This window comes from Sciurus vulgaris (assembly GCF_902686455.1).
Source record: "Sciurus vulgaris genome assembly, chromosome: 1".
Taxonomy (NCBI): Eukaryota; Metazoa; Chordata; class Mammalia; order Rodentia; family Sciuridae; genus Sciurus; species Sciurus vulgaris.
Window position 1 is genome coordinate 121,147,708 of NC_136461.1, and position 114,698 is coordinate 121,262,405.

A 114,698-nucleotide genomic window follows, 5' to 3' on the forward strand; every position below is an offset into this window, starting at 1 on the left:
ATCTGTACAGAAACCCTGTGAAATAAGTATAGAACCATTTGACTAAAGAGAAAGCAGACTTAACCAGAATACTTCTTACCTAAGCATAAGCAGAGTTGCATTCAGACTCAACTTGGACTTCATTAAACCCATTCCCTTTGGAGAATTCACCCTGAAATAGTAAACTGAAACTGAGGTATTTGGATTCATAGAACTATGGCTGCAAGATCGGTAGACACCCGGTTGGATGGACTGTTTTGAAATGTTGGCCTGTTAGAATTGTCTTGCAACAGAATTCCTAGCACATCGTCCCTGGTGGTGGCTATCCAACCCCAATCTCTGTTCACATCCTGAACCAGGAAGTTCAACATTGCTGTGGTATGCATTCCATCTTTAGTAAGCTCTGACTGATAGAACGTTCTATCGAGTGTAACTGTCTGGATGCTTTTTGCCACAGAGATGGAAGTGTACCTGGGGGAGAAAGAGATAGGGCATGTTCTCTCCCACCCTTTCCTAAAGTAGCAGCTTTGCTAGCATCACTTTACATTGTAACAGACTACTCTACCAGTTTGTAAGACTATAATAAAAATGTGTTAATGTTTTACCAGAAAGTAAGGGCAGGAAAGATGGTCACAGGGAAGGCTTTTTACCTTCTTGGCTCCTCCTCACCCACCGGAAGGAGCCCACACTAAATCAGCCCCTCCTCTGGTCCCAAAGTTTCATTTCTGCTATTTCCAGTAGTTTCTGGAGGATAAATTCATCTCATTTGGACACTAAAATAACTTTTTAAAAAAGTGATATTTCAAATTGTTCAAAAAGTTTATGTGATGCTCATGTTTTTCTGGAAGCTTACTTGTAAGTTATTGTGATCATTTTCATTTGATTATAATGTATATTGCAAAGTTTTTAGTAAGAAAAGGAACCTAGCCCTGTAACTTGTTCGCTCACCAACGCAGAAGTGAAAGTTGATAAAAAAAAAAGAATAAATTTTAAAAACAGTCCCATAAGTTAAAAACTAAAGTTTTTCCTCTAGATTGTGCCTGATTCATACTCATAATTCTCTGGGAAAGTTTATTCAGTCTGCCAGGATTCCACCTAACTTTGGTATCAGCCAGTCCTCATATTTTCCACTTGCTGCAAGAATATGAGAAGATAGTGATTCTACAGATGCTGATGACCACATGCCCACGAGCACTGGTGCTCTCACTATATTAGAAAAGAAGTAAGGTTTCCCATTATTGTCATTAATTTTGTATATTATGTCTCCTGTTGCAATGAGATGCTAAACTTCATAAGAAACCACTGTCACCCCTATGAGGAAGGGATCAGAGTCCAAGAGCAGCTGGCATCAGGGAAATGAAAGAGGTCTCCAAGCTCAAATCCAAACCAGATAGAACTGAACTAGGGTCCTTCCCATCTTCCTGTGATGAGAGTGGAGTAGGTAGAGCAGTAAATAAATTTATTTGTCAGGATGAGAATGGGGACAGAAGAGAAGAAGAATCTTAGCAGAAATAATTCCATTTTTATTCAAGTTTGTAAGGGACTGAAATTCTCCCATTAAGGAGTCACAAGTTCAGTTAGGTAAAAAGGACTCTTACTCATCTCATTTAAAGTATGTGTGTGTTGGTGGAAATGTGATGGGCAAAATAAAAGAAAACAATTCCTCACTTTGAATGGGTCCTTCAACTCACTCCCCAAAGGCAGGACTGAAAAAGCATATGGACTTGGAGAAGGGATCTAGAATGGAAAGAAAGGTAGAGAGTGGGTTTTGCCAGAGCCACCAGTGAGGACAAAAGCACCAAACATGGCTCCCCCAAAGTAGTGGATACTTAATTTGATTTTATTGTCAGGTGGTCTTCTCTTGGAAAGTATGGTCCTTCGAGTATCCACTCTTGAGAATCCCCATCCCCAAGCGCCCACCAGGCTGGAAGATTCCTGGGGCTGGGAAGAAACAAGGCTCAAGGTACAGGTCCCGAAGGTGCAGTCAGGCTGGGCTGAGGCCAGTCTTCCCCCTCTTCCTCAGTTTCATTCTGTTTCTCTTGAGTTTCTGCATCCTTGGAATTTTGCATTTTTTCTGGACTCGGATGACCCAGAGGCCCACCATTAGAATTACCAAGAGTAAGAGGAGCAGCAGTCCCTTTGCCAGGAGGCAGAAGAATGTTGAGGACTTCTCAGGATAGCCAGGATCTGGAATAGAAGAAGGGAGGGAAAGGGGCTCATCAGAGAAAAAGGCAAGTTAAGATTAGGAGGCAGACACCCCAATTTCCACAAGAAGTGTCTCAGGTTTACAATCAGTTTATGTCTCTGCAAGTATCTCTGAAAATATATATTCTATACACAGAAACTCAGGAACTGAACTCTGGGAGGCAATCTCAATTCAAGCAGAGAAGAGATCTTTGGAAGTTGGGAGCATTAGACTAAAGGAGGGTCCCCTCCCCAGTCCTGGTGTCAAGATGCTGTGGGAGGAGAGTAGGTTCTGGAATCTGTGTGCTCTTAAGAACTGGAATGGGGAGAGGGATGGGGCCTTGAGGCATGAGTCTTGCATGAGCCTAGGGATTGTTTCTGGGGTCCTCATACCTGCACAGAAAGGCCCAGCAGGGATAGGACGGGAACTGATATTGCTGATGGGGTTGCTGACCCTGCAGGTATAGGAAACAGCATTGTCCCCAGGCCTCCAGGATGTGCTGAGGATGGGGCCTTCATGGTCTGTGCGAGCACTGTCCTCCCAGGAGAGCCAGCTGTAGGTCACATCCATGCCTGCCTCCTCCACAAAGCATGTCAGAGACATATTACAGGAACCTTCCCCTGAGATCTCAAAGTTCACAGTGATGTGGGGCTTCAATAGCCGTTCTAGAAGAGACAGAAACACAAAGACTCACTGAACAATTGGGAGTTGAGTCTGTTTTTCTAAGCTCCTCAACCCTGGGGCACAGTTGCTGCTTCCAGAGCCCTTTCCCCTAAATAACAAATAAACAAAACCAAACAAAAAACAACCACCATAAGCCTTGTGGTTCCAGGGTCCCCAGGCAACTGCTAAGGTAGACTGAGCTGTTGTTGGTGTCTTTTACCTTCTACCTCCTCTTTATAACTTCTCTTGTACTTTTTTTTTTTTTTTTAATACTGCAATTAAAGATTAAGCCCAGGGGTGCTCTACCACTGAGTCACATCTCCAACCCTTTTAATTTTTCATTTTGGGACAGGGTCTTGCTAAGTTGCCCAGGTTGCCCTTGAACTTATGATCTTCCTGCCTCTGGGATTACAGGTATGCACCACCATGCCTGGTTCTTTTTAATTTTTGTACCCCATCTTCCTCCAAACTCTCTTCTGCTTCTTTGATTCTACAAAATATTACCACATCCGGCATTTGTATTTTAATCATTGTCCCTCCAAGACTTAAGTAGATTGAGTGTGTGACAGGTACAAAGAATAAATTTGGGTTCAAGTAAATGGAAGACATTGATTAGTAGCCCTCAAATTGCACAGTGGGATTATTAGTGCTCAGTAATGGAAGTAGTGTTCATCCCTAGGACACACAATCTCACTGAGAGAGAAAGACCCCTTAAAGGGTGTATACACAACACCCCTCATCCCTGCATGGGGACAGCCTTTAGTGCCCAGTCCTTTCTTGCTCTAGCTCACCCCCCTGTTGCTATAGCTCAGATACTGGGGCTGGGCATACTGGAAGGAGTTTCCCCTCTCATCCTTATCCCCCCAAACAAAAACCCTAAGTTCTGAGACTCCTAATTCCATGGCATGGGAAGCTCAGGAGAGCAGAAGTAAACAACAGCTTTATGGTTCCCAGTCTAGACTCACTGTAGACACGTAGATTGTACAGCTGGGTGGTTGATAGCTGAGATGTCCTCAGGTTGACTTGAGCTTGGTAAGACCCTGAGTCCTTCCAGCTCAGATTACTGATGTACAGAGAGTAGCTGGGCTCCAGGAAACTCACTCGACCCTCATACTGAGGGTCAATCACCGTGATGGTAGCTGGCTGTCCCTCTTTCCGTGGAATCACCGTGGCAAGTCTTCTCTGGGAGGACCAGATGATATTCTCAACCTCTTCATCCAAAGGTATTTCCAGGGAGAGGCTGATGGACTCCTGAAGGACGGCAACTACTTCCTCAGGATCAGCACCATCTCCAGAGTTCCCTTTGGCTGCAGATACAGGAAGAATGAGATGGAAAGAGCCCAGCTGGTGTCTCTGGGCTACTGAGCTTGGCAGCAGGAGCTGTGGCTCCACCATAGTTGAGAAACTTCTCAGTCCTACCTCTTCTGGCTGTAGTTTCCATTGCTCCTGGATTGAGCCTACCAGGTGGGTTTCCATCTGTCTTTTCACTCTTCAGATTTTACCTTCTCTTTTGCTACCCTGGGACTTCTCCACCTTCTGTGTTCCTAGCTGTCTTTCTCTTTTGAACCTACCCAGAAGCCACACCCTGTTCCTTGTACCCCCAGAAAACCCGACACATTCAACCCCCCAAAAGGGTCTTACTAGCCCAAGGCCCAGACGAATGGGAGAACTGAGTGGAAGAAGACAGTCCTGTGCAGGAGGGGGCAGTCACTCACCTCCCTGGAGTAGCAGGAAAAGGATCAGCTGAGGAAGGGGCCTCATGTCAGAAGTGACTTGGTTGGTCCCCCAGACTGTGGATAAGACAAGCTTCTAGGAGGCTCCTAGATGTAGTGACTGGTTGGCAGTCCTGAGGAAAGGGAAATAATTCTTACTCTAACTTCCTCCATCCTCACTAAGCCCCTCCCTACCCCTCCCAAAAAGAGTTCTCTATCTGGGCCTGATTGTCAAGATGGTTTGTCCACTAACTCATGTTGTCCATTCAACAAACAGCTCAAATCCCACTTCCTAATGAAGACTTTCTACACTCCCTGCACTCTGTATGCCCAGACCCCCATAGATACCACATGCCCTGAACTCTTAAAGCTCTCCCTAGCCTGTCATTTGGCTCTCAGCATACTCTGATCCAGTTCTCAGTAGTTCCTATGTAGCTGTGATCATTTGCCCTATAAACATCTCCCCAGATGGACTCCATCTTTTGTTCCCTCTGCATGTCTTGGCATTGCTGGCTCCTTGCTAGTCACACATTAGCACTCAATTGATATCTTCAGAATGGACCAATGAAGGAACTCTTTATTTAAAGATAGTGTTGTTCCCACTTGAAATACTACTCAGAGGGGAAAATTTCGAAAGCAGTTTGGACCAGAGTTGATCTAGGTTATTGATATTATGTAAAGACTTTAGATCATTCTATGCAAATGCATTGTTCATCGAAGCTATAGGAAGATTATAGCCCTATTCAGGAAGAGATCGCAGAGCATTGGGGTAGAACAGATTTCCTGAGAGTTGGGGCTGTCCAGGATGCAATGACCCTGGACAGCCCCAACTCTCAGGCAGTCTGTTTTTACCCCAACAGTCTTGAGAGGTAGTTTCTGTCCCCAGTATTCAAGCTAAGGCTGGCCACCATGTGCTTGAATGTTCTGCAGTTTCTCTAACATCAGATGGATCCTCAGATTGAATAATCTTTAAGTTTCTTCAAATATTCAAGTCTATGAATCTGTGCTGTAATGAGGAAGCAAAAATGGTGTCTCAAGTTTGAAGACACAATGAAGGCAGATATATTCAATTCTAGTCCTGTACCAACATTCCACATCTTTAGTTCAGCAAATTCAGCACTTAATCAAATGTTTATTGAGCAGTATCTATGATCCACACACTGTCCTGAGTGCTGGGCAATCAGCAGTTACCAATAATACTGGATTGGGACAATGGAACCCATAGGCTAACAACTAACCTTGGACAAATAACTACAAATTTGATGTATCTTGCCAAAGCAAAAACTGGAGTAACCTATAACAAGATGACTTAGGAAAGTTGTAGTTAAGAGAATTGAGAAAAAGCTATCAAGGAGAAATGATATTTAGGCTAAGACCTCAAGGATGAATAGAAACTGCTAAATGAAGAAGATAAATGGATAGTTCTTTTTAAAAAAATATTTTTTAGATGTTGTTAGACCTTTGTTTTATTCATTTATTTATATGTGGTGCTGAGAATCGAACCCAGTGCCTCACATATGCTAGGCAAGCACTCTACCACTGAGCTACAATCCCAGTCCTGAGAAATGGATAATTCTTAAAGTTCAATTTTTGAGCACCAAGCCTCAGGGATTAGGATTTTTTTAAAATAAAGGTAGGTCTGGTTTTGACATAAGTATGAAACTTTTTTTATTATTTAAAAGAAAATAATATCAAGCAATTCCAATATTTGATCTACATCCAAAGAAAATGAATCAGTACATTGAAGAGATATCAGCGCTCCCATGTTCACTGTTGGAATATTCACTATAGCCAGGATTTGGAAACAACCTAAGTATCCATCAAAGGATGGATGGTTAAGGGAATGTGGACAATACCACAACAGCATACTACTCAGACTTAAAAAAGAAAGAAATTCTGTCATTTGTAACAACATAGATGAACCTGGAGGACTTTATGTTAAGTGAGAACAGTCAGGTACAGAAAGACAAATAGCACATGATCTCACTTATATATAAAAAAAGTTAAACACATAAATAGAGAGATTGGTAGTTTCCAGAGACTGGGAGTGGGTAGGTAGAGAACTGTTGGTCATAGGATACATAATTTCAGTTGGACAGGAAGTACAAGAGATCTGTTACACAACATGGTTACTAAGGTTTATAACAATCATAGTATTCTTGGAAATTGATAAGAGAATAGATTTTAAATGTACATATGACAAAAACAAAATATGTGAACTAATACATATATTAATTAGCTAGATTCAGCCATTTCACAAAGTCATTTGACGGCATGTTGTATGTGATAAATATACACAAATTTTTGTCAACAAAATGAAATTTTTTAAAGTAAAATTAAAGCAAGAAGAAAAAAACAGATCATGTGCATCATATTCAGTGTTTAAAGGGTAAGTATATCTGTTAAGTTCTTTGAGAAGCAGATGCTGGAATTAGGAGTAAAAGAGGCTTAATGGGAGTTATTGCCTGGAAAAGATCAAAGGGGGAAGAAGCAGATGGAATACGGAGAGCTTCAGGTTGTGATGCAGATCTCATATTCTCTGCTAGTTCAACAGGAAGGTCTGGCACAAAGGTTGCCAGTAAAGGGAAACTGTGTTGGGCAGAAGTGTCCAGGTACACTCACTGTGCAAGAACATCCAGGTGCCAATACCGTGTATAGCTATTGGCTAGGTTGCCCAGGATCCTGACAGTGCTACAGCCTCCATGTCAGTTCATGTTGAAAGGAGAGTGAGGGGCCCCTTCATGACTACTACAGCAAGTATGCTGATAGCCAGAAGGTAACTGCACTCTGGTTTATTAAACCTGTCTCCCTAAATAACCATAAACAGTCCATTAAGCCTATCAGGGAGAGGAAAATAATTTCTACCTCCAGTCTTCACTGAGCCCTCCCAGTTCAATGTAGAGAAAGTAGCTTCTCAGAGCATGATTCTCAAGTCCGATTCTAATTCTAGCTCATGGATTGTGACCCCCATGCAACTACATTTCTGTCTCCCACGGTTTCTTTACTCTTACTCACTGGGGTAATCTTCCCCTGCCCTGGGTGAGAATTCTGGCCTTGGTTTCTGGTCTCAGTTCAGAAATGAAAGTTTCCAGCTGGATGTGGTGGCACACACCTATAATCCCAGCTACTAGGGAAACCAAGGCAGGGAAATCACAAGTTCCAGGGCAGCCTTGGCAACTTAGCAATACTGTGCCTCAAAATTTAAAAACTGGGGATGTAGTTCAGAGGTAGAGCACCCCAGTACGGGAGAGAAAGAGAGAGAGACTTCCTGTCCCATGTAACATACAAAAATTCAAACCTAAATTACAATCAAATAGTCTTTGCTTTTCCTGTCTTGGATCAGTTTGGGGCTACGAACTTGAGATAGGAAAGGAAGGAAGATCTCCCTGCTCTCCTCTCACTCTCAGCTTACCTCTACCCACTGCACCCCTGACTGATTCACTCTCTCAATTGCTTCCCCCAGCCCATGTTTTCCTCTCCAGAAAGATGGGGAAGGATGGAGAGTTCTTTCCTGGCTGAGCGACTTTGCACTTCTGACAGCTGGTTAAGAGGAACTATTTTATATTGGGGTACATTATGGCTCCCTTTCTTCCACTTTTGGCCAGGAGTGAATGAACCTCTATTTTGGGTGATCATTTGCAACTCCTTCCTCGGTCCTTGGACATCTGGCCACACACCTGTTATGCAGGACCCAGGCCAACCAAGCAGGCTATCTGTCAAGAGTGCCCTCAGTTGTTTATCATAAACATTCTTGCCATGACAAATTCCCTCCAGGATCTAGGGCATGGCTCCATACTCTTGGCTCCTTCCTGGGAGTCAGATCTTAATTTATAAACAGTTTTTACTCTCCGACTTAATCTTAGGCTATTTCCTAGGACTCTCATTTGCAGGCCATACTTCTCAAAGCTCCCAATTCTTCTTGAAGTCCCTCTTACCTGGCTTATGGTCAGAGGTAACAACTATTTGCAAAGAAGCCTTTTTCCCAGTTATTCTCTTTCAATTCTCCAGCCATGAATGAGGGGCCTCCAAGACCAATGACACCATTTCTCCTTAATTCCCCCTGTAAATTCTGCAAGGACAGCTCTCCCTCACACTGTCTTGATCTTCTGACATCTGTCACACTGTCAACTCCATGTAATCAAGCAGGAAGACATCCATTCTAACATCTTGCTTACAGCACACACTTAGGGTTCCCTGTGGCACAGCCTGTTCACCCTGTGGTGGGCAGTTTTATGACTGAGTCCCATCTTAAGTTTATACTTTGGGCAGGTTCTGTTTTCCTGCTTCTTCATTTTTTTCTACAAATGTAGGAAGCCATCCAAAGCACAGGTGCAACTGGAGCAGGAGTGTGCACCAGCCAATAAAGTGAAGAGTTTGTGAATAAATGTTCCCTATGACGATTCTGAGGCATGTTCTTCACGGTTCTTCAAAAGGACTGAGCTCCCATTGTCCACAGCAGTAATTAACTGGCATACCTTTTATTGACTTTTCTCCCTTCTCCATCTCATCTTTTTCATTTCTTCTTCTTGGATCATCTCCCAGAGAGACTTCCTCCACCCAAGTTCTTTTCTGAGGGTGTGCTTTGAGGGAAACCACAGTAAAACATTTATATATGTCAAAGTGGTTGCACTAGCAAAATTTAGACCTCCTTCTCTTCTGCCCGGACCTTTATGAGCAAATAAGCCCCCTGCCACAATTCTGATATAAAGCCTTAGGAAAGAGAGAGAAGTAATTTGACCATGCTCTGGAAGAGGTTGGAGGAGGATAACAAAGGGCCAAGACTTTGCTCAATTTTTTTCCTCAGCTTCTTTTTGGATCTGAAAAGATGGAAACCCATACAGGAGAGCCACAGTCCTGCAGGAATCATTAGTAAGTAAGTTCCAATTACATCACCTCCCTCCCCACTCAAAGCATTTTGAGATTTGCATGTATATGCTGATCTAGGACAAGCCTGCGCACTTGATATATGCTTCTCCTTTTCCTTTCTTTTTCCTTCTCCTTTCTTTTTCTTTTTCCTTTTCAAGTGTCTGTGCTAAAAGGGTGATTGTTTAATTGAACCGTGAAGGTGGCTAGAGAGAACTGAAATGGTCTGCAAATTATTGAACTGCACCCAAAGGAGTCTTTATGAAACAGAGGAGAAAAGGATGTTCTTTGCAGTGGGGCCAGCCTGTGCAAATCCTTGTGGGAAGAGAGGGCAGAGCACACTGAGGCACGGAGGGCATCTAAGTAGAGGGAACGTGGAGAGGGAGGTGGAGACAATTTGAGATGAGGATAGAAAGGTGGACTGGAGACAGCTTACCCAGGCCTTGTAGACCTGTTCAAGAGCTTGTAAGTCATATTCTCAAGAAATTTACATTTGAAAGAGAGGGGGAAATACAAAATGAGAGATAAAAGGGAAAACAGGGGTAGAGGGAAAGTTTATTGCTGATGATCTTATCATTTTGGGGAGAGGGAGTACTGAGTATTGAACCCAGTATTGCTTAACCCCTGAGTCACATCCCCAGCCTTTTTTTATGTTTTGTTTTGAGACAGGGTTTCACTAAATCCTTAAGACCTTGGCAAGTTGCTGAGGTTGTCTCTAACTTGCAATTCTCCTGCCTCAGCCTCCAAAACCACTGGGATTACAGGTGTGCACCCTGTAGCTCCCCATTCTGATGATCTTAAGATAGGAAAGATATGAACATATTTAAGTGCTAGGGAGAGGAGCCAGTAGGGAAGAGGGTTGAAGATGCAGGCAAGTTCTCTTCTCCACCCATCCCTCACCCCCAGAAGGTTGGAGGGAGCTGGGATTCAGTGTCCAGAAAGAGAAGCTAGTCTTAGATTACAAGATGGATCCCCACTATAATCAGAAAATATGGGCAAAGATCCAGGTAGTTTTGTATGTGTCAAGAAGTTCAGGAAAGCCAGGCATTGTAGCACACACCTGTAAACCCAGCGACTTGGGAGGCTGAGACAAAAGGATCACAAGTGCAAGACTAGACTCAGCAACTTAGTAAGACCCTGTCACAAAATAAAAAACAAATAAATAAAAGGATCTGGGGATGTGGTAAAGTACCTCAGTGGTAAAGCACCCTTGGGTTAAATCTCTGATACAAAAAAAAAAAAAAAAAAAATGTTCAGGAGAGTGCTGTCTGGTGATTTCAGCTTTCTCTAGATAGCAGAAGCAAAGTTGTCTGCTGAAACTGAAGGTTGAAATAAAAGGCAGGTATTTTCAGAGTACAGAAATAGTTTGGAACAGATGAAAAAACTGTATTTCGAGATTTCTTGGGATACAGCCAATTTAAGCATGCTGTTCTTGACTAATTGTTAATGGTACCTCCTTTTACTCTCAGAAAGTGTCCTAATTTAGAGGATAAATTATTTGGTTATTCTAGAAAAAGTGCAAAATTTTATTAAAGGAATCACAGTGAGGTAATATTAAAGTTTAGATTTAGAAGTGTCCCCCCAAATGCTCATGTTTTGAAAGCATGATCCCCAAAGCAGAAAGGTTCAGAAGTGGGTCTTTTAGACAACGGTGAGAGCTGTAACCTCATCAGTGAATTATTCCATTGAATGGATTAATAATTTGAATGTATTACTGGATGGTAATTATAGGCTGGTAGGGTGTGGCTTGAGGAAGTAGGACACTGGGGACATGGCCTTAGGGATTATAGCTTGTCCCTGGCTCTGGACTGTGAGTCCCCCACCCCCTCTTTCCCAGCTGCCATGAACTTAGTAGATTTCTTTAGCTATGCCCTTCTGCCATGGTGTTCTACCTTACCTCAAATCCAGAGCAATGGAGTCAGCTGACCATGGACTGAACTCTCAAATTGTGAGCCCCAAATGAACGTTTCCTCCTCTAAGTTACTCCTACCAGGTATTTTGGTCACAGAAATTAAAAAAACTAACATAGGTGGCTGAATTTGTAAAAGTAAAAAGCCACCCCTAACTTTTCTGGGCAACAAATGCCCTGAAGATCTGGAGGGAAACAATGGATAAGAGAAAGCATTTGTAACCAAAGCTTGGGTTCCTTCATTTGCATAACAGACTCACAAGACCTACTTTATAGGATAAGTTGGAAAATCAAATGAGATAATGCCTGTAAAGCACTTAACATGGAACTTGGCATGTGATGAAACCTAATGAATATGAGTTGGGGTTATTACTAAAAGTTAGCTAAGTATAAGGTTCATGGGCTTTGGCATTATGAGGGCTTGGAGCCCCTTGGTAAAAGGCCAGGGTCAGTGGTTATTGAAGAGAATATGCAGAAAGTCTCTAAAATGAAAATGGGTTTATTTGAGAACATTAGCTGGCAGCACTAATCAACCTGATTTGAGGGACAGAGGGTACTGATGCCAAGATGCACAATCCAGCTCTGTGTTTTCTATGTCAGCTACCTGTTCACAAGACCAGCCTCTTAGGTATGCAGAGATGGGATATACTATGCAGATCCCTTTACCCAAACTCCTAAACAATTCATTGCTGGCCTCCCAGGCATCACCTGTCCATATCTTAAGTTAACTTGTCTTTCCTTCTTTCTGAAATGAACTGTGTGTTCCTCTGGATTACGTATCCTCTGATTCCTTTATGTTGATTGCTCTCAAAACATAGGATGTGTATGACTGCATTAGAATCATGAGGATGGATAGGTAAAATGCTGATGCCTATCTTCCAAACCCACTGAGTCAGAATGGGAAGAGGAGTGGAGGATAGGGCCTAGGAACCCCCTGCTCATCAAGCTAGGTCCTCAGATGATTCCACTGTAAGCTGAGTGGGGAACTGCACACTTCACCTGCTCTTTTGTTCTATTGGAGCAGAGGGGAAGTTCCCCAGCTTGCGATGTCTCTTGTCTCCAATTACAAAAGTTTTTTTTTTTTTTTTTTTCCCCCCTGAGCAAAGCCATAAAATGATATGTTTTCTTCTTGGACCAGGCTTTGAAGAACAGGAGAGGGGCTCCACAGGCTTTTAATCTGTTTTCCTGAGCTTTCTGAAGAGCTTTCTCATGGACTGCTATGGAGAGGCAGGTGCAAGGCCACAGGTGTCACCCTGAGACATGGCTTTTATCTTCTTATATTTGAGACCTCTGAAGGGTTTGTTTGAAAATAAGGTGCTGTTGCTAAAAGGAAAAAAAAAAAAAAGAAACATTTAGAATTTGATGAGTTTGTCCAACCCCTTATTTTACAAATTAAAAGCAAACAAATATAAAAGTAAAATAAAAACTCTCAGAGTCCCAGAAGGTGGAAGGATTTCTTTTTTATTTTATTTTATTTTTTAGTTGCAGATGGATACAATACCTTTATTCATTTATTTATTTTTATGTGTTGCTGAGGTTCAAACCCAGTTCCTCATACATTTTAAGCAAGTAGTCTACCACTGAACCACAATCCCAGCCTGAGGTGGAAGGATTTCTTCAAGTTCACATAGTTAATATCAAAACTGGGACCAAACCTCTGGTCTTTTTGGTGGGATTTTACTTGATTAAATGAATTTGGGATTTAACAGAACTACCACTGGTGATGTCCTGGCACATAGCAAGCCCTCAGTAAATGTCATTGTTATTGTTGGTGTCATTCTTAATTTGTATTTGTATTCATTTGTTATTGATTTGTGCTTGAGACTGGAAGCTGGCAAAGCAAGCATGAAAGAAGCAGAGGAGAGTGGCCTGGGGGACGACCAACTGGCTGCCCAGACAGATCTGCATGTGATGGTATTTTTCAACTTTAGTTAATTCAGCACTGTTCAAGTGTTCACAGTAAGCTAACTCGTCAATGTCCCAGAGTTGATCAGAATCTGGCATGCTGTCTCATTTTATCAGAGCTGTCATTAATGGACATAAAATTGGCTATTTCTCCTACAAATATTTATTAAGCTTCAATCAAATGCAAGGCACTGTCATAATGCAAAATACAACTGTGAATGGGAAAACACGGAGCTTACATTATCACTGAGGTCAAGATAAGCCATATGCAACGAATACAAAACATCAAGTGATAAAGTCCTTTAAAATCCTATGGGGAGAAAAACAAACAGAATAAAGGAATAAACAGGGATGGGGGCAAAAAACATCCTTTGGTTCAGTGTTCAGATCAAATATGCCAATTGTGCTCCATTGCCCTGACATTTCTACAGTTAATGTGGGGAGTTACCCCCAGAAGGTTGCCCAGGGAACATGGTGCTAGCTAGAGGGAAGGAGATGATCTAAGATTCAACAATTCAATGACAATCTAGCATGTTCATTTCTATCATATAGTTTCTTCTGTCAAATCCCTGGATGCTGTGATCTGGCTGATAAAGGCCCCAGACAGAACTTGGATGGGCACTATTAGGGTATATACTTCTGTGACTCTCCTTTGGCACTTCGTTCACATCTTCCCATCTCATTTTTCTAATAAAGTCCTTTCATTTGGTCTTTTGTTTCTTTAGGGACAATTTGCATATCTCATCTCTTATCTAGTAAATATTGATTCCATGCTTTAGGGTTCAGAAGGCAATTTTATTTTCTCCTTTTCCAAGATTATCCTTCGCTTTCCCCCAACTCTATTAAATATTCTCTTGATAAAGGCTACTGCTTCTTCATTAACTTGTACAAAATGCCCTGTCTTCTCCAAAGAACTTATCATTTACAATATCTTCCTGATATACCATGGCCCTCTACCCTCTAGATCAAATTCTTCTTGCAGGGGAGAAAAAGGTTATCTGAGAAACTGATCTTGGACCACTGAAGGTGGCTTGGAGTTTAGGCCAGAACATTGTGAGGCAGGATGTTCCAGATCTGAGAGGTTCCCTTTCTCCAAGGGGAGAGCCAACTAACTAATAGTACACCAACAATGGAGACTTTTTCTCCCAATCTGCAGAAATAGTTAAGAAGTAGGGAAAGCCTTGGGGATTCCCCCCCAACGGACTACTAGAAAAGGAAATAGAGGGACAGGAGAAGTGGAAGATTTAGGGTCAGCAACTCCAATCAAGATGAAGAGTACATAGAGGGCAGAATTTTCCTAGGATAGACATTTCCTGGCACTTGGGATAGCCAACTTGTAATGACTTACATTGGGAAGTGGAAGAAGGGGAGTAGGGTCTAGTCTCTAACTCTCTACTTTTCAAAAGCTTGTCTGATGAAGTTTTATCTAAAAACAATGCAGTACAGTCTTTCTTCTGCAACATTGGTTGCTGAACTTCAAAAAATATCCATGCAATTTGCCTTCAATGGAAACATTACAAGAAATACAATTTAGACTATTGCAGTGGACACTGAAGTGTATAACTCATCTCAGCACTTCAGTGAAACCCCAAGTAACTCTTTGGAGTCCATAGGGTCCTATGGAGCCCCTTTGCTCAGGGGTTGCCGATTGGCAGCATTAGCACTTGGAATTCTAGAATTTCCACCTCCATCTCAACCAAAAAATAGTGATTCTTTACCTATTTACATATTGGGATTTTGAAAAGATTTTCTTTGTGTGGGAGGGAATTTCCCTTAAAAACCCTCCCTTAATTGTGTTTATCACCCTTTTATGACCTTAAAACCAGAGAAGAATGTCATATATTCCTATATATGATCATGGCTCGCTTTGGCAGAGACCCTTTAAAGTTGCAGAGATGCCCCGACTGTAAACCACTCATCTGGGATAAGCTGAGTGATAAGAAAGATTAAACACAAGTCACATCAAGGGGAGTCCGTACAGACTTGTCCTACTGAAACACTTTGTGGCAATACCCTTAGTTTGTATGGAAGGGTGTTAGGAAAGCTCAAGGATGCTATGGAAAAGATGTAACTAAAAATGCTATTCGTTATCATCACACAGAGTCTTCTTAAGAAAAAAATGCCTCCCAGTGGCAGGAACAGCATTTCCTTGAGCAGTCCTGTGACTTTTTTCCCAGTCATCATACCCTATCAGGGATCAAACACAGAGACACTCTACCACTATTTTTAATTATTTTTTGATACAGAGTATTGCTAAATTGCTGAGGCTGACCTCAAACTTGTGATCCTCCTGCCTCAGTCTTCAGAGTTGCTGGAATTACAGGTGTGCACCCCCTGCCCTTGTGATCTTTGTAGAAGACTTCATGACCCCTTAGCAGCTGCTGCTAGAAAGCACAATCACATTTGTAGCATTCCTTTGTCCAGGGATAGAACACTAAAGAATGCATTTTGGATATCGACCTTGTTCCTTACTGCAACTTACTTTCCTACTCTACTTTCTTCTAACCTCCTTTTCCTAGCTGATTGGTATTTTATCTTGCCGCGTTGTGTACAATTTGTAGGACACATGGGAGAGTCTAGCCAAGTGTACAGTTAGAGAAAACAGTCCACAGGAGACTGTCCCCACTTCCAACACCAACCACAAACCACCCTTTTCCATAATTTTCTAGAAGGACTCACGGAACACATTCACAGCTGTTATATTCATGGTTATGGTTTATTACAGGGGAAATATACAGATTTAAAAATCTGTATATGCCTAGGGAAGAGGGCATAGGAGTCCAGAGAAATACCCAGCACGTCATCTCCTATGGAGTTAGGACTGGGAGTGTCACTCTCCCAGTGTCAGTGTGTGACAATACACATGGTATTGCCAACTATGAAAGCTTGCCAGAGCCTTGGAATTTTCATTGGGGCTAGATCACACACTGCCCACGTGGCTAACCTTGAGTTCCCAGCCCTTCCAAAGGTTGGGCTGATACCTTTGTCTCCAGTCCCTCTAAAGGTAGAAATAAATAATACAACTTGACTCAAAGTCTCCATCATAAATCATATTGGATTGTCTGGTGACCAAGGCCCCCTAGGCAAACAGACACTCCTACTAGACATGACATGGCAAGGACCTATAGATCACCTCCCAGTAGCTGAGGGCAAAGGCTAGAACCGTCTTTAAGGAAAGTTGATTCTTCATTACACAACATGTAAAATTCATCTTTAGGACAAGGTGAGAAGGAGGGAACAGATCATCAAACCACATCAGACCATCAAACCAAATCTCTCTCTCTTTCTTTTTCTATTTCTCTCTCTCTCTCTCTCTCTCTCTCTCTCTCACACACACACACACACTCCTGTATATGTGAAGACCACTGCTCTTCATTGACAGTGACACTTCGAGACTTCTAGGACTTCTAGGATTCAAGGATTCTAGAGGAGAAATCAAGGGAAGGACTGAAGCAAGAACCCTATGTCCACAGTCATTGAGTCCCTCTATGAGCTCATGATATCATAGGTTGGATAAGGGGACTAGAGTGCTGCTTGACTCTTCTTAACTGAAGAGACACCTCACAGTGCCCTCTGGGACTCAGGTAGGCTCAGAGATGCAAACACAGGTTGAAACACTGACTCTGGCTCATCCTATCATCTTACTTTATTGGGTTAGGATGAGCACATGTGCAGTAAAAGTTGGGAGTCCTAACAGGTTTGCAGGGACCATTTGGGAAGGACACTGTCAAAGTCATAGTTGATACCAAGACTTCAGAGTCTCAGAGCTACTTTCGTGAATCTTCTGCAGCTCTTAGAAAAAACAGCTGCCATTCCTCCCCTGGCACTCTGAGCACCCTGTGGTTCCCAACACGCACACGCGTGCACACACACACACACACACACACACACACACACACCTACATTTGTGAGGCCATAGAGTACCCTCTGCAAAAAGATATACAGACCTATGTTGGTGGCTCACCCCACCAACAAAGGAAATGGGAAATGTGGCCAGTTCTGAGGAGAAGGCATCCATGACCTTAGAAAGTAATGAAGGTCCAGCTGAGGCCGCCAGGCTCCTGGGGGTCTTCCACACCCACCTGCACACAGGACTACTGCTCCTCTGCCTGTCTCTGCTCCTCTGCTGTGTGTGCCTCTGACTGTCTCCCTGCTCCTGCACCACTCCACCCTCCACCCAGCCCAGCTGCAAGAGAGAAGTTCCCCATGTCTCAGGTCAAGATCTAGATGGCTTAGAGTTGGTGAGATCTCAGGAAATCAGCTCTCCAGAAGGAATCACAACTTCTGTGGTTATAAGAAGGGGGTTCATCTCACAGCTTAGGTCCTGATGCCCTCAGTTATATTTGCATGAGATTGAGATTCCTCTCATGCCATCTGTCTACCTGTCCAAACTCTCTGCCTTCTGCCAGATTGGGGAGGGTAACCCAATGATCAGGATGATCAGTGTTTCCCAACCCCTGGGGCTCAGGTCCTGGATGCAGGATAAGAGTCACCATCCAGAGAAGTTTCTCTCTGGAGACATGGTTCTTGGTCTCAAAGAAGCAGTTCCCAGCATACTGCTCTGACTTCACTAGGAAGATGAGGGCAGTAGCCCTGCCACGGGGAGCTGGATGGTTCCCCAGTATCTCCTTGTCAAGGTAGAATAAGTGCAAGGTTAGAGGGGAGTACCTCGGGCCTCACAGAGGAGTTCCACCATGTCCCCCACAGCAGGATCAGAAGCCCTATGTCACAGAGTGAGCAGAGGAAGGGAATGAGATGGGACAGGAACTGGGATGGTACATGGGGTGGGAGAGTCTACCTGACTGTCCAAGTACCAGGCTCCCTTCTCTCTTGGAGACCTTCCCCAACTCCCAGAGGGTCCTATTGCCTGATGCCTGGAATTCTGGGCAGTGTCTCCCCTTCCCTCACCCATTCACCCTGCACCTTGATCTCTAGTTGAGGGCTCTGTTTCTGGACCCAGTGACCCTCAAGGGCAACCCCATACCACTAAAGCCCAGAGATTCTCTCCTTGACTCCTGGAATGGAGAGTTCTGGGTGAAGGCTGCTGTGCTGCAAGTTGCAGCCATTCTTATGGGAGGAGAAGAGGAGCTGCCTAGTGGACCTCTGGGGATGCAGCTTCATCTGACATCCTAGGGTCAATGGACTGTCCTCGCCAGGTTCAGGAGAAGGGATGGTGCTCAGTACAGGAGACAGGAATAGCTCTGGGTAGACACAGGCTCAGGGCTCAGGAGGGGAGTCCTGGACAATGAGGCCTAGAAGGCCAAGGACTGGGCCCAGGCTGCAGCTCAGATGGGAGAGAGTTTCGTTCTCAGGACCTGTCTTCTTGTTCTCACCCACAAACTCTGAAACAACTCCCACATAGCCAAACCCCTCTGGAATCCCAGGAGTCAGAGCCAGAAGGTCTCTTAGGAGTCATCTGGTCCACAGAGAGGAAGGGCAAATGGCTGAACTGGCCTAGGGTTCTTCCTAATACCTTCACTTTCCCCTAGTTCCAGACATACCCCATAGGTCTTGGTGGTGGCGGCGGGAGGCAGGGGGCTTTTAGCATCATGGCGCCTCAGGACCTCATGCATTGGCCCAACATTAGGGGCCATAAGAGGGAGAAGTCCTGCCCAGAGAGCTACTGACCTCTAGAGACTAGATCCCTGAGTGGCATCCTACTGCCCACCAGCCTCTCTAAATGTTCACTCACCTTGGACGTGATCATGTGGTAGCTACAGGTATGTGTGAACCAGAATACAATAAACATCTGTCCAGTGCAGCTCTATTGGCCACTGCTTTTCACTTTAGAACAAGTAAAGAATTCTCCACATGTGTAGAACTTCACCTTGGATAGTATTGTGGGCCTCCATCCCTGGCATGTCAGGGAAGGGCATCTCCTTCACACACAGGTTTGGCAGGAATTGGAGATGAAACCAAGCTGTGAGACACAGGAACAGGTTGAGCCCTGAAGCTGCAGGTCCCATCTGTCCAGTTCTCCCTCTTTGTCCCCAGAATAAGGCATCCCACTGGGGATGGAGACTCCCAGAGAACCCCTCACAGCTTTGTCTCCAGTCCTACCCTGGACAGAGAGGACCTCTGCTTCCCTTTACCTCATCTCCTTTTCTGTCTCCTCTTCTTCCTCTTTATTTTCTGTTCTTCTCTTAACTTTTCCCATTTCCTCCCTCTCTGACCTTACCATATACTGGGTAACTCTTCACTAACATGTTTGGTTCCTCCTGAAATCATTCCAACCAGACAGCTACCTTATTCCTCCTGCAAAGATTCACATTTGTTCACTCTTCATGTGAGTCCCCAGTTTACGCTGAGACAACAGCCCCCACCTCTGATATCAGGTCAGAACCCCTAAGATTCCCCAGACAGAAGAGCCTGATCTGGCTCTTGCTGGTCCCTCCTCAGATGCTCTCCCAGGCCTAAGCCCAGACTCCATCAATGTCCCCACACCAATGCCCATCCTCACCAGGGATTCACTCACCACTCCAGTCATGCAGCTGTTGTTCCCATTCTCAACCCAAGTCTTCTGTCCTATGCAGCAGGATAAGGGTCTCTCCCCTGACTTCAAATCTCCCACAAATTGAGAGACACAGGTCTCAGGTAACCTCAAGAGACAAAACCCATGATTAAGAATTGGACCTGAGGGTCTTCAAGAATAATTGTAGAAACAGGATTGACTCATAGAAAGGTCCATCTCATCTTTATTACAAGAAAGATGAATACAAGTGTAATCAGCCTCTTTCTGGATGATAGAATACCTTCCATCACTCTAGAACAGATGAGGCCCACAGGGTTACTAAGTACAACCCCAGGTTCTCAAATCCATCCCTCTGTCAGCACTAACCACAGAGCACTTGGGTTTCCAAGTGCTTCCTCCCCCAGAAGTTACATAAATAAGTCCCTGGAAGTCTGGGTACTCATATATGTCACAGATTCTCCTTTTTGACAAGAGGACCAATTCAATAGGAGGCAGAGAAACTATTTATTATTAATTAATTCATTCACTTACAGTTATCATTAATTAATTCATTCACTTATTCATTCCTCAAATATTAATTGAGCACTTCCACATGCCAAACACTCAGATATATGTGTGTGTGTATACATATATATATATTTTTTCCTGGTACTGGGGATTGAACCCAGCACCATTAATGGTCTAGTAGATTTAAAGAGAGAGAGAGAGAGAGAGAGAGAGAGAGAGAGAGAGAGAGAGAGAGAAAGTTTTACAAATGAGGACACAGAATATTTGACTGGTTCAGCCTTGGGAGGAAATCCAAACAGGGGACATATTTTGACCTTATCTTGAAAAATGTGTTAGTAGAAAGAAGAAGCAGGGAAAGGCCATTTCACAGCCAAGAGAATTTTTGGAACTGGCAAAATATTGTATGACTGGACAGGTAGGCTATAGGGAGGGTGGCGCCAATGTGTAAGTATCGAGAAGTAGTAAAAAATTCAAACTATGCCAGAATGATGGGAAAGAACAGGAAGAATTTGAGATTGAGGAGTAAAACAACTACATTTGCATTCAAGATCCCATGGCTTCAGTGTGAAGAAGGATCAGAGGGGGACAAGAAAAAAATTTAAAAGACAGTAAGATCATTGCAATTGCTTAGGCAAGAGAGGAAGTTATCAACTGAGACAATATCAATGAGGTGGAAAGGAGAGGATGGATATGAGTGACGCCAAGAAGGTAGAATATGTAAGACTTAATGATATAGACCTGAAGATTTGATGGGAGTTGGGGATAAAGGAGAGTGAGGGGCTAAGGATAGTAGAAATTGAGGAGGAGGAGGAGTTGATTTGTGGGAAAATATAAAGAATTAAAATGTGCCCATCCTAAGACGAGGTGTTTTGGGTATGGCCAGCTGGAGATACTCATTAGTTTATAGAATCTGCATATAACTTAAGTATCTATTCTGGATTAGAGATACAGATTTGTAAGTCATTAAGTCACCATACTTTTGGTGGTATTTGAAGCCAATCATGTGGGAGAGCACTCTGAAACTCAAGAATGGCGTTTAGAGTGGGGGGCGTGTGTGTGTGTGTGTGTGTGTGGCTGTGTGTGTGTGTGTGTGTGTGTGTGTGTTTACTCTTTTGCTTCTTTTTTTTTTTTCCAACTACTGGGGATTGAATGCAGGGGCACTCTGGCACTGAGCCACATCCCCAGTTCTTTTTATTTTTATTTTGAGGCAGGGTTAAGTTGCTGAGGCTAGCCATGAACTTGTGATCCTCCTGTCTCAGTCTTCCAAATCTCTGGGATTGTAGGTATGCCCTACCACACCCAGTTCTTTTGTCTTTTTTGTACAAAAACAATATCTGTTATGTGTGTGTGCAGTTTATAATAGAAGAAGGGCAAAAACAACTAAACTGTTTACTAATAAGTGATTAATTAAATTGTGGTCCAGCTGTGTAATGAAATATGATGTAGTCATCAGAAAGGGTATATCCATAAATATGGAATGAGCCCCAAGATGAAGGGTTAGTGAAAAACTTTAAAACAGCAGGTGGAATTGTGTATATGGTGCATCTCCATTTGTATATAAAAAGAAATACATATATATTCACATATGTACATTTGCATATGCATACAAAATTTTAAAATGAAACGGGGTAGACAATACAATCAGACACAAAAGCCTAAACTTATAAAATGGAGCCCACCTAGCTGGGCTTCTTGGCTCATGTCTGTAATTCCAGCTACTGGGGATGTTGAGGCAGGAGGAGCACAAATTCAAGACCAATTTGGGTAACTTAGGGAGACCCTATCTCAAAGTAAAATAAAAAGGACCTGCAATATGGCTAAGTGGCAGAGAGACCCTGGATTCAATCCCCAGTGCAGAAAATAATACTTAAAATAATATGGTGCCAGCCTTACTAACTGATGTAGTCAAAAGTTGTAGGCTCTCAACCAGACAGCTGTTCCTTTAGATATTTTCAGACAGCCTGGGTGGTCAGAATGGGACATGAATACAGGCATAAACCCAGAGACATGCCAGAACATGAAATTAAAAGCTCATCAAACTTTCTATCAGGGGAATCTGCAATGGAGAAGTGAGAGGATCAGATTATATAATAGGGGTTTCTTGGCAGAAGGAGTGGTTAAACATGGGAATGGTGAATACAGGAGGATCTGTGAGCTCCCCTACTCCTTCTTCCTACACTGACTGGAGAGCACCAGGCTCCCCTCCTCCACTGCTCCACCTAGTCACAGTTCCTGATAAGCCCCAGGGGAAGAGTTCTACACAGCATCTGGCCATCCTGGCTTTAGGGTCTCCATGGAGAGCCAGCCCATGGCATGGGACTCCCCCCACTTCCCTTCTACTCTGCTTCAGAAGGAACGAAGAAAGGAGGCCAGATGGCACTTAAGTGAAAACCACCTCATCCTCTAAGAAGCAGGCAAGAAAAGACCCAGAGGTGGGGGTAGAGGTAAAGTGGGGAACTTCATAAAGGAGAATTTGATTTTGGGGGGAAAAGTGGGTCTATAAATAGGACAACAGATCTGATGAGGTGATCCCAGAAAGGTGGGAAGAATTCCTAATCTCTCAGGGGCCTGGTTCCAACTCAAAGGAGGCAGATGGGACAATTAGAATCATGTTGGTGACAGTGCTAGGATGGAATCCGCACAGACCAAGAAGAGGCAAGGCAGATAAAGAGGCACAAACAACATCTTGGAAGACAGATTCCTGTGCCCTCTTTTGTTTGCTTGCTTCACTTTTGCTTCCCTTAGTCTCTAGTGAAGACTTGTCTAAAAGTTCCAGCCTCTCAGCTGTGGGTGCAAGGGGAAGGAAGCAGAGCTCCCCAAAGTGCAGCATAGTAGACATCAGCAATGGTAATGAAGAGACCCAAGGGAAGGTAAACCTCAAAAACAGAGAGAACCTCAGATCTGTGTGGTCCAACCACCCCACACCACCAGCCGGTCCTTGTTAAGGTCCAAAACTTTTGTTAAGTTTTGTTACTAGGAAAAAGGGCAGTGTAATTGACCACCAATGCCCACAGTGACTGCATCTATGGACCCAACCAACCACAGATGAAAAATATTTTAAAAGATGTTTTTCACTGTACTGAACATGTACAGACTTTTTCATTGTTGTTATTTCCTAAACAAGTATTTACATGATATTTACAGCATTTTAGGTGTAAGTAACATGTATATTATTTAAACTATGTGGGAGGATGTACATGGGTTATATGCAAATACTATGCTGTTTTATATGAGGAACTTGAACATCTGCAGATTTTGTTTTCCAGAGGGTTCTGGAACTGATCCCCTCCATCAATACTGAGGAACAACTATACAACAATAGAGACTGAACAGTAACTGGCTCTCTATTGCAGGAAGCAGGGCTTCTCCCTCTCCATATCATTTTTCCCCAAGCTAACTATTATGGTTTGGACATGAGGTGTTCCCCAAAAGTTCCTGTTAATGCAGGAATATTGAGAGGTTAAATGATTAGATTATGAGAGTTATAACTTGATCAGTACATCCTAGTTGGAATGGATAGGTGGGACATGACTGGAGTAGGTGGGTCACTGGGGGTATGCCCTGAAAGGGTTCATCTTCCCTGTGGACTTTTCCCATTTCTCTCTCTCTCTGCTTCTTGACCTTGCCACAAGTTCAGCATCCTTTCTCTGCTGGACCTTTCTGCCATAATGTGCAGCCTCACTTTGGGCCCAGAGCAATGGAGTCAGCTATCTATGGACTGAGACCTCTGAAAACATGAGCCCCAAATAGATTTTTCCTCCTCTAAGTTGGTCTTATTGGGTATTTTGGTCATAGTGACCCAAAAGCTAACTAAAACATCAACTCCATAAACAGTGAATTTGAATGTGTGAAAATACAGATTTTATTTTGGTTGAGGGGATGGGGAGTCCATTTATATTTATTTATCATGAGGCACAGCACTGTCTTTACATGCAACTAAATATTTCTCATCAATGTTGTCAGTGTTGTTTCATTTAATTTCAATTTGGTTATGTTCATTTTTCCAGGTTTATGGTTCACTTAGCACTGCCATGAGCAGAAAACTTTGCTAAATTGGTATGGATAGGAGGAAGTTGCAGTACTGGTTACAAAACAGGAAGAGTAGAGGGCTCCCTGGGTGGCATGGTTTATTGTTCTAGAAAGGCCCCTCTCAATCACATCTCTCTAGGACCCACCCCAGACCCTACATAAAATTCCACTGATTTCTTTTTGGTTGTCTCTACCTTCCCAAGTTCTTCTTTTAATATGCAAATACTGCTAGGAAGATAAGAGGAAACCGCTTCATAGCTGTGTTTAGAAACTGTTCTAAGATGTTCATAAATGTTCAGGAAAATGTAAATCTCCTTGTGAAGGAGGCTTTGATGAAGCAATGAGCTCATTTTGGTAAATGTGCAAACTTAAGCATTTAAAGCAAAGTGGTTTAAATCAAACTGAGCTTCAAAAGGCAGGAGTTAAGAGTCATAGTATGGAAGCCAAAAAATATTTTCTTGACTGAAAGAGACCTCTATGGCACTCTTTACCATGAATGACCCAGAGAAAATAACACAGGAAGTTTTTGTACTTCATTTATACTCAGTAAAGATTTATCTGATTTTTTTTCTTTTTTGGTACAAGGAACTGACCCCCAACGGTGCTCTACCATTGAGCTGCATCCCAGTCCTTTTCCCTTTATTTTGAGACAGGGTCTCACTAAGTTGCTGAGTCTGGTCTCAAATTTGTGATCCTCCCCATCGTCTCCCAAATTACTGGGATTACAGGCATAGGCCACCATGCCCAGCTAGATTTATCTAATTCGGCTGCATGTAAGGGACTGTGCTGGGTAAAACTGGGGACACAAAGCTGCATAAAGTAGTTCTTATACCCAGTCAAGACATGCAGGACAAAACAAGCATGGAAACACAAAGTGTCAGGATCAAGGAAGGTGAGCAACTCATCTAGTTGGAAAAGGGATTCAGAGACAGCTATAACAATATAAATTTTACATGAAGAGACTGGCATGAACAAGGGCGAAGAGGTGGGAAATCATAGCATGTTTTAGGAAACCTCAAATCTGGATGGAGCAGAGGATAGGATTAGGGAATTGGTGGAAAATGAGAGTGGAAGAGAAGATTGGAGACCTCAGAGTAAGACCAAAACAAATGACGTTTAGGACCAATCAGCAAAAAAATGTCTTCCTCTCTTTTCCATTAATTCCATTGCTGAGAGTTCATCCCTCATCACCTAAGAGAATGGTGATTCTCAGGTATACTCCAGGATGGGGTCCCAGGCCACAGACACCTCTAAAATGAGCTGAATCCTTGGATCTACTCAAATCAGGAAGATTGGACTTCTCGGCTGGCACAGTACTCTTTCCCTTCTGATCAGTCTTCCACTTTGCTCTGTCTCCCAACCTCCTTCTCCAACCTTGGCATCACCAGTCACCTCTGAAAGAAAATAGAGGTAGCCATGAGGTAAAGAGAAAAGGGGATAAGGGATGCCAAGGTTGGATGAGTCTGGTGATCACACTGAGGCCATACCACCCAGGTTACTCCCAACCAACAATGGAGCACAGTTGGGTGCTAGAGAAATGCCACTGCTGCCTCGCAAGGGGCTTCCCTAACAGGCACTCTCGGTTCTAGAACACCCTTTCAGCCTACCCAGGTTTTCTCAGAGGTGCACTGCAGTCTGAGGCTCCAAGCAGTCCTTGCTGTCCCTTCTCCTTCCATGGGTGTCACACCTGCACTGTGGCCCAAAGGCTCTCCTCACCTAGTCCTGTGTGTCCCTCACAGGTGTGGTGCTTCCCCCAGGGAAGTTCATACAGGTCTGGTTTTGTCTTGGTCTCTGCTTCTCTTAAATGATCTGGCTGCCTCAATCTCCCTTCATTCAATCCTTCCTCCCAATGTTAAAATTCTCCTTCTTGAATTCATATTTGATCTTGTCACTCTGCTTTCACTCTTTCCAAGATGTCTGGTCAAAGTCTATCCACATTTAGTCTGTGCTCAACTGTATGCTCTTATACCCCAAGCTTCCTCCTAATAGCCATATGGGACTACTTGCATTTTTCTAGACTCCAGTGCTTTTTCACATAAAGACTTTTTTTCAGATAATTCCTTCTTCATGGAAATCTTCCATTCCCCAGTACCCTTTCTTGACACACACACACACACACACACACACACACACACACACACACACTCATGCACACGCACACTTCTAGTGATCTTTCAATTCCTACTAAGATCTATTTCAAATGTCCCCTTCTTGTAAAGCTTTCCTGGGGCAGGAGATCCTCCTCCATTCTTCTTGGGCATACCATAGGCTCCATAGATGTATGAGTCAGCTTAGGTGACCATAACAAATAGCACAAACTAGGAATCTTTTTTTGTGGTGGTACTGAGGATCAAACTCAGTGGTACTTTGCCACTGAACTACATTCCCAGTCATTTTATCTTTTATTTTAAGACAGGGTCTCACTAAGTTGCTTAGGGCCTTACTAAATTGCTGAGGCTGGCCTTTAAGTTGTGATCCTCCTGCCTCATCTTTCCAAGCACTAGGATTACATGTGTGTGCCATTGCACCCAGCACAAACTAGGAAACTTAAACAAACAATTTTGTTTTTTCACAGTTTTGGAGGCTAGAAGTCCAAGATCAAGGTATCAACGGGGTTGTTCTCTTCTGAGTCTTCTCTCTTTGACTTATAGATGGTCATCTCCCTGTGTGCTCACCTGGTCTTTACTGTGTGCATGTGCATCTTTAGTGTTTCAATGTCTCCTTGTGTCCAAATTTTCTTGTAGGACACCAATTGAATTGGATTCAGGCCCATCCTAATGACCCCATTTTAACTTTACCCATTATGATTTGTATCTGGAATGTGCCCCAAAAGATCATTCACTGAAAGCATGATCCCCAATGCTGTAGGGTTCAGATGTGGGACTTTTATTGAATCATGAGGATTCTGAACTCATCAATGAATTAATTCATTTGATACATTAATCCATCAGTTACTGAATGAACTACTAGGAAGTAAGACCTAGTTAGAGGAAATAGATTACTTGGAGTATGCCCTGCAAGGATTTATCTTCTCTCCAGCCCCTTCCTCTTTCTCTCTCTGCTTCCCAGTTGCCATGAGCTGAGAAACTTTCCTCCACCATGCCCTTCCACCATGTTTTTGCCTTGGAACTAACCAGTCATAGATTGAACCTCTGAAAACATGAGCCAAAATAAAACTTTCCCCCTCTCAGTTGTTCTTGTCAGGTCTTTTGGTCACAGTGACACAAAGCTGACTAACATACTACCTCTTAAAATGCCTGTATCTGAATATAATCACACTCTAAGGTACCCAGACAGACACACACTCAAGTAGAGGAAATCATGTCTTCCTCTGTGCTATTTTTATACTCCATACTAACCTCTCTTATGACATTTATCAAACTGCCCAGCAAGTCTTTGTCTCTTAGGAAAATCTTTAAGGTAGGAATGAAGTCTTCTCTATTCTCAATCCTAGCTTATTACATGGTACCTAGTAGGTGCTTCAATGTTGTATGATATTATCTCTGTGTACACTTACGTATACATATGTACACATGCCTGTGTGTAAAATGTAACAACATTAAAGTTTCTAGCTCATATGCCAATATCTTGGTCAGTTGTGAACTCTCTGGCTAGGCTTCTCTCTTACCACTTTACCCCCACGTCCAGCCCCTTTCTCCCTGGTCCATCAACAGTTTGTGACTCTTCATCTCTTGAGTGAATGGAGTAAGGCACATATAACTGGTATTTGAGAAGCCCTGGACTAGAACCCCAAATCATTGACTATCATTAGGTGTCCAAGGGTGATAGGAAAAGTTCCCCACTCCTAGGGAAGGGATGATACAGTTACTAAGAAAAGAAAAGAAAAAAAAAAAAAATCAAATCTCCCTAAGGAAAGGTTTTCTGCCCACTGTTGGATCTTTTTCTTAAGTTAATTCAAGTTGCCTTCTATTATTATCAGTAAATAACTAAAAGAGCTTAATGAGTTAACTTGAAGATCACTCAAGGAAACGACCTGTTTGAGAGATCGAGCTTTGGTTGAAGGTTAGTTTTGGCCAGTAGAACACAGTTAATCCTGGTGGCAAGGCAGGGATAGGGTGGTGGGGCTATATGACCTGTCAGGTTCCTTCTATGAGGACAGAGTTACCTCTTCTGGTCAATAGTTCTGACCTTCCCTTCTTCTCTCCTCCAAATGAGAAACAAATATCAGGAAGAAGAGTTCCTTGAAAATGTCAGAGTGCTAAAGGGAAAGAGACACGTGTTATTCCCCACACAGTCAAGCCGAGCAGCAAGGAATGGGGACTGGAGAAGGAAAAGTGAGACCTGGAGAAGAAAGGCCACCCCCTTCAGCAGCTTCCCGTGCTACAGATGGGATAGAACAAAGGAGATGTTCTTTCCTAGGAGCAGAGCAAGCTGCACTACACAGAAGTTTCAAAAAGGAAGCAAAAAAAAAAACTGCAGTCTCCAGAGTTTTCCTTACATTATTGTGAAAATAAAGTCATCTTACAAGTGTAGTCTGAATAATGGCTCCCCAAGATGTCCACCTTCTAATTCCCAGTAACTGTGAATGCTATGTTCTGAGGCAAAAGAAATTTTGCAGATGTGGTTCTTTAAGAATTTTGAAATGGGGAGATTATGCTGAATTATTGGGGTGGGCCTGATGTAATCACAAGAGCCCTATGTGAGGATATTTGAATGCAGTCACATGATGACATAGCAGAGCCAGGGACAGAAGATGCTTCTTAAAGATAAAGGATGGTAGCCATGGAATATGCTTACACTCTTCGGTAGATAACAGCTGGCATAGATTATTGTTGTGAGGATTAAATGATGTAATAGGTTTGATAGTAATCATGCAATAAATGTTCACTATTATTCTTGGGTCTCTTAGATGTGTACCGTTTAATATAGGTGCCACAAACCACATATGACTATTAAATGGCTGAAATGCGATTTTTCTGACTTGAGAAATGCTGTAAGTATAAAATACACACCAAATCTTGAAGGTTGAATATTATGGTTAATATCAGTTGTTAACTTGGCTGGATTGAGAAACTCCTAGAAAATCGGTAAAGCACACTTTCCAGGGAAACTTGGCATGTGGTTCAGCAAACTGAGCAGGTGTTATTTGCTTTGAAGGACCACCCACCAGGCTGGGGACCTGGATGGGACAAAAAGTGTGAGGGGGAAGCCTGCAATCCTGCGCATGCTCTACTCTTCTTGAGTGGGCGTGGTTTTGCTACTGCCATCACCCGATTTCTTCAATCTCCAGATTATTCAGCCTTTGAATGCGTGCTTGCATCAGCTACCCTCCAGGCCTTCAGCCTCAGACTGGGGCTGCATCTTGTTCTGAGGCTCCAAATTCTTGGACTGAGCAGCTAGCTACTGGTTTTCCCCAGCTCTCAAGTCTGCTGACAATCATTGTGGGACTACTCAGTCTCTGATCATCTTGTCATCTAATCTGTTAAATCCCTTCTTATAATTAGATACACATTCTATTGGTTTGATTCTTTTATAGACTCCTAATACCCTTAGCAAAAAAAAAGATGTGAAATAGTTCAGTAACTTTAATATTGATTACATGTTGAAATAATATTTTGGAAGTATCTGATTAAATAGAATATATTATTAAAATTAAATTAAACCTGTTTTCTTTTCTTTTTATTAATGTGGCTACTAAAAAGTTAAAATTATGTATGTGGCCCACATCATTTTCTATTAGACAGAGTTCCTTGAGTCCCTGGGCACTTGCTGAATGGAGCAGTATAGAGACAATTGCCTATGTGTCCAAAGAGTGGTATAACACACTGACTTCTTTTTTAAATTTTTGTTGGTGTTTTATAATTACACATAATAATGAGATTCATTGTTACATATTCATACATGTACACAATATAACACTGTATTTTGGTCAATTTCATTCCCCAGTACCTTCTCTTTCTCTTCCTTCATCTCTCTCCCTGGTACTCTTCCTCTACTCTACTAATCTCCCTTCTATTTACATGAAATTCCACATACACACCTTTTTTTTCTTTTGCCTCTCTAGCATCCATATATGAGGGAAAATATATGACTCTTGATTTCCTGAGTTTGGCTTATTTTGTTTAAAAAAATGATCTGAAGTTCCATCCATTTTCCTGCAAATGATTTAATTTCATTCTTCTTTATGGCTGAATAAAACTCCATTGTATATACATACCACATTTTCTTTATCCATTCATCTGTTGATGGATACCTAGTCTGGGTCCATAGTTTGGCTATTGTGAATTATGCTGCTATTAACATGGGTATGCTTTGTCACTGTATATAGTATGCTGACTTCAATTTGAAATAGACCAAATTATGTTGTTATGTTGTGTGCATGTACAAATATGTAATTACAAATCCCATAATTTAACAAATATTGAGAAGTGAGATAGCTATGTCATATGGTGGTCCCATTCCTAGTCTTTTAAAGAAACTCCATATTGATTTACATAGTGGTTGTACAAATTTACAAGCACACCAGCAATGTAAAAGTTTCTTTTCCCCCACATCCTCTCCACTATTACATGAAATTTTGTATTCTTTATGGCTCTCATTCTAACTGGAGTGAAATAAAACTCAGTGTAGTTTTAATTAGCACTTCCTTAATCGCTAAAAATGTGGAATATTTTTCCATGTATTTGTTGACCATTTATATTTTTTCCTTTGAGAAGTGTCTATTTAGTTCATTTGTCTATTCATTGATTGGGTTATTTGGTTTTGGTTGGTTTTTTAGTTGTGTTGTGGGGTTTTTGAATTCTTTATATATTCTGGATAGTAATTCTCTGTCAGACAACTAGCTAGCATAGGTTTGTTTTTTTTTAATTTTTTTTGTGTGTGTTTTGTTTTTACCTCACACACTGACTTCTTTACCCAGGGTCCTGGGACTCATCTGCTCCTCTTCCAGGTATTTCTATGATGCTACCCAAGGACCCTTCCTGGAAGCACACTGAATTCTTCACTGACAGGTACAACTAAACAAAAGGAATAAATTCAGCTGCCTCAAACACAGTACAGGCCCTGCACCAAGCAGAAGGAAGTAATTGCTTATCTTCTCTTTCAAGTATCGAGAGGGTTCAGTGCACCAAGCTTCTGCACCCAGATTCATCAGGCACCTGAACCTTCTATGCCATAGATTATTCATTCTTTTAATCCCTGCCATCTGCCCCCAAAATGATTGCCCAACAATCTGCCACAGTGCTCAAGAGTCATCCACTATTTTTGTGACACTTTGAAATAGGACTTTTAATTCTGTCTGGAAGCTGTACACAGGTCTTAGAGGTGTTGGGTCTCAGGAGCATCAGGAACTTGGCCTGTTTTGATTTCTTCTCTGGCCCTGCCCATCTGTCTCTTTGCAAGAGTGGCCCTAGGCCAGAAAAAAATCCCTCCCAGCTCCTCTCCTAATTATCCCTGAAGATACACACATGCACAGTCTTCACAAAGACTCTACTGAAATTGATTCAAAGGACAGTAGAAGTGACAAGCCTAGGAAAACTTTGAAGGTTCTAGAATAGTGCTCAGATCTCAAAATCACAGGCCCTGGCCTATAAGGACAGACATGAACCTGGACCACTGCTTTCTTGAGAGTGGAGCCCATCACCCCATGCCTCACAGTGAAAGGTACATAGGCCCTTTTCCTGAGAAGCCCATTCTTCACTTCATTGGCCTCAAGAGGCAGGAGGGACAGAAGAATAGGTGCCATCCTAAGGGTCTTGAGGGCTATTAGTACTTATTTTAGATAACATTTTTTTATCACTGCGATTAAAACACCTGACAAGAACCACAAGAACCACTTAGAGAAGGAAAAGTTTATTTGAGGCTCACAGTTTTAGAGACCGACTCCATTGTTCTGGCCTAAGGTGATGCAGCACATAATGAGGGAAGGGGCAAGTGGAGGAAAGCTGCTCAGCTCATGATGGGGTCAGGAAGCACAGAGAGAGGATCAGGGAAGGGGCTGCAGGAAAAATGAATGCTTCCAGGGCACAGCCTCTATTACCCACCTCCTCCAGCCACTCCCCATCTGTCCACAGTCACCTCCCAGTCAGTCCATTCAAACTAGGATGGACTGATTATGTTACAGCTCTCACATCCAATCATTTCACCTCTGAATAATACTGCACTAACACAGGAGTGGTGGGGGGACACCTCATAATCAAATCTATAACAGTTCTTAAGAGGTTTCCAGTCTGAATAAGTTCTCAGTATCTACCTCTGGATATTCCTCACAATGCCCATTAAAATCAGTGTTTCTAATTAAATATAGATTTATCATATAATCCAGCAATTCCACTTCTGAATATACACCCAAAATAATTGAAATCGGGGACTTGGATATTTGTACACCCATGTTTATACAGCATTATTCAAAATAGCCAAAAGGTATTATAATCAAAATGCTCATGGAAACAAAATGTGGTGTATATGCACAATGCAATATTATTCCTTAAAAAAGGAAAGAAATTCTAACACGTGCTACAACATGGATGAACCTTGAGGACATTATGCTAATTGACAAAGCCCAGCACAAAAGAGCAAATACTATATAACTTCTCTTTGATGAGGTGCCTCAAGTAGTCAAATTTTGAGAGACAGAAAGTAGTTCAGAGGTTGCCAGGGGCTAGGCAAGGGGAGAATGGAGACTTATTGTTTAATGGGCACAAAATTTAGTGGGCAAGATGAAAAGAGTTCTGGACATGGAGATGGTGATGGCTGATCACTATGTGGATGTAGTCAGTGCTGCTGAAATATGCACTTAAAAATGGTTGAAAGGGTAAATTTCATTATGTGAATTTATCTCAATCTTTTTCCAGAAAACGAACTCCAATTAAAAATAAAATTCATGGTTTATAACACTGATAATCAGAGCCAGGTTGAGACCAAATATGTTTTCAAGTCTACTAATTTAAGAAAACTCATCCCTGACTCCTTGTCTCCACTAGGGAGACCCTCCAAGCTTCTCTCAGCTCCTCTGAGCATTCCTCCCCCAGGAGGGCTTCATTCAGATATTTCCTTGCCTCTCCTTAGAAACTGATGGTAGCCTGAGAGATGCATTTTCATTTGGTCTCTCAGTCATGGTGGTCTGCTGCCACCCATCACCCACAGAGAAGGTCTGCACCTTGGGGCAAGAAGTTTAGATGAAGGGATGTCAGCAAGGTGAGCACATTTGGCTACACACCTGACACCAGTGACATTGTTAGTGTTATGGTTGGGATATGAGATGTACCCCAAAGACTCCTGTAATAATGCAGGAATGTTCAGAGGTGAAATGATTGGATTGTGAGAGCCCTAACCTAATCAGTCACCCTAGTTTGAATGGAGTGACTTATTGGTAACTGTCGACAGTTGAGGCATGGGTGGAGGAGGTAGATCATTGGACATGCCCTGCAAGGGTGCCCCTTCCCCCTCTAGTTCTCTCTCTGCTTCCTGACTCTGCCATGAATTGAGCAGCTTTCCTCCACTGGGCTCTTCCCCCATGATGTGCTGCCTTACTTGTGCCCAGAGCAATGGAGCCATTCGTGAGACCTCTGAAATTTCGAGCCTCAAATAAACTTCCCTTTCTGTAAGTCAGGAGTTTCACAGCAACAAAAAAAGCTAACTAAAACAGTAAGAAAGCTGATATTTTTACCACAGTCTTCTAACTATTGAGACTCTCACTTGGTTAGTTTAGAACTCAAGCAGGAAAGAGAGAAGTTATTCATCGATGCCCTAAAATCTCAGCATTACCATTATCAGACAGGAAGGTTATGTTTAGGGTTTTCTGCTGGACCCAAGTTTCAGCAGCCTTATCTAAGGAAGATGTCTATGAAGAGCTGCTTATCAAGCTGGTCTCCCTAGGATCCAAATCTTCTGTTTTATGAGGCTGTGTCTAGGACTCTGCAAAGCATGTTTCTCTGTTGCCAGCTTGCTCTTGGTTGAATTCTGCCAAGAGGGATGCTATAGAGAGGCTAGGAGGAGGAGGGAGAAGAATTTTCAGACCTGCTTCTCCTGGCAAGTAGGCCCAGCCAATGGCCCTTCACTCCTGAGGCAGATTGGTTTCAGTCCCCAGCTTCTGTCAGCAATTCCAGAATGAGCCACATGATGTACCCACACTAACCAGTCAGCCCCCTCCTTAGAGATCTGAGTTCTGTGGGGCCCTTCCTTGAACAGACTAAAAGGCCCTTAGTCAGAAATATATTTTTGTCCAATAATTAATTTCCTATATTAAACATTTTCCATTGAGAAAATGGTTGCTGTTTACTTGGCTGGGCCCTGACTACTATGAGAGATTAAAGTCTGTGACACCCAGATAGTTAGGGTGACCTTCATAAATCCTGCCCCTGGTGTCCATGCCCCTTACAGTTCCCCCCATTTGAGTCGGGGCAGGACCTGTGACTTGATTCCAACACACAAAGAGGAAAGGACTTTGTAGACATAATTGAGGTCCCAAAGTAGATAGTTGACTTTGAGTTTATACAATGGAAAATGATCTGGGACAGGTCTGACATAATCTGGTGAAAATTCATAAAGGAGAACCAGGTCCTGTCTGATGTTGGAGAGATTCTCCTTGCTGACTCGATGATGTGGCAGTCCTTTTGAGGAGACCCCCCAGGGCAAAAGAACTGAGAAAGTCCTGGAAGACCTGGGAACAGTCTTCAGCTGACATCAGGCCAAGCACTGGAGCTCTCAGTCACACACCCACAAGAAAATGAATCTGACCAACAACACGAATGAGCTGGGAAACAGAATTTCCCCCAGTGGAGACTCCTGATGTAAATGAAGCCCAGCAGAAACCTAAGCAGAGAAGTTACTAAGCCACACCCAGACTCCTGACCCTGTGAAACTGCACGTTAGGTGTGTGTTTTGTTTTAAACTTCTCAATGTGTGGTAACTTGTTACAAAGCAATAGAAAACTAATACAACATCTAAAAGGCAAGACATAGTATGAGGCAAATTGAACATAATGTTGAAATTACCCATGAAATTCCCAGGGAAGCTGACATTGACAGTCCAACATAGCTGGGCTCTTTCTTCTAGATTTGAGCGTATGGTACCAGTTGAAGTAGGTGGCTTTCATTTAGGGACCATGTGGTTCAAAACTACATATATTTTTAAACATTAGACTCACTCAGCATATCAAGATATCACACAAGAAAACTGAGATTTCTGAAGATGAAAGCAGATTTGTGTCTCCCTCTCACCCACATTCTGTAGTATATACTCATTGAATAGAATAGCAGGAGGGAAGTCTCTTACTGCTTAAAATATTCTCTTGCTAAGTATATAATTGGGTTTACTTAAGTTGAACAAGTAGGTAATGTAATTCTTCCTTATTTGAGTTTTCGTGTTTGCATTTTTAAATTAATAAGACATTTGTAATAAATGTTGGGGAAGCTTCTTTTTTACTTTATCTAGTTTAAGCTAGACACAGTGGCACACACCTATAATCTTGGTAACTTTGCATGATGATGGATTGCAAGTCTGAGGCCAGCCTTAGCAATTTAGCAAGACCTAGTCTCAAAATTTAAAAACAAAAACAACAACAAAAGGACTGGTCTTATAGCCCATTGATGAAGTACTCAGTACAAAAAAGAAAAAAAATATGTGTGTGTGTGTGTGTGTAGTTTAGCCAAGACTATATTAACCTTGACAATAGTTCACTGATAAGACAAATGGAAAAAAAAATACTCTCTCAATGGTCACCACTGGAGGTCTGAGGAGTTTCTAGAGAAAGGACCTCGACTCAGAACAAGTGGAGTTTTTGACTCAGGCCAAAGTGGGTTTTTGGCTTAAGGAGATGGAAAATAGTTTCAGCACGTGCCAGACAGTGACACAGACAACAGTTCATTTAGAAACCCAGAGGCATTTCAAGGGAGAATGTGAGCCATCTCCAGAGGGAGAGACAGCATGGCGTTAGTGTGGGGTGTTAATATTTATGGAGAAATGGTTGCTAGGGGAGGGCCTAGAGGTGGAGCCAGGGCGATGTTACACGATTTTCCTCTGCTAGTGATTCGCCCTCACCTTACTTTTTGCGGGTTAAGGTGTAGGCTAAGGGTGGGAGTTTGCTCAGCAGTAGTAACGTGGGCGTTTCCTGCATTTCACGGTTCTTGGGCGCTTCTGATATCCCCGTTATAGGTGAGGAGTTCTGCTTCCTCAAATGTTCACATTAAAGAAACACCCGAGGCAAGCATATAAAGCAGGTTTTATTTAAAGGTAGTAACACAGACTTCTCCCAGGAGGGAGAAGCGTGCCATGGCTGGTATTCTGGTATCCCAAGAAGTGAGAGCACCCTGCATCTTTTATAGACTCAAGTTTCCTTTGTTCTCCAGCTCTCTACCCCCATCCTTTATCTCTCTCCTTCAGGCATTTGTGACTAGGCCCAGGAGCTGCCAAAAGGTGGGGGGGGGACAAATGAAGTGCCCCCCCACCCCGCCCCCGGGGCATTAATTAGCAATTCCCTGTCTGCAGTCTTTTGAGCAGGTAATCTTGGTGATCAAAGGGCTTTGGAGACACTGACTTTCCTTTCTCCCTGGGTCGTCTCCAACCTCAGAGCCTCCATTTTCATGGTTGGACTGGATCACCTATCTATCCTAACTGCCCGGCTCCAATTCTGGCTTCACTTCTCTTGAGACTTAGTCTATCTTCCCTTTTCTCTATTCCCAAGTTGCTATCTCAAAGTTAGCTGCAGCAGAACATAAATACTTCTTTTGGTCTCTGTTTAAAAGATGGCAACAGAAGGATTGAGGACAGATTCTCTACCTCTGGTCCACAAAAAGAATAATAATTTATAGTAAGTGAAATCAGCACAGATGTGTCACAAAAATTATTTGAAAGTGTAACTAGGCGAGAGATTTCTACACTTTTTTTCCTCTTGTGGTACTGGAGATTGGACTCAGGAGTGCTCTAACCAATTAACTACACCCAAAGCCCTTTTTATTTTTTCTTTTGAGACAGGGTCTCCCTAAGTAGCCCAGGCTGACCTGGAACTTGTGATTCTCCAGAGTCAGCCTCCCCAGGAGCTGGTCTTGCAGGACTACCCCACCACACCCAGCTATTTATGCTGGGCTTGATTTCTATGGAACAGTTTGTTTACAATACTGTAGAAACAGAAGTATCTTTTAAACTTGTGGCTTTTTGTTCAATAAAGATATAAATAATTTCTGCCCAATGGAACGGATAACCTCAAAGGTTACCATCTACAGTCAATTACCCATAGCACTTCAACCAGTTTTGCATCTAACACAGCAATTTTCTTTTCTTATCTTTTCTTTTCTTTCTTTTTTTGTACTGGGTTTTGAACTTCTACCACTGAGCTACATCCCCAGCCCTTCTTATTTTATTTTGAGACAGTATCTCACCAAGTTGCCCAGGCTGGACTTGAACTTGTGATACTCCTGCCTGCCATGTTTACAAGTCACTGGAATTACAGGTGTGCATTTTTGTAGGCTGCTAACCCAGCAATCTTAAATTAACATTTATTTATTAAATCGTGTATCTATATCTTTTATATTCAATTTTCAAGTGCTCTTTGAGTCAATTTTAGCATCTTACAAGTTCTTATACTAATTAATGAGTTATTGAATAAAAGTTTTGATATAGTTTATTTTGTATTTGCATGAGACTCATACTTTTACCTTTTTGAAAATTATGTTTTAACCAATGTCCAAAGAAGAGTGCCAGCCACAGGCCAGAAACTTCCATGTCTTTGGCTAGATGACATTCAGCTGGGACTACAGAAAAACTACAGAGTGATTTTCATTTCATGTCCTTGAAGCATGACTTTCCAGCTTCCCTTAGCTCTGCAAGGACAATAGAAGACAAAGTCTGAGATATCCCCAATTTGCCTCTGGAAAGGCAAAGGTAGGCCACAAGGCAGTCTGGAAAGGGTCCAGATGGAATATTTTTTTAGCACAGCAGCATAGTAGGCTTCATGAGAAGCTGGGCAATAAAGGCCCACATCAGGAGCAGGTATTGACACAAGGCAGCAGTGACAATAAAGAACCTTATTTCAAAGCAAAATGACTTATCTTTAATTTCTATATGGCACCACCATCAACGAGGTTAGGTTGCAACTGGTCTGGTCCAATCCCTACAGGCTAAATAGCACATGATTTTTTAAAGTATTTGCAAATACACTAAAAGCAAATTTCTATCTTTTCTAAGTGTGAGAATTTTTCACCCATGTCTCCAATTCTCCTATACAGTTGGATATCCTATAATTTAATTCTGACATGAGCTATCCAGAGTTGGTGTCATATTCCCTAGGGTTAAGGGCTCAGTTCCACAAGACTGCCCTCCTTTTAGACGCCATCATAAGTATTAGGTCCCCAGATTATACACACTTTTGTCAGAGTTGTCCACAAAGTTAGAGTTTCCTCCCCTCTCCCGACTCAGGTTCAATAGTTTGCTAGAATGGTGTACACAACTCAAGATGCACGGTATCTAACAGTTCCCAGTTTATTATGAAGATACAAACAAACAGGCAAATGAAGAGGCATATAAGATAAAGTTCAGAAGGGTCCTGAGCACAGACACTTCTGTCCCCATGGATTTCAGATGCATCATCTTCCTGGCACATGAATGTGTTCACCAGCTTTGAAACTCCTGGACCCCATTGTATAGGGATTTTTAAGGGATGTTTCATTATATAGACATGATGGATGAAATTATTGGCTATTGGTGATAAATCTAAATCTCCAGTCCTTTTTCCTCCCTGAAGATTGGTGGTGGGACTAAAAGTTCCAGGCTTTTATTCAAGGCTTGATCTTTCTGGTGACCAGACCCCAGCCTGAAGCAATCTAGGGGCCTTTGCCAAGAGTCACTTCCTTTAGCATAAATACAGATATGACCAAAAAGGACTCCTTAAAAAGAGCAAAATTTGCTCCCATCACTCAGGAAAGTCCATGGATTTTAGGAATTTTGTACAGAAACTGGGGACAAAGACAAAAAACATTTTTTTTCATTATCCCACACCAATGGATCCAGATAAATTCATCAGAAAGTCAAACATAATAGCATGGAGATATATTTAAATGTTATATTCCTCTACTAAATAACAAAGTGTCTCATATTTGATTCAACTATATGTTTCCATAAGAGGCATATCCAAAACAAAGTGACTCAGTATGTTTAAAAATAAAAAAGTGACTCTGTGTGGTGGCACATGTATATAATCTTACTTGGGAGAATCCCAAGTTCAGGAAGATCCCAAGTTCAAGGCCACCCAGGCAACTTAGCAAGACCCTGTCTCAAAATGAAATAAAAACAGCTTTTAAAGGTTGGGGATATAGCTCAATGGCAGAGCTCTTGTTTAGCATGAATGAGACCCCAGTGACACACAAAAGTAAAAAATAATAATAAAAGTAAAAAAATAATACAAAGATGGGGCTAGGGATGTAGCTCAACAGTAAAGCATGTACTTAGCAGGTGCAAGGATCTGTGTTTGATCCCAAGCACCAAAAATTAAATTAAATTCAAAAGATGGGTAATCAATCAGGGAAGAGTTAAAATCCTAAACCATTAAACAAAATTAACACCAGGCATGTGGTGCATGCCTGTAATCCCAGTGATTCAGAAGGCCAAGGCAGGAGGATTGCAAATTCAAGCCCAAAAATGTTCTGAGGATGTACTCAGTGGCAAAGCAGTCTGGGTTCCATTCTCACTATTCCTCACTCCCCCACAAAAAAAAAGAAAGAAAGAAAGAAAAAATTTAAAAATATATTACATAATAAACCATTGAAACCCTTAAAAGTTTTTCAAATCCAGAAATTACACATGACTACACTGTATACCACAATACAGTAAGTCCAGAAATGGATGTATGTATAAACACACACATACATATATACATATATATATATATATATATATGAAATATGTTCAACTACTTGGTTTGAAAACTCTTCAGAATAATCCATGGATCAAAAAGGAATCCAAAATTGCAATTTGCAGAACCTTGGACAACAATAATAAAAATACCACATATCAACATCACAAGGAGACAACAGAATCTATAATCAGAAGCAACCTCGAAATGTTCAATCAAAATAGTAATTAACATTTGTCAAGCACTGACAGCGTTTCAGACACAACGTGGAACACTTTTATCACTAGTTTCTCAGTCCTTATAATCCACCTGAACTGCTTTTACTGTATTATCAAATTAAAAGCAATGCAAATATTATGAAGTAAGCATTTAACTGAAAAAGTTAAAAGAGGGTTATTAAAGTTTAAAAAGTAGAAAAAGTGCACTAATAAAGTTAAAAAATACAACCAATTGAACTCCATCAAAAGAAAATTGATAAATCCCAAAGGGTACATGTGGCAGAGGCTGTGGGACTCCTCCCATATGCCCAGAGTATCATCACTTTGCTGTCTTCCAAAAGAATTCTAGTGTCAGTATCTGCATTTTTTTGCCCAATTGCTTTTTCTGAGGCCTGGAATCCCTTCTGCCTGTGCCCACCACTGGTTTTAAGTGCCTGGGAATGAACACCCTGACACTCTGAACCCAGTCTACCTCCACGTTTAGTAACTGCCAACCTGTGGTATCAGGCAGGAGTGGTGTATAATTAACCCATTCTCATCCTCTGTGGGAAACCTCTCTAAGCCCTACTTTCTTTCCCATCCCAGTCCCCACAGTGGAGGCTGTCTTCCAACCCCTACATCACCTCTCTGTGTTCCTCCTGCACCAACCAAAAAAAACACTGGAACTCAAATCTTTATCTCAGGGGACTATAACTGCATGTATAAAGATTAACTTTTAAAAAATTTCTATGTAAAATGTTATACCAACTTATAGGAAAAATTTTATTAAAATGTAAAGGTATAGGAAAACACAAATGATCAAAATTGATTCAAGAAAATGTAGGAGGTTTGGGATAAATTGGAATACATTGCCAAAGAATTGCATCCTCTGAAGGTGGTAGATCTAAATATATATGTATATATATATATATATATATATATATATATATATATATATATATAACCAATAGCCAGTTGTTAAAGCAAAAAAGGAGACTCTATAATATTAATAGTAGATGAAATATATTTCCAAGTCATAAATCTGACTAAAATAGCACCAAAAAAAGAAAATTACAGACCAACCTGACTTATGAATATAGATGCAAAAATCCTGAATAAAATATTAGCCAATTAAATGCAGCAGTGTGATAAAAGAATAATGCACTGTGATCAAGTAGGTTTATTTTTATAAGAATACAAGTAAGGACCAAAATTAGAACTTCTATTAATATGATATTAACCATAAGAAGAAAAAGATTAACTCAAGAGATACTAACAACATATCTTTTTGATAGTAAGAAAGAAAAAACCAAATAATCTAGAAATGAAAATATACTTATTTAATATGAAAAGGAACACCCACCTCAAACAATAGGCAATATTATATTTAAAGGAAAACTTTAGAGATATTTGCAGTAAAGGAAGAAGTAAGATACAAATGGTTACTACTGCCACTGTCATATAATACTGTCATGGTAGTTCCAATGCTCAACAATAAGACAGAAATGTATAGCTAGGGGAATATAATAAAAATACCGATGTACTACTATCAGAATCAGAAGTAGGATAAATGTACAGATATCAGAAAAAAGTCTTAATTGCAGTTGACCAATTGCCTATCTTTAAAATCCAAGTATATTGTAAAAATAAACAAAGATCAACGAAAGGAAAACAGGCTATCCATTCTGAGCTTGCTAGTAGCAGGATGATCCACCATCATCACTTGCATTTGGCAGTCTGAGGCAGAGAGTAGGGAAGATTTATAGTGGGGGGTTAGGGTGGGAAAAATTTTTAGGTATGCTCTCTGCAATATATTGAATGTTTGTGCCTCCCCTCTTCCAATTCCATAGATTGAGATCCTACTCTCAATGTGATGGTATTTGAAGGGGAAACTTTGGAAAGTAGATTATGTGGATGGAGTCCTTGTGTATGATATTGGTGTTCTTGTAAGAGGCCAAAGACCTCCCTCACCCCCTTTCTGTCAAGTGAGGATAGAAGTCAGTAGTCCACAACCAGAAGAGAGTCCTCACCAGAACCCAACTGTGATGGCATCCTGATCTCATACTTTTTAACTCTGGATCAGTGAGAAATAAGTTTCTGTAAGCCACCTAGTATGATACTTTGTTATAACCCCTGAACTAAAACATTCTGATAAACTGTTGTCATAGGGTAGCTGAAGATGGGCTAACTGGAAGTATTCTATGTGATTGATTTGAAGAACATATTTGACTTTCTCTGGTTGGTTCTGAGTTGGAAGCAGGGGCAAAAAAATTGGGAACCTGGCCATCATTAACAGTCCTTACTTTCTGGGCCAGTTACTGCAGAGGTACTAGTTTGACTTCCTGGGCTGGTTGCTACAAAGTTTGCAGGTCATAGTCCTACTGTCATGTATGGTCTGGCATAGGCTGTTTATATATTCAGTCTCTAAATGCCTGCCAAAAATAAAAATAATTACAAAGTAAAGTAATGGATTAGAGTTATAACCTAGATTTCTGTCATCAGAATAGCTTCAAGTCATTCTCAATGGCAGAGTGCTTGCGTAGTATGCATGAGGGTTCCAACCCAGCACCACCACAAAAAAAAAAAAAAAAAAAAAAAAAAAAAAAAATTCAGAAGGATTAAAGAGTTGAATGTAAAAGATAATAATAAATGAACTATTCAAAAATACATAATTTTGGGTTTGGAAAACTATTTTAAACTATGACACCAAATATAGAATCCATAAAAGAACACGTAGACTAGCCAGGCATGGTGGTGCATGCCTATAATGCCAATAATTTGGGAGGCTGAGGCAAGAGGAACACAAGTTTGAGGACAGTCTCAGAAAGTTAGTGAAAGCCTGCCTCAAAATTAAAATATAAAAATGGGATAAAGATCTAGCTCAGTAGTAGAGACACCCTGGATTCAATCCTGAGTTTCTAAAAAAGTCGGGGGGTGGGCTGGGGAGGGTGCAGTGTTCAACCTCACAAGTAATGATCACGAAATTAAACTAAAAATGATCAAATTCTATTTTTTAGAACTGTAAACTGTGAAAGCTATGAAATAATTAAATTATTAATTCTTAACAAAGACATTTGGCTGGTTGATGTGAAATTGCTATCACTTTGGGAGAAGACAATTGATAATGTCAGAGAAATGTTCTGAATGTGTCTCTGGCCCTTATAGTTCCATTTGTAGGATTTTAAAGGAGACAGTTAGACATATGAGCAGCACATGTACAAGGGCGTTTATTGCAATGCCATACATATGACGTGGGAACAGCCCCCCTCCTCTCTGCCACCAGAGTCCCTACCTAGATTCGGGAGGCAGAGAAGCCATAGACACTATTTTACTGCATTAGCTATTGCCCCTTAAGTATTGCTTAATTACTTAATGTTGTCTTGAGTCTTAATCCTTCAGCTGTGCCACTGACACTTTCAGTATTTGAAAGAGTGCTATAAACAAAGGGCTGAGTACCATGGTGCCATGCAGGAACATCTTGTGACATGAAGACATGCCACTGATATTATTTTGCTAAATGAAAATGTTGACTATAAAGTTACATGTCTATGGCATATTCTGCTGCTCCCAACTCTACTTTATTCCATGCTTTCTTTCAGCCAGTCCAACAGTAATCCAAGGATGTTGTTAATAGCAAAGTCTCATGGAAGAGCTGAGGGGTGGAGTATAATTACAGCACAGGGCAGGAAACCACCTCACATTTAACCTCAGACATCCCCTGCCACCAGAGCTCCCTCCTGTTGTGCTCCTGCAAGGACTCTGCCCTTTTCCATGTCCCAGAAATTTTCCCTCCCCTTCTCACATCTCACCTCCCTGCCTCCTGGCCCTCACTGCCCGCAGTCTCTTAAGCAGCCAGCAATTTACTCAAAGTTTCGCCTGCTGCTGTGAGGAGCATTTTATTACTCTTTTAGTTTCACCTCCTTTTTCCATGCCCTGGCAAGGGGTAGGAGCAAGAGGTCTACCATTCATACTTTCTGAGGACCATTAGGAATGTTTCTAAATTCTAACTTCCTCTGAAAGGCAGAAGCAGCCACAGTTCTGTGTGTGTGTGTGTGTGTGTGTGTGTAAATAATAGACCTCTTTTCCTTTATACTTCCTATTTACGTATGCATATGGTTAGGAAAAAAAGACTGGAAAAGCATGCTCTAAAATAGTAACAACAGTTTATTCTGATTGAATTTCTTTGTGCTGATATGTTTTTTCCAGGACTCCAAAATGAGTACATATTAACTTTACATTTATGAAAGATTGTGTTTTTGTTGTAACGACAACAAAAAATCATTCTTTCTTTGCTACAAAATTTTACTAGTCAAATGTAAATACCTTTCCCTTTATGTGTTTCTTTCACCCAGTTCTCACTGATAGAAGAAAAAGCAGGTTTATAAACAGCTATAATTAAAATCTAACATATGTATGTCAAAGATGTCAACAGGCAAAGATGAAATAAAAAAGCAACTATTTACTAATATTCAACACTGATCCTTAGGTTCAAAAGGTGGATGAAGCCTATCCTGGATTTATACCATGTATTTCCTGGATTTATACCATGGATAACTTTTCAGTGGTGTTCAATCAAACTGTTAGACAGTTGGCCAGATTCATGGCCCATGAATTTTAACCAGAGATAAAATTTGATAAAATCTATCAATCTCAATGTTTAGTTTTCCAAGAATATTTATGTCAGCCATTTATCTACATAAAATATGTAAGGGACCATAGACTCTTAGATTGAGATTGAATATGTAGGAGATGTACACACTCTGGTGGAAAAATGTAGGTAGGTTGAATAGTGATCCTCCAAAACTCATGTCAACAAGGAACCTCAGAATGTGCCCTAATTTGAAAATAGGGTCTTCGCAGATGTCATTGGCTAAGTTCTCAATTTATTGTAAATTTAGAGAGAATCAGCCCAAGATATAGAAGAATGAGTGGTTAATTGGCAGGAGAGACTATATTAAGAATCCACAGAAGACGAGGTTCTTATTGGAGTGCTCCTCCTCATTGAAAAGGTGCTTTGGGAAGCTGTTGGAGGACAGGCAGAGGAAAAAAAGGGAGAGTTACATTTTCGTCAGTATAAATGGATTGGAGGAATGATCACTTAAGCCTAAGTCTGGGAGTCATTTAACGCAAGTAGTACGATATTCCTTTCAAGAGGACAGCAACAGAAGTCAGCAGCACAGCCCCAGCATCTCTGCCCCACTGGATGGAAAAGACAGAGGCCTCAGGAATCAGAATCGATGGGTGACTGAGAAGAACCCCAAGCATCAGGAAGTAGTCTGGAGGGTGTCAGTGAAGGGAGAAGTGTGCAGATGTTTGAATAGTCTGAACATTGAACTCACTAATTCCAGTCCAGCTGGAACAAGACTGTAGTGAGTGTCAACTTGAAATAGTAAGCCAAGGGTACATGAGTCTGAACCATTCATCTCAACCCCAGCCTTGTCTGTCTGTGAAGAAATATTGCAAATAACTCAGAGCCAAAACTGTTTTTATATTCAATAAAAACAGTATTCTGCATGGAAAGTATTCAATTCATAAATGATAATACAAAACCTTTCCACCTTGAAGGAGGCAGAAGCTGGTGGCCTCAGAAGCAGGCAGACAGTGGGCCTAGCTTTGTTGAGAAAACTCTTAGCCCAAGGAGAGGTATACTAGCTTGACGAATTCAGTGAAGCTACCTGAGGATGATTCCAATTATTTTCACTTGATCATGTGAATAATTCCCTTTGTGGATTATTATCAATCTAGGGAGAATTTCTCTGTCAGGAAGGCAGAACATTTGTGAAATGATGCTGTATGTAATCTCACAATTTAATTAATAGTATAATCCAAGAGGTTGAAAAATCTGCTAGGAAAAAGAAAATCTACTAACCAGGAAAATGGAGTACGATAGTAATGATAACACTATCACTTTGTTTTTATTATGGATTTTAATAACATCATGCTATTCCCAAAGCACTGAGAGGATGTGGGGCAGAAAAGAAGGCCTCCAATTTCTGGACTGGGTAGTTTCTCGGGTACCATTCACTGATGAAAAGTAGGCAGGAGAAAGAACAATTTTGAGGACATACAGGGGCATGTGAAGGAAATTGAGGGGAGTTGGGTTTGAAATTTAAGTTACATGGAAAGGAATTAACATTTGTTAAGCACCTACCATAACCCAGATTCTGTGCTAGATATTTTCCATTTATTATTTCAGTGACTTTTTGTTTTGTTTATTTATGGTACTGGGGACCACTGAGTGACATCCCCAGTCCTATCTACTTATGTATGTATTTATTTCTGAGACAGGGTCTCACTAAATTGCCCAGACTGGCCTTGAACTTGTGCTCCTCCTGCTTCAATCTCCCAAATATCTGGGATTATGGGCATGTGCCACTACACCTGGTTTATCTCAGTGACCTTATAACCGGTCCCCAAGGAGTTGAGTGAATGATTTTGGAGCAAGATCTCACAACCATAAATGGGTCATATCTCCATTTCACAAAAAGAAAATCCAGAAGGGTCAAGTCCCTTCCTCAAAGTCACACTGCTGGGAAGTAGCAGGGCCAGGACTAAAGCAGAGGTCTCTACCTCTCAGGAGAGTGCTCATCCCCCATCCCAGGCTGCCTGTCCTAACCAGTGGATTCCATGTTGCTAGCTCTGCAGAACAGAATTTCTGAACTTTACTCTTCCAATATGTACAGGTTTCTGTGGCATAACCCCAATCTACCTTTCTCACTTTGCCGCATGGGGCAGTCTCTCCCAGACAGAGCTATTCCTGCCTCCCCTGCTGCTCCAGGGCTAGAGGCCTCTCCATCTCCTCCTTACCCTTCCTGGTTTTCAGTCCAGTCCCCTGACCCTGGGCCCCAGGTGAAGACTAACAGGAATATACCTCTGAAGGCACATAGCTTGCAGGGACCACATGGGATTGGCTTTTTTTTTTTTTTTTTTTTTTTCTTCATTTAATTATTGGAGATAATATCTACAGGAAAGTCTCTGGTTTGAGCTGAGTTCATTGACAAGTGGAAAGGGAAGACATTTTTCCTGCAGAGTATTGGGAATCAACTCCCTGGGGCTTTTAGAGCTGTGATCAGGATATGACTCCTTAATCCTCTCTTCTTAGCCTCTGGGAGCTCTTCATATCCTCTTGTCCCTGACAAATAGGCTGATGGGGTCCCTAGGATTTCTTCATAATACCAGTCCAGATGGTCAGGAGGGGCCCAGGTAAAATCTTACAGAATTGAGAGACACAGACCTTCAAAGGAAGATAGTGCTATGGTGAACATCTCTGCAGGATGCAAAGGAAGATAGTGCTATGGTGAACATCTCTGCAGGATGCCCAGAGCCACAGGAACAAGAAAAGGATCTGAAGCAGCCAGGCTTCTGGCCCTCACTCAACAAGGGCTTGGAGGATACAGTCCTGGGAGGTGCTGGAGGCCACATGGAAATCAGGGCTGTGTGGTACCCGCACCTTCAGTGTTCATAGTATCAAGCTGTGGCCTCTGGTTGCCTCCTATGATTTCAGGAGGCCCCAAAAAGGCCTGCTCTTCCTGGTTGCATAGCAGCAATAGTGGGGGAACTAATCCAGATCACATGTAGAACTTGCTGACCCCAACAGCATTTCCAGGAGAAAAGTGGCTGATCTTCTCTCTTCCCTACAGAGCTTAATTTCCCTAGAGCTGGGTCCTTCATTAAACAAGATGAAATTAGTGGTCTCCTCATCCCTTCCATTGGTTGGTGTTAAGACCATAGAAAGAGCTTTAGGTCACTTTCAGGGCTGGGTAAACATGGCCTTCTAATTCTATTCTCTAGAAGATCCCCAGCTGGGGAAGCACTGTAGTCAATGCCCCCTTCCAACCTTCTGTCCTAAGTTACTGTAATGTCATTCCTATTCCTCTACTACCCCAGTTTTTCAGCCCTATTTTAGGCTTCTGCTTCTTCCCCACCCCCTGAATGTCCTCAACCTAGGGGTGCCATCCAGCTCACTCATGTCTTTGACACTGGAAGAACAAAATGAGGGGGAATTGGTAAGTCCCTCCAATTCTTGAGCCCCCTGATTACCTGGAGCTTCAAGACTATAAACAACACAGACTGTCAGCGGACGAGATAGATGAGAGCAGAAAGGAGGCTTCAACATTTACTATCTTATGTTCTTATTACTTACTGCTGGTAACTGTCTTCCTCTTTTTCTTTTTCTTTCTTTTTTTTTTTTTTTTTTTTTTTTTTTTTGTTTTGGTACCGGGGATTGAACCCAGGGGGCATTAACCACTGAGTCACATCCCCAGCCTTTTTGAAAATTTTTTATTTGGGGGCAGGATCTCACTAATTTGCGTAGGACCTCACTAAATTGCTCAGGCTGGCTTTGAACTTGCAATCCTCCTGCCTCAGCCTCCCGTGTAGCTGGGATTACAGGCTTGTACCACTGCACCTAGCTGGCAACTGCCTTCTAATAGATCTCCTTGTCTCCACCTCCCATCTCCCCACTTCTCCTACACTGTCTTTATATTGTTCAGATCTTATTGTGTGCGTGTGTGTGTGTGTGTGTGTGTGTGTGCATAAGTATCTCTCTACCTCTCTCCCTTGAAGAAATCTTGCAATAACTCCCCAGTTTTTTAGTGGAGGAAGTCTGACCCTTGGGCATAACCTGCAGACCATCTCACTCTAGTTTTTGCTTTGTTTTGTTTGGGGTTTTGTTTTTGATGCTGGGGATTGAAACCAGGGCCTTGCATATGGTAGGCAAGCATTCCACCACTGAGCTGTGCCTCCAGCCCTCTCCATTCTTATTTTTCTTCATTCCTCATTCTGTCCCTTAAGCTCCCACCTATAGTCCTGAGCACTGTGTGTTTTATGTGTCCTTCTCTGAAATCTCTCTTGGCTAACTCCTGCATGACCTTCAAGACCCACCTTCTGCTCAAGGCTGCCCCACCCCTGCACATACCAGTCACAGCTGTTGCATTTGTCACTGTGTGCCAACAGTCTGTTTGCTTTCTGTCTCTCCTACAGAAAGAAGACTTTGAGTTTCTTGAAGGCGGAGACCATAAATATATGGTCCCCAGGCCTGGCTCCACAAAGACTGAAAGAGGAAACCATAAATGAACATAGGAATGATGTTCTAATAACACCTGTCCCTGCTGCCTACCAGAGTCAGCCTAGTGAAAGGACTGACCCACAGTCCAGAGGGTAAGGATGGCCTTGTTATCCCGAGGGCTAGAGGCACCCAGCAGTTAAATAACAAAAGCTTTAATTCCAGGAGCTTAATTTAACATAATGGATGAAGCCTGTTCTCCAAGAGGTGGGTGGAGCACTGTTGCCCCCAGAAGTGAGCAGGCACATGCTCATCTTCTTTACTGTCTTGGCAGATATACACATCTGCCACCTACTTCCACTTCTACTCCACAGGCAGTCTTCCTATCCCCAGGATCTCTGTTGTTCCCAACTATCAGGGGTGATGCTTAGCCCTTGTGCCCCCTCAATCTACTGCTCCTCTGGGGTTCCTCTATGTAGGGTCAGGTGACAACTTGGCACCAAAGTCCTTAAGGCAGAGCCTCCTACCTAGCTCTACCTCCCCACTGTACCCCACCGGTATCACAGATGTATCACTGAACTGGAAGGGCTCTTGGTCCACCATCTAATGCCACCTGGTGGTCATATCATTCCCCCACAATCCAGCCTCCCTCCCTGGGAGTTTCATTTTGATGTTCGTGGGCCCGCCACACTTGGGCCTTCACGAACCCTTCATTTAAAAAGGAAAATAAAAAATCTTCTATTTTACAGCTGCCTGTATAAAGATAAAAGTAACCCAGGCTGGGTTCATGATTATATACTCATTCTCAGTGGTGTGTGTGTGTGTTTAATTTCAAAAGAACTTAAAACATTTTCATGGGCCCCCAAAAGCATCGGGTCCCACCGTGCCGCCTGTGCTGAGGGGCGTGGCCTGGGTGTGACTCACTACGCACCACAGGGTACAGGAGGGAGGTAAACGGCGCCAAAGCCTGCGCCCTCTGTCGGCTGCAGCAGCAACAGACGCCCCAGATACCATCGGGGAAGCCTGGGTTACTTAAAAGAAGAAGAAAAAAAAAGTACTAGAGGCTACTGATTTTGATCGCCTCTGCTTTGCTCTGACTACCACCGACAACCTTCAAAAAAGGCAGAACATCCCGGGTCTAATCCACCATCCTTGAATTGTTGGCTCCAGGAGCCAAAGGTTTTTTTCAGATCCTGGATATCTGAGAACGTATAGTTGCAATGGAATTTTATCTTCATCAAATTGCATTTCCATAAAAATAACAATTCCTGGTAATCTCAGAAATTCAGGGAAATAGAAGTTTTACTTTGCACACAGGTGGGATTTCAATATAAAGGTAAAACTAAATGAACATGGACCCGCAACACTTTGAATTATTTTTTCAGCGAATAATTTATCAAAGCAATCAACATCATAAGCCATGAATTCTCATTTTATTAAAGCTTACACAGCTATTCAGCAAAAGTGAATGTTCTCAAGCAAAATATTTGCCTGATCAACAAATCTATTAAATAAAGCATTAACTCTGTGGCTGAAAATTTATGAAAATCTCTATATTTACTAATTAAATTATGTTTTAACTGCATTTAATAGAGTCATCACTTAAGCACATCCATTGAAATTTTACAAATTTGTTCTGGCTTTGGTAAATAGAACAGGTAAAGATAAATTTTAAATTGAAAAATAAATGGCATGTTAAAATAATAAAGAGAAAGATTGTTTTGTATTTCCTTAGTTTGATAAACCCAAATAGGAACATATCAAGTTTCCTCAAATGGGGAGGGATACACCTGTAAAAGATTAGAGCAAGCATGTCTTGTTTTACATAAATAATTGCATTGTGTTTTGAAATTGTGAAATTTGATCAGAAAACCAAACCAGTTGGCCTCTTAAGTCCTGTTCCCACATTTTTTTTAAATGAAAGCTTGGACTTAGAAGTTTTCAAACATTTTTAGCTATAAAAATACTTTTATTAAGTGAAACAATCTTAGTTAATAATAACAGTTAATCTTTGTGTTTTTATATATTATTTCATTTTCACAACACTGCATGATCAGTGTCCTGTTGCAATTTTGTCAAGATCACACAGCTAAAGTGAGCTGAATACTTCAACTCTCATGTGCTTCAATCTTCAAAGTCCTCTCTGCTTCTCAGAGAAGGAGCTTTTGCTGACTGAGAAGGTGAGTGCTTCTCAGAGCCTCAAATTCACTTCTCATCCAAGGAGCTCAGTTTGAGAAATGTCTAATTTTTTTTTAATTAAAAATTAATTTCAGCAAGGTGTGATGGTACAAACCGGTAATCCCAGCAACTCTGGAGGCTGAGGCCCTGTCTCAAAATTAAAAATAAATGGCTGGGATGTGACTCAGTAGTAAAGTGCCTCTGGGTTCATTTCTCAATACAAAAAAATTTTTAAAAAAGAATTTCAACTAAGATTTGTCCTTTTGACTGGTCAAATAAGTTTTTTCAATTTTTTAAATCAAGATTGTAACACGATTTTTAAAAAATTCTCATAGTTATCTTGGATCTCCCAAACAGACCCAGGATTTTCCAAAAATCTGTGGAGCCCAAATTTTCAAGTTAAAGTAACATTCAGCGTGTGGACCATATGCACAATAATATGGCATGTAGTGACATCTACTGGTAAATTGTGATATTGCAGCAAATAGCCTTTGATAGGAAATAAAAAGTTGGTTGGTGCTGAATTCTACTAGTATATAGTCTTTGTTTGGTATAAGTAAAAATGAGAAAAATTGTTTTCGTACAGAGAAAGCAAAATGGAGATCTTGGAATCTCCCAGTATGGCCGAAAGTCTCAGTCCAGTCCTGATTTTACCATAATTAGCTGAATAGACTTGAGTCACTCAATCTCAGGATCCTCATCTTGCCTCAAACAAGATCATGCCATCTCAGAGGCTTTATGGTTGTGTCCCTCACAGCACTAAGGCCACCTGCAGGGTTCTGTAAAACAGACTTCGTCAGAAGGGTGTGGTTCCTCTTCACACCCCTACATTCAGTACATTTTTGTCGCATTTCCTGAACAAAGTTTTTGAACAATATTCTGTTTTCAAAAAAGAATTCCACAACATATCAAAAAAACATTCTATTTCTAGTGTACAGATCTGGCCAGCCCATATCTCATGTGTGTGTGTGTTTGCGTGTGTGTGTGTGTGTGTGTGTGTGTGTGTGTTTTACTGGGGATTGAACCCAGTGGCACTTTACCACTTTTTATTTATTTATTTTATTCTGGGGCAGGGTCTTGCTAAGTTGCCAAGGCTGGCCTTGAACTTGTGATCCTCCTGTCTCAATCTCCTGAGTACCTGGGAATACAGGTGAGTGACAGTGCCTGGCTCCTCTTCTAAATCTTTATGAGATATATATATTAAAAGATAGGAGTCCCAGCTAGGCACTTGCAATTTGGTTGTGAAATAAAGCAAGTACATCATCTACTCATTCCTTAACTAAGCATTTTTGTCCAATTTGTGAAGTTTTCTTTTTTTTTTATGAGAACATTTCTCCAATTTTATAATACATACCAATGGGAAAGAAAATTCTTTTTATAGTCAATCTTGCTGGAAGGCATCTTTGCTATAAAACTAGTGTTTCAGGAGTCTCCTGGGAAGAACTCATGATGGAGCAGGGATCTACTGTCACCACTGTGCAACAGTGTTGCTTCTCACAGGAATTGGATGAGATTAAGAGACTCTTTGAGTATTATATGTTGCACTGCTTAAGCAAAGTATATAAGGCTCTAGTATCCCAAACCAGAAAATATGTTACATATCTCCAACCTGGAAAGACATGTAAGATAGCTGCAAATTTCCCATGAAAAGTTCATCTCCACTTAGAAATCAAGTTGTCTGAGCTGGTTGTGGAGGCACACGTGCTCCTGTAATCTCAGCAATGTGGGAGGATGAGGCAAAAGGATTGCAAGTTCAAGGGCAGCCTAGGCAATTTAGTAAGATTGTCTCAAAACTTAGAAGCGGGGCTGGGTCAGTGACAGAGTGAGTCCTCAGGTTCAATCCCCAGTGCCACAAAAAAAGGAAGAAGAAAAGAAAGGAAGGAAGGAGGATATCAATTTATCTGATCTTTAAACATTTCTATTAAAAAATAAGGGAAAATATGTTCCTCAATTATCCAAATAAGGCAATAACATCATGAATTATTAGTATTGACTAAGCACTTTCTCTGGTCCTGAAACTATTCTAACAACTTCAGTTTACTTAATCTTCACAACATTCCTGGAAAGCGTGTTCTATTTTTATCAACATTTTACAGAGGAGAAAAATGAGGCACAGGGTTACTAAATAATTAAGGAAGTTATGATTAACCAAATTAGCTGTTTCAAACTTTCTGCCCTTGGGGAAGTTACAAGAGAGAATCAAAGACTGGCTTAGTGGCACACACCTGTAATCCCAGTGGTTTGGGAGATTGAAGCAGGGAGGACCACAAGTTTAAGGCCAGTCCAGGCAAGTTAATGAGTCCCTGTCTCAAAAAATAAAAAGAGCTGGTAACTCAGTAGTAGAGGGTCCCTGAGTTCAATTTCCAGTAACACACACACACACACACACACACACACACACACACACACACACACGGGGTCATAATAGCCTCAAAGTTCATCTGTTACCCTCAAGGGCTTTGCTCTGGGCACATCCTACACCCAGCTCTGGACCCAGAGACTATTTGGGCAACTGAAGAATCCTACCTTCTGTACAGAGCCAGAAGTGCTGAGGGCAGTGCCTGAATATTGCCTAGCACTGTATGTAACAAGGAAAAGGAAATAAAGTCAAGTTCTTTTGACCTGTCTCTATTTCTTAGCATCCTGCACAATCTGTCTTATTGGAACCAAAAGCTTCAATGTACAATATTTTAGAATCTTATCAAATCAGAGATGTCCTCCTGCTCAGATTGAGCCCACTTGGATGGTATTATGGGCAAAGTGACAGGAGTTTCAAGACTTCAGCAGGCTTAAAAGAATCAAAGAATTCTTTTACTGTCACCTTTTTTTCTCCATCCAAAAAATTCCAAGAAACACTTGATTGTAATGTATACAGCTTTCAGATCATGGCTGAAGATAAAATTTTCTTTTCAAATATTTGATTATTATTAAGACCACCTTCCCTTCCCTACCCTACCTCTGTTCCTAAGAAAGAAGCCACTCCACAGTCACGTCCCAAGGGCACAACTGATTAACTCTCAAAGGAAGTGTCCTGACCTTTCAGTTATCCTCTCAATAGTAAGGATGATGAGCTTGAAACTCTCAATCATAATTCACCAACCATCTTAGACCCACTGCAAAGACAGGTCTACTCTGATAGATATATCATGTGGCAAGCAAAGAACACAGTCTTTCTCAGAGGAATTTCATAATCACCATGTCTTTTCTTCCTTTCCTATAATATGTATAATTTAACTTCTCTTGGAAAGGTGCATATAAATGCAATTTACTTAAGAACAATAAGCAAAGTTACAATCTGCTAATTCCTTGTTTCCCAGGAGAAAGGAAAAAATCTTAACTGCATCCTGTGTATTTAAGACCTCAGGTTCATAAAGGGGAATTTAATTAGAGATCTTCAAAAAGGAAAGACATTCCTGATTTGTCAGATCCTTAATAAAAAATATCTTTATGATCCTAAGTCAGTCCCATCCTTGAAACATTGATTAAAAAGCTTTAGGTGACATTGAACAAATGGCACAAATTTCAGGACTTCAGTATTAGAGAGATATAGACTCCCCTTGACAGCAAAAGAAAACACCAGTCTCAGGATTTCTAGAAAGAAAGGACATTAAGGACATTGTTCAACCTCCCACTTGATGTATTTTTCCTTCTACAATATATTTGGAAAATGGTCAGCTTCCCTTTCTGTTGTCCAGAGGCTAAGAGGAAAAGACTGTCTTACTTGACATCAAAAAAAAGTGCTTGTCCCCAGGTGACTATAAATCCCAGGTAGCATTCAGGTAATTTCCCTTGCAACCAACTGAGTAGGCTGGGATTTTCTCAAGATATGAACTGGAAAACAGAAGCTGACCATCTATTTTTATCTACTCTTCCCTCTCCACCAGACTCCAAGAGACAGCATGAATGCACACAAGGCCCACTCTTTGAGAGTCAAAATAATTTAAATAAATCATATTTCCAGTCCAAAGCAGCAATCTGAGTCAATGCATTTAACACTTTCCTTTCATAATTCCTAGCTGAAATGACCTATGAGATAGAAGAGGGCAAAATTTCCATGCTTCAGTGTGACAGGGACCAGAGATGAGTGAGGGTTATGAGGCTGTCATTTTGTGGAGAGTGGTGCCAATTTCAAACCCCACCATTGCCTTGATAAGGTGACAGGTGCTGGAGTTCTCAAGGAGGACCAGGTGGCCCCAGGCCTGCTCAAGACTTGTTTACAGCATTGAAAGCATGGAGAATGGAGCAGAGAAACTGATGAGGTGTGTTCTTGGTGAGAGCTGCCCACATCCTCCAGAGGAACACTGCTGCCTGGTGGGATTCAGCTGCCATGACAATCACAGAGGGAGTCCTTCAGCCAGGGGTGAGTCCACCCACCCAAAGTCACCTCTTTTTACAACTCATTCAAGGTGACACTTACTAATTATAGGGAAGAAAATATGAACTTGTTTCCTATACCAAGATTGAAAGTCTTCCAGAGCTATCCATAATCTCTAAAAGAACCCCTATTCATTCCCATGCTGGACAATCACCAACCTTCCAATGTTAGAGACATGGAAGAAAATGACCAGATATAGAAATAAAGGGAATGATATGAGAGTGCCTGACAAACTTAGTAAGATTCATCTGAATTTATTCTAGAAAACACTGAATGGCAAAGATCTTTTTCAAAAATGGCCTAGAACCATTCAGGTGGAAAACAAAGCAAAATAAGGTGTTTATACTGAGAAATGGCAGATTTCTCTTCTGCACCTTAAATGCAAAAATGTCATACAATAGTAGAACAGATGATAAATATGTGTGATGGAAAATGATACAGCAGTGAAAACGAGTGCGGATGAGCTGCATGCATCAGCATAAATAGTATGCATATGATATTGGCAAAGGAATTTCATAAAAACACATACAGATTGGGGCCACATACTTGCCTAGCATGCATGAGACCCTTGGTTTAATTCCCAGTACCATAAAAACAAATAACACAAATACATAAACAGTATGATCTTTTTTTAAAATTGGCTCTTTTTAGTTATACATGACAGTAGAGTCCATTTTGATAAAATTATGCACGCATGGAATATATCTTATTCTAATTAGGGCCCCAGTTTTGCGGATGTAACGATAGTGGAATTCACTGTGGTGTAGTCATGTACGTGCATAGGAAAGTTATGTCAGATTCTTTATATGTAAAAATCAAAAACAGCCAAAAAAGCATTATTGTTAAGGTATACAAATCTAAGAGCTAAAACCATAAACAAAAAGCAAGATTATATTAACTCAAAATTTGGTATAGAGGTTTTTCTGGGGGAAGGACTGGGATGCAATTGGGATGCAAGGGACATGGATACAATTTTAGGTATTGGTGATGTTCTGTTTTCATCTGGTGGGTAACTGCATGAGTATTTGTTTCATTGACCTTTAAACTACATAAATGCATATCATAAGCTATTTTATAATGCTTCACATTAAAATTGTTTTTACAGTCAAATAGAAAATAAAGAAAAATAATATCTATTAGGGTTCAACAAAGTCAAGAGGATATATAGAAGTATATAGAAAGATTTATTCCAAGGGATTGGCTCATGCAATTATGGAGTTGGAGAAATTCTACAGTCTGCCTTCTGCAAGATAAAAGCCCAGGAAAGTCACTGATGTAGTTCTAGTCCAAGCCTAAAGGCCTGAGAACTAGGAGAGCCAATGGTGTAAGTCTCATTCTGAGTCTAAATGCCAGAGAACCAAGGGCACTGATGTGTAAGAGCAGGAGAAGATAGGTGCTCTGGCATCAGGTTCATAGCTCAGTTGTGCCAGGGCAGTGGGATAGGTTTCCAAGAGACTAAAGAAAATATCCAGAGTTTGCATATGATAAAGCTTTTTTGAGATATGCTTATGAAAAAGGTCCAGTGGCAATAAGCGAAACAGATAGCACTTGTGTCCCTCAATGTGCTTTGCCAAGCAGTGCCTCCTTTCCTTCATGACATTTTGCCTAGTGATATGTATCCTTCCCACAGTGCCCTCAGTTCTGCTACAGTCACCACTGAGAGGGGTTTTATACATTAGGCTGTAGCAGCAGTGACATCATCAACATTAGCTTACTTAGCTTGCTTGTATGACCAGCATCCAAGCAGCAACTGTCCCAGTATACACACAAGAAAGTAGCTTTCTACAGATTACTCTAACTTGCCCTAGTTCCCAATGTACATAAGAGAAAGCCAATGTCCTCTGAGATATTACATATCTGGACTTTGCAGACCAGGCTTGCTCATAAGAATAATAATGTTCCCTTAACCGGGCAAGGCTTTGGGGAACAGAAAGGAAAGAAAGCATTCAGAGACATGGGGTTTTACTCCCCCCCCCCCCACTTTTTTTAAGAATGATAAAATAAATTTACGCTTTCTCCACTTTTTTTTTTTTTTTTTTTTTTTTTTTTTTTTGCGGTGCTGGGGATCGAACCCAGGGCTTTGTGCTTGCAAGGCAAGCACTCTACCAACTGAGCTATCTCCCCAGCCTTCCACTTTTTTTTCCTATTCAGACCCTCAAAAAATTGGATGATGCCTGCCACATTGGAAGGAGGATCTTCTTAGTCTATTAATTCAAGTACTACTTTTCTGGAAACGCTCTCACAGACATACCCAAAGATGATATTTTGCCAGCTATCAGTCCAGTCAAGTTGACAAATAAAATTAATCTCACAATATATAATGAGAATTATGTATATATTATATAATATATAATGAGGATTATAATATTATATATAATACTATATATATAATTTTTTAAAGAATGTACCAGTTAATACAATTAAAAAATTAAACGGATGCAAGAATTTTAGATGACGTATATTTCAAGAAAAAATGCAAAACACAAAAGGTGTGTGTGGGGGAGATTACAATAAATGACCTCACTTATGAAAAGAGATGCAAATTTCCTAATTGTTTTTAAAGGAAAATTAGATTAATAGTGCACATTAAGTAGTGTGGGTATTATTAGAATTTATAATAAAAATACACATGTGGCTCAACATTAGAAAATCTCTTATTATAAAATTTGATCCACCCATGTACAACCATAAGAATGGGATCCTAATTAGCATAAGTTATATTTCATGTATATATAATCTGTCAAAATACACTCTACTGTCATATATATCTAAAAAGAACAAATAAAATAAAAATAAATAAAGTTGGAAATTTAGAGAAAAAATATAGTATCAATAGTATTGAAGTCATTTGATATGATCAAACTCAATATATTACTGATATTAATTTCAAAAATATCATTGAACTATAAAAAGCATGTTTTGACACAATAAAAATGCTTACTTCATACTCAAGCCAAACACAGGGCATTCCTATTAAAATCAGGTACAATATCAAAGTGTCTACTAGTGTGACCATTATTCAAAGTGATTAGGAATCTTTAGGCAAGTGTAACAAGACAAGAAAAACAGAATTAGGAAGTATACAAATTGAAAAAGAGAAGACAAGTTTATAATTCTTGCATGATACAGTTACGTAAAAACTCAGGAAAGGGCTGGGATGTAGCTCCACTGCAAAGTGTTTGCCTCACATTCGCAAAGTCTTTGGTTCAATCCCCAGTTCCAAAACAAAACAAAACAAAAAAAGAAGAAGAAGAAGAACCTCATCCCTCCCCCAAAAATTAAGAAAACTCAGGAAAATTAACTCCAAAACAGTCATTATTAATTAGAAAAATCTCATAATGTGTCCAAATGCAAGATAAATACATAAAACATAATAGCAGTGGTTTTGACCATTAAAGCCTTCAGGGTAGGCTAGGGATATAGCTCAATTGGTAGAGTTTGCTACACATGCACAAGGCCCTGGGTTCAGTCCCCAGCACCACAATAAATAAATAAATAAATAAATAAATAAATAAATAAGCCTTCAGGGGCCAGGCAGAAAATAAAAATGAATGAAGTATATGGGTGGGGACATTCCCTGGGGAAGCTCCTGCACATTTTTGTCAAGAGACATTGTGAGTCCAGTTGCTGAATAGCCTGATTTTTTCAAAAGAATTTGTAAAACTAGATTTTTGTATAAAATTTCCTTATTTTTATACGCAACCAATTAAAAAAATTACTTGAATCGAATATATTCATAGGCTAGATACAGCGGCCATAGGCCTCCAGTGTGTAGCTTTTCATCAGTACTTCACTACATGTACTTTACTACACAACCAATCTTCAAATCTAATGCAGAGAAATGTAAAATGAAGCAAAATTGTTAACCTTTGAATAGTTAACTGTTTGAAAGAAGTAAATTTAAATTCTTACTTTTTATATCACATTTAATAAAGTCCACAGATAAAGATTTAAATGTAAGAAATGAAACTAAACAAGCTTTAGGAAAAAATACATATATATCTATAAATATTTATATAATCTTGGGTTAAGAAGTGCTGTTTAATAATAATGACAGATATGGAAATCATAAAAAGGAAAAACTGATCTTGATTACATTTTTCAGTCTTTTCAGGTCAAAAAATAAAAGCCTAATGGCAGGCTAGGAAAAATATTTAAATAAAATATTTTAAACAAATATCCAGAGATTGGTCTTACAAATCAATAATAAACATCTCCAGTGAATACTGAGTACAAGAGGTAGCAAAGCCAGTCATAAAATAAGAAATGCCAGAGACCAATGAGTATATGGTTCAAATTCACAACTAAGGAAAGAAATCAAATCAAATTTTCCCTGTGAACTTGACAAAGATATTTTTAAGATTATTTTTCAGGTCCAATGTTAACAAATGCATTCCTTCTGGTGAGAATATAACACAACCTGTAGAACAATTTGGCAATGTTTGTCAGAACCTTTGATTCAGCAGGTCTATTTCTAAAGATTTAGTCTAAGGAAATAAAAACACCAAGGATTCAGTCGCAAAAATGTTATTGATATACCAACAGAACATAAAAACAAAAACAAAAAATGGAAACAATGCAAATACTGATAGATAATTAGCTAAATTAGTACATTCACACTGTGAAATTCTTGGCAGTCATTTAAAGTCTGAAGAAAGTCTTGAAGACTATTTATTATTGAAACATACATTGCTAAGATTTTTTCAAAAGTTTATGTTAAATTAAAGTGAATAATATGACTCCAAACTACACAGTGTATGTGATCTTTATGTGTCTATGAGTCTAGAAAGCTATACCCTGAGGTATGTTGACAGTGTCTCTGGATTGTATAGTTATAGTTAATGTGCTTCACATTTCCTTTTTTTTAAATTTTATCTTTTTTTATAATGGACTTAATGTTTTGATAGCAAGAGGGAAATTTTTATTTTTACTTGAAAAATAAAGGAAGTAAGGTCCTCAGGTGGACTAATTAATTACTATGGTTATGTAGCCTTACTAGGTGAAACTAGATAGAATTCATAGGGAAATACGTACACAGTATGTAATCAGCAGGCCCACCTTTCTACTTGTGTTTTGCTCAGACTGCTTTTAAAATAAATTCACGTTAAATGCTCATTAAGAGAACCACTCCAGATATATGTGAAATGCCATGAGAGAGCTTACGCAGGCTTTAGTTTAACACTATTCAAAATTAAATTTTTATTGCAAATATTCCACAAAGTGGATTCTCTGCATGTGGTTTATTAGGGTAGGCTCTAAGAACCTGGTTTTATCCATGGCCACTTAATATACTTAATGGATCTTATACAAATGGTTACAGGCCCAAAGAGAGATTTATTGGCAGACTTGGCCTTCCCTCCAGGCCCAGTTAACAGTGAATTCCTGCCAACCCCTCAAATACATGGAAAGTGAAGCCAAAAAGATTTTGCCAATGATGTAAGCAAGGAAGTCTAGAACTGCAAAGGGTGTGACATTTACTACATGAAGCTGAGAGTACATTCATAAACAAGAATGCAAACGTCCAAAATAAACTAAGTATAATATATAGAAATTATACATTTCTCATTACAAATGGATTCTCTGGAGCTCAGACTTAGGTATCATCCCAAGCAATCTCAGTCAGGCCCTTACTTTTGAGTGACATCTATAATTTGGTGGCTCCCAGATGTGTATCTGACTGCCCCCAGACCTCCTCACTAAGATAGCTAACATCTCAAGCTTGACAGGATCAATTCCAAACTCTATTTTTCTTCATAAACCTACTCCTTCCATCAGTCTTCAAAATGCAGTATAGGACATTATTATCCATCTAGTTGCCTGAGCCAAAAGCCTAGGATTCACTTCGGATTTTCTTTTTCTTCTCCCTCACCCCTAATCCATCAGCAAGTGGTTAGTTTTCTCTCCAAAATACAAAAATGTATTGCTGAATTCACTCACTTATCACTTACCATCTCTACTACTATTACTCAGATTTAAACCACCAGCATTATTCTTTTGATTATTGCAAAAACTTTCTAGCTGGTATCTGTAGAATCCATACTCCACTGAGTATCCATAGTATTTTTTTTTTAAAGGCAACAACAAAAACAATAACAAAAAACTACTCCTCACTCCTTGCAAATTGCTTTCTAGCCTCAAGGTTTTTTTTTTTTTTTTTTTCTGTTTCTAGGATGCCAAGTTCATCCTCTCTGAGAGCCACTGCATTTTGTTTCCTGCGCCTGAAAGTTCCTCGTTCCTCTACTATCCCAACCCTGTTAATTAGTTTTAAAATTTTAGTTTAATTAGTTTTAAGAAAACACGTTGAGAGCATGCAGTGTGTAACAGGCAACTGAAGACTTGCGTGCTGGGGTACTAGTCTCCCACTATTTTCAAGATAGGCACATGTGCTAAACCAATAATGATAGTGACTGTGGTCAAAACCAACTGAAGTGATTCTATGGCTCATGAGTTTCTCTCTTCCCTGGGACTAGTTTCGACAGTTAATTTCTCTGTTGGAAATTTAAAACCTAAAGACCAGAAGTCACCTGCTATGGAAGTCCTCAAACTGTCCAATTTCTTGCCTCCCCAGACTTCCCTGTTCAGCTCCTTCTTTGGAGTTCATGAACTATCCAATATTCTTTATAAATTAGACCTTCAGCTAAAATCAATTTCTGTAACTTATGACTAAAAAAAACTTAAAAAGAGACCCATCTTAATTACCTGGCTGGCTACCTAGAACTCAGTACCATGAAATCTTTTCTTACTGATGTCTGTTGACTATCCCAAGGCATCTGTGGAATCTAAATTCAACATTTATGTTGGTGTACATGGGACAATTTAATATGCACATATGCACATGTGCATCTGAGCATGCACACAAACACACACCTTTCCCTCCCTCTCTCTCTCTCTTTCCCTACCCCTGTCCCCACCCAACTGCATTCTAAGTCTCCTATCATCCTTTGCACTTTTCTCCAGTCCTTCAGGTTGGATTTCTGTTCTACCTTGATCTTTGCTCACAGTACCTCTTCCCACCAATATGCCAGGCTCCCAATTTTACAAAAAAATAGTGAATTATATCTGCCTACACAAAGAGGTCCCGCACATGCACAATCAATAAATCTGAGCTCTGAAAAGGAATCCTCTTTCACCTAGAAGGAGTTTACTTCGCTTGTCTTTCCTGGGTTTTCTTTCTATTTCATTGTCCTCAGTAGCTGTGTCTACTCACCAGGGCAAGGGCATCAATTTTGGAGGTCAGAGATCCCTTTGATGAATGTCAGACATTTCTCATAGGAAAAAGATGCGCACACACACACACGCACACATACAATTTTACATAAAACCAGGGTTCTTGGACTTCTGATTAAGAATCATTTCACTGAGTATACTGGCCCATTTTTTCATTATTATAACACAATAATAAAAGCAGGCTAACTTTATAAAGCAAAGAGATTTATTTAGCTCTCAGAGCATTGTCTCAATTCTGCTAAGGACCTTTTGGTGCTGTGAAAGGGAGATGACATGGCAAGACAGAAAGCCAAAGGGCTATGGTGCCATACCATAGACAAGACAAGCTCCCAGTGATCTAAGAATCCTTTACCAGGCTCCAATTCTTAAAGGCCCACCACCTCCCACCACTACACTGAGGACCAAGCCTCCAAGACATGAACCTTTGGGGGACGAACAACGTCCAAACCTCTGTGACCACTTTCCCTCCCATGCAGACACTGCCATTAATTCTTACCCTTTTTGTCAATAACTCCTCCAAGCCTCTGCTGAGAGACACTGATAAAATGAACCTAGTTCCTCCCTCCTAGGGTTCATTATGCTGAGAAAAAGAAAAACAGAAACACAAAGCATTCCCAACAATTACAGGCAGTTACATGAAGGAGTCATTAAATGCTTCCCCTATTGGAAGACTTCCCCAGGATAAACACTTTATAATTTCCTAGATTACAGTTTACCTTGCACAACTTATGTTTGAATTGTTTTCCTTTACAAAGAGGCATTCTTGAACCCTGGCTGAGATTAGGAAACAGCCAGGTCTTATTAGCAGCACACTTACCAAGAATTTCTTAGCTGGGAAGATTATCATAGTGATTAATCTCATCTACTTTTTGTTGTCAATTTCAGAGGGTGACATTTTTGGCCTTTTTCCCAGATCCTACAGATGTCAATTGGAAATTTGCAGCTTCTTGTATACTATCTCTACCTTCTAATTAGAAAAGAGGTTTGAAAATGTTGGAGTTTTCTGGCTTGACTTCTCCAAGCTAAATTAGAATCTACAGGGGAAGAGAAAAGGGAAAGAGAAGAAAGATGGGAAGAAGAAAGACTGGGTGGATAAGATTTTTAAAAATAAATAAATAAAATGGAAGGCAAGTTAACAACTGGACAGAATAGTCCAGTTTTTTTCCTACCAATGCTAGTGGCTCACAAGACTTCTATTGAGCTCAGTCTGACTCCCTTAAGGGGTCATGGATGCATTTATTTTGTTTGATTACTTGCTTTTCATTAGAGTCAACATGGTATACAGACTTTTCCAATGCAATAGGCTAAATGTTTGTTTCCTCCCTAAACTCATATGTTGAAACCTAACCCTCATACGTGGTGACAGGAGGTGGGGGCATTGGGAAGTGATTAGGTGGGTCATGAGAGTAGAGCCCTCATGAAGATTAATGCCCTTATAAAAGTGATTCTGGAGAGTTCCCTCACCCCTTCTGCCATGTAAGGATACAGGGAAAAGATGGCCATTCCCAAACTAGGAAACTGGTTCTCACCAGACACCAAACTTCCAGAACCTTCATCTTGGACTTTCCAGCCTTCAGAACTGTGAGAAATAAATTTCTGCTATTTATATGCCACCAAGTCTATTTTGTTATAGCACCCTGACAGATTAAAACACTCAAACTTGGCGCTAGTTTGGCAAGATAATTCTTTGCTGTGGGGCTTCTCTGTGTACTGTAGAATATTTTGCAGCATATCTGACTTTAACTCACTAGATGTCAGCAATATAGCTCAGTTGTGCCAACCAAAACATCTCAGACATTGCCAAATGTGCCCAGAAAGGAGGGGAAATTGGCTCAGTCTGAAGAATCACTCAAGAGAAGAAAGACAGACCTAGGTTCCAACACTAGCTCCAACCTTAACAAGTTCATAACCTTAAAAGAAGTAGTTAATTCCTGAGCCTGTTTTCTTGTCAACAAATAATACTTATCTTAAAAGCCTGAGGATTAAATGAAATGAGATGGAGCCAGACACAGTGGAACATGCATGTAATCCCAACAACTCAGGAGGCTGAGGCAGTAGGATTACAAATTCAAGGCCAGCCTCAGTAATTTAGCAAGAACCTGTCAAAAAATAAAAAGGGCTTGGGATATAGCTTAGTAGAAGAACACCCTGAGTTCAATACCCAATACAAAAATAAATAAGGTGATGTCCAAAAAGCATGCAGGCTTACTATAAGTGCTCAACAAACATTTGCTTCCTCCCATGCCCACATTTATTTAGCAAACATTTTTACATACTTGTGCTGTATGTTAAGGATATAAACACAAAACACTTATCCTCTGGGAGCTAACACACTGAGATAAAAAGGTAAATGCACAATTTAATATAGCAAGCACAATATTAGAGATTATTTGCCAACTCCTACAAGTCTGGCCCTGTTTTTCTTTTTTTCCATAATAGTAACTTTCTTTTTCCATAAGCTTGCCATATACTCCTCTTGATAGAGCTGGGTCTTGAAAAATGGTGGCAGTTCATCTGAAGGCCAGGAGAGAAGCAAGCAAGCTAGGCAGAGAAATAGCATTGGCCAGGGGTATGCAGTGTGGTAATTTCAGGAAACCGTACTGTCTAGTAGGTTAGAGTGAGGATGAGTGGGGGAAAGTGGTGCAAGAGAGAGGAAGCTAAGGAATTTGGACTTCTTGCAGGTCATGGAGTACCCAAGGATGCTTTTATCAGGATGGTACCATGATCAGATTTGCTTTTGAAAGTACATTGTGACAGCAGTGTGGAGGATAAATGAGAGATGGAATGAAGGGCAAGAGGGATGGAAAGCAAGACCAGTCAGGAGCTATTGATTCTAGATGAGAGATAATGAGGGCCTGCACTATAGAATTGGCAATGACAATGGCAAGGTGCCAGCAGGCTCCAGGGACATTAAAAAGTAGAACTGACAGAATTTAGTGACTGATTAGATGGGGGGGGGGGGGGTAAGCCAAGTGGAAAAGAAGAAGAAGTGATTTTAAACTTCTAGCTTAGAAAATTAGGTGGATACTGATGGCATTTAGAAATGACAGGCAGCGAGCAACTGCCTTTTTTTTTCACAGCTGCTGCCATGGACACTGTGCAAAGGAGCTTACTACTCCTAGCTCCCACTTGACAGACTCATGTACAACTCAATTCAACAGATCTCGGAGAGTATTTGGCATACCCAGCAGCTCAATGATGCAGTTACTTCTGCCTGTCTTTACTTGGATCTGTGAAAACCCTGGAAAATAATATCAATAAATTTCAATAATCCCTATCCACGAGGAGCTCACAACCTAGATGTCATAGACACACACACGGGAACTACAGTACAAAATGACCTGCACTATGTAATGGAGATACTGAATCAGAGTATGTTTCACAAAGGTCATCCTTGAACTGGACAGAAGCTGGCGAAGCAGACAAGGGGAGAAGGGCATTATAGCCAAAAGAATAGCAGACAAAAAAGCACTAAGAATTAGTATAATTTGGTATGACTGGAGGGAAGATGAAGCAAGATAGAGGCAAAAGCCAGATGATGAAAGGTCTAATGATCTAAACTAAGAATTATCAAAGATGATTAATCACTGAGCAATTTTAAGGAAGTGTTTCAAAGCTTCCAGTACTTATCCAGTATTAATGTAAAACAGGTTAGATAACAAACATCTCAGAATGTTGTGCAACTTTGCCTGGTTGATAGGTAAATGAATTACTTTATGTCCATTTTCCTCTAATCATTGCATTATAACTCAGTTATCATCACCTTAGCATCAATCTCCTTTATTAGACTGGAAGTTTTTTTGGAGGCAGGACTGTTATCTAAACCATCTTTATACCCCCAACCTACCTGGCCCAAAGAAGGCTCCTACTAGATAATGAATGACCTTTTTCCTGCCTTCCCTACCTTCTAGAGCCCAGTCACCTTCTATTACCTATAGCTATATGGAAAAGGCAATGAAGAGAAAGGAATAAGTTTGGCTCCAGATCAGAGCTCTGGTCCTATTCTAATATTTGCTATAGTGACGGAAAGCTGACACACCCTCCAAAGCACTTCATCTAAAAATAGCACCCATTCCCCTTGCCTCATTGTCATTACCCTCTATTTCCATAGTACGCCTTATTTTCCTTTGTGACAATCATCAGCATCTTGTACTTGAATATTCTCTGCCTTACTCACAGGTGCATTTACACCACCTAGAATAATGCCTAGCACAGGGAAGATGCTCAGAGCCTTGTGTTAAGTAGCTTGGTAAATTAATGATATTTGCTGGATAAATGAAGTTTTCCTCTGTAATCGACCATCATAATATAGTATTAAAAAAAAAAAAAGGCTGGGGATGTGACTCAGTGGCTAAGCACCCATGGGTTCAATCCTTCCTATCGAGAAAGAAAAAAAGAAAAAAAAAAAAAAAAAAAAAAAAAAGCTTGCAGTTGGGCGTGGATCACACACTTATAATCCCAGCAACTCAGGAAGCTAAAATAGGAGGAACACAAGTTCAAGGCCAGCCTCAGTAACTTAGTGAGAACTGTCATGAAAGGAAAAAAAAAAAAAAATTTTTTTTTTTTAAATGGGTAGGGATGTAGTTCAGTGGTAAAAAGCGCCCCTGGGTTCAATCCCTTGTACCAAGGGGGGAAAAAAACGCAAAATCAAGTAGAATTGGAATCAGAAGCCCTGGGGTCCAGCAGTCTTGCTATTAACCAACTTTTCAGCTTGAAAAAATCACTTGTTTCTGAGCTCAATTTTCTTATCTGTAATTTTACAGATCAGTATATTCATGGAACTTAATGGGGTCTCATAATATTTTATCAATGGAATGTTTGACTTTACTGCTGTATCATCAACAGTATGGACTTTTTTCTTCTTCTTCAGCACTGGGGATTGAACCTAGGGCCTTGTACATGTTAGGCAAGTGCTACCACTAAGCTACATCCCCAGCTCATGACTTGTCTGTAACAGGACTTGACACATGACCAGGATCTATAAATAAATGCCAAAAGAATGGAGAGCAAAGGAGGTTAAAATTTTCCTGTTACACAAACTGAACTTCAAATATTCATCCCCCAAAATTACTTTTAAACAGTCACTATAAGTGTCGTTTCATTTTACATAGCAGACATAGCAATTAGCAGAGTGTATGAGCAGCTAGAAATGGTGCCATTTAGTTTAGTTTTTGTTTGGGATAATGAATACAAAATGGTTTGACTAAATGAATGCTTCTCCTAGAGCAGTGCTGAATAAATGCTTGTGCAATTGTGATACTTCTGACCCAGGCAGAAGACATGTGCTTCCATCTACAGAACACCAACCTTTGAATGACCCCTCAACACAATGAAGAATTTAAGGGTTGGGGAGCTTAGGGGCATAAGCCAAACCTCCACCCCTTAGATTCAGCTAACATATGACAAGAATACCCAAGCACAAAAAATGTCAAGCCTGAACCAGTCATTCAAACCAGGAACCTGCCTGGAAATCTTTACATGTAAGTACTATCTTTTTTAAGGAATCAGATCAAAATTAGAAAGAATTGGAGCTAGGGATATAGCTCAGTGGTAGGGTGCCTGCCTGTCAAGTCCAAGTACCTGGGTTCAATCCCCAGCATTGCAAAAAAATACAAAATAAAGTTTATAGTAACCAGTAATGTAGTTAAGACAATTATTTTGCATAAATTCAAGTTCTTCCTATATCCATTAGATTGGGGAGCAGGGTAATAAGAACAAAAATAATTATGTAGGAAATAAGATAAACTGCTATGTAAGTTTAAGGTACTAGGATTAATAAGGAATCCAAAAGGATTGCAAATGGTGGGGAGAGGAAGGAAAGGTGGGGAAGGGAGTGGAGAGTGAGATTACCATAATTACGTTTTTTAAAAAATATTTTTATTAGTTGTTGATGGACCTTTATTTACTTATTTATATGCAGTGCTGAGAATCAAACCCAGTGCCTCACACATGCTAAGCAAGTGCTCTACCACTGAGTTACACCCCCAGTCCCATAATTATTGTTTTTATGTATATAATCAAATATGCCACAATGAAACCCCCAACCCAATCTGATACAATTAACATGCACTAATTTAAATAATAATTTTCTTTAAAAAAAAAAAAAAAGATTGCAAGTGAAAAGCCAAAAAGAGATTTTACAAAACTGGAAAGCAAAAATAAATGAAAAAGCTAAATCCCCCAAAAGATCAAATTAAATCACTTCTCAAATTAATTTGCTTTACAGCACAAAAAATGTAAAATACCCTCTGCCTCTCTTAAGAAACACCTGCACTTCTTTTATAAAGGATTTCTGGCAGGAAGAATCTGGAGTTGAAGATCCAAACAAAAATTTGTGGGCTTCTAAGAATATCCTAAGAGAATGATTTAAAACATGAAAAATGTTTGAAGTTCTTTTTAGAATATTAAAAATTGGATGTGATCTCAAAGATCTAACAGTAAAAGAATGACATATTTATGATGGATGTGACCGTATTAAGCAATTTTTAAAATATTTTTTAAAAGTTGCTAGACCTTTAATTCAATTATTTATATGTGATGCTAAGCATCGAACCCAGTGCCTCACACATGCTAGGCAAGTGCTCTATCACTGATCACAACCCCCAGCCCCATTATTTAGCAATTTCAAGGCTAAATATGAAAAGGCACAAAAAAGAATGTTAAAGCAAATAATACTAATAATAATGTGAATACAACTATTAAAAAATAGCCAGGGAGCAGGACATGGTGGCACATGCCATAATCTCAGCAACCTGGCTGAGGCACGAGGATCAAAAGTTCAAAGCCAGCCTCAGCAACTTAGCAAGACCCTGTCTCAAAATAAAACAGACTGCGGATGTGGCTCAATGGTTAAGCACCCCTGGAACCACAAAAAAAAAAAAAGGAAGAAAAAACAGCCAGGGACAAATAAAGACAATTGAGACAGGGAATGCTATTTCTATTTCCTACTTCTTTCCTTCCAATTCTATCAAAAAATTTTAATTGTTATTAAAAAAATAATTTAAAAATTATTAGTATAAAATAATAATTTCAATAGGCAAGAAAGCCATATTTGGGAGGCCACTGGTTAAAGTCATATACAAAGAGCCCTCAAAATAAGACCTAACAATTGTTATGGGACTAGATGTTATAGGAAAGTCACTGTCAATGACTGCTGTTTTCATCCACACAGCAGTCCATGAACACCTATTCTTTCCTTTCTAATGCCAGGTCCCAAAAGATATGCACCAAAGAAATGTTGACAGTAATAGAATTCTTAATTATGACCAGTCCATAGACATTTTATTCTCAAAGATTTCTTAATGCATGAATTGACATAAAAATACTACTTTTCTGGAGCTTGTTTGTTCATAGGGTTTTGTTTTTTATTTTTGATTGTAAAAAACAATTTGTTAAATTACTGATCTTTTAAAACCACAATCACTAAATCATGCTCATATTGAGAATGTTAGGAAGCCCAAAACCTAGATGGGCTATTTTTTTTTTTTTTTTAGGATGCTTGTTCAAACAATTCAGAAAGCATTTTCCCCTGGAAATACAGTGATAAGAGAGACATCTCTGCCCTTCAAAGCCTTGTTTTCCTGATTTTCCTGGTCTAGTAGGATATTCCTTGGGACACTGCTTACTATCCAGGAGTCTCCCTCAAAGTTCTCCATTTCCATTATGGACCCTTCATAAGTGGGGTATTTACGAGCTGGGGGAATGCCTTACTAACTTTTTTTTTTTTTTTTTTACAATATAGCCAACACTTGTTTAACCTAAAATGAGCGAAAAATCTTTTTAGCAATCAAAAAGTTGAAATTAGTTAAAGGGATAGAAGTATACTAAAATGTCCTAATAGTTTGTGTGTTTAAGGACCGCAAACATCAAAAGCAAAAAGGTATTTTTTAAAAATGTGATCACTCAAGTCTAAAGATGGGTGAATTTAAATTTAATCCTTTTTGTATAAAACCAAACAGTAATCTAACACTTCTAGATATAAAACAAGTTATAACTAAATTATAAAACAAATACATGAAACATGATTACAAAATGTGTTGTTACTTATCTTCTAAACCCCAACATTTAACATAAAATTTAAAAATTTTCCTAACTAAGCATGGTAGTATTATTTAATGCCTTATGTCTTTAAAAAAAAAAAAAAAAAAGCTGCACTTTTGGAATACTTTGTGAATTTTCACAGCAGTCAGAAAAGCTTCAAAAAGAAAAGTTGGGGGTTGAATATAAGACACAGCTTAAGACAGTGGCATAGTACACTTGGAACAAATACTGGCTTAGACCTGTCTCTTAACTATATTCCTCTATTTTTCTACAAGAACTTTAAGCATTGGATAGTTTCATTTCCTTTCTATTTTCAAACAAATAACCTTTAACTCCCATTGTGTTCCAAGTAAATGAGTCCTAAGATTTTCTATAGGGTGGACCTCAATTCCTGAGTTCTCTTTATATATAAGGCAATACTGGTTTTAATTTCTGTTGGAACAATGGAACTTTCACTAGAGTGCTTAGAATGTTCAAAAAAAAAAAAATTTCCAAAGCTCTTTTCTGGTCCATACATAAGTCAGAATGTAACATGAGTGGCAGAAGATGTAGAACACATATTAGTCATATTTGATTCTCTCTCTCAAGGTTTCCTCCTTGTAATGGGAAATAATCTGAATCAGGATGGAACAGTTGATAAGAAGGAAGAACAAACCAGCTAACCAAATAAACAGAAAGGTATTCTTTCCTTGAAACTCAAGAACATAGGCTGGAGCCAGCCATAAGGCTTGCCCTATAAACCATAACATTAGGAGGACGACAGCTCTTTTCCAGGGTATCCTCACAAGTGGCATCACAAGGGGCAGAAGGCAGAGATACCAAAGAAAGTACTGGGAGGTGCAGACTTTGTTAAAAGTCACAAAAATGGACGTATGAAGAAAACAACAAAAGGCAAGGTCTCTGTAATAGGCGAAAGACACTGCTGAAAGCAAGATGAACTGTGGCAAGAATGCGGCAATTCCCAAAGAAAAACTCCACTTGCTCTCTGCCGTCAAATACAGCATGTAGAAGTATGGAGAAAAGTTATGACGGATATCTCGCCTAGTCAGGTGATAAAGGTAGGTGTGCTCCAAAAATTCCCAACCATATTTATAGTAAAAACCAAAGCTCAGCGAAAAAAATGTGAGTCCAGCAACTGCTACAAACAGCAACACTGTCCGATTACACAGCCTCTTCAAGAATTCGTACAAACGAGCCTGGAAAGAATACCGGGATTCACGAAGGCCTTCATCATTGTTGCGTTCTGGCAGTAAGTGGAGAGCTATGGGGAGGATATAGGTCACTGGATACATCTTCATATGCACCGCGAAACCATAGACTACAGCGGCACATGCGATGAGTCGTCTCTCTATTAAATACAGAGCCATAAGCACCAGGGAGGCGACAATGGAGTCCGCATTGCCTCGGCTGGATACTGCCATAGGCAGGGGGTTAAGAAGCCAAAAGACACAGTAGCCACACGCCTGCCGGCGCCCCAGCCCCTTCAGAAGCAGCAGACGGTATAAGAGGAAAGCGGTGAGGAGGTCACAGCTGATAAAGAGAAACTTTCCAAAGAGTTCGCTGAGATAGATGTTGGGAGTGAGGAGCCAACCCAGCAACGGGGTGTAACGATAGGTCGCCCTCAGATAAGGGGAGCGCCCTTCGGTGACGAAACGCGCGGCATCGGTGAACACGTGGTAGTCTATGTCTGTATACCTCACGAGCAAGGTCCGGTCCTGAAAGACCCCATAGAAAACCAGGGCGACTCGGGCGAGGAAGGCCACGCCAAACACTCCGGCTGGGGGCACCCTCAGGTTCAGGAACCACTCTCCCCAGGGCTTAGTGGAGCCCATGATCTTCCTGAGACAGCAGCTCAGCCCGCGGCTCCAAACTGCGTTCGTATCTCCAAACCTCACTTAGGTTCCTCGGCTAAGGTGGCCGGCGCATCTCCTACGAGCTAGGGCGCCAACAGAAACAACTGCGGGATACTTCCGGCTCGAAGCTCCGCCTCCACACTATTTCCGGTCTCCAGCCCGACTCGTGGTTCTCCTTGTACCTAGCCTTCATCTGGATTGGCTGTCTTGCTTCCGCTTTTTCCTCCGGCTGAGGCGGGGTTTCCGGTTCTAGGGTACAGCAACATCCGCTTGCCGGGAAGGCTGTACTGGCCGGACCGGAGTTTTCTTTGTGACTGCTCTTCGTTCGCTCCCAATTCCAGTCAGCAGAAGTGGACCCCTGACGCCAAGCGAGCCTCAAGCTTCATCCTTCAGGCCTGGCGGGAGACCTGAGAGTAAGAATGTAGGAATGAAAGGAAAATAAACCTAAGATAGATGCTTTACCTCACCAACTCTCCGGTATTCACTAGGGGTCAGTGGGCCCATGGAGCAGGCTAGGTTGAGTTGAATGAAACCAGAGTGTGTATGACCCATACAGTATTGGGGAATACTTAATACTTTTAAATTGTTAGCTGTTTATCTGAAGTTCAGATTTCAGTAGGCAGTCATATTTCATCAGGCAACCCTAGGAAGGGAGACAGGGAAGCCTCCCAGACTTCCTAAACTGTCAGACCTTCGTACCTCCGTACCTTTGTGTTTGCTATTCCTTCTACCAAGGTTGCCGTCCCCTTCCCAGTCCCTGTGGCAAACACCTTCCCAGACCTTTATGTTCATGTCAATTACCAACTCCTAGAGCGATATTCTAGCTCTCAGTCGACTTCCTCATAACGTAGAATGATTTAGATACCAATCCTCTCAGTCCTTCTTCGTGTGAGGGTAGAAGGACTGGGGCAGGGGGTAACTAAGCACCAAAAATTATTCACACAGAAGACACTGTACTAACATAAAAATCCTGCCCAGTACCTGTCATTCCAGTGCTCCAAAACTTCCTGGTCGTTCCATTGTTACAGTATTTGTCTTGTCACGTAGTAAGCCTGTTTTTTTCTTGTTTCCTTTTCCTACTTTTCTGTTAGAACTCTAAATTCTTTGAGAACAAAAATTATATGATTTTTTTCTGTACCTCAGCATCTAACACAGTACCTGACATAAATTAGTCATTCAATAACAGTTAATTGATTTAGATGTTCTTCCTTCTAGAGTGGCATCCCTGGAGTGCTCTCAGCTCTTTTCCCTTTCAAATATCCTTTACCTTTGTCAATGTCTGCCCTTCACCCACCCCACTCAAACCTGATTTCCACGAATTACTCACCAAGGACTCCAACCCTTTCCCTTCTGCAGTCACTTATTACACTATTATAGTCTGCATTGCAGAATTTGATACTTTGAGATTGTATTTATAACCCTTTTAGTGAGATCATAGGATTCTTTGGAGTAGAAATTGTATCTTATCCTTAATTTATTTTTAGTGTCTTATAATTCATTGCAGTCTTAGACACATGGTAAATGTTTAGTAAAGTCCAGTCTGATATGGTGGTGTGCACCAGCTACTTGGGGGGCTGAGGCAGGGTGATCACAAGTTTGGGCCAGCTTGGGCAACTCAGGCAGATCGTGTGTCAAAATAAAATAAAGGCTATGGATGTAGCTTAGTAGTAGAGTGTTTACCTAGCGGTGTGAAGCCCTGAGTTCAATCCCCAGTTACCCCCCCCCACACACACACAGTTAATAAATTCCTACTGAACTTGATTTTACAGATAGAGCCTGCTTCCTAGAGGAGTCTGTTAGTCTAACATAAAGAAAGGAGGTGAGTCTGTCCTTTCTGAACATGGAGCTATCAGGACTACTTATCCATTTGAGAGTTCACATTTATTCTTTAAATGAACCACGCTAATCTTTTACATTCTGTGTTCACATTCTGATATCTCTATGGCCTTTAATGTGCCTTGGTATAATTATATACCTTAGATCAACAATTACTTGTATGCATTTTTCTTGCAGTATGTTAGTCATATATTCAGTGGCAGCACATCATCATTTAAATAATTACAATTATGATGATGATTTGTAATAGCTGGATTTTTTGACGGCTTTTTTGCGATTTACCAGGCGTTGCATACATACTTTTCATGTAATGTAGGTACTCCTACCTTTGCAAATGAGGAAAATAAGGGCTTATGAAGGATAATTTTGTAAGTCATACAGTCCCCTAGTAGTAGAGCTGGAACTCCAACCAGTTCTGTCTGACTCAAAGTATCTTTATCATATGTGACTGACTTGTCAATAAAATGTTGATTACAAATCCTGATTTCCTTCTATTTCCTCTCATTGAACTCTTATTTGAATTATCCTGATATTCTCTGTCACTGTGACTCTATCTTTGATTTATCCTTTTCCTCTACGAATTATAGATAAGTAAGACTGAGTCCCAGAGGTAAAGAATATGAGAGGATTAACTAACTAAATTAGGGGTCTTCTGATTGGGTTGGCTTAGGTAGTTTGACAGTCTGAGGATTAACTAACTAAATTAGGGGTCTTCTGACTGGGTTGCCTTAGGTAGTTTGACAGAAAGCCTTCAGCCAGTCTTTCCCTATGTCGCTGACATAGTAGAAGAGGTAAGAGGTGCCAAATTTGGGCAGATACAGAAACATACAACTAATCAAAAGAAAGCATGTCACTGAAGTCAAAGGCATGAGATATAGATAGTAGCTGTGCAAATGTAAAAGGGAAGGAGTCCTCTAAAACAAATTAGACAAAGGGGTCCTACTTTAGTTACTATTTCTAAGTGGGATCAATGAGTCAAAGGACCCCATATTGAGTTTTTTGTTTTGGGCTTAGGGATTCTGTCTTATCATATCTCCATGACAAAGCAACTCATTTTTTCAAATACTCAATTATTCATTACCTCTTTGTCTAGTTATAATCCTTAATCCTTTTTAGTCCCCCTTCATTATCTGTCCCTAGATTTCCATACTTTTAGAGCCCATGACAAAGCATGCTTGTATAGCTGTTCTTAGCATCATTAAATAAGGATATTGACCTTGTACCCCTATGCTGCCTATGCTCTCATTAGTTTTCTGTGCTCTAAGAGGGTCACCTCTATGGGCAGCATCTCTCAGGCTTCCCTCAAATAGACCAGTGGGAAGCACTAGATCTTTGATGGTGTCCGAGTTTCTCTACCTAAGGCCAGGGTTCTGGTTGGAACTATAGCCCTCTCCCTAGGGTTCAACTCTCACCAGGTTCCAATAACCGTCCTTTCAAGTTTAGGCCTATAAAAGCTTTCTGCTTTGCAAGACATTTTGTGCTTCACAGTCTTTTGCTGATTTACTAAACCTGCCTATACCATATAAATAATCCCTTCATTAAAACATGTCCAATTAGCTCTTCAAATGTTTCATCAGTTTCCTGCTAGAACTCCAATCACCTTTTTGTTACATCTTGTCTTGCAATTTTTAAAAATTATATTCCTAATTCTTTTCAGGTCTATCATCCTATGCCTTAGTCCAGACCTTCAACAACTCAATATGTGTCAAATACCTACACTAGAACAGGATCTGTGGCAATCATCTTTCCCTCAAGTTTTTAAAAGTCCCAACTGGTTTAATGTCTTCTATCTCAATTTTACTGCCAGATGGACATTCATAAAAGTATTTCACTTAGATTCTTTTCTTCCTCAGGCTTCTTCAGTGGCTCCCAACTGTCCAGTGGAAAAATAATAAATGCTTCCACCTGACATTTAATCCCTCCATTAAAAGGCTTATCTTACTTTTCAACTTATTCACCTTAAAGCCCTCTGTTCTGGGCTTACTACGTATCTCCTAAATATGCCTGGTGCTTGCCTCCTAAGATACTTTTACTGTGCTGTACTCTCTGATAAGAATCCTATTTCAGTTCACTTACCTGAACACAGTTGATCTTTCAGTGCCAAACTCAAGTCTCTGCTCCTCTGTAAACTCTTCTAAGACCTTAACCAGTAGAAACAGGCTCTCTGTCCACCAAACACTGTATTGTCTTTTCTATTTTTTAACAGTTGATGATGCCATGCTTTTATGATTATTTAACAAGACATAACCAACTCCACTGAGTAGTAGCTATGTGAATTTTAGACAAGTTCTTTGTCCTCTTTTCTTTCCTTCCTTCTTGCTATATTTATTGAGCATCTTTCATGCCAGGCACTGTGCAAGGTTTGATCTATACTGGTGACCCAAACACTTGACAGTAATCCCAGCCATGTTTCATTTAAAGTCTAGCAAACAAGATAGACATCAGTCAAATTCACAAGAGATGTAAGATGGCAGCTGTCATTAGTACTGGAACTTTTTGTGGGGTTCATTTGATATAAGATGGACATAACCAGAGTGAAGAAGTCCAGAAATTGGCAGGAAGTATGGGGAGTTCCAGAGAGGAAAAAGCAGGTGGAAAGCCCTAAGCCTGCACATCTCCTATTTGATTTTTCTTTTTCTTTTCTTCTTCTTCTTATTTATTTATTTATTTATTTTTGTACTAGGGATTGAACCCAGTGATGTTTAACCACTGAACCACCTCCCCACCCTTTTTTATATTTTATTTAGAGACAGTATATCACTAAGTTGCATAGGGCCTCACTAAATTGCTGAGGCTGGCTTTGAACTCACAATCCTCCTGCCTCAGCCTCTCAAACCATTGGGATTACAGGTATGCACCACCATGACCTGCCCTCTACACATCTCTTGATGGCATGAATCATGTTTTATATTTCTTTATTAGTCAAATGGTACCATCCACATATTAGGAACTCTGTATTTGCTGACTTTTCTTGAATCTTATGTCAAATGTGTCCTAACCAGACCTCTTAGATTTCTTTTTGTACTTCAAAACTTGTTAGCTTTATTAAACTTTATTTTGTTCACGCAGCTTCTTTACATGTTAAGTAGCATTGGCAAACACATTTACAGAATTATTCTCACCGTAGATAGTCTTATAAATATGCTCCAAATATTTTAGCCATTTATTTAACAAGTGTCTAATACTAATATTAAACAAATAAATGACCATAATACATATTGGCATGCTTTATCTTTTCTTTCATTCCTTTTTTTTTTTTTTTTTTTTTTTTTTTAAGAAAGAGGTCTGTTTATCTCTTAGTATTAAAAGCTAAATAGGGAACTGGGGTTGTAGCTCAGTGGTAGAGTGCTTGCCTAGCATGCATGAGGCACTGGGTTCAATTCTCAGCACCACATACAAATAAATTTCAAAAATAAAATAAAGGTCCATCAACAACTAAAAAAAAAAATTTAAAAAAAAAGCTAGATAGGAAGATCAGGAAGCCTATCTATTTGGCCTCTGGTGCGGACCCCCGGTGTGTAACATCTTGACAAAAAAGCAGAAAGGGAAATCAGAACTCTTAGATTGATATTACTTCTTGCCTAGAGTCTGACCCTATGAATGTTTTCTACAGAAATCTTATTCTTTGTAGATGTTGTTAATTGTGTGTCTGGCATTAGCATATGCTACTTTTATTGACCTTATTAGTTATATTTGTTTTATGTTACTTCTTATTTTGTTTCTCTTTACTCAAGTTTGTAGGAACTACAGACTTTTAGGAACTATGTATTTCATATATCTTATACATTTCATAGGTCTTATGACTCATCCCTGGTGTTTTCTAAATGCTGTAGATTTGTTAAGTCTAATAAGATCTAATTTGTCCCTTCTTTTCTCACCACTATCTCTCCAAAAGGTATGAGAGTCAGTGACTATAGGATCTGTTGCTTCTCATCTGAGAGAATTCAGGACTGGATAATTACAACCAGGCCTTTTTCAAGCTAGTGATAGGTAAGGGTAGAAGAGAAGTCCATTTCTTTGAGATTTGGGAAGAAATGCCTGATGATTAAGGAATTGGCTTATAGAGCCTTGAGGGTATATAAGGAAAACCAGTCAACAGTCTACACGGTAACACGGAAGGAAGATTGGTCTCGTGGTCACTGGCCTTAAATGGATACAGAGCAACTTGACTTCCTGGTTTAAGCTGAGCCAATAGTCAGATCCCTGGGTCTTAATAATTTTTTAAAACTCTTATCCTTTATGCTCTTTTGTTTGTATGTTTTGAACCCAGAGCCTCACACATTCTACCACTGAGCTACACCCTCAGCTATATCTCCTCTTTTAAAACCAAATTTAAAAGGTATTTGCTAAAGGATCCTAAAGTTAATAAGGAGAGGTGTATACCAGAGTGGAAGGAATTATATCATTAACAAAAAACAAGAGAGAAATGCAACAGAAGAGGCCTGGCTACACGGTCAGAAATTCTAGCACATCCAATTCATCTCTCTTCTTCCATATGTGAATTCAGGCCTTAATAATAGTATAGGTTTAAATTTCTAAAAGAAGCTAGAGTTAAAATCAAAGATTCATCCATTTTATTTAGTAGCTTGTTTTGAACAGTCATAAACAGAAATCTCCATCTTTTTTCCCTTTGTAAATTCAAGCCAGCTTAGGTCTTTAACACAGTAAATGGGAAAAACCATCCCTAGATACTTTTCCTTTGGTAGCGTTGGCCATGGACAGAGTGTGGAGGCCCAGCTAACTACAGCATAGGTAGTGTATTATTTTTCAAATAAACTAGGTTACCTAGCAGGGATAAAGGACCAAGGTGGCAGCCTTGGAGAGGGTACAGTGTCCCTGGTTTGTGCCAATAGTATGATTGGCTTGCTTCCTCTGCTCAGACCTCATAGGGAAATCCCTGTACAGTCTTATTAGCTAACCAGAGTTCAGGGGCTGGGGTGGGTAAAGAGGTGAAGCACAGTGTAGAGATTTCAGAAACTCATGGAACTGCACCATCCCCTAGGGCAAGTTGATAGCCCCACCTCCCCAGTTTCATACAGAAACATCAAAGCCAAAATATCCCTATCCATGCTAATACCAGGACTAGGATGCTTCTGGCATGAATGACACTCACTTTAGGCTATTTGCAGCCATATAGAGGGCTGGGTCTCTGTTTTGAGAGTATCTTGGGCCCATTAACTCTTTAGTCCCTCCCAGACACCAGGGTTTTCAACTTCTCAGCTTAATTCTAGGGACTGGAACTGCAGCTCCTCCCATCCCTGTGCAAGAAGGGAAAATAAAGCCTACTTTGAGAGAGGAAAATGAAAGGGAAGCATGTGTGCATTTATTTATTTATTTATTTGTTTATTTTATTTATTTTAAAAGGTGCTACAATAGGAGGATGCTGCTGGGATTCGGGCACAGTTGAAGTAGTAGATTTTCCTAGATTTCCATGGATAGAGTATTTCCTCCCACCCATTTCCTCCAAGCTCCTCTCTTCCTGATCCTCTCAGTAGCAGAGGTTCATCAAAACCATTAACAGATGCCTCTTTATTTCTGAAAAGGAGCTTCCATCCCTCTCTTTCCCAGCACAAAACCTGAAATCCATCAACCATCTCATTTCCATGTTGAAACCAGGATCACTATAAGTCTGAAAATTTGGTGTCATACTCCACAACCAAGGCAAAAATATCTGCCCCCTTTTTTAAGGTCTCTGAATACTTCCTTTCTGTACATTCAGTATATTTGGGCCTATATACATCTTTATACATATCTCTCTTTATATATTACCTCTTTTTTCTCCTTAGATAAACCTTTCTTATGTATCATATCCTAATTCCCCAAGTCTCTACCCATCCCTTGTTTGCCAGCCCAAGTAAGTCTCAAGGGTTTCATTGATTTCACTAAGTTCTTCAGCCCCATTCTTTCTCATCTTCATACCCTGGGTATCCTTTCCCATCAGTTACTTTACCCACCTTCGAAATCTCCCCCTTCACATTTGTGCCTACTACTCTGCTGACATTCCAAGTCTATGACTGTTGTAGAGGGGGCCCATTTCTCTCCAGACCCAGCTACTTCCAAATCTTTTCCTAAACCCTTGAAAGAGGATTCCAGAACAGAAAAGACAGACTGAAGTCTAAAGAACCATTTAGGATTGAGGGTGGGAGAAACTGTTCCTTGGGGAAGAAGGAGCTTATTGGAGAAGATGCCAGATTGCATTAATTGGACAGTATGATTTAAAGTGCAACTCAAAGCAAAGCCTGGGATAGCAGAGGAGGTTCAAAAGGGATTAAATCAGAAAATGTTCTCAGTACCTTGTTATTCAGGAATCTGAGAGCCAGGGTGGGGCTTAGAATAGGCAGCAGGGGAACAGGAAGAGAATACTTCCTTCAGGAGGGAAGCAGCAAAACGCAGAAGAAACCAGATGGGGAACAAATTGATAACACACACACATACACACTGCAGTACATTTTGTCCTTACATGTTGAAAGAAATCGAATAATGTTGAATAATGTTGAGAGCACAGAAGTTGACTCCTTGCCTTCTGTTCTTTGCTTCAGATTTTCAAGTTTTTCTAGTTCTTATTTTTATGAGAGCTGGACAGTAATGGTGGGGTTTACAGTAAGTGGAGTCTGAAGGGTCTTCATTTTCAAGATAAAGTTAGTTGAGTTCAAGGAGGGATTCATATGAGAGGAATACGCCAGTTGAAATAGGTCCAGCCTTAAAACTGAGTGAGATTTTCTGCAAGGTTCTGCACAGAGATGCACATATACACTCTGTTTAAGTGTGTAGCTTGTAACAGTTGGTCAAGTTCACCTTGAATAAACTGCCACTTGATTCATACAGGGATTCTATACCAAACAACTTTGAAAGGGTTCCTTCATATGTAAATGAGACCAGAAATCACTCATAAGATTTGGGATATTACAGAAAGTTCTGGTGTCTATATGTCCTTCTAGGACCCCTACCATACTTGCCACCAGGAAATAAGGAATGGCCTGAATCATCTCTTAAAGTGGCTTTTTAACTTGCCTGAAACTAGTTGCATGGCAGAAGAGAGTAGAATTGATACTGATTTTCATGATTTTTATACCAAGTCTCAGTAGGAGATCATGGTTATAATTTCCTCCCCTCCCAGCATTGCCTGGTGAAATAACTGGCACTTTTCAGAAAGACACCAGGAGGTAAAACAAAATAGTAGTTGCCAGCCAGAGTTCTGCTTCTGCACAAACCTTAACAAAGCATCACCAATTCCTAGAGGCTCTGTACAGCAGTGTGGAAATCCAAGAAGTTGCCCATCCCATGTGGTTGGTTTAACTTTCCTGAGGAGTCTGTGCCCTGTGGATCTAGTTTTAGTTGAACATCTGTGTTAAAAGAGGGAAGCCCTCACTTTTCTCTTTCTTTCACTAAAGGCTTGGGGTTAAGGGAAGAGGGGTCTGGGCTGAACAGGAAAGGAAGAAGAGAAGCCAGGTACAGTGCAATCTGCAGTATCATTTTCAGGCCTTTTCATGGGGTTTGGTTACTGAACTTATTCAAGGGAACATATTGGCTAGGATCCTCCCATTCACAGAATACAGGGAAACAAATTTTCCCAGGGCTACCTGGAGGATAGGTTCAGAGTTTTAGACAAGAGCTCCAGCACTGAAGATTTAGAATCCAGGATGGGTGCAGGTATGGGGGTCATGACTGTATATATATATGTTTCTTGAGTTACTTCTGATTCTCTGGGAACAGAAACTGAGAGAACTGGTTATCCTGAGAGTGTCCACTTGAGAACTAGAAAGGAGGAAATGGTAGTGACCAAGGGCCCAGGTTATGACCCAAAGTTACCAACAAAAATTAAATACACCATGACAAACTAGTTGCTTTCAATAGGGGTTGGTAGAATCCCCAGGATACACTGATTTCAGATTCCTGTATTTCTGAGAGCACAGACTACAAAGTGACCATTAGAGATATTCTTTCCTTAAGGAACTGGCTAGACAGAAACAGATGGAGAGGGCTCCAACCTCAAGTCACCAAACACTTGTGGTGGCAGAAGATAGAGTCTATCCATCCAACCACATGATCCTTCTAATGTAAGTCTCCAAGCATGGCTGAGGCCTTTTAAGCCAATTCAACCTAATCTTCCCTTTCCTTCACCATCCTGGTGTAAGGGAGTTGTGTGCATTGGGGTAGAAGCAGGGGGAAGTGAAGGGGGACAAAGGGAGGAAAACTTGAACTCCAGTTGGCCCAGACTTCCAACAGGCCTCTGTGTTGAGGAAGGGAGAGTGGAGGATGGATGCTTCTGGAACTCTCCAGTGACCCTAGGTAGTATCCCTTGCCCAGGGCATCAAAAGAGGAAAAGAGACCAGAGGGCTGGGGAGGTGGGAACAGACCATCAGACGTTGCTGATGCGCACACTTAGGGCACTGCCCTCCTTCTCAGCTTGCTCCCTTAATGACTCCTCCAACTTGAGCTTTTCAGGGTCTCCATAGCGTACAGTGCTGTCACGGAGGCCACTAGGAGGGGCCACTTTCACAACCTGGTCAAAAAGGCTGAAGTCAGCTATATATTTGCCACTGGCTGACAGTGAGATGGCAGGTGTGAACTCATAACCCCAAAGAATCTCCTCAGGCAGGTAGGAAGTGCGCACCTGGCAGGTGGCACTTGTGGATTCCACTGTACCACTTAGGATCAGCACCAGCTCAAAGTCACCTTCACCACTACGAAGGGGGAGATCTTTCAAGGGACTGGTCTCATCTACCACATGGTAGAAGGTAAGGGGCAGAATGAGGAAGGGGCTGTCGGAGGCTGTGTCTACTTGGAAAGCCACGTTGACCTGATTGAGCCGAATGTTCTCGCCCTCCTTGGTTTGATGGGTCTGAAGCAGTTTTCCTGTCACCTGGCAGCCAATGAGGAGGCTCTTACGCATATTGGCAACCCGGATCATAAGGCAGGGCTTCCCATTGTGGGAGGCTACGACTGCGTGCTGGCTGAAACGAATGGTCTCGGCGCGCTTCTTAGGTCGGGCAATCTTTGCCAGGAAAGTACCTGTGATGAAGATTTCCAAGATGGTGGTGAGCACCAGTTGGGCAATAAGAAGCACAATGGCCAGCGGGCACTCCTCACTGATGTAGCGGAACCCATAGCCAATCGTGGTCTGGGACTCAAGGGAGAAGAGGAAGGCTCCAGTGAGTGTGTGTACCTGTACCACACAAGGGGTGTGGTTGGCAGGGGGACCCAGTTCCAGTAGGTCCCCATGGGCCACAGCCACCAGATACCATACAACACCAAAGAGGAACCAGGTGCCTGCAAAGGTTGCAGAGAAGAGCAGGAGCTTGTAGCGCCACTGCATGTCGATGAAGGTTGTCCATAAGTCCTTGAGGTAGAGGAAGCGCTTGTCAGCAATGTGTTCCATTCTCACATTGCTGCGGCCATCTTTTGTGAGGACTCTCCGCCGTCGTATAGGTGGGCCCACCAGGGGCCGGCTTTCTGTTTGAGTGGTCTGGCTGTAATACACCTTGGCAACTGATGTCATCTAGAGGGGACAAGACAGTAGAAAGGTTATCGTTGAAATCCAGTCAACTGGTAGACACCACCTAATGAGAAAGAGGCATTGACATTCATTTTGGCCCCACTTACTTGTTCTTTTATTAGCAAATATTTATTAAGCACTTGGTGTATAGCAGCCATTGTGCAAGGTGCTAATGACTCAAAGGTGTGAAAGGCATCTAAAAACTTGAAGCCTAAAGAGGAAGTTACAAGTTCAATAAGCAAATAATTGCAACAATCTAATACTTGTAATTTTTAAATGAGGAGAGGCGAAGAATAAAGAGTAATAAGTTCATGATTCCTTGAAAGTGGGAAAAATGAAGGCTCTACTTATCTCAATGCACCACAAAACCAGTTTTGTGCAATCTAATTTTGAAATAGGATCCCTCCCTATCCTCACAAATATCTATCATAAGGCATGAAAGACTGGCCCATTGAAATCCTTCCAGGCCAATCCTGATAACATACACATATACCCTTAGTTTTTCCTTTCTCTCTCCTAGTTCCAAGTTAATAACTATTTGTGATTCTAAGATACTTATCTGAATGAGGAAATAGCAGAAACTGCCTATTCTTCTACCCTCCAGGATGTTCTCCAAGTACCCAGTCCATTTCATTTATTATCATCATATATTTGCATCATCTGGGGAAATTAGGTCTGGGTTAGGGTCTCAGTTGTTAGAAAGAGCACAGACAGGACTTGAGCAACAAGAAATAAGCAGTGAAGAGGGACAACATACCGAAGCTTCTTGGTAGCCTTGGAACATTTCCCCAAGGATAGGCAGGAAGGCCAGAATGTAAGTAGCAAAATTGTGTTGACAGTGAAGCAGGAGAATTACAAGCGTATATTAGTTAGTGGCTATGTCTGCACAGGCTCAGATTCAGGATTGCTTTTTCCCTGATAGTAGAAAGTGGAACAAAGATCTGAAATAGGAGACAGTTCACTTAATACAAGGTGCCTGGCATCCTTGCCCAAAGAGTAACTTGTACTTTTCCAGCTGAGAAAAATTCACTTGAGCCCTTGAACTCTGGAGTTGATGAACCAGATCTTCTTGGAAGGAATAGAGTGATCTCTGGGGAGTTTGACCCTTTTTGGAGGTCATGGAGGCCCATCATTCTCCATTTCAAAAGTCTGAGCTGGGGCTGGGATTGTGGTTCAGTGATAGATTGCTTGCCTAGCATGTGTGAGGCACTGGGTTCAATCCTCAGCACCACATAAAAATAAATAAAGGTATTAAAAAAGTAAGCCTGAGCTGTTGCATTTTATCATTCTTCATATTTCAGTTCTTCCCTCCCTGGAAAATTCACCAATGGATGAAAAGTCTATGACTTAATGTTCACAGGCAGCCAGGATGCCCATTTACCAGTCCACAGGCCATTTGAAAATTTATCTACCTGAAAATACTACTTAACCAGATTTGATTGCTATTTACTATTGATTGCTCAATGTCTTTGGCTACTTTGAAGGGAAAAAAACAAAAAAACAAAAAACTCTACAACTCTGAAGTTTGGAGAATTCCCATTTAGAGCCCAAAGTCAACCCTATTTAGTACTCAGTGGTACTAATGATAACAAACAACCACCACAATGCCTGTGCATATATTCCATTTTAGAATTTACACATCAACCTTCTTAATTTGATCAGTTCTTAATTTGATCTGTTCTTAATTGAGAACAGAGGAATTGAGAGTTAGAGATGAATAAATGTGATTTTAATTTTCAAAAAGAAAAATGAGGTATACTTTACCAACTATAGACAAATAGGTAAAATATTGATCCTGAGCAAGACTCTTGAATATGATTTTCAGATTCTAAGAATGGGAGAAAGAAAGTCATTAATAGGACAGTGTGAGTTTCCAAAAAAACAAAATGCATCAAAATAACTTAATTTCCTTCTATGATAAGGAAATTAAGTTAAATTATTGTTAAGTTTACAAATCAGAGAAGTTCAATAAAGTGTGCCTAAACTTCAGCAAGATCTTTTGACAAAATCTATATCATTATGTCTTATCAGGAGGATAAGAGAGAATGAAAGAAGGATAATCTCATTAGGTGACTTAAAAGTAAAAAATTTGTTGTTCTGATGAGTGGACCATCATGGCCTAGAATTAGCTTTCTATTGATGTACCAAAGAACTTTATCTTTTGTCTTGCCCTATTCAATGTTCTAAACACTAATTTCATTCAAAACCAGAGAACACCATGGCTATCAATTATGTGGATGACACAAAGCAAATGCAAGGGCTGGACAGAATTAAGATCTCAGAAGAGCCAGATGAGTGAGCCAAGTAACAAAAAGGATAAATGCTAGATTATATACTTGGGTCCAAAAATTACCTGAACAAGTTCAGTATAGGGAAGGTGTAACTTAGCTAGTAGTGCCATGAAAAAAATAATTAAATATTTTAGCAGAAAATAAGCCAGTATAAGTTATTTTGGTTGCCAAAAAAAAAAAAAAAAAAAAAAGCAATGCAGTCTTAAACTACTTCAAAGTCTCTAGAATAAGAAAGTAGTTGATTCCGGGCTGGGGAGATAGCTCAGCTGGTAGAGAGCTTGCTTTGCAAGCACAAAGCCCTGAGTTCGATCCCCAGTACCGCAAAAAAAAAAAAAAGAAAGTAGTTGATTCTGCTCTACTTCTTTCATCCCACACCTGCAGTATAGTCTCAAGGAGCAATAAGGATATGAAAAGATTCAGAACCAGATCACATGGCAAATCGTTGAAGGAATAGAGACAAGGTAAGGATATAATAAACATGTGCCAATATTTGGCTTGAAGGGCTATTACGTGAATGTAGGTTTGGGCTAGCTAGTTCCCTGAGCTCTAGGTGGAACAACCAGCATCAGTGAGTTCAAATTACAGGGAGAAAGCTTCCAAACTGTTATTACAGAGGACACTGTAAGGATCAGGGCAATCCAAATGTGTAAAGTCCCTTGAAAGGTGGATGGTGCCCTGACCCTGACAGTGTGCAAAGATGGTTTGGACTGGCACTTTACTGGGATCCTATATAGAAGATTAAAATTTGAGATAGGGGTTTAAAGATTGTCGTTAAGCTTTGACCGCACTCATGGAGGATCAGGATGCCTGTCTCTTCCCTGCTTCTGATCCAGAAGCACTTTACCACTGAGCTACATCCCCAGCCTTTTTATTTTTAAATTTTGATATAGAGTCTCACTAAATTGCTGAAGCTAGCCTGAACTTATCCTCCTGGGATTATAAATGTACTCCATCACACCCAGCTACCCCTGTCTTTCTGTGGTGACATTCAGGGATTGAAGGGAGAGTCTGCATATCGGGGAGAATGGAAACTCTTAGGGCTCAAGGAAAGGCTTGTTTATCATTTTCAATATAATAGCCTATGATTACTTATTACTTTAAAGTTTATAAAATATGTAATTTGTTCTCACACCACAAGGTAGTAGACATCATTAGAAACTAAGGCTTAGAGATATTTGCCTCAAACAGATGAGTGATGGAGTCGGAACCTGAACCCAAGTCTCCTGGCTCCTGGTTCAGAATCTTTAAATTGTAGCAACTGCTTCTGTGAACCCCAAGTTCATTGCATGGATCTCATACTCTTGGGAGGTACCTATGTTTCCTTGTACCAAGGATCACAGTTGAGACAGAAGACAGAACCTGGAGCTTCTGGATCCTAGTGTTAAGGTCATCAGCTAATTGGCACTGGAGATTTTGGCTACTGGCTAGCCTCTTTGTTGCCCCAGGCTGGGCTGTTGTGTTTGCCGCCTCCAGATGTTGTATCTGCTGTTGCCAGCCTTTATATCTGCCACCTCCGGCTGTGATCTGCTGCTCCCAGCTGTTGTGACACCTCCCACAGCCAAGCTGCTTTGTTCTGCAGAGTGACCAGAGTCAGAGCAGATAAACAATCAGTACTCTCCACCCCCAAACTGGCCAAGGCCCCTGGGGAAGAAAGCAGGCCAAAGTTCTGTGATCTGTCTCTGCCACACCCTAATTACATATCCTTCCTCTAGAGGGTGCTATTTTCCCCCAAAACAATCCCAGTTAAATACCAGGGGTAGCATTCTCAAGACCAGCCTGTGAGTAGTGAAAAAGACAGAAACAGGAACTCCCCTATCTTCCTCCTCTAAGAACTGATGATTCTTTCCCTAAAACAAAAGCCAGTCACACCTACAAGGATATCCAGCATGTTCCTTCAGCAAACACTAGTTCTACCTACTGCTTGGTACTATAAGCTCCCTAGAGCTGTCTTTTGTTACCTGCAAGCTCATTCATTTTAACTGGAAGTCACTTATTCTCCAGAATGATTGGATTTATCAGAGACTTTCTTGGGTGCAGGACTGCTCTTGAGTATGGACACTTTTGTTGTTATTGTTTTTTTTGGGGGGGGGTGGGAGTTGGTACTGGGGATTGAGCCCATGGACACTGAACCCTATCTCCAGTCCTTTTAATTTTTTATTTTGAGACAGGGTCTCAATAAGTTGCCCAGGCTGGCTTCAAATTTGTAATCCTCCTGCCTCAACCTCCCAAATTGCTGGGATTACAGGTATGGGACACAGCACCTATCTAGGACATGGTTCTTGTGACTTTTCTAACCAAAATTGGTCAAACCCTTTCCTCACCCCCATTGCTTCAGGGTAAACCTCATGCCTCTTAGCACAGCATTCAAGGCCCTTATTCAAGGATTTATTCTACCTATTGGCCTTACACTTGGCAATCTTGCACACATGCCTAGACTCCAGCTCTATAGAGAACCTCACTGTCTGATCCTTTCTACCTTTGAACCTGCTTTCATACTGCCTAGCTCTATGCCTACTTGATGACCTCTTGCTTACCTTTTAAAATCCAACTCAAGTAAGAATTAGTTGCTCTTGGAAGCCTTCCCTACCCTCAGAGAAAATCTTCTCTGGGCTTCCTCCTATCCCACCCCAACATGAGTTTACTAAGCATGTTCTTTACATATTACCATTTTACAGCACCATAGTGCTTTGAAATGTGTGTTTACTATCTGTGGTCTCTTAATTTAAGGCCACAGACTGACTATGCCACAGGCTGACTATGCCTTGCATCTGTTTCCCTAGAACCAAGTACAGTGTATTAAGAAAGGCTGAGTGAAGGGATGACTGAAAGCCTCGGCTTGTCCAGAGTGAGTAAGGTTGCAGCCTTGGTTCACCTCTCAGGAGATACCTACTGGCCATGGCACTATGGGAGGGGACCCAAATTTACATAGGCTTCACAAATGCTGCAGAGGCTTACAAATTCTTTTTTAGAAGATGGGAGAAAGAAAGCCCCTAGACATCAGTGCCAGCCCTCATCTGTCCTTTTGCAGTGGGGTGGTGTATCTTTTAAGTTACTATGGGGCGCTCGAGTTGATTATGCTAAATTGTGTGACTAGAGAAGATGCCTCAAGCCCCTCCCAGGAGAGTAGGCAGAAGGGCAGGGAAAAGCTATACACCATCTCCCCATTCCAGGTTGGAATAAGGGACCCCAAGAAAAGAGTAGTATTTGTTTTCTCTGCAGCAAGAGCAACTCAACTGTAAAGAGCTTTGGGAGACAAATACTAAATGCATCATTTCCAAATATGAACAAATTCTCTTTTTTCTCCTATACATTCTCCTCTTTTAGTCCCTAAATCATTAAAGATGCCCTTTTCCTCCCCCATAGCCACAAAGTCTTGGGATCATCTCACGCTCTCCTCCCTCCTCGCTTAACATTCACCTAATACCATGTACTGTGGATATATTCCTTGTGCCTCCTCCCTTCATTTCATTGACCTCCTTTGGGTCCTTCATATCTATTGTCTGAATCACTGCATAGCCTCCTAATCACCTCATCTCCATCCTTTCTCTCCTCAGATCCATCCTACTTCACCACTGAATTACTCTTCTTCAGTTACACCTCTGAACATGAATCAATGAACACTTATCAAGTACTTGGCAAAGCACTTTTACATTTTATTCTCATGACTTACGTAGGAGATATTAAGACCATAGATCCTATTCTATTTTTTTTTTTTTTTTTGGGGGGGGAGCTGGGGATTGAACCCAGGACCTTGTGCTTACAAGGCAAGCACTCTACGGACTGAGCTATCTCTCCAGCCCCCTATTCTATTAACAGGGAAATTAAGACTCAGTGAGGTGATATAAATGGGTTCGTGGTGGAACTGGACTCATGCTCAGGTCCACTGTTTCTCCAACCCTTCCACTTTTCTTTACACTATAATGGTCTCAGTTCTTTCCCCAGCTCAAAAAAACTTTAATGTGTCCTTATTATCTATCAACAAGAGGCCAAACTCAGGCTGGCATCTAGGACCTTCTGTGATCTGATCCAAAACCTCATTTCCAAACTTATACCCTACCACTTCTTGCCTCTGGCACAAATCAGAGGAAATTAAAAACTCCCCACTCCCTTCTTACCTGCCTTCACATGATTGTTCATGCTTTTCCATCTTCTTAGCCTCTGAACCCAGTTAAAATGATCCCTCTTCCATGAAGCCTTCTCTTATACCTACAGCTTTAAGTTATAGTTCCATTTTCTGAGTTTCCATGTATGTACATTTATACACATCAATACCCTTTAAGGCACATCTCTTGGTACATGTCACATCATTTTTCTTCTACTTCAAATAAGCTTATTGAAAGAAGACTCTAGGAATAATATATCTTGGTTATCCTAACAATTAGCACAATATATGGCACATAGTAAGGGCTCAGGAAGTATCTTATGAGTGAATTAATGAGAAGAAGGGGCTCCAAACCCCGCCAGCATAGGGGTTAACCTAGGAGAACTGGAAGGGACTCTGTCTTCATAGTAGGACTGAGGACATTTGCAAGCTTTTGTCCTAGATAGAAAGGATGGAACTTCACTCTGTCCTAGAACCTTTGGAGCTTTTTATTCCCCCTTCTTGTTTGTATCTTCTCTTGATTTTTCTTGTGATGTTTCTCTTTTTTCATATACACAAGGAAATCCCAGATAACTAATTAGAAATACTAAAACCAAAGGTTTTCATGTGTGATGATGTTGCCCACCATGTGCAGTTTGAGTTGTGTTTTCGTGCATTCATATAATATATTTTAGCATCTAGTGGGTGCCAGATTCTAAACAAAGCACTGAAATTATTGAGATGGATCACATAAGGTTCAGTCCATAAACTCCTTCCAAGCTGATAAAGGAAGTGACCATAAAACAGACAGGGAGTCATAAGTGCCATAGAAAAGGTATCAATGAAAAGCAGGGTGACACCTAGCTTAAAGAATCAGGGTTGGGGAGGTAACTAATATGTATTAACTGAGCGCCTATTATGTGCTAGGTACTGGAGTCAATTGTTTTTCTCTTTTATTGTTAACTCATGTAATTCCCCCAAAAAATCCTATAAGAATTTCATTGTCCCCATTCAGACCAAGAAACTATTTTGTAAGTAAAAGTCATACGCTGATATTTTTCTTCCTTACCCGATGGCCTTACTCAGGGAAGACCATGGAGAAAGGTGACATTGGGACTGGGCCTGAAAAAATAGGCAAGATTTGGATATTGGGGTTTGTAGGGGAGGGTCAAAGAGAATGACCTTCCAATGAAAGGAGCCTATGAGGAAAAGATATAACATTGAGGAAATCCAGGGCTAGTCAGGGAATAAGAAGCCATTCGATTGACACATGGAGAGCATAGGAAAGACCTTAATAGGAGAAACTGGAAAAACAATGATGAGATCTGATCCCACAATACCCTCCTGCTTTGTGGCCTACTTCATGCTTTTAAGGTTGGGTAGTAGCCACAGCATGGGTGTGGAACCATAGCTCCCTTGTCACTTTTCCTACAGGGCTCAGTCAAGGGTGCTGGACATCCTCTCACAGAAACACTAGATGACTTTCTTTTTTTGACCACCTCTTTCAGATGTTTATTTCAAGGATATGGAAGGAATGATGGGCACTGTAATTTACTGAATGCCTACTAACACTTCACATTTCATCTTTGCAACTATTCTGTAAAGCATATCTTATAATCTTTAAAATACTGATGAGTAAATTACAGTACAGAGAGCCAGAGTGCACAGCTTCTAGGTAGCAGAACTAGGATTTGTACCTGGTTCTGATCAGGTTTCAAAGTTTTTTCCACTGTAGCTTCATATTAATATTATAGTGAATTTTCTTTCATTGATCAAACCCAACATTCCACAACTGGAGAAGAGGACATTAGGTGATTGGCAGGAGACGAACAGGTAAGAAAATAATCACTAGCAATGTTAGCTGGGTATGATGGTGCATGCCTGGAATCCCAGCTACTTAGGAGGCTGAGGCAGGAAAATCACAAGTTGGAGGCCAGCATGGGTAACTCAGTGAGACTGTATCTTGAAATAAAAAAGGAAAAGGGTTAGGGATGTAGGTCAATGGTAGAGAGTCCCTAGATTCAATCCCCAGTACTGGGGGGCAGAGTGGGAAAAGAACACTAGCAATGATTTCCAGCATAATGCATCTGGTGGTTAGAGGCAATACTCTTTCTTAGTGGCTGCTTTTTCAGGCTGTTCCATGTTTTTATCCCTTTCCCCCATTTCTGTGTTTTGTGCTTTCCATTCTTTTCTCATCTCTGCTATTTTATGTTGCCCCATTTGCCCTGTCTTACATTTCATCCTGGCTGTTACTAAAGTGTTTGCCCCTTCTGTTCTCCTTTTTACCTTCCTTGTTGTCTTTCCATTCTCTACATGTCTTTCTGGATCATCCTTCTTCTCATAGTTTCTCCAGCCTCCATCCTAGAGGTCTGACTTTTTAAAGATGGTGATATGGAGGAATAATACAATTCTATCCATCTAATCTCAACTCTTTCCTTTTATTTATATATTTACTTACTTTTGGTACTGGAGATTGAACCCAGGGATGCTCTACATGGAGGAATAATACTATTCTGCCAATCTAATCCCAACTCTCTTATTTATTTATTTACTTACTTACTTATTTTTGGTACTGGGGTTTAGACCCAAGGACACTCTGCTGCTCTTTTTATTTTTTATTTTGATACAGGGCCTTACTTAATTGCCCAGGCTGGTCTCAAACTTGCAATCTTGCCTTAGCCTCCCAAGTCACTGGAATTACAGACATGCACCACCACACCTGGCTAATCTCAACTCTTTGTTTTCAAATTCTTTATTCTTTTACATCCCAGGACCTACTTGTCCACATTAATATTCTAAGCCCTAGATCCTCTTGAGTATTATCCTTATTCCTCTCTGGAAAAGTCTCTAGATTCAAGGATTTGGGAATGGGATCAGAAAAGGAGGCAGTTTTCCAAGAAAATAGGAGCAATGCCCACCATGGTAATTAACTCATCTAATTATTTTAGATTGGAAGGTATTTCTGAATCGGTCACTGTTGGGTAGATAGAAATAGGGAATTATGCCAGGTGTGGTGGGAGGCTGAGGCAGGAGGATCACAAGTTCAAGCCCAGCAACTTGGTGAGACCCTGTCTAAAAAAAATTAAAAAGGCTGGGGCTATACCTCAGTGACAGAACACCCCTGGGTTCAATTGTTAGCACAGGAGGGGGCAGAGGCAGAGGAGAGAAGGAAGAAGAGAGAAAGAAACAAATAGAGAGAGAGATTATAGACAGTACCTGCTCACTCTGTCCCAGAATCAGTCACCATACCCAAGTGCTATGTGTTGGGAGAGTCCTATGCACAGGCAGAAGGGTTTTGAGCCCTCAGTCTCAAAACTTGAGGCTAGGCTGTCTCCAAACTCACACTTACCTTACACAGTTGAGCCAGGTATGTGTCCATGCATAGTATTCTGGAGATAGTAAGAGAATCAGGCACAAAGATGTGTAAAACAAGGCCCAACAACAAGGGGCAGCAAGTGTTACCAGGAAGAAAGTACACTTCACTGAGATGCAAGAGACTCTGGAGCCAGTCTCAACTCTGCTACTGACTTGCTGTGAATTTGGGAAAGTCCCTAATCCTTTTGACTTCATGTTTTTCAGGGAAGAAGGTCATATCAGTTCCTTACTTCTCTAACTAGGGCACACACCCTTACACAGGAGGCTCTAGAGCTGCAAGATTCATTCTAGCATATTTTTCTCAGATATCAATGTTAAAAATCTTGAGGGAAAACAACATGTTAACATACACAAGTGCCAAACAAAGTAGATCACACCTGTAATTCCAGCTACTGGGGAAGCTGAGGCAGGAGGATCACAAGTTCAAAGCCAGCCTGGGCAACTTAGCAAGACCTTGGCTCAAAATAAAAAATCAAAAGAACTTGGAATGTAGATCAGTGGCAGAGTGCCCCTGAGTTCCATCCCCAGTACTGAAATAAATAAATAAATACTTATAAACAAGCAATGCACAACAGAATAGAATGAGACATTTACATTACTTAAGACCAAAACAAATCTCAAGGGCATCTAATGTATGGTACCTGCAGCTGATCTCTGTTGCTTCAGAGCATAATCTCCCTCTCCTCTTTCATCCAAAAAACATTGTTGGGTCAGTTTGTAGGTACTATGTTAGAAGATGACTAAGGTCATTTCCTCCTACTGTGGTCCAGTCCCATTCTTCCCACTGGCCTTGGTGGAGGGAGGAAACAAGTACTCAACCACCTTCCATCAACTGTATTATCTCTTTTTTGGATACCAAGTTCAACTTGAATTTGAGCTTTGAAGCCTCCAGAAAGAGATCAGCTGCACTAGGATCTGAAAAGATGCATTTCCAGGTTTCCAAATGTATTTTTTTAATTGATAGTGGTGGTACTGATTTAAACCCTGTGGGCTTCATACATGCTAGGCAGGAGCTCTACCACTGAGATACATCGGAGCTCCTTTCAAATGTTCTTAATGAGAGAAGGGGGAAGAGAAGAGGAAGGAGGTTTGGGTATAAGAGGAAGGGCAATAAGAAAAGCTCACAGGATTATGTAAGCTCTCAAGGTTAGAAGAAGAATGGGGTTGGGTTTGGGGTTCTTTTCAAACTTAATGTCTGTATTCATCAATCTCCCTCCCGTTCTGCCCCAAGGAAAATAAACAAATAGAAATGGAGCCAGATGCACACAAATCTTGAGGGGGGGAAAAAGAGGGCAGTGTGTGTGTCCAGAGGCCTGACTTTCCAGCTGGGTCACTGCTGCCTCTGTCTCCCACCCTCGAGTCTCCTTCCCCTTGGCCCTCCCATCCTCTGGCCCCAGCCTGACACCAAGGCTCTGGGCTGAGAAAGAATAGGCTTTTCTTCCCTTGTGTCAACGTTTGGAAAGTTCTCATAGTTTGATCAAAAGAAAGGATAAAAGCCTTCAAAGCATTTCCTGGGAGTCTGTGACCTGCGCCTGACCCTTCTGACCCTCCTGTGTGTTTTCCAGTCCAAGAGAGGGAGGGACAAAGAGATGGGGCCATGTCAGATGTTCTCTATTTAGGCACCACCACTGCCAGTCATTGTAAGTTGATTGGGACCAATGCCCCTTCCTCCATCCCAATCCCCAGGCGGTACCTTCTGTCCCCTTCTAGGAGGGAATAGTGTTCTTGCAGAAAACTTCCCAGAGGGTGGCATGTCAGTGACCCCCTTTTCTCCTGATGGGTGGGAGGATGACTTCTGTGGCACACTGCCTCTTTGTGCACCTGCTCTCCCAACCATCCACAGCATCCCCAGCATACTTCCTCCCTAAGTGGATACAAGTCATGGTGTCTGCTCCTAAACATCATCTAGGACAGGAAGGCTGCACATCCTGGGCTCTGCAGGGAGTTGGTCTTTTGTGAGGAGCTTGGCACTGTGCAGAGTTCAACTGAGGACAGATGCTGTACCACTTCATCCTCAGCCCCAGCTCCAGTGATCTGAGAGCCTGTTAGCCTGGCTCCATCTGGGTCCTCACCTCAGAAGGACATCTACTTGAAGATGTTAACCCATCCCTCCTCACTTTGAAGAGCCAGAAAAATCATTTATCAGTGCTAATATTCAGCTGGAAGCAGTGGCATATATAGGAATAACTCCTATTGTTGTTAGCCTAGTATTATCAGTAAGACATAAGATACTGAAAAGGTTCCCAGGGAATTGAGGAAAATCTGAGGGTCTGGGCTGGGTTAGGGAGGAACTGAGTGGACATGTCTGTTCAGGGTCTCCTTCATTTGTCATTTCTACCCTGGATCTGCATCAGTTATAGCCTGGTATAGGCCCTGAGGTTCTCCATAAGAGGTCTCTATGTTCAACTTCTCTCCAAAGACACTGATTGAAGCAATCAACTAGTTTAGATATTAGAAGTATCATTCCAAACAAAGGCACCTCAGGACAGTTCACCTCCACCCCAGTCTCATCTGAGTTTCCAGCAGGGGGACTGGCAGGACTACAGATAGAGGGCAGGGGCGGTGAGATTTGTAGGAACTTCACAGCTACCTGCCATTCTCCTCCCTAAACTGAAGATTTACCTCCCTACCACAAGAGGGCAGGGCTCTCCAGTCCCATGGAGTACCCTTGCCTGAGCAGCCAGCCCTCTTCCATAGAAGCTCATCAATGCCCCTACCAATACCCCAGCCCACTCCCTTTACTATTAGGCCGAACTATATGAAATTGCCAATTAACAATAAATGGATCTAAGGGCTGGGGATGTAACTCAGTGGTAGAGTGCTTGCCTAGCATGTATGAGTCCTTGTACCCCCCCAAAAAAGTCTCATATTAGTAATATTAAATGTTTCAATTTGATAATACTAACAATAAAAATAATAGTAATGCTCACCATTAGAATCTGGGGCTTTGCAGCCCACAAAGTCCTTGTGCAAATTCAAAATAATTCCATTTGATTCACACAGCCTCATTGGGTGGCAATAAAAGCAACAGGAAGCTCACTTCAAGGTCATAACTGACTTTCCAATCATTAAATCCCTCCACAGCAGCATTTGAGATCAACGACCAGTCAGGTCATTTTTCTTCTTCTTGCTGGTGAATGAACCACTAGGTGCTTAACCACTGCTCTACACCCCCAGCCCTTTTTATTTTTTTGAGACAGAGTCTCACTGAGTTACCCAGGCTGGCCTTGAGCTTGCCATCTTCCTGCCTGAGTCACCAAGATCATCCTATCCATTACTGACTTGCTATAATTTGGCTTCTACTGCAGTGAGGTGGGAATTCACTGATTTTGTAGACCGCTAAGGCTAGTCTAGGTTTTGGGATTTGGGGCAAATCATTTAAGTCTCTTAGTTTCCATTTCTTAATCTACAAAAATGTCCTAATAATACAGAGGTGTTGGGAGAATTAAACGAGATCGTGCATGAAAAAACTCTTCATGAGTCATGAAGCACTAAGTGTGTGGAGAGTCCCCAAAATGATAAGAAGATTGGCCTTTTTTGACTTTTGATGGGTCTGTTTTGCTGTGGTCTCCCCTTTGCCACATCAATGTTGGTTTTTTTCAGGCATCTGCCCTAACCCCTCTATCCTCCCTTCTTCAACTGTTTCAGCCACTCCCATGGATTCCACCTCACCTCTGCCCTGTGTGTACAGGCTCCCTCTTTCTAGGACCTTCCAATTTTAACATGTTCAGTCCCATGTCCTCTCTCCTCATGAGTCTCTTTTGTGTTGCCCTTCTTGTTCACAGAATTTATGCCCATTCAGCACCCAAGCTCAAAAACCTTAGCATCCCTCCAAATTTCCCTTCTGCCCCTTGTCCAGTCAATCACTGGATCTTATCAATTATGCCCTTGCAGGCATCTCTCCATGTTCTTTGAGGCTGCCCTAGATCACCCTCATTTTCTCTTTCACCTGAAATGTTGGAATAACCTCATGGTCCTGCCCCAGGCTCACCTTCCTCACCCCCAGCTCTTTGGCTACCACAGTACCTTTCTATAACACACTCTGATCCCCTCACTCCACTCCAACTTGTCAAGCCATTTGGGTCTCATCACAAAGCTGTGGGAGCCCAGCTTCCCACACACACTTCATGTGTGTGTGAAGGATTAATTGATGTAAAGTATGTGAAATCTGTAAGGCCCTATGCAAATAAGGATATTATTATACTACTTTGGAAATAAAGAGAAAACACTATGGAATTAAGGAAACTAAGACTCACAGAGGTAGGGTAACTTGTCAACATTTATTTAATAGCAAAACAGAACTTCTTTCTCCAAGTCCCATGAAATTTTTGTTTACATTGCTTCTCTAGACCCCAGTGGGCTTAATGATGCTCAAGCTAACTCCCTGCCTTATTTCTGTTTTCTCTAGAGTAACAGTATTTGTAGAATAGGATTTACTACTGTCACATAATTTGAGGAAGTTTCAGACTCACTGCTCTTTTTACCCACCTTCCTATCATTCCCAGGATGAGGCTTCCTCATCAATCTGTCAAGAGGTGGGAAACACATGTGGTGAGGATCCTGAAAAGGGCTAAGTCCCTCAGTTACTGTCCTCTGGCCTCTGCCATCCCACCTGCCCCCAAACTGAGGGGCTACAGGAAACTGGTGGGCTTCTTGAGGCCCAGGATGGTCAGGCCTTAGGAGATAAGGTTCTGTTACCTGATCTGTCACCAGAGTCTGGGAAACTAGAGAAGGAACAGGTTGTAGGATTTACTCCTTGGAGGTTCCAGGGTCATGATGGGGATCCCCATTTTAGAGAAGAAGAGACTGGCAAGATCCCAGCTGAAGACCCTTTTCTATATGCTTTTTCATCTACCATCTTGGATAGTGACAAAGGAGGGCTTGGACCTTGTTGGTAGATGCCCAAAGGTAGTACAGGATGCATGGAGAGGCAGAAAAGCTACTTCTCAAACTGCAAACATCCCTGGGGCAGCTGCCATAGGGATCTGTCTCCTGCTTCCAGGAAGGACCATTCTGTCTTTGAAAGAGAATAATCTTTTCTGAACTGTTCCTTAACTGTATTTTGTTCATCTTTGTGTCCTCCTCAATGCCTGGTGTTTCTGAATTTTTTTTAAGGTACTAGGAATTGAATCCAAAGGTGTTCTATCACTGAACTATGTCTCCAGCCTTATTTGTTTATTTGTTTGCTTGCTTATTATTTTATTGCAGGGACTGCAATAAAATTTTGCTTATTATTTTATTGCAGGAACACTCTACCACTAAGCTCCTTTTCCAGCATTTTTATTTTTTATTATTTATTTATGTGTTTACTTACTTATTTATTGTGGGGATTGAACCTAGGGTACTCTACCACTGAGGTACATCTCCAGCCCTTTTTCTTTTTGAGATAAGGCCTCACTTAGTTGCCCAGTTGGCTTCAAACTAACAATCCTCCTGCCTTGGACTTCCAAGTTTCTGGGATTACAAGTGTGCACCACCACACCCAGCTATATTTCTGAACTGAAAAGAGCCTGGAGGATTGACATTCTCCATTATCTTTCTTTTTTTAGGCTCTCTTTCCAAATGTGTATTATGCTTTGTCCTTGGGAAGTCTTTCCACCGAGTTTCCCCTTGAACTTATGGGCACTGGGGGAACACTGGCCCAATCCCCCCACCATCAGCCTTTACTCTAGACTGAGGAGCTATCTTCTCTCTAGTCCCTTAGTCCTCACTCCACACTTTCCTTGGCCTCATTTCATCCACACTCTCCCTACTCTTACAGTGAGGAGGGCCGTATGGGGAAACAGGCTCACAGTCAGCATACTGTGATTAGCTGAGTTGCCAGAAATACAGTCTTCATTGGAGATAGACATCTCTTTTGTGATGGGAAAGGGGAGAGGCAGAAAATGTCAGTCCTGGGCCCAAAACATCTGCAAAGCCAGATAGCACTGAACCTAAAGCTTTGCTCTGGACCAGTAGATCCTCCTAGGGCCTCCATGCTTTCAGTGCCTCTGTGACCAAGGACAAAAGGGATAAGTCTTAGGAGAAAGAGAGAGAGAGAAGTTGGGAAAGAAGGGCAGAAGAGAAGCAGAGGGACTCCATCTGTAAAGTTCGATAAGGACAGGTAGGACAGGGTACACAGTCAACCTGGCTTCTGCTGAGCTTCCCAGCATTTATAATTCTCTATCTTCCATCCATCCACCAGCCACACCAAATTTCTCTCACTCTGGAACTTACCATGCTTTCTCCTACCAAGAGTACATTGCAAATCATGGAGCCTCTTCCTTGGACCCCTTCCCAATCCACTTTGTCTGGTTAATTTCTCCTTTAGGTCTCAGCTTAGGTGGTACGTTCTCTGTAAAACCTTTAAGGGTGACCCAAACCCCCATGTGGACTGTGCCCTTCTTTGTGTTCCTAGAGTAACCATGAACTTCACCTATCTCAGTCCCTTCAGAGTGCCAGGATTGTGCTAAGTGGTCCACACAGTGCATCATTCTGTCCCCTTAGGGAGGTCAGTGATAGTATTGCTCTCACATAAATAGTATGGAAACTAGACTTAGACTAGCTGACCTGCCCATGAGGACTGCTAGTAAAGAAGAGGTGGCACTGTAAGTAGGACACAGGCCTGCCTAAACCAAAGTGTGCTTGCCATCTTGCTGCTCAGCCCTGTATCATAAAATGTTGGTGCTCGTAGGCCTTGCATGGCTAACTATTGAGCCCTTCATTTCACAGAAGAGGAAGCCAAGGGTTAAAAATGGTGAGGAACTTTCCCAAGATCCCACAGCTAGCTAGTGGGGCATCTTATTTTATATCATAATCAGAGCAATAACACTTGCCTTCATTCCAACTTCTTTCTTCCTTCAAGATCTAACCCCAGGGTCCCAAAGTACCAGTTGATATGGAGCCAAACTTGGAACCCATGGAGCTCTTCTCCTGTCCAACCATAGTCACAGTGAGATGTGTTCCATGTGACCCTCCCATCCAACAGACCTCAGGAGTCTCCTTCACCCCAGTGAAGCAACTGGTCCAGAAATAAGCCAAGAAAAGTTAGAATAAACAGCAAATAGTGAGTTCCCTGGGGAGTGAAAGGGACACATTCAATGATGTTCTCATTGGGGACTATGAAAATGGTCAAAGGAGTAGTTCCTCTGAGATAGTTAGAAATCCCATGGTTCACGGGGCTCTGAGAGTCACTGAAACTATCTCACAGGCCACCCAACCTTTGTTCAACAGGAGGCAAAAGGGGATCTCTTCTCATCTCTTCCTCCCCTATACACAGTAATACCTTAAAACCAGGAAATTCTTCCTGTTCAGTCAAATGTTATCTGCTGCTGCCTAAGCAATTTATTCTTATTTGCCCCGTTGATGGAGAGGGAGACACATAGTTACTCCATTCCTATAATTCATACTTAAGGAATCTAGCTACTTTCACTGACAGGTGTTCTCTTAACTCCCTTTCTTTCTTAGGGCTCCTGTTTTGTGTATAGAGAGCAACCTCTGATCCTCTCACAGAGAAGTCCAAGGATATCTACAATCACCCCTTCCCAGCTTTCCATTTATTCATTGTCCACATTACTCACTTAAGGAGAAGGATAGGGATAGGGATGGCACACAGACACTGACCAGATACTGAACTAGATTCAGAAGTGGGTATCTCACTTTTCTCTCCCAAAATAACTAACTGCCCCAGTACAGCAGGGAAGGTTAGTTTTATTTTGAGTAGACCTCTTTCTACAACAGGGGACATTTAAAAGGACATTTGGAGGCAGAAGAACCACACCAGAGCTGGGAGAGAAACAAAGACAGATGGATGATGCAGCACAAGCAGAATCCAGTAACAGGGGGTGGGGGTACATCTAGATAAGGAATGGAGAGAGCCAGGTACAGTGATGCACGCCTATAATCCCAGCAAATCAGAAGTCTAAGGCAAGAGGATTGTAAGTTCAAGGCTGGTGTAGGCAATTTAGCAAGACCCTAAGCAAATTAGCAAGACCCTGTCTCAAAATAGAAATTTTTTTAAAAAGCACTGGGGATGTGGCTCAGTGGTAAAGCAGCCGTGGGTTCAACCTCCAGTATCAAAAAATAAAAATTAAAAAAGCAAATGGGGAGAAAGAATAGAAGAATCCTACAGTCCTTTTGTACAATTTTTATCTAAGTGAAACATCATGGAGATAGGTGTTCCATAATTTTGACAGTGGAGCAAACTACTATCAACTTAGCTGTGACCTATCCACCCTCCCAGGTCTCCCTTGTGGAGTCAGTCCTCAAATCCCTGGGAACCCGATGGGATTTCTTCTCTTCCCCTTTAAGAGCATTTGCTCCAGACTGCTAGAAGATGCCCAAACCAGGAGAGTAGGAGAGGCAGACACACTCTCCACAGTTTCTTATACAGACATAGGATATTCACTGGGAAGTTCAGACCTGGGCATCTTGAAGGACTTATTCACAGAAGCCTATGAAGTTACTCCCTCCAGAGATCCAGAGTCAGTAGAAGGAATGGGGATGGTGGGAGGGTAGGAACTAGAGGCAGTGGAAGGGTCAACATGACTTTTTGAGGTTTTTTCTAGACCCAGAAACCAAGTTAAGATCTCTGTTCTCCCTACTCCCAACTGCTACCATGTCCCCATTTTTTCACAAAGAAGGTAAGTGAAAATTCTACAGTAGTACAGGGTCATCTGAGTGGAGCCAAGAGATAACTAGCACATGTACACACACCCCCTTAGGGCAAGAGACCAGTCTGTCCCAGTGTTGCCACCAACTGTCTAGACACATTGTCTCACTTCTTAGAACCTTCCTGGGGAAATAATAACTGTTCCATCTACCTCACAGAGAAGTGAGAGAATGAAATACCCAGAGTGCACTGGGCAAATACAAGGGATGGTCACCCTGGGCCTGTGTGGGGTCAGGATGGGGGTTAGTTATTCACATGTACTTCTATCCAGTGTGTTTGACTCAAAACTGGAGTGGGGATCCTAGCCTACCAGATTCTCTCCATGGGTGGAGTAGGAGTGGTAGAGCCGTGCTCAGAGTTCAGCAGAGGCTATGATATGGTTAATGTCTGTGGTTAACGTATAAGCAGGTGTGGTCTGGGGCAGCAGGACATTCCCCGCCCCAGGGCTACATTCTTGAGGTCACAACAAGTGCAAACTTGTTATAACCTGTGTTGGAGCAGCAGAGGGCAGCGGGGCACGAAGGGGCGTGGTGCTGAGAGGCCTGGGTGGGGTAGGCAGAGAAAGTGTGCAGGTGCATGTGCTGGCAGGCAGGGAGCATGGACGTTCTAGTCTGTGTGCCTGGCATGGCATGTTGCATCTAGGCACATCCACTTGGGCGTGTTGGGGGAGCCGTGTGTGGGGCCGCATAGATGAGTGTGTGCCTGTGTGCCTCTGCATATATGAGTCCAAGGGTGTCCCTGTGGTGGGAAGAGTAGGGGGTTGGGCAGCCACAGACCCAGGCTGGGCATATGGAAGGAGGCGTGGGCAGGCTGTGATTGCCCCTGCCCAGTCTCGGGCCTCAAAGAACCTGCATTCCAATTCCATCCACAGACTGCCCCCGCCTCTGGTAGCAGGGCCTATCCCCTCCTGTGCCCTCACAGTCTGCTGCCCTGTCAAATGCCCATCTCACCAGCCTGCCCAGGGAGTAGGGGGGTCACCCTGCCCATTCCCCCTGGCCCTGGGCCCACTCCCCCGTGCTCTCTGGGCCCTCCGGACACTGGGGAGGTTGGGGGGTGGTGGGGGGAGGCTCTGAAAGCAGGTGACTGTTTGGGGGAACTCGGGGACAGAGCCCCCATTGTGCCCGCCCCAGAGCCGCCTCAATGGAGCTCTCTGGCACAAAGGGGCTTTGACAATGGGCAGGACATTAGTATGCAGAACCAGCCCCTCAGCCCTCTCCTGTCCCACAGCCCAGGGGCGGGAGCTGGGGGGCTGCTGGCAGTGAGAAGACAGGCAGTGGGGCAGGACTGAGACTGAGGAGAACTTAGCCCACAGGGTCTCCCCTGTGGACACTGCCCAGGAATCAGGAGAGGGAGATTTGACTAGAGCCCCCAAACCTGCCATTCCTGAAAGAGGACTCTCTAAATGGAGAAAGCCACACGGATAGGAAGGGTGGGGAAGGAGCTGTGAAAGACCAGGCCCCTTGGTCCCCCAAGGACCTTGGTGGGCCATATGAGTCCCACCCATTTAGGTAGAAGAGCAAACACAGAGCACTAGATAGCAAGATCTCAAACCAAAGCCCAGAGCCACCACTGGCACAAAAGCTGTGTCTCAGAATGGTCCAGGCTTTTGGGGTAGGAGAGGGATCTGAACCCCCAAAATCCAGAGAGAGCATGTTGTCAGGGTTTGGGGATCTTGGGGCTTCTGCTTCCTTGGGGTACTACCCTCTTATAAGACCTCCAATACTGTGATGGGGAGAATGAACAAACCACTAAGAGGAAGCAGGCATGGTGATTAGGGACAACAGCCCCTATTCCTCTTCTAGGGAGTTCAGCCTAATTTGATGAAGGGGGAACAGCTGAGGGGAATTCTGCTCAAGGGCCATAAGTTATGATGAGTCCTTTCCTGGTATGTGTGTCTATCTCCCCATCTGCCTCCTTCCTTCCCACTCTATTCTCCCACCCAGGGATCCCCCAGCACACCAGCTGTCTTTCCCAAGGTGCCATGTTCTGTCCAATGTCACAGCACAAAGGGCAGAGATAAGATGCAGATAGAGGGCTCGTCCCTAGGGCCAGGAGGGACAACTGGGATACTGTACAGAACTGCTCTGCCAAGGCAAGACAGAAAAATCTCTTAGGTTTAGGCATATCCTCCTAGATTTATTTCTATTCTTTTCAGATGCTAATCAGGAAGTCTTCCCTGACATGTGCCCTCAAGGCTTTCTGCTGTACTCTATGAGCTCTGGGTGGGTCATCTTGGATTGCTAGGGGATAGGTTAGATGGGCTTCCTTTCCTCTCTGGGAACTGCCCCCCATAGAGTCTAGTTGAGAGAGCACAATCAGACTCCTGGTTCAGTCGCACAACTTTGCCTGGAACCTTGCACAAGTCACTTGCCCTCTCTGAGTCAAGAAGCCCCCTGTGTAACATGGAAGGATCACCTCTTTGTCTTTCTTCTCTGGTTTGATGGGCAATGGATTAAGAGACAAGGTTCTGGAATTTAGTAAGAGTACACATTACTGTGTACTGTGCTAAGCACTTTTCTAATGTATCATTATGAGAAACTCTAAAACATAGGCACTTTGTTAAAAGTACTGTTGTATAGATGAAAAACCGGAAGCACAAAGATGATAAGGCTTTGCCCAATGTCACATAGCTAGTGCACGGTAGAACTAATATCCAGACTCACATAGGTAGTTTGTCCCTAGTACCCGCATGATTAACCCCTACCCCCATACTCTCTCCCTAGTGAAGACATTCAGAAGACCTGGAGGAGGGAAATCAGTCAGGAAATTCTGATTGGTCCAGGGTCTTTAAAAATATTTGCAGAAGCCAAGCACAGTAACACATGCCTGTAATCCCAGCAACTTGAGAGGCTAGGACAGGAGGATCACAAGTTCAAAGCCAGCCTCAGCAACTTAACAAGATTCTGTCTTAAAGTTAAAAAAAAAAAAAAAGAAGAAGAAAAGAAAATGAGTGAAGCCTAGGAACCCTTGAGGTTTCCTGAAACACTTTCATAGGTTTTATAAGGTCAAACTTATCTTCATAATAATGTTAATATTACATTATTTGTTCTTTTTACTCTCATAATTTCAAGACTGTTCAGTGGAATTTTCTAGAAACTGCATATATTATACCATATTGAATGTAGCAACAGATAGGAGAAACCAACTTTTTTATTAAGCTATCCATTAAAAAGATGTGAAGGGTTGGAGCTGTAGCTTAGTGGCAGAACACTTGCCTAGCATGTGTGAGGCAATGGATTCAATCCTCAGTTTCACATAAAAATAAATGAATAAAAAAAGGCATTGTGTCTATCTACAACTAAATGTATTTCTTTAAAAAGATGCAAAAATATAAGACAATGTCATTCTTACTAAACTCACCATTTTAGAAAATGGGTATTTTTCACTAAAATGTGTCATTTAACAGGAAATGGAGTTATTGCTGTTATATTTTCAATGAATTAACACTGGGGAGATTTTATGTCTCCCCAGTGTTTTGTTGTTTTTTTTTGTTTTGTTTTGTTTTGTTTTGTTTTTGTTGTTGTTTTTCAGTGCTAGGGATTGAACCCAGGGACTTGTGCTTGTGAGGCAAGCACTCTACAAACAGAGATATATTCCCAGCCCCCCCCCCCAGTGCTCATTTCTAACACGGTAAATATTGATATAACCCTCACAAAGTTCTTGAGAATCTTCAGTAACTTCGAAGTGTGTGACAGGGTCTTGAGTAACAAGTTTGAGAGCTACTACACTGCTCTAGCTAATCTCAGAAGCTCACTATCTTCTCATACCAACTTCCAATGTCTTTTTTTTTTTTTTTTTTTTTTTTTTTTTTTTAAGTAATAGGGTCAACCAGGAAGATTTAGGCATAGTAAGAAGGTGTGTGCGTGGGTCTAGAACAGGGGACTGGGACCAGGGTTGGAGTCTAAAGAAAACATAACACTAAAAGGCCAGGCCTACACTAAGAGGTGTCCCCACATCTCCAACATTGCAAGCCCCTGCTCAGAGATATGTACAAGACCATGGGGCTGTCCCAAGCCAGACTCTCACCTCTAACCCCTGTTTCCACTCCAGACACTGGCTGACAAGACTGACATGAGACTGGAGTCAGACCTCCCTGGAGAAAGGCTCTGTGGGCCTGGACACCCACATGCTATTTTGTGTGTGTTTGGGCCAACAATGCTTGGAGGACAGGAAATTGGATGTTCTAGGGTCTACTGTTTGTAACCTTAGGATGAAGCCATCTCCTACTACTGTAGGAGAGGAGTCTCTCTTGAAGCTCCCCAGAGAGTTGGATTTTGGGGTCTTATATAGGATGCCCACATAAGCCTCTAAAGTCAGGGTTCTCCCCCCAAATAAGCAAACAGAAAGGTTTCCTGGCAGGAGTCAAGCTGGACAGTAGCCATTCTGCATTCTAGGAGCCAAGCATTTTGCTGGGTGCCAAGGAGTCTGGGAAGAGAAGAGATGCCTTGCTTTAGGGAGTTCCCTGAAGAGGTATAAGCCCTACCCTAGAGGAACGTCCAAACTAATGAGGAAGATGTTTCTTCCAACATCATCATGAATGGGGCATCCTGGGCAAAGTCAGAATTGTAAGGGAAATGCAAGATGGCAGAGCAGAGAAGGAAACAGGAAGAAGGTGGTTTGCAGGAGGGGTGCAACTTAGAATGGGCTAAGTGAGGGTCCTGAGTTGTGGTAAGAGTGTAGTTCTAAGACTGCCTTGAATATGGTCCCCTGGAACAGCTGAAGAACATAGTCCCAGGAGATACGGATGCTGGAAGGAAGGGGGAAAGGCATAAAGTCTCTTGAAAACCTTGATTGGCAAAACTTTCCAGATGAAAGTTTCCCAATGGAAAGGGCAAAAACTGATATTTCAAGATGACAGTTCCAGTGTTAATTTCATAGCAAAGGGAAGGAATCAAGGAGAGAGAGGCTGGAGTCAGGAAGGTCACCAAGAAGGCTGCCATAGGCAACCAGGCTGATGGGATGGACAGGCTAATCAGAGGACAGAAGAGGAAGGAAGACACTAAAACCTGAGACAGGTTGGGGCAAACCAGGGCAAGAAGAGGACAGGCAGGATGAGGAGGAAAAAAGAGACAGTTATGTGGGGAGTGCAGGGAGAGACGTGGGGATCGAGAGAAGCTGGTGGAAGACAGACGTTACTGAGAATGAATGAGAGAGGCTATTTTGGGGATGCTTGACAGCTCAATTCACATTTACAGAATCTGAATTGAAGACAGGACATCTGTTTGGTAAAAATTCAAGGGACTATGAGTGTGGAGACCCAGGCTCAGGTGACAACCAGCCTGCTGGAATAAAATAGGAAACTCATCCTAAATGACTTGATCATTCTTCCATCTTCCCAAACTCCAAAAGAGTGAAAGATAGAGTCCTAGGACAGAGTCTAAGAAAAACAACCATGCCAGGCTGAGACAAGGCCCAGGAGCCAGGAAAGATGACAGAGCAGAAAGAGTCAGAGAGGTGGGATAACCCTAACAGCCAACAATAGCACTTTTTACATGTTAACTACCTTCTAAGCCCTTTACAAATATTGACTCTTTTAATCTTCACAACTATTATTAACCCCATTGTATGGATGAGGAGATTTGTGTGGCTACTGAGTGGTAAAACCAGGATTTAAACCCAGGAAGTCTGACTTCAAGGCTGTGATAGTAACCAAATAGGAGGCCTGGGATAGCAATGTAGTCACACCAGCCATCCATAAGAGGTCCCTTGACAGTTGTCAGATAATCTCTATGGCTATGAACTTCATAGCACCTCTCGGATGAGCTTTTTTAGTGGTAAGCTTTTTTGTTTAGGGGTTATTTTTTATCTTATTTATTAATTTCCCCCCAGAAATTATCTTTCTTCCTTTCCCGATCTTCATTTCAAATGTCTTTCCTTTTATGGAATGTGCTTCCCAAAATCTAACCTACTAGAAGAGCTGCAAAAAGGCAGTCTGAAAGTAGTTTAGTCCTCTGGGGCCCCCACTTCTCCAAACCCTTTCTGAAGGCCACATAGTTCAGTTCTGACTTCTCTTCCACATTCCAGAGCCAGCCCCTCCTTCCCCTACCACCTCAAATCCAGGCTCCAGGCTGGCAGACACCCACGGGAAGGTTTCTCCCACAATCCCTTTCTCTTTGCCCTTTCAAGGTTCTGATGGGGGAGGGGGCAAAGAGGAACCAGCCAGGATGTACTCCATGAAAAAATGGCAGCAACTAGAGACTGAACTAAGATGAAGGAAGAAAAGCATTGAACCTCAACCTGAGGGAGAGACTGAGGTAACACAGTAAATTCAAGAAGCTCTCATTCTCAGGTGCTGCCCCCTTCAACCACATTTCACTGGGGACTACAACATTTGGATTCCAAATCTCCCTTTTCTTTCTAATCTTTCTGCAGTTTCATCTCAATGTTGTCCCTGTTTTAGGACTTCTTTCTAGTCCCTTCCAGGGCCTCAGTACTGTCCTGGACAGCTTGGCTTCAGCCTGGACAGTAGCACTGACCATTCAGGCAAGAGAAGAATCTAGGCCAGGGAGAGGAGGGAGAATGGAAGTTTTTTCTTCTGTCCTAAATAACCTTTGGCAGAAAATTTTAGGGGCTCTGTCACCTAATGTCTCTTTCACTCTCCACCAATGTTAGAGGCCTCAACCTATTTTTCCATCTTGTGTGCAGAAACCAAGAAGCTCTAAGGAAATGGGTCTTACTGTATGACCCACCCATGAGAACCCTAAACCCCCTTATCCAAGCAATCCCAAGATGACTCCAGATACCTTCTTCTGAACCCACCCAGATTGAAGTGTTCAGCCTCCCTGGTCCCTAGGGAGAACAAGGAAAGGAAGGCCTCTGGGTCCTCTGCCAATCACTTCCCTTCTAGCCCAAGCCAACAAAGCTGGAGCTGTAAATGAGCTCCATGTAAAGTGGTACAGGTAGGGCCACACAGAGGAGGTGGGAGAATGCCAGCGAAGAGATAGCTGATCCCCCACAAGCATACGCACACATACACTGAACGTGGGGCAGATGTTAGGGAGACATATTTTTCCTTCTTGGGGTAGGGGGCAGCAGTAGGATTCTGCATTAAAACTGTAGAAGGAATGGGACCATAACCCTGCCCCCCCTTGCCAATCCCACCCCCCCTCCCCGCAAGTCAGTGGAGTCATTGCCATTTGATATCCGCTGAGACAACTTGGCTGCTCTGGGCTCTGGGTGGGGGGTGGGGGGATGGCTCAGAAAACAGCAGCTCCTTTCAAGGCCCAGGTTGGCAAGAGCTTTGGAAGGCTGGACTGGCCCAGATCACCCCCAACTCCCCCTCCTTCCCTCCCTCCCTTACCACACCACCAAAGGACTCACAGGGCAGGGGGGAGCTGGCACTGCCTGGGCCATGCCTATTGCCTCCACAGTCCAGCCCTGGACCCTCTCCCTGGCAATACGCCTTCCCTCTCCCTCCTCCCTCTAATCTCCTCTCTGAAGAATCATCTAGGATCCCAGACACCTGTTTCCTTCTAGACTTGGTCCCACATTCCCAGTCTACAACCTGAGGAATTAATGAGCTCTACCACTTGGCCCAGAATGGTGCCCACCATCATGCCAGGAACACGTTCAAAAACACTTGACGATCAAGGGGAGAGGGTTTCAGGATAAAACTAAACTAAACTCATTGGTGGCTGGTTTCCTACTACCCACACCACACCCTCCTCAGCACCTCCTATCACCTCTTTCACTCAGACTACCTATGGGGAGTCCCAGTAGGGAGAAAAATAATTCAAATGCCACAGCAAGAGAAGACTGGCCAGAAATCTTTAGCCAGAATTTGTATTGATAAGCAAACTAATCAGGCTTTAGGCTTTGGATTCTTTGGGGGTCCAAATTTAAACTGGCTTCTTTACTACCCCCATTTCTCCATCTGCCACAGCCTGCCTAGGGCAGTTCATTTACTGGAATAAATTTCATGATACCAGAGGCCCTACCCCCACTTTTTTCCAGTTTTGTCCTACCTATCCTAGGGTTCAGCTCTCCTCCGCCAAATCAGAAAGTTCCAACTCTCATCTCCTTCCTAATACAGGTGCCCTTGGTTCATTCCTGGTGTGAGGAGGGATGGGATGGGAAGGGACATCTCCTTTGGGAGGATGAATTTATAGATCTCAATCTACCCTCTTGTTCTAGAAGGAGCTGCTCTGCTCCTTTTTTCCTGGAATTCTTGGCTTTAAACAGCTGGGTTGGGGGGGGGGCAATAGGGAAAGGTCTTGTAGTGGGAGCCAAGTTGGGGTGGAAGGAAAGGGGTCGGCAGGAACACAAGGCTGCTGTCTCCCTCTAACCTGTGTTTTTTTTCCCATGTGTGAACTGGTATCAGTGTGTGTCACTATGGTCACTACGAATGTGTCATTGTACGGGGAAGTATGTGAGGAAGGGGTACAGTCTGTGCGCGTGTGTGGGGTCATGCATGGTAATGTGTGGTGGTAGCTGTAGTAACTGGAAAAGCTTCAGGTTTGTTCAGTGGGAGGGACATGAGGAAAGGTCCTTCCTTAGATGAGAGAACTGAGGTGAACAACCTGGATAGAGTATGCTGCAGGAGGAGCCCTTCCCAAGAGGGTCTATTTGGTTGGAACTACCCAAGGTGGGGTTGGGGGCGGGGGGACTGGATTATATCCCTGAGGCCAGCCAGGGTAGGAATCAAGTCAGTGTGTCTCTGGAGAGTTAAATGAAAAGGACCCCGGCCAGGGAGGCAGCACTCCTTCATCAGGGCCAGGGTCTTACCTTGGGTCGAAGGTGAAGTGGTCCCTCGGATGGGCTGCGGGGCAGCGGGACAGATGGACGGACGGGGCGGGCAGGAGGGAAGAGCGGAGCCGTGCGACGGGCAGGGCCAGGACTCTTAAACCCGGAGCTGGGATCAGATAAGGGCTTGTCCAGGGGCCGGGGCCGGGGTCGGGCCGGCCGGGGGCAGAGCTGGGCCGGGCCGGGTCGCCCCCACCCTCCGCAGCGCTGGAGCCAAACTTTGTGTGAATGGAGGGGCCCGGAGGGGGGCCGGGCAGGCGGAGGCGGGGGGGTCCTGAGCCGACCAATGGGAGAGTGGAGCGCCAGACACGAGCGGTTGGGATTGGAGTGGTTTGGCCAAGGGGCGGGGCGTAAGGGCAGGGAAGAGAAGACCCAGACAGATGGAGGCCCAGAAACACCCAAAGACAGAGACCCAGACAGAGTCAGGGAGAAAAGGAGATGAAGGGACGATACACGAAGCGATAGAAGCCGAGCTGGCAAGATGACAGGGGAAGAGAGAAGGAAGAAATGGGAGGCGGCCGTATCAAAGACGTGGAACCAGAGGGGGAGCCGCGGGGGCGGGACTAGGGCGGAGTTCATGAGGTGGAAATTAATTCAGGACGGGTCCCCTGGCTCTGGCGGGCTGCTTCTTGGAGTGAGATTGGGCTGGCTGGGCCTGGGCTCCCGGGGCTACGGGCTATATCATTCAGCTCAATTTCTGTTATTCACCATTTCCTAAATAATTGGTGCGGTGCTGGATGCGAAATAAGAACATCATCCCAGACCAGGCTACGGCGGCTTCTCTTGGAAGGGAAGATAAGTCTGGAACAGGAGAAAAGTGCGGGAGATTTTTGAAGGCTGCAGAAAGGGAAAGGCCATTCTACTTAAGGGACTCCTAGCAGATGCGGAGGGAAAGAGATGGCATCTGCTGAGGGTCCCAAAGCATGCAGAGGATTTAGGAGCGAGGCAATGGTGGGGAAGTCACTTAAAGCAGAGAAAACACATAAGCAAAGTTTTGAGGGAACATGAAAATATAAGTCCATTTGGAAAAAACAGCATGAGATTGTTCCATTGGATTAGGGTATAGAGGAGTGGTTCTCAGCACTATCAACATCTTCAAGACTTCAGACTTCATCATCAATATTTCTTTCACTATCTGGATCTGTGTTTTGAGAGTTTTTTTTTTTTTTTTTTTTTTTTTTTTTTTTTTTTTTTTTTTTAATCCACAATCTCCCTTCTTGGCACTTATTAAAGAAGAACATAGTTGTTTCCCATTTTCATTCAGCATGGGCATTTAATTTCTCATCAATAACCAGTGTTACTATATTCAGTTGGTACAAATCCAGAAACAAAAGCTAAGAAACTATAAATTAAAACCATATGTGGGTAAATGTACCTTTCAAAGAGCCCTCATTGGGGAAGAAGGAAGGACTGGGCTAAAGGTAAGGCACTATTTATTGAGGTGAGCTAGCAGGTTTGAATCAAGGGGAAACAGTTGGCAAGTAGATGAAATAGAAAATAACTGTAATAATTCAGGCATGAAGAGACGAGAGCCCAATCAATGTGGTGATAATGAAAGGTAAACACACTGGGGTTCAGAAAAGTCAAAAGAAAACAAAAAGTCAGACATGGTGGCACATGCTTGTAATTTCAGCAACTCTGGAGGCTAAGGCAGGAGGATCACAAGTTCTAGGCCATCCTTAGCAACTTGCAGAGACTGTCTCAAAGCAAAAAAAAAAAGGTTGGGGATGTGACTCAGTCATACAGCATCCCTGGGTTCAATCTCCAGTACCACACAAAAGAAGGAGAGAAAGAGAGAGAGAGAGAGAGAGAGAGAGAGAGAGAGAGAGAGAGAAAGGAAGAAGGAAAACAAAAACTTAAGGACCAACTCGACAAGCAAAAGAGAGAGGCTTCAGAGATCACACTAGAATCTGAAATTAAACAATCAGGAAAACAATGAGATCCTTAATGGACATAAAGAAGCTCAGGGGAGGAGCCAACCTGGTGAAAGGACCGAGATGGGAAAGAAGATATGATGAGTTCAGAACTGGGGGGTATGGAGAGGGCTTTAAGCCAGAGAGAGAAGGAGGTAGTTGCTGCCAAGGCAGGGTGAGTTGAAGTCATGACAGCAAGGTAGCTTTCAACAAAGACTGAACAGTATAAAGACAGGCTGACAAAAAGAATGAGGAATTCTTACATTTGGATGCTGAGAAGGGTCCCCAAAGAGTAACAGTGAATCCACCAGACAGGCAGAAAGGAGTCAAAGAGTGAGTTGTCACAAGAGTCAAGGAAGAAGCAACTGTTCAGAAGGAGGTTGAAACAGTGTCAACTGGTACAAAGAGAGGAGGTTTTAGATTTGGCAATGAGAAAGCTACTAGTGACATTTGAGAACAGTTTCAGAAGAGTGATCAAGGTGAGAACCAGATTACAAGGAATCTGTTAGAAAGTGAGAAAATGTTAGCAAGTATAGGTTACCCTTCAGAGAACTTTACCAAAGGAGAGAAATACAATAGACATAAGGACAATGTACTAGAAACAGTCTCCCAGTCTTTCTTCAAGTTCTCCATACTCTCTGTTCCTGCAAATAGAAATGAGGGGCTGTGGTAAGGTGGTCTAAAGGCCACCCTGTAGGGCTGCTATAAGAACTTAAAGGTAATAAGAACAGAATATCTTAAAGATCCCTAAGGAGCCCTCAGTCTTGACATTCAGAGCTTGAGAGGATTTGGAGGCTTTGGTAAACTACAAAATAAAGTGGAGAACATCAGAGAAGAAAAACCAAAAAACTATAATGATTTATGGAGTCATTAATAGACATTTATTTTATATTTATATTTTTCCAAAAATGTTATCTAAGCATTTGGTTTCAGTTATCATCCATGTGTCAGTATCTCCAGCCCACTTGGATATTCATTTCAAATTCAGCACATTTAAAGTAGAACATGTCATCTTGCTCACATGAATGTTCCTCTTCATTTATTCTCTACCACAGTGATACACTATATAACCCAACCAAAAACACAGTAGCCTGCAATACTCTTCAGTTTTCCTTATTTCTTCTTCCTTATCTAATCAATACATATACTTTCTCTTTTTTTCCAGTATTAGGGATTGAACCCAGAGGTACTTTACCATTTGCTACATTTTTTTTTTTTTTTTTTTTTGAGACAGGGTCTTGATAAGTTGCTCAGGCTGACTTTGAACTTGTAATCTTCCTACCTCAGCCTCTAAAGTAGCAGGAATTACAAATGTGTGCCACCAGTCCAGCTAAAGTTACCTGCTTTCTAAATCACCTAAATATTGCCCATTTCCTCTCTATCCTACTATTTTGCAATAGTCTGGGACAAT

The 114,698-nt window shown here is 41.7% G+C and overlaps 3 protein-coding genes and 1 long non-coding RNA gene across 5 annotated transcripts; all 4 read right to left on the reverse strand.

Annotated features, from left to right (window-relative positions):
* Nucleotides 1-1,528: 1,528 nt before the first annotated feature.
* Nucleotides 1,529-4,661, reverse strand: SLAMF9 (SLAM family member 9). Its single transcript, XM_079128633.1, has 4 exons — nt 4,543-4,661; nt 3,793-4,134; nt 2,557-2,829; nt 1,529-2,166 (listed from the first exon to the last, which is right to left on the reverse strand). The coding sequence occupies exons 1-4, from the start codon at nt 4,586-4,588 to the stop codon at nt 1,964-1,966; spliced, it is 864 nt and encodes a 287-aa protein (XP_078984759.1). The 5' UTR covers nt 4,589-4,661; the 3' UTR covers nt 1,529-1,963.
* A 38,649-nt stretch (nt 4,662-43,310) lies between these two features.
* On the reverse strand, nt 43,311-65,181 carry LOC306657855. 2 transcript variants are annotated; one of them, XR_013762902.1, is made up of 4 exons: nt 63,507-65,181; nt 53,634-53,711; nt 45,566-45,670; nt 43,311-45,248 (listed from the first exon to the last, which is right to left on the reverse strand). It is a non-coding gene; the product is annotated as an uncharacterized lncRNA (long non-coding RNA). The 2 variants fall into 2 exon arrangements; XR_013762903.1 differs by lacking the exon at nt 63,507-65,181 and having other exon boundaries at nt 53,634-57,806.
* A 5,081-nt stretch (nt 65,182-70,262) lies between these two features.
* PIGM (phosphatidylinositol glycan anchor biosynthesis class M) lies at nt 70,263-73,064 on the reverse strand. The gene has a single exon (XM_079109671.1). It carries the CDS (start codon nt 72,880-72,882, stop codon nt 71,611-71,613), a length of 1,272 nt encoding a protein of 423 aa, XP_078965797.1. The 5' UTR covers nt 72,883-73,064; the 3' UTR covers nt 70,263-71,610.
* A 4,420-nt stretch (nt 73,065-77,484) lies between these two features.
* Nucleotides 77,485-111,590, reverse strand: KCNJ10 (potassium inwardly rectifying channel subfamily J member 10). The gene is made up of 2 exons (XM_079109748.1): nt 111,357-111,590; nt 77,485-84,238 (listed from the first exon to the last, which is right to left on the reverse strand). The coding sequence occupies exon 2, from the start codon at nt 84,236-84,238 to the stop codon at nt 83,099-83,101; it is 1,140 nt and encodes a 379-aa protein (XP_078965874.1). The 5' UTR covers nt 111,357-111,590; the 3' UTR covers nt 77,485-83,098.
* Between the last annotated feature and the right edge of the window lie 3,108 nt (nt 111,591-114,698).

What these genes read in the sequence shown, in the direction of transcription:
- SLAMF9 (XM_079128633.1), bottom strand. Translation starts at nt 4,588, where the DNA reads ATGAGGCCCCTTCCTCAGCTGATCCTTTTCCTGCTACTCCAGGGAG. An exon ending in GTACAATCTACGTGTCTACA is followed by an intron (nt 2,830 to 3,792) that starts GTGAGTCTAGAC and finishes TGTCTCTTCTAG; the next exon opens with AACGGCTATTGAAGCCCCAC. An exon ending in TGCTGGGCCTTTCTGTGCAG is followed by an intron (nt 2,167 to 2,556) that starts GTATGAGGACCC and finishes CTTCTATTCCAG; the next exon opens with ATCCTGGCTATCCTGAGAAG.
- PIGM (XM_079109671.1), bottom strand. Translation starts at nt 72,882, where the DNA reads ATGGGCTCCACTAAGCCCTGGGGAGAGTGGTTCCTGAACCTGAGGGTG.
- KCNJ10 (XM_079109748.1), bottom strand. Translation starts at nt 84,238, where the DNA reads ATGACATCAGTTGCCAAGGTGTATTACAGCCAGACCACTCAAACAGAA.